This window comes from Ambystoma mexicanum, chromosome 7q (assembly GCF_040938575.1).
Source record: "Ambystoma mexicanum isolate Mex_15411 chromosome 7q, UKY_AmexF1_1, whole genome shotgun sequence".
Classification (NCBI taxonomy): domain Eukaryota; kingdom Metazoa; phylum Chordata; class Amphibia; order Caudata; family Ambystomatidae; genus Ambystoma; species Ambystoma mexicanum.
In genome coordinates this window covers 577,408,752-577,552,930 of record NC_090941.1, presented here as the reverse complement: position 1 = coordinate 577,552,930, position 144,179 = coordinate 577,408,752, and positions in this window count along the sequence as shown.

Here is a 144,179-nt window from a genome sequence, read left to right as displayed (position 1 = left end):
AACAAAACTTCCAACTCCCGGGCACCGAGCAATGCCACTATGTACAACTGGCCCACGCCCTATGAGACCACATACCGGTAAATGACAGCATCCCAGACTACACACCAATAACGCAATATGTTGCCAGCTTTCATCCCCACCAAGTGTACCTCCATCCTATATAACGCTATCACACCCTTTGCTACACCTGAACTGACGTGCTTGAGGGCTAAATGGGAGGCGGATGTGGGGGAAATAGACCCAGAAGACTGGATCCAAGCATTAATGCATCCAAGGGATGTTGCCATCTCCTCTAGGCTTCGGCTGGTACAATTAAAAATCTTGCATAGAGTCTACTACCCCAGAACGATATTATACAGGTGGAAGAGGACCCCGAACCCAAACTGTCTCCGGTGCGGGTAGGAAGAGGGGACCTTTTTTCATATTCTATGGGCATGCCCCCGAATCTACACCTTCTGGAACGAATGCTGTAATGAACTAAACAAGATCCTTACCTGTCATTTACCACTGGACACAAAGATTCTCATCCTGGGTGTTCCGGATGCGATTGCTCTTAACAAATGGGAAAGACTGCTCTTGAACACAGCCGCGGGGCTGATGAAGCGCAATATAGCGCAAAAATGGGGGGCCCCGGAGTCCCCAACGATGGAGCAATGGGCAACGGACATGGGCATATGTGCAATGATAGAGCATAGAATATACAATGCAAGAGGCTGTCCTGTAAAAGCGGACAAAATATGGGGTAGGTGGGAAGAGGAAGGACTCTAGAACCCACGAGACGCTGCAGGGGTGATGCTGCTTAAATGCATTAAAGGATCGAGGAAGGTTCTGGGTGATTGGTAACGAATATGCTACTGTTGATTTTTGGAAATATGCTAGTTCCTACAAGTTGTTGTTGTTTTTGTTCACGATGTAAAACAATAAAAAATGTTTTATCAAAAATAAAATTGGAGCCATATACCTCTCTTTTTATCTACTGATGCCAAACTATCAAAAGCTCATGGCAGAGCTATATCCCATGGATGATGCATATTGGTGGGTCCGGGAAATGGTCAGAGGCAACACTGATTTGCCTTGACTCTGGCAATATATCTACGGACCATTAAACAATCTCGTAGAACAAGCCTACTCCCACCCCAGCCTTGCCTGTCTTTGCACACTCATACACCAGCTAAACCTCCACCCCAGCCACCTCCCTAGATCAGACATTTGCCTTTTTCCATATTAATTGCCTCATCCCATCTGTTATTGAGTTCTCCCATTCCCTCCTTTTGCCAGACTCATTCTTTCATCCATTTTGTTCATTTTGTTTTTGTTCTTTTTCTTTTTATGTTTTCGTACAATCCTTTTCCTAAGCGACACCTATTATATTTTTGTATTATCCACCTTATCATTCCTTTTATGCTTACACCAAAAGGGCACCTTCCCACTGCATTCCTTTCCACTGCTCAATGTTCACCCTTTTTCACCTCACAGCCTTAGGGGACTCTCCCCATTTTAACATGTGGCCTAGCATTGTCTCTGTCTCGTTCCCATGAAGAGGAACTTGCTCAATTTTTGCAGAAATCATCCTTCCCCATTCAACTCTCTCTCTCTCCCCCACCATGTATGATGATGGCTGCATTCCTGAGCTCTTAATGCTCACACCAGCAACAGGAGATGGACGCTGGCGGTTAGGCTCTTATTTGGTCACCACCCACACACTTATGGCAGGAGACATCTTTACCATTCCACCTGCAGTTCAGATTTTGGCTTTTCACTTCACTGAAGCTCAATACTTAGTAAACCATTTCTGTTTACTGTCCTCCATAATAGCTCTGTCTATTTTTAATGGGTCTATGCCGTGTGTGAGTATATGCAAATGGGTGAACTATGGAGATGGGCGGAGCCTATACATTGGCCCAGAGACCTTTATACGGATAGCCTTAGATCGTTTTATGTATGTAGGAGTTTGGCATTGCATAACTGTTTTATCCCGTGAAAGTGAGACTGCGAGTACCAAAAGTGCAAATAGATGACAAATAAGGGCAGTCTGTCTGGTGAAAGTTCATCGGCAAAAGTGGGGACGTATAGCTCTCTTTTTACCTAGTGACGCCAAACAACTAAAAGCTCACAGCAATGCTATATCTCATGGGTGTCACATATTGGTTGGACTGTGAGATGGTCATTGGCAAGACCGATTTGTGTTAAACTGGCAATCCATGTAAGGACCGTTAAACAATCTCATAGAGCAAGCCTACTCCCGCCCCAGCCTTGTCTGGCTTTGCACACTCATTAGACCAGGTAAACCTCCACCCCAGCCACCTCCCTAGATCAGACCTTTTGCCTTTTTTCCATATTAATTGCTTCATCCAATCTGTTATTGAGCTCTCACATTTTATCCCTTTGCCAGACTCATTCTTTGATACATTTCTTTTAATTTTTTTCCGTTCTCTTTCTCTTTCATGTTTTTTTTACACTTATGGTAGGAGACATGTGTACCATTCCACAAGCAGTTTAGATTTTGGCCTTTCACTTACACCGCAACTCAATACTCAGATTAAACATTTCTGTTTACTCTCCTCTATAATTATTTTTAATGGGTGTATATAGTGCATGCATGTATGTAAATGGCTGGACTGTGGAGATGGGTGGAGCCTCTACGTTGGCCCACCGGGACCTTTATTCTGCCTTAGATGTTTGTATACACACAGAGAAGATATTAGAACATTATATTCCATAGTCACCAACTTTTGGCTCTTCAGAGATGTTGGTCTACAACGCCAATGATCCTGCTCCATTGACCATGTTGACGAGAACTAATGGGGGTGCTATTCCAAAGTAGCTGCAGAGCTAAACACTACAGGATTGGTGTTAGGAATTGGGGATTGACCCCTATTGGCTGGACTATTTTATTAGCTTTTCCCTACAGCGTATCTGCATCCAGATGCATTGTAATCATTGCCTGTCCCTCAACCAATTTCCCAATAAAGACTATTCAGTATCTTTGCACCCCTAAATTATGCTTAAACTGTGAGAAAAGATGTGATTTGGTTCTACAGATAAATGACGTGCAGGCAGGGAATGTGTCTTAAGTATTAGGGATGTCTAGATTCTTATAGTTTCTGAAAGTCCCACCTCTGAAATGGGTAGCAGGCGTGGCCCTTTGCATTGTGTAGCTGCAACCCTTTGTGAACTGATCCAATTGTCTCAGTACTCAATTAGGAGACATGGGCATGTTCCTTTCCCCACCCCGACGTAAAGTGTGCTTGTCTCAGTACAAGACGATATGTCCAGACTAGTCGATTCAGGTGGAGTAGGGGCCCTGATCCTGCTGGATCTGTCTGCTGCATTTGATACGGTGGACCATCCTATCCTTCTATCACGTCTTGCACAGATTGGGATCTCTGGCCCTGTCCTTGCTTTGTTTACTTCCTTTCTTTCAGACAGCACTCAGACTCTCGCTATGCCTCCTTTCCTTTCTGCCTCTTGTGTTCTTACCTGTGGTGTCCCTCTCTCCCCGATTCTGTTCAACATTTATATTTGGGCACTGGTCTGCCTTATTCGTTCTTATGGACTTAATTGCTTTTCCTACGCTGATGACTCCCAAATCCTGATCCGGCTTAATCAGGATCAAACTGTGGTCTCATCGTGTCTTCATGACTGCCTTAAAGCAGTTGGTGCCTGGATGGACCAAAACTGGATCAAGCTCAATGGCGATAAAATGGAAGTGATGTTAGTGGGCTGCCCCCCCCCCAACCTCTCACTATGGACACCCGCCTTTTGGCCCACATCGTTGGGTCCATTGCCTAGTCCAGTCAACAAAGTGAAGAACCTGGGGGATATTCTTTCTGCCTCCCTCTCCATGTCAAATCAGGTTACAGCTGTCTGTCAGTCCGCCCACCACCAGATCAGGGTTCAAAAGAGGGTCCTGCCTATGATTCCGGAAGCCATGCGTCCCTCCGTGGTGGCTGCGCTGGTCCTCTCACGGCTGGACTACTGCAACTCCCTGCACCTATCTCAACCGATTGGCCTGTTCCAACGGCTCCAATGTATGCAGAACCTGGCAGCCAGATTAGCTCCTGGCTCCCCCTATGGTGCACATATTTCACCTGTGCTTCGTCGACTCCATTGGCTTCCTGTGGCGCAGTGAGTTAAGTTTAAGTCATTATGTATTGTCCATCGGGCAATCCATGGCTAATCCATGGTTTAGGAGCTGAATTCCTCCAATCCAAATTCTCTCGCTATATTCCGGAATGTAATCTTCGCTCTTCGACCACCAACCTACTTACGGTCCCCAGGTTTAACCGGGAAAGACTTGGCAGCAGAGCCTTTTCCATTGCCTCGGCCAAGCTTTGGAACACTCTCCCACTTTCACTCAAATCTACCTCCAACCATTTGGCTTTCGGGAAAGCTTTGAAAACCACTCTGTTCTAGCTTCCTGACTCTCTACTGATCCGCTCTAGCTTGCAGCTTCCTCACCAGCGCCATGATGCCTTTGGGTGACCGTGCGCTTTATAAATCTAGGTAACATAACATCCCACATAGGCTCACTGCTTCCTTGCATACTCTGCAATGACAATCTTCTACAAAGCTGGCCATAAAACTCTCCCAGACTCCCAAACAAACCTCCATTGCATGTGTATTTTCTTCATTTTTAGTTTCGGTTATAAGGTGGCTCTGTAGCGCCACTTATAAGCCAACAGTAATGCTTTGGAGTACAGCTAGGGAGAGATGGCATAGGAGGAGAGACACTATTTTATGTAGGTGTTTGGTTTTTTACCCACCCACCTCCTGCCCCATCCCCGCCCAAAACACACCCTCCTTGCATCTCATTTGAGCTATCTTTAGCAAACCCTAAATTCAAACGTTGCACTCGAAGTGCCTGTCAGTGATTTTTCAAAGCAGTCTTCTGAGAGTTAATGGTTTAATTGGTGCTGTAAACGCACTATCAGAGTGATACAAATGTTTTAGCCAGGTCTACTTTCAGCCACTTCATTTATAAGCAATATTCGTGTCCTTCACTGAAGCAAAGCCAACCGTTTTGACTTGTGTATAGGTGTTAGGCATTTGCCAGGCACTACTACCGTGTGCCCAGGTACGTGCCCCATTTTCAAGTTGCATTAATGGCCAGTTAGTACCCTTACGGCAATGTCTGGCAAACACCTTCCCTGTGCCAATGCTGGTTTCTCACTGAAGCTGGTGTGCACTCATTTGCCCTCTCGGCATTTAGGATGGACAATCATTTATGGACAATTACATTGAGTAGACAGCACGAGTGAAATCTAAATATAAATATGCCAAATGAGTGAAGGAAGTTAACAGCAACCTTAGGACAGAGCCCTTACGCCGCCGCCATTGGATGTGCTCTGGTCTGAATTCGTGTGTGTATCATTTATAACGAGACCTTCAGAAGTGCCTGCGACCTGAGGACAATTTAAGTAGCAAATGAGGATTATTATGTTCCCCCCACCCCAGCAGCCGGACTCTTCTGCAGCTGCTGAAAGCTGTTTCTCCACTTAAAAAGAAATTACATTGGCCTCTTGGTTGTTCTGATGATTACAATTGAATCTGCAGCACCCAGGCGATCATAAGCCCTTTCTCTGCCAGCAGCCGGGGGCTACCAAGGTGCCCATTGATTCTTGTGCAGAATGAAAGGTTTACACATGAGGATAATTTTTTCTAAAAATAAAAAAATAAAGAAAATCTATTTAACCTTCCCTACGATTCCTCTGTACGAGAAAACCCATTGCAGCTGTCACTGAACCCAGCAACTCTAAACGTTCCTAACCACAATTACACGGTTCTTAGAAAACGTTCAACTAATGGCAGAGTTCCTGGGGTGGACAGCAACAAGAGTATCAGAGGGAGACACAACAAGCAGCATCGTTTTCTGTAGAATCGAGATTTTTAGGGAAACAGAAATACGCTGTTTAGGCCTCGAGTCCGGCCAATGGGCAGGGGGTGTCCAATTCCCGGAGCCCTGAGCCTGCCCCCTGTCCCTGTTATCAGTGTGGTACTAGGCTAAAGCACGGGATGTGCTTCCAGCCCTTACCGGCCAGTGCATGGCGCAGATAGCTATGGGAAAAAGAGTAGGAAATGCAGCTCTCGTGATTGCTCTTACCAGGGGCGTTGCTAGGGGGGGCTAAGGGGGCTATAGCCCCTGATCTTTTGGTTGTAGCCCCGGATAGAATCTCTGGAGCTACAGCCAAAAGGCTAGCTAGCCCCCAGTCCCAACAGTTCCGACATCAGCTTAGCCCCGGGTCTTTTCCAGACCTAGCAACTCCCCTGGCTCTTACCTCTCAAGTGCGTGGAGTTTAGTCTACCAAAAAATGGCGTGTTTTTCAACTCATTCACAGCGTTGCTCTCGTTCGTGACCCCCCCTACGAAACACGGGGTACAACATATGGAGAATGGCGCTATACAAGGCCACTTACATTAAATTACATCAAAGCTAGTGCTTGGAAGTAGCTTCCTGCCGTGTGTGGCGCTGTACAAAATTACAAACATGAATAAATATATAATTCTAGTCTCCTGTCCAAAACACGATTGGGACCTGTAGTGGAGCGTGCGTTTCCTCATTTACAAGGTGGAGTGCGAAGGAGAGGGTAAAAAGTTGCCATACACACTTGCACGCTGCCTTTTAGCCCCTGCCATGCAATTGATTCCTAGTGGATCCACCAGCTTTTTGCTCGTGTAAAAAGCAGGCGGCCTCCATAGGAATCCACAGCATTTGCACCGGCATGAAAATCCATGCCCGCCTAAATGCTGTAGTCTTTGTATGGCGGAGAGGGTGGGGTGGCGGAATTCTTCCGCCCCTCCTCTCTGCCATACAAATCAGTGAAAATGAGCCGTGACATCCCGAAATGCGTAAAAAGCCTTACGCACGGCGTTTACGCATTTTGTTTACATTTGGGCTCACTAAATATGAGCTCCCTAGTATGATAATTTCACAGAAAATGCCTCTTTAAAGAGAGACATCACTGCAATTCTACTCACACCCTCATTCCGTTCTCTGTTGTGTCAGATGGACTATTTCTATGCTATTCGGCCAGCGCATTTAAAACATGTAGGTTTTTTTGCACCAAAGTCTCTGCTTGTATGTAGCGACTGCTCACACAGGAGACATTATAGTCCATGTGGCCCATTGCACTCCAACTCTGTGTCTCAAACTCCTGGGCAAGTATGGCAAGTAGATCAATTGCAAAACACTATCTGCCCACTGCTACCCTGCCGCAGTCTTCCAGGTAATTTGCTTGTAACTCCAGTTCCCTCCGGTTTTGCCAACAGAGTTCTGCAGCCATTGTTGCCAGTGTGCATACCCAACGGGTGCCCAGTGCCAATTCTCCCATCCACCACCCGCATGTGCCTGACTCCTTTGTATATTTACAGCCACCTCCCACCTTCCCATAGCAACTGAATTCCACAAGTAGTATTTATTTGTTTGTTTGTTTTCTTTCTTATTAAGCGCCAAATGCCCATTGGCCTCAGGGCGCACAGTATGGCTGGGAGAACCAGGAAGAGAGCATTCTCCAAGGAGGAAATGATCATCCTGATGCCTGGCACTGTGAAGTAGGAGCCAAGTTGCTTCAGCTTGCTAATGACTTACAACCCCAAACCACACATCAAGACCAGACTGTGGAAGGACATCCTCGCCCATGTCAAAGCAGTGGTTGTGCATCCCAGCAACTGAGATAACCTGAAAAATGGTAAACCATCCGAAGATCCCTACTCACTGCAAGGATACTGAACATCACCGCGAGTCCCTCACCCTAGGTTGAAGCTCACCACCCCGAATTATGAGATGGGAAGGCACTTAATATCATCAAACCAGTGTCCCTGGAGAAAGCAGAGGTCTTGTCAATGGGGGACTATGCGACTGCTAAATGACGTATCCTGCTAAACTATATGAAAGCCTGTTTTTAAGTGGTGGAACATTGCCTGGATTTAGGGGCCAAAAAGGGCTGGATGATGAGCTACTATGTTTATTTATGTTCCCGTTGGTTTTATGTTGCGCACCATGAAGGTGAGTTCTTTTGGTATTTGTAGGCCAAATAGATTATCTATCTATCATCTGTCTACCTATCCATTTCTGTACACAGTACACTATGCATGTCCGCTAACATCTGTAAAATGCATGTTCACATGCAAGTAGAGGGAGGTAGACTGACACTCTGCTCCATCTTAAAGGTGTAATGCAGGACGAGGTGGAATGCAGGACACAGCTGTAGTGCTAGTGGAGGAAGAACCTGGCTATTCCAAGCATCCGTCTGCAACAGAGGACGTAACCTCCCAAATCTGTATTCCCCACCTCGCAGTGCCACAAATCCACACCACCGCTGAGCCTCATACACGCAGCGCAGAGACTCTTACCAGGGATGTACCCCAAGTTTAAGCATGGAGGAGTAGGGCACATGCTTCTATGACACTAGGCTGAAGGGCCATAAGCTAGAGTACCCGGTGAATGATCAGTAGACAGGTGGGGAAGACCAACCCACCACTGCTTCCCACACACCTATCAGATCTTTAGCTGCCACAAGCATGGCCAGGTGTCCAACCTTACAAAGGAAGTGCCCGCTCCTGACATGGGGCAAGTTTGGACTTCGTAAGTTCAAATCCAGGAGGGCTGATTAAACCCTCCATCCGAGGTTGATACATGAAATACCAATAAATTGGGTAAGACTAGCCGCTATTGTTACAGCTTTTGGAAGAGGGAGGATTCCAGCACTAAGCACTACATGAAAAAAAAAACATGAAAAACATGTAAACCTGATGTCACAGTCATGGCCCTGGAGACTCTGCAGCGTCAATTTGTGGAAAACAGAATTGAGCAAGTGAGGGCTGTCTGGAAAGCTGTCCAGGTGTTCCTGCACATGGACTAGTGTTTGAAGGCAGCCGCTTCAGCAAAGGAGAAAATGTTGGAGGACGTCCCTGAGGCATGCCGGGAGGCAGCTGAGGGGAGGATGGCGGCTGCAGACCATGAAAGAGGCACCAGCGGCTTTGGCAGGGACAGACTTTGAACTTCGACATGGCCTTCATGACTCCTGGCTAACCCTAAAACGTGCCTAATCTCAGAATGCGGCTTTTGTCTCACGCGTTGCCTCAGTGACTGGGGCCCTCAAGCACCAGGAGCAGTCGTGTTCCCTTATGTCTGTGCATTGCAGGACAGAAAGCACCAGCACTATTAACCAAAGAGACCCACTGTTGGCAGCCAGTCACATGAGAAAGTCCGCCGAATGGGATGCATTTTCCCCTTGTTAGGGAGAATTTTCATAAATGGCTGATTTCCCTTACCTAAAGAGTCCCCCAGCAGCTTTGCTGGATTTCTAGGATTTATTTTTTTCACCTGGTAAGAGTGTGAGCCTTTTTCCCACTTTTACATGTGTTTTGCTGTGTGTATTTTTACTGTTTGTGTGATCTTGGGCACTGGAGCCTCACCTACTCCATGTGCACCACTTTTTGTGTGTGTTACACAGCACCTTCAGTGCAGTGACACAGCGTTGTCTTTGAGACTTCCTACTGACTCAATTTTTCTGGGGCTGACTCCTGTCCCCCAGAAACATGTAAAGTTGCCATTATCTTTATATAGTCACTTTAAACCACAGACCGAGTACACCCCATCGTACATGGAGTATTGGAAAGGGCTAACTCTTATCCCTTTTTGTCTGTGCCTCTTGGAGCCTTGTATCGCTCCCCTAACATTAAGACTTGGCCGGTGCCAGTGGTAACTACCCTAACTTTCCTACCGTGATTATATTATATAAACGTGGTATTGTTTAGGCTATCATAGTAGCCTTCAACATAAACCCGCTTGACCAAATACATTTTATTTTGGCTCCGGCTGGGTTTTTTCGCCATTTCTTTTTGTTAAAGTCTTTCTCGTGTTTTACTCTGCGCGCCAAACCGGGGATGATTCCTTTGTTCGCTGTCTTTTCGCGGGCTTCTGCACAGAAGCCCTCCTTAAGGCGCCTGATAGTCTAGAGGGGCAGGATGTGAGGGAGGGATCTTCGGACCCCTGCCAAGACTCTTGTCTGATTGGCTAAGGGGACTGGCCTTGCCAGGCCAGCCACCCTGCTGTGTGATTGACAGCCAGGCTGTATGAATGGGGGAAAACTGCATAAAAAGCAGGTCTGTGGGACTGGAAGAGCAGAGTCGCCACTGGAACGAAAGAACCAAGGAGGAACTGGAAGAAGAGGACCCCTACCACGACTGAACCGCCCAGTGAAGCCCTGCTGCAGGTCCGAATCTCCAAATCCGACGACAGAGAAGATTTTCCAGGAAACTTCTTCCCTTGAGCTGATGGGACCAACCGGTTCGCCCAAACTGCAAGCCAGGACTCCTCCTCTGGTCAAATTTGCTGTACAGAGCTACAGTGGGCCGGATAGCAGGAAGGTCGGACCCTGCTTGGGTTTTAAGGAGCGCACATTTTATTCGTTGTTTTGCTCTGCTGCTGGTTTCTTCCCTGGGTGGTGCAGGACCCTCCAGTCTTCCTACTTCGTGTCAGTCCGACAGTCGCTTCAGGAACCGTGAGCCTTCAGAAACCACCAGGAACGTCCGCCTCAGCTCCCTCTCTGTTTTAAGGTACTGTGCAAATCCGGTTGTCCGTTTCGGTCAGCCGCAGTAAAAATGTTTCAAATCTTTCTCCAATCCGAGGGCTTGTTCTTCTCTTCGAACTAACTTTTCTACCAACCAACCTCGTCCGGAATCTGTGCCACAAACTTTACCGCAAACTACCTTGAACTGTGTGATCTTGAGCAAAAGACTTTTGTCCTATTGACTTTGGCCCTAAGCCTTTTCTATCTGATCTCCTCACTGTAGTCTCTCTTGTTCCATTGCCCTGATTACTTACCTGTTGGTTTTGCCTAATTTCTAATAACTTTGTCTTTCCCTCCCTTTTAAATTGCTGGAGGGCCATTTTGCTCCCACTTCATTTGTGAGCTTAACTTGTCTGGAATTTAGGGGAAGTGGTGTGGTGTATTTATGATTATGATTGTTTGACTTGCTTAGAAAGGTGAACTGTTATACAACTGATAAGTAAATAAATATATATTCTTTTACTTAGAAACCTTGAGTCAGTGTTTGCCTGATTCATAGTAATTGCTGTCCTTTGTGTAACTATTTGTACTGCTCACTTGCTTTTGAGATAAGTCTGGCTGCTACGCTACTGCTACCACTATAACTGTGTAGTATGGTTTATAGTGACATTTTCGAATTAAATAATTTCGAATGCATTAATTTCAAATGAAAAATGTCGAAAAAAAATGTAGAATTTATTATTATTTTTTTTTTAATGGGGGGTTGCCCCCAACCCCCTTTTTTAAATAACCCTTTTTAACTAGCCAAACCCCCAAAAAACATATAAAATTATAAAAAATATTCGAAAAATAAATGTTCGACATTTTTTTCCCCAAAATGAATGCATTCAAAATTATTCATTCGATATTTTAACTGGACACCGTGTAGTACAGGCTTGTACCAAAGGTGAAATTGTACTGTCACTTGTAGTCTTAATTGTTTGTAGTGTTCCCAAAGGGTACTGCATATAATTCTGCCTAACACTTCCCTTCCTCTCAGTGAAGCAGAATTAGGGGACTATCTTTTCTGATCAGGGAAGGCATAACATCGGATTTTTATTCAGAATGTTAGGGCTATGTATTGTATAAAAGGGATGCAGAGGATTTTTGCATTTGTACACACTCAAAGTTTTGATGAGCTTTAGAAATAGAATGTAGAGAAATGGGCAAGTTAAAGATTTAAACAAATGTAATAAAGTAAAGGCATTCTGCCTTGCATCTGATCAGAGTTCCATCAGTTTCATATGCATTTGGGGTGACATAGTTAGGTTTCTGTTGTCATCAGCATGTCTGCGGCTCTCCTCTTCCTGCATCAGCAAACACTTCTATATGGCTATGATGTGCCACATAAAGTAAAACACAATGAAACAGCACACGCAGCCAAGGTTATACACTTGTAACTCCCTTAGAGAGAAGCAGGCAGTTGTGGATTAAGTGAAGTACGTATTTGGGGTCTCCATGGCAATGAAGGGGACACTATTCTTAGCAGATTTCAATGACGTGCATCCAGGCACCGTACTAGCGAGATGTACCAATATTGGTGATCAATATTTTCCTGGCCGACCTTCCCCACCAGAATTACCACACACCAGACACATTAATCCAATCCTTGATAAAGACCTTCTGTTGGTCGAAACATGTGTCGGCACCTATGGTGATCATAACAACAAACTGACAATAAAAAAACCATGATGGTATCAAAAACAAAAGTGTGAATTACTAACCGTTTCATGTGGAACAACGAGTGACAAAAACAAACAATGAAAGCCTATAATCATGTTTGTAAGCGCCACTTCAGTAGGAACCAGCAAAAACCTACCCATTACAGACTTGGGGCACTAGAGCACTTGACCTTTGGTTCCTACAAACCGACTGCTTATGCAAACATATCTGGTATCTCACTAATAAGTTAGGCGCAGTAACCAACAGTTCCAAGTGCTCTGACCTATTCTTAACAGATGTTAATTTAGAATAATACATATTCTCACCTACGCTTCCCAGTGCTTGTTCATATGCTCTAGCATGCTAAACATGTATTCCCATTGTTTGTGTACAGAAACTGCAGTTATCTTAGATATGTTCAGTGTACAGTAAAAGGGCTTCAAATGTGAGTTCTGCAGTCACCCATTTCACTTTTCTTAGTATGTTGGTTAGAAAGCTGAGAGATGCCTCAAACCTTACTATGCTATGCTCAGTGGCCTGCTGGAACCTCTGCCCATCAGGGGCAGGATACAACGAGGCATGGCACAGCGTTTGTCAGGCATTCGTCAGTGGGTTGGTCAGAGCAAGGGCCAGCATCCCTGCTTATTTCGTTCAGAGGTCTACTGCTGTCTCAACACAAGCCCCAAACGCTTCTCATACAGTCTAAAATGAAATCTCTTTCCCTGCTACAACAGGCACAACTCACCAGGTTTTGACACAGCGCCAGACTTTCGGTTATCAGAGTGATACTGAAACCCTTCAGGGGATTCTTCATGATGAAACGAGGTGCCGAAAAGATAGACGGTGTAGTCTGGATTCCTAAAAATAAATTCCAGCGCGTTGGCCTAACAAAGGGCCTGGGGAGGTGAGAGGGATGCAAGATGGTGACGAGCAGTGTTGTGGCAGTAACAAACAGGGATTTATTTTGGGGAGGGAGATAAGATGCACTTTTCAAATAAGGGTGACCTCTTGAGTTTGCTGCCCTTTGCTAGCTAGAGATCTCAATGGGAGTATCTTTTCTTGTGCCAGAGCAACATGATGGTACCTGGGGAAAAACAGCCATTCTTTATTCATCCATATTTTAAGAGCTGTCCTTCCAAGGGTATGGAGGGGTTGTCATGGATTAGTATATATACAGTGTGAGCTGCTCCCTGCAGGGGTCTACTGGAGCCAGGGAAGGTACTGCCCCCACCCATTAACATCTATTTACACTACAGAAGAGAGGAAAGGACGAGAGAGGCTATCAGGCTGGTTCTCTGAACTATGTGGGGTGTTGACTGAAATTGTGCTCTTTAATTTACCTTTACACATGTTGTTAAGATGTCTTAGGAGAATTTCAGAGAAAGCAGCAGAAGGTAGCCCACGCCCACTCCTAAAATGCACAGCTGCTCTGTGCGCCCTGTATGACGAGAAAATCAATGGTAGAATGTACGCCCTCCGTCTCATGCAGTACACCCTCCGTCTCATGCCAAACCAGCTGAGAAATGTACAAAGGGATGTGCACCACAAAGAAAACGTTTTCGTCTCCCAGAAAAGTGAGCAAAACAGAATTTGTGTGGCTAGGATCAGTCAATTTGTAGATGCTTGGGTTACTCTGTGAATTTGGTCTAGGGTTGTTGAATGCTGTCTGTAGGTGCTCCGTTTGTGTACTGTGCCCAGTGTAGAGACGTATAGAGACACAGGCGTGCAACCCAAAGAAGAAGCATGCAGCTTCCTGAAAAGTGAACAAAATGGTATTTGTGTGGATAGGATCATCCAATTTGTAAAAGCCTAGGATACTCTGTAAACTAGGTGTAGGGTTGTAGAAAGCAGCCTATAAGAGCTTTTTCTGTTTACCCTGACCTGTGTGTAGTCAAACACACACACACACGTTTCTTTTCACACTTTAAGTCCCTTTTTGGTTACCTTGGTGGTGTCAGTCAACGCCAAAGTAGCTAAAAAGGGCCTATGCAATGTGTGCTATGGTATAGTATCCATTGCCAGAAATACAATGCACAGAAAGTAATGGGGCATCCTCAGATCTCTCAGAGCACATCACTATCCACACTTACAGCATGTAACAGTGTGCCCTCACTAAGGCACTATTAGGGCTCTCACAATGCACCTCTGCAACACTTATATCATGTGCTAGTATGACCATACAGTACCAATACACCAACAGAGCTCTCACAATGCATATATATCTACATTTACAGCACATAATAGTATACATTTTATGCATGACAGGATGACTGTGATACTGAAAGGTGACCATCATTAAGATAGATGTCACCCCCCCTTCAATTCTGAAATGTGTATATTATTTCAGCAATGAAGGGCTACCATTACCGCATAATTGAAATGTAACCCTAGCGACATGTCTGTGCAATAACATTCTCATGATCAAGCTGCATGTCATGCTCCTTTTTCAAGAATCTATTTATGCTGAAAAACATCTTGGAATTTGCGGGGTTTACTTTAAATGCTTCCGTCTTGTTCTCACAGTGAACTTCACTTATTTGTGGCATTTGTTTCTAGAAGTGATATGTGCTAGCTAGAACAGCTGCAACCAAAACATTAACCAACACCAAATGATCCCACTGTGTTCTTCTATATCCTGTCATGCCATGTCATCACATGAAATGCACATCCAAACTCATCCACTCTGTGAGCTAAAAGTAAAACCACACTGCGAATGTTAGGTCATTTGACCAATCTTAAATGGTTTCTCATTTGAAAACAATAAATTAACAATGATGTGCCATTACCCAATGTTACCAGGTGTCTACTCCGCCCATGCTTCCTCACCTCTGTTGTCAGGGTAATGTGGCAGGTGTCTAGGGTAACCATGGTTGTTCTGCCCATTACTCTTCTATTCTGAGACCTACTTGCCTCTTGATCCAAATATTGATCGTTTATTGTCCCCAAATCTTTCTACACTACTTTATCCTCCACACACATTTACTTTCTCTAAATCAGTTGGTTTTCTTTGAAAAAAGAGAAGTTCACTATGCGTACAAATTTGAAATTACAAGTGTTGGAAATATCCATGTTAAGGTTCAAACAAGACATACAATCCAACCTGCGTTGTTGGAACATTAACCCAATCCCTAACACTTTATAAAGCTCAACACATGCTATACATAAAACCAAAACAGTATTTTTGAAATGGCAATTCACTCTCCGAAGTATAGCTCGTCTTAGTACACACTAATCATCAAACCACAACAAGTTGAGCTAATGTTCCAACAATGCTACTTTAGTATTATGCATAGTGTGTAATTGTTGTATGAACTTTCACGTTGGAATTCTCAATGTATATATCCTTGGAGTCTATAGGATGAATTTTTCTTACATGTTGTATGTTGTTGTGAGCTCTCTGATGCCCCAGGGCCTGCCTGTCTTGGCACTACATGAATAAATACAATAAAGAAATAAAGAAATAAAATTAAGTACCTCAATTCTCTCTTTTTTTTAAAAATCCACTGCTTTCACCCTCCGATTTCTTATTTTTTAGGGTGATCTTTAATGTCCTTTAGGATAAGTATGTTCATTGTACTGCACAATAGGTTTATTCATTTGCTATGCTTATTATATATGCTTACCTGTTTTAAGTTGATGCAATAAGTCTACTAATACTAATTTTGCATTTGGATTCCCAAATTGTGCTGGGCCTTACTACAGAAAATGTGCATTGGTGCAAGTGACATTAGCAGCAAGGCAAAAATTGCACTTGGGCCGAAAACCTATTCTTTCAAAACATTTTTGAACCAGTATCAAGGATTAGCACTCGGTTAAAGACTCCCCTTGTGCAAAAATGCATTGAAAGAATGTTTGTAAGGCAATTATTGTGCTACTGCTAATTGCACTTGTACAGGTGCAAAGTTCTGTAATAGCCCCTGTGGTGTTTACTCGATAGTACTGTACATATGAGCATGACATTAAGTGTAATGTGTCCAACTGTGTGAGACTATGGCCCTGATTCAAAAAGTGCTTTTTAATGGGGTTATCACAATGAAAAATGATTTTGTCAATCAGTCCATTTCACTGTGTGTGTATTTTCCACTTTTTGGTCCTTCATTATTCTTCTTCATTCTTCTAATTTCTTACTATGTGTGTTATTGTACTGTGTTTTATGTGTTTTAGTGATGAGGTAAAACACATAAAAGTGAAATTGTTATTGATGAATTATGTTTTTGTACATTATTGAATAAGATAATTGCCTCATTGCCCTATATAACGAGTGGGAGAAGGGGGGGCAGGCGGAACATTTTTAACCCAGCATGATGTAAGAAAAGCTGTGAGGCACCCGCGAGGGAATAGAAGAACGAAAAGGGGGGTGGGACAGAAGAAATATGATGAATATCACGGGCTGGGACTAGACGCAATAGAAGACCCACAACACCCACAAGGTACGCAGACAAGAGCTCCACTGCAAAGCAAAAAACTAATGAGAGCTGCTATGTGTGCTCTCTAGTACCCCATGCCTCGGGTACTCCTAAAGTGCTGTTACCACAAGAATAACCAGTTGCAGAGGCACAGTTTCTCCTTCATCTTGCACTATGCAGAAGAAAAAATACTTTTCAAGCACACACTGTTTCTTTTGAAATGCTGCAGAATGAGAAGACATGCTGCTCGAAACCTCAAGGAGCCTGAAAGAACCTTTCTTAGTCATAAAGGGAACACTATATTCGGACAAGTGGAAAAACGAGCAAATAACACGCAAAACAGAAGCACTACGAGGTTGCAATGGATCCAGAGAACATGTGCCCCGATATGGACCCAACACATCGCAAAGCTCACGTGGGTCAACGACACAGAAGAAGGGTTCAATGTGATTAAGGTGGAGCTAAGGGCCGTGCGGTTGATGACGATGCAGAACAGGTATGGTCTAGACCTGTTGACAGCCATGGATGGAGGAGTTTGCCGAAAAATTGGGAGTGCATGTTGCACTTTTGTACCTTCTGCAGATGTGGACAATGGAACTCTGTTGCATGTAATAGCAGCCGTGCACACCCTTGACGAGCGTATGAAAGAGGAAGGAGGGGTGCAGCCCAGTACTTGGTTCGACAACATGTTTTCGTGGGTACCTTCCTGGCCCGGTATGACTGTCAAACTATTAATACCCACCATTGTTTTCCTGCTTTTGATTTTTTGTGTGTGCCAATTAGGCCTTAGGTGCTGCGCAGATGCAGAGCCTAACAGCGCAATGATGATGGGGACAATGGGCAGTGCAAAAGGAGTGGCGCAGATGACGCACGAGGCACAAGTACAAGCAGGAGTTGACTCAGAGCCAAAATATAGGCTGACGGCCATATATAACACTGGATACATTGTAGATAGGTTATACCACACAACAATAAAAGAGCCCTGTGAACTAGCTTGGTACGATGAGGTGTGGGTCGGCCTAGAAGGGGATGGGGGTTGTATCTACATAACGTGTACCCCTGATGAGTATGCTAGGGCTGGGGAGAGTCTCAGGGCAGTGTGCAGAGCATGTATGCCTTGAAAGGGAACACCTGCAAGGGATGAGGCAGTGGCAGAGGAGGAAGAGCGTAAAATACTGGGTGAATTACAATATTAATTATTTAAGTAATGAAAGGGGGAGTGTATGGGAGGAAAGGTCTTTTAGGCCCCCTCCCCTCCATTCTGACCCATTTGCACACGATGCTCATCCTATGGCTGCCCCTGCGCCTGTGGCCAGAGGTGCCGGACAGCCGTGGAATGACACATAAGGGTGCAACACCCAATCAGAGGACCAATTACTGACTCCACTTTGTACCAAACCCGACTCCATTTTGTAAATGCTAAAGCAGGCCTCCTAACAAAGCCAGCCTGCAGTGGTGCAGCTCTCCCTTGAAATCCTACACAGTGAGCCAGTTATTTCCTCCCACCTCCTCCCCTCCGTGTCCCTGCAGCAGTCCTGTTCTCACGGGAGACAAGGCGCGAACAAGCTACAAGTCAAACACTGTATCTTTCGCCTTCCTCTGTCCATCATTGACCTGTTAGTGACTGGTAAGAGCTTGGGTCTGGAAAAAACAATTTATCTCCACAAAGATGTCTCATCAGTTGCAGACCCTACATTTAAGATATATACTGTGGATAACCCCCCCAACTTAACACCTCTTTTGATGTAACAGATACGTACCCCACGACTGTGTGCCACCCTTTTTCATCCACAATGCTAATCCACTCTGTAAAGGCTATAAATCCCCTTCTGTGGTTGTGTATAAAGCGGCTGATTCTATGAGATGCATCAGAACGAACCTTTATTAACATGTCTAAATCAATTGTAATGAAGACAGAAAATGAGTATCCCCTTCATCGCTGACAGAGAGGAAACAGATGCAATAATCAAACAGGAGTCATGTCAAGCGTAACATAATAGAAATCTAATACATGAGTGTAGACCAGACAAAGAAAAATGAGAAAAGGGCCCAAAGTGAAACCAAAAAGACAAACAATTTTATGTCATTTTGTAAAAAAATACATAGTCATTTTATTATTGTATCACAAATTCAATAAAATTCATGTTCTGACTAAATAGACCTATACGAAATATAGGATCAACATGTTACAGAAAACAATGCATTAAGGTAGAAATACATTTGTTGCATCAAAAGAGTGGACTCAATAAAGGGTCTACACCTCATGCAAATGTGCGAGGCACCGCCGGAAGCCCAAGGTGAGTGAAGGGGATCACTCAAAGAGGGAAAGTGGTGTCCACACAGAAGTGTCTGCGGAGTATCTAACAAACCATCTGTAAATTATACAGTCACGAACATTGGTAATATAAAGTTAAAAAAATCAAAATGTGCAAACAATTCAATAGAGGTGCCATTCGTCAACTAGCCTACTGTGGGACAAATAGAACGTTCTAAAGTCAACCGAACACTTAGAAGGAAATTATATTAATAGTTTTGACGGGATCAATGCATCTAGCCACATAGTTGATGCCAGTCTTCCTCAGGACGAGATGCGTCCTTGTGGTCAACAGCCTCCAATGGTGGCTTATTTCAATTATACACAGTTTTTAAACAAAGCTTAAGTCGACACACCCAAAACAGTTGATCCTAAAAAAAAGGAAAAAAAGATAAACAGATTGTAAATTTTTAAAACAAGACGGAAACACTATTGGGCACATTTCTTACAATCAAAATCAATTACACTTCAACATATTTGTAATTTTAATTACAAATGCAAAGTCGGGAGAAACTTTATATACAATTTACTCAACCAGGTTGGCCAATCCCAACATCAACCATACAATTCAGGTGACGTATAGGTCCTGCCACATATAAATCTCTTTTGATGAGTCTGTGGGGACATAAAAAGAAAGAGGCAAAACAAGCAAAACTCAAGAAAACCCTTAATTCATATAGTGAGAATAAAGTATTAAACCATCAGGTGGCCAGGTGGACAGAACCAGACAAATCCAGAGCAAAGGATGGAAACCAACTCACCCAGTCAAAAAAGTTAGGAAATGGAAACCGTAAAATAGCCCAAAGCCCTCAAATGGATCGGGCTAGTACTGATGGCTTAGATTTCATAGCTCATCGAAAGTGCAGATGTATCGCAAGTGGCATCAATCCACCCTTTTTGGGTTATGTGTCCATCAGATGCTGTACACAAAAAAGGAGAAAGAACAAACCTAGTGTTCAGTATATGGACCATTGTAATGTTCACTTTCAAATGTAGAAATCAACATTTGAAAACAAGCCTCCTAAATATCACTAGGATGTTGTCTTGTGATTAATAAAATATCCAGAGTGTCTGCAAATGTAACAGTACTGGATCCATAGTCAAGACAAACGGAATCGTCATGTTGAAAACCCACATAGAATGTACTGACAGAAATCAGGAGAAGCATAAGCTCATGAAAGCATGTCATCATTACCCAACTTTTGAATTGTTGGTGCCGCAGTGTATATAGAGCTTAATAGAAAACTGCGGTGAAAAAAATGGCCATAGAGTATAGAAATAAACTCCAGACAGCTATAGGGGACCATAAAGCAAAACAGTCCCATGGTGGTGCTATACAAGTAGCATAAAGAGGTTTACAATCTACTAAATGCAACTCATTCTCTCGCATTAAAACAAAGTTGGAATAGACTCCAGGCATCGGGAACCACGTAAAAAGCCATCCTGGCGTCAATGACATGGGGGCAGCATGGAGAACCAACAGTCTGCCTGACACATAGCTCTCAACTCACCCGCTTTTGGCGGGTGTCACCCGCCCTGTAAAGGGCTGACTCACCCGCCAAGCCTCCTGCACGCCCATTCATTCTAATGGGTGTCTCACCCGCCAAAAACAAAATCGCGTGATTTCACCCGCCTTTGCAACACAAATGGTTGAGAGCTATGCCTGACAGCCGAAAGAATACACACCCGCGCGCAGAGCAGATGTTCACACAAAGGTACTAACCCAGCAAGTGGCTCATTCACGCACTAAATGGTGCTTAAAATCAAACCTAATCCAAATAAATATATTGAATTGTCCAGCGTTTAGCCTATCTCACGTATCGCAAAAACTGCAGGCATAATCGATGCACCGAGCGTAATGCTGTTGCGCATGCGCCCAAGCATTATACACGTTTCCGAGTACGTCTGACGTACTCCGTACATAATTGGCCCGTAAAGGACGGCTGCATCATTAAAATGATGTGTTAGTGGATCACATGAGTGACCTAATCTAATTAGCCATATGACCCGGCTCATTTTGTAAATGAAGAGATGAAGAAAGACCCCTACACCGTGCTGTTTACATTGCACGCTCGTGTAGCCCAAACCACAGTTAAGTCGCACCAGTCGTCCATACCACATTTTAAATGCAACCCTCCTTATGTAAGTATATGCTTCAATGCAATAAGAGCATCCCATGGATACATACCACTGCTTGGTGTGAATAGGATGGCAGTGGATTCTTGTACACTACCTGATTAACAGTACTTATCCTAACAGGAGGTGTGGTAGTCAATAGTCTAGGTGATTTCTAAGTGATGCGTTGCATTTGTTGTATTATGTGTGTAAACCAAAGAGTCCCATCATTTATCAGTCTGCAGGGGGACTCATTTGTTGCGTATACCTCCTCCCTTCGTCCCAGGGCGGCGTCAACCTTCCAAATGAGCAGTGTGGTTTTATGAGCCACAAACAGCATGACATGAATGAGGTTCCTTGTTAAAGCATCCTCCTGCCACTCATTGAGATCTGTACCGTGCACCATTTGTATGTGTAAGTATATTGTATTAGAACCTTGAATATGGGATATTTGCGACAGTATCTTTCGCCAATACAGTTCAAGCTTGGGGCAGGTCCAGAACATATGGCTCATTGTGCCAATATGTGCACACTGTCTCCGGCACATGGGCGTTTGTGATAATGCCATAGTGTATAATCGAGCTGGGGTGAAGTATGTATGCTGTATAATTTTAAATTGGATTTCCCGATGTTTTAAATTGAGGCATCTCTAATCGCTGGAATGGGGTTATATACGTCCCCAGCATGGACATTTACTCCCAGATCTTGAGCCTACATATTGGCCGAGTCGCATTTCTCCTGAAGTTGTTTGGTATTCATAATCTATAAAACATTTTAATCTGGAAATTCAGTGAGGGCTCCTAGGAATTGCTATTCGCTCGTCGCTAGGTCTCTACTACATGATTTGTGTGTAACGTTGTTGTTTACCACATAAATGAGAGTCCTATGCTGTAGCTACTCCTGGTCTGTGAGACCCTGCATACCCCTTACCTCCCGAAACTGTAGTGGTGTGGAGTTCTCATAGAGATCCACAACCCACACATTTTGCTAATCTCTTCTCTGATGTGTAGTCGGCCGTTCAAGCCATGTGAGAAGAGTGGTCTAACCGTGATCCAGGGTGGCGCATGGTTTGTGTCCGTGCCTGTTAGTTTAAGCATTCAGTGCCATTACGTGATTGTATGCCCTATAATACGGTGTTTCTTGACAGTTCTCAGAAATTTGGCAAGCGGGATCACCAGCATCGCCTGTGGGTCGAGGGAATGCATTATATCCAGTTCCATGCTACTCCAACTTGTGGTATACTCTAGGTTAAGCCACCTATTGACCCAACATACTACTGCCGCTAGATAATATAGCATCCAAGCTGGTAAGTCCAGCCCTCCGTCAGGTGTGGTGGCCTGTATGGTATTTATATTCAAGCGTGCTTCCTTATTTCCCCATATAAATGTCCCCACTTGTTTATCTAGCATTTTAAATGTAGCTTGTGTCGTCGGCGAGGGGATCATGTGTGATAAATAGATTTGTTTGGTCATGGAGTTTATATTTATCGCATTGATCCTTCCTGTAAGTCAGAGTGGGAGTACGTTCCACCTAATCAGATCCTGCTCAATCCTAGCCATGACTTGGAGATAGTTTAGCTTGACTAATTCTATGAGATCCGCACTGATCCGAATTCCCAGATACTTAATGCATCTGAGCTGAAATCTAAATGAGTGACCTCCCCAGGGCCCCATGGTACATCAAGTCGCAGTGGCAACACCTCTGATGTGTCCAGTTAATGCTTCAACCAGAGATCGGCCCATTTCCTGGAGCACCGCACAAACATGTGGTAGGTACTGTGATTATCCACCAATGTATAATAAAAGGTTGTCTGCATAAAGAGAAACCCGATGTGCCGACTTCCCTCTACTAATGCCCTTCAGATTAGTATCAGTCCGCAGCTTAGAGGCTAATGGTTCTATTGCCAGCGGGTATAAGAGGGGGAAGAGGGAGAATCCGTGGCGCATCCCTGTATGAAGCAGGAATGGCCAAGATGTATTACCATTTGTGACCACTGATGGCATTGGGCTGGTGTAGAGTATTTCTACCATTTTAACAAAAAAAACGGCCCCCAATGCCAAACTTATCAATGACTGCAAATATATAGTGCAATCTCACCTTGTCGAATGCTTTCTCAGCATCAAGAGAGAGGACAACATCCTCCTTAACTGAACTGCTGGAGATAACCAGATCAGATGAATGACTCTTAAGGATGAAACATGTTTGGTATTGATGTCTAAGTGCAGGTACCAGATGTTCCAACTAGCCAGCAAGACATTTAGCTAGGATTTTGCATCCGTGTTAATAAGTGAGATCAGTGTATACTTGCTGCACTCATTCGGATCGCGTCCTGTTTTATGAACGACTACTATGTTCACTAACAGCATGGACCTCAGGAGACACATTGATTTGCCTGTCTCTGTGAAGACCGTGGCCAGTCTCGGCTCTAGTGACACAATTATTATTTTATAGAGGTCTATATGTAAGCCGTCAGGCCCAGCCACTTACCCAAGCCCTGCAATTGCTTTGGTCACCTTTGCTGCACTAGTTGGGGCATTTAGTGTCGCTAAGTCCATCACGGAAATCGTGGGGAGCTGTATATGTTGTAAGAAGATATGCACTTGATCCAAGTCTCTGGTGAAGGGAGCAGCATACAATTCCCTATAATATTCAGAAAACCGCTGATTAATATTGTTATCCCCTGTCAATTTTTCTCCTTGCATATCACAAATTGCCTCTATTATTTGGCCGCGTTGTCTCCCTTTGAGTGCTAGAGTCATCATGTGTAAGGGTCTGTCTCCCTCAGCGTAAAAGGTGTTGGCCCATTTGGAGAAGGTTTTCTGTTCAGGTATTGTAGAGACATGCTTAATATCTGATCTAAGATTATCTATATGATATGATATTCTATTTATATCCCACCCATACACAAGTGTTTCAGGGTGCGACGAGGCAAGGGAGGGGTACAAGGGAGGAACAAAACAACAATCTTATGAGGCCCAGTGACATTGAGAACATGCAAGTTCAGGAGAGACGGAGGGGGGGAATAAGGGAATGATTGTATCAGCTCCAGGAATCCCAGTGAGACTGGCGTCGGCTGTGTAGTGCGGGCCTGTAAATCACTTGGCAGCCCACCTCAGTTCAGGCAGAACGATAGTGCTGTCTCCACAATACAGATCACTCCATGGTTCGGACATCTGGTGCGCATCGCCCAAGGCACCATGTAGTGCGCTTGGTGCCCTTTATTGAAATTAGTCATAAGGTGATCCGGCCTGCTCCACATTATGGGAGCTCAACCAGTAAGTGGCCATCTTGCTTGGGCTCTCAAGCGCCCCCTCAGAAATAATCTCTATTCTGACCTTGGTCCACATAAGGAAGCTGTAGAGCTTCAAGAAAAGTTGTCAGGAAAATCCTGAAGGGAAGGGTGAAGCAGAACATGTGGGGTGATGATTTTGATTGTAGGAAAAAGCCCATCTTGCTGTGAATAATGTGGACACATATTCATTTGATAGATTTATAGATGCCACTCTAACCTCTTGTCACACACGGTACCACATTACAATCAGGATACCCTGGTTTACCCCCCACCTTTCAGTACCACCAGGATTGCTACTGTAAACTAATCCTCTGGGAGTCTCACCTATAAATGCCATCTGTCTCACAATCATAACTATTTAGAGAGCTTCAAGTAAATCAACCCAATAATTTGCCCCTAAGCACAGCATCCAATCTATCACCAAACCACATTCATCATGGGAGATGTCAACATTTAGTTGGATCCCCAAGCTCCCCCCGGCTCCTTTTCCATAAACATTTGGCCTTCTGCCCCAGTGCACAATGCAGGCATACACTTGTTGCATTTCTTTCTAACCATCTGCCATTTAGACAACCTCACTATCGACTTGCCTTGGACTGACAATTCTCTCCTCACTGGTCACCTGCCAGAACCTACCATTTCCCCATTCCCCCGTTCCAGCAGAGGTTAAGTTCTTGTGCTTTAGAGAAATGAAGAAGGTAACAAATGTTTCATTTTCCTCTGCCTTCATTCTGTACATTTTCCTTTACCTCTCCAGCACCATAAAGAACACTATCACCCTTTTTAGCAGCTCTTTTCTTTCCAGTATCTTCACAATGGATCTTAAGAAATCCTTGATTGTGCTTCTTCTCAAGAACCCAACTGATGACCCTGCACTCTGCAGCACTCATTTTCCCCATTGCGAATATACCTTTTAATGGCAATGTTCTGGAGAAGCTGGCCATCTCCCAAATCTTGCCCATCACTGAAAACAATAGCTTACTTAATGACAATCAACCCTTCATGCCTTCCTGTTTATCATAGATGAGCTCTTGCAGTTGCTTGACGTAAACTCTCCAACTTTATTCTTCGTGCTTGACCTATCTTCTGCCTTCAACACTATCAATCACTCCACTCTTCTTAACCACCTGGAAAACCCCTTCGGCAATAATGACTCTGCACTCACGTGCATCTTGTCCTTCCTTCGAGACAGAGAAGCGCAGATCACGTTTGGTACTTTTTTCTCTGATCCTATGATCAACTGCAGGGCTCCTCGCACCGTCCCTCCCATGGGCTCTCTCATATTTATCTACCAGCTCTCTGTGAGTTGTCAATGCTTTCTCAAGCTCCTTTCAGGGCTACACTGATGACACACAGATTGCTTTTAGGCTTGCTGGCAACCCTTCCTACACCCATAACCTGATATATACCTATCTCTCTCTGGTCCAGGGTTGGTTGTTCAAAAATAGCCTGTGTGTCAATGTGGGCAAGGCGGAAACTATCCACATGAGTGCCACTGTGCATCCTTCCCTACCTTGCCCTTGGCATGCTTCTATGGACCCCATTCCTACCACAGACCCTTCTGTATGGAATATAGAACTTATTTTCGACAGCATTCTCTCATATTGACCCAAATTCAGGAATTAAATAAGAAATCAATGTTCAACGGAACCTCCTCAATTGTATTCTGCATTTGCTCAACTTCCATAATAAGGTGGAGATCACCAGAGCCTTTGTTCGCTCCAGATTCGCTATTGTTACAATCAATTAACATAGTTATAGATAGCCCACAATCTGTTAAGTAAAGAGTAACGTTTTTATGGATTCCATAATATGGTTCTGAACTCCACAACCATTCTACTAGAGTTGTGGGACTTCATGAATTAATCTCCTACTAGAAGAGATACAAAAGTCTTACATTGGTAACAGAAGTATTTCATACCATACCAACATTGCTCTAATGATGAATTGCCAAAACACAGCATCAGAAAGTAGAGCCTGGCATCTACATTATGAAATCCTATCGGACAATACCAAAGGACAAATTATTAAAGAGTTAATTAACAACTTCTTTCTATCAACAAACCCTACAACAAAAAATCCAAATAATAATTGCCCGCTTTTAGCCAGTTCAATGATGTTCTTGGCCAAAATCCAAATCATAATTACACGCTTTTAGCCAGTTAAATTATGTTCTTGGCCTTCTGTATGGAATGCTAATGACATTAAAATTTACTACCTTAGTCTTTTCTGTAATGAGAACAACTAACAATGCAAAGGACGTTTCTTAAGTTCTATATCTATGAACGCAGAACTAAAAGGAAGGCATTCCCATCGGAACCAAACAAAACAACCACTTCTTCAATATATAATTTACTTAAAGTCATAAATCGAAAGCCTATTGCGATGACATATAAAATCATAATCCAACCGAATCCTGAATGACCACCGCATTACCTGACTCAATTACAATACCATGATGTTCAGGGGAGCAACAGTGCAGTTCTCCATGACAGGGCCCCATGGGTTTCTGGGCCGTTAAAGCTGGAAAACTTGCAAATTATTTGAAACATCAAAAACGGACTAAAATGATCCCATCCTCAGAAACATAATTGGCTATCTGATCACAAATCCCCAGGAGACCGCAGATAGCCGGAGATAGCAGAACATAGTGTCCCACAGATAAACACACTGCTAATCACAGAAAGCTTTTCATCACAAATTCGCCACAAAACATTAAGTCAGTACGATGGGGCACAGCCAAAATCTCTGATTCCCGAGCAATAAATTGACTCCCTCATTCAGTCACATCAAAAGGGAAAGTGACAGGCTCTGATGGTTGTCGGACCAATTTTGGCAGCTAGTACATAGAATCCTAACTCCCCACTAATAGACTGGGCAGATTTGCTGCTGATAAAACCAAAGTAATATACACATCCTTCAAAAGGCTAACCAATCAAATGCTTCAGCTGCTGACTTCACCTTATACCCCCGATTCTCTATAACAGTCCCCCAGCGCTTTCTAAATAATATACTAAAGGGGTATGGTATTGAAGAAGGTTTCTGTTACATGGCTCTTACGCTGTATAGTGATATTTAAGCAAATAGTTTTACTTATAGGGAATTCACAAACACTTGGCAAAGTTGCACACCAAGACCACTCTTGTATTGCTCATAGAACCCTGCATTATAGCCATTAGGACGACCTGCAACGTAAAGGGCTTATCAACTAACACGATTGAACAGCATGTTCCTGCAAACGCTTATGACCTGCCAAGGGTCACTACACTCAATTGTAGACTTCTTTGTAACATATCAGAAAAAAATGCTGTCAATGCTTTCATAGAATCCCGTCTCTACTACTCATGCAAAATGTATCGCAATCTCATCAAAGCCCAAGTCTGTAGACTCACCAATACAAACCTTCCACTGACTTCCCTTTTACAAAGAACTACATTCAAAGCATTATGTCCACAGTTCATACCCTGGTACAAGCCTGCGCTTCTTCCACAAACAAATTCCAAAAGCATATACCAAATCGCACACTAAGATTAGTGAGCAGAAGACTATTGGTAACAACTGGAATCTGCATCACAAGAAAAGGCAACCATGCTTTCCCAGTTCTGGCATTTAATTTCTGGAACTCTCTTCTGACACATGCCAGCGCCTTCGAGTTTCACCTAGGTTTCTGGATGGACTTGAGCATCTAGCTGTTCACATGGTCAATAGGGCCCGGAAATTGGGTTAAAGTGGGCATGGCAACCAGGGAGCAGCTATGTGGTAACGTTTTTTTTAAATCGGGATAGGTTTGAATGGGAAAAAAAATGCTGCTCGTGGCTACAGCCCAAAGTGCTGGATAGGGTTGCAGCAAACATTTGCGAGGAGCATCAGCAAGGACCTCACAGCATGCTTTTGCAAATCTGTCCTGTGTTTTATTTTTTCTGAATTGTCAAAAAGTTAAGTACATAAAATAGTGATATAACTTTGCTGCCTGGGAAGTGGGCCTGGCCCTCAGCAAGGGCAAATGTCCACTCTGATTTACCTATTGGGGAATGTAGCATGGCCGAAGCCCATGCCCATGGATTGTGGAGACTGGTCATGGCTGTAAGCCATGAGCACTGGCCATTGGTCACATTAAGAGGGTATAGCGGACACTGAACTAATATGCAGGGTAGGTGCAGTGGAAAACGGGGGTGGTTTGGTGGGGCTGAGGTCATGGTCGAGCCTCATGCCCTAGGCAATTCTACCATGACTTGCATCCTCAGCATGCGCTGCTGTTAACGACACAAATCAGTATTTGTTGCAAAAAATATGTTTGTTAAAGGAGTTTTAAAGTTCTTTCATATATGTTAAAGAGGAATTATTAATAACTTATATACAGTGATGTAACATCATGAAACATTTTCATTCATAAAAACCTATGCAGTTTAGTGAAAAAATGTTGTTAGAGGGACATTATGGTTTAGTTGCACTAATAAAAATTTATGAAATACAGTGAAAAAACATTGTTAAAGGGACGCTATGGTAACAAGTAAAACCGAAAACCCCCAGGAATCTGCCAGTTATGGTAAGCTAAGCAACCATAACTTGCTCCACCACTGTGCACTGGTAAGACTAACACCCAGGACATCAAAGATGACATCACAAATGTCATTGATTAGATCACTTATAACGTCACATATTAAACCAATTTTGCTGAAAAGTCCCTACAAGAGGTTGTGTTTATAATATTGGCAACAAGATGTTAAGGGTGATCTGGAGAGCTATCATGAACTACTTTGATGTATTAAAGAATGTACTCATCTAAACAAAACATTTTACTGGAGTGTTGTTGTTAATACAGGAACATAATCATACATACATATATGCATTGACTGCAGCATGTACCATAGAAGTACAATATTTTTTATCTGGTAATTCTGGACAGTAAAATAATGAATGCTACCTTATCAGTGTTTTAAGTAATGCTAAATATGGAATAAATAGCTAACAATGCAAGACTGCACACTTGCGTTAGTATAATCAATACATATGAATACCCACAATGCACACACATCGGAGGCATACACAGGGAAACTAAGGTAAGGAAGAAACCAATAACATCACCAGAAAATGTCAATAACATTAAATTTAATCTTCATGTATACAAATGAACTGTGTGTTTGAGGCCCGCTTATATATACAATTTAGCAAGTGCTTTTCAGAAGATCGGAAAAAGTGTTGGAAAACACTGTTAGGACCACTTTTTACGACCAGCTGAATGGTTTTGTGCATTTTTAAATCGGAACTGGGCATCTCGGTGGGCATACATCTGCCTCCATTTCCTGCTCCACTAGACAAATGCAGCTGCCTTACTGCCAGCATGGATTTTCATCCTGACGATAATGCAATGTATTCCTATGGAATGCACCTGAAATTACCACTTGCAAAAAGCACGCAGATTCCATAACAATCCCTTGTAAATGCCTCTTATAATCGTTAATTATGGGAGGCATTTACACTTTTCCATAAATGAAGAAAAAAAGCCTATGTTTTACTCTTCAGTATTCCACTGCAGGGGGGGAGGGGGCGTCAAAAGTTGCACGGAGGAGAGCTTTTGCACTTAAGTGCAACGGATGTGGTCTCCTCTGTGCAATATACATTTAAATTGAAATTGACCAGTATTGCACTGAAAAGAGCCAGGGACCCATTGCCGATGTTGGCACTAGTATTTACCACCCTAGATGCAATACCACAGTAGGAAAAACACCCTGTCACCACTGTTAAAAAGACCATCATTGCTAACATGGCTGTGGCTGCAGCTGCAGGACCAGCTGTATTATTCCTATTACCACTGTTACTCTCCATTTCTGAAGAAAGCAACAGGTAATTGGTCATTACTATTAGAAAGGAGATCCATCCTGAGGTGGTCTTAAAGAGAGTCTACCCCTGTCTGTCGTATACATTATCAATATCAGTAATTATCACAGTGTTATTTCCCACAAGAATGAATGTAATACCGCTATGCGTAATGTGCATTTGCAATACCAACAAAATGAGTGCCCGGCAAAGTGTTGATCTCAGCTGATCAGGAATTTACCACTGGCAGCATTTGTTAAGTTTTAGGCCTGGAGAGCTCTAAAGAAAAGGCACCAGGAAAGTCTATGCACCAGGCAAATGTCAAATGGGCCTGCAGTCAAGCAAGCCTCTCATGGGCATTGCATTATTAATGTGCTTTGAGGACAGTATCACAAGACCTGTACTGTCTAACTGTGCGCCTGTGCTGTGATCATTGCACTATCAGCAGTGGTCTCACATGTCGCCCTCTGAGTGTGTGCTGGAGGTTTAAAGGCCTATGCTAATCAGGGCCTCTAGCATGTCAAGGGGCCTCCCAGAAGCCCAAAGACAAGGAGCCAATACAAATCTCCACCGGGCCTCGGAAGGCCCCAATTTTGGTGAGAGGCACCCGTTGTGGACCATTGACTTGTTGCCATTCAGTGTCTGCCCTCACCAAAAGTTGTGGTTGTCTTCCGGCATCTTCTGTGATAAACATACACAAGAGCGGCATGGGATACCCCTAAATTCTATGGCAACCACCCACGTGTACTTAAGGGAAAACATCTCAACGAAAAAGCCAGCTGAGGATCGGCTGCTACATTCAGAGCAGCAGAAAGGCCCACTCTGCACACTTCATTTCATGTGGATGGTCATGCTAAAGTGCATTGGTGCACGAAGCGTTTTAAGAAATCCCCAAATATATATAGTTTTGCTCAATACATAATGCATTTGTCAGGACATTCCCGAATGGAGTGCTGTTTTTCATGGCATTGTTTGTAAGCAGCTGCGGGTAAGGCAATCTGATGTGTATATTCTTCTTCTGAATGGCTCAATGTGCCTGCAGGCCCAAGAAATTGAAAACAGGTCTATTCAATACAGTGCTCAAGAGACAGCAAATGAAGTGTCCTCTAGGCTAGCATCACGTGATACGTTCATCTTTTCAGCTGCGTTTCTTTAGCAGCCTCAGTTTATGTCACTGTACATTTTATATGTGTGCTGGGTTGGCCAATTTACCCAATGGCTGTCACCTGGAAGCAGAAATAGTGGTACTGGTGAATGTCACAATCATCCATGAATATCATTCAAGGAAGGTGCCCTTTGCTACAAGAGGGAACAGAGAATGGAATTTGCATGTCTTGGATCCTCAAACCTAATTACTTTCATATCTTTGATAAATTATACTTTTTTCGGCTTGCATAGTTGATCCTGTGAATCTCTATTACTGACCTTTGACCTGCCTAATTCCGAGATGGCGGTGCACTAAAAATGCGTCAGTAATATCGTTACAGCCGCATTACCGCACCGTCCAACTTTGAGATTGGCGGAAAGTTGGAGGATTCACCTCCAGCTATGAGTTAGAGTTAAATCTGCCTGATTGTGTGCCTATTTTCAGCAGAATTCCAGCAGGGGAATTACTGAAAATGCCCCATTGTGTGCTATGGACTAAAACAAAATTGGGACTTATACCGCCACCTGCAATCCAGCGGTAACGGTAACTGCATTGGGCAGTATTATAGCAGATATACCGCTGAAATACCGCCCAACTCATAATGAGGCCTGTGTTACGTGTCTCTAATCTGTGTCATGTATTGATATCTGGAGGTGTTGGCTTTGGAAAAACTAAATTACTTCCTGACGTTTTTCTTTCATTTCTCTCACTGATTCCTCCTTCCTTTTTTTGGATAGCTTCTCTTTAACTTACAATTTGTTTTTCTTTTCTGTAACCTAAAGTTATTGCTTTTGATCAATCTACCAGGATTCCATGTTTTTTTTGTACCCTGAATATTTTATACTTGCTTGGGAAATGGGAGACTAAAATGGTAAAGCGCGTTGATATTTGTTGTATGTGAGGCTCTATTTTTTTTAGCACTTTTACTTTCCACAATATCTTACAAATGTCCTTAGAGACAAATATCTTCCCGTTATCTTTCAGTGTTTTGCAGAGTTTTCAGGATCAAGAATTCCTCTCAACACCTCTATTTATTTTTTGTTTTTATTTATTTGTGCATATTGTTATACACCTTTGCACATACAAAATTGCACAATTAATATCACATTCAGACAATATCTCATAGGTTAAAACAGTCAATGCATTAGTACATACAAAACAACATTAAATGGTTAAAAGTTAGAACAATTTTAAAAATAACCAGGGTTTCCCCTTTGTGAACAGAAATTATTTAAAACCCATTACATCCCTATCATAGTACAGTTATCAACAGCAAAGACTTCAGAGTTGCAAATTAAGTCATTCTGTCCCTGACCTGATTCCATATGTGAAAGGCAGCCGCCGTGATCACAGGTGATTCGGCGCCATATATCACACTCCAGGTCTGGTCTGAGGTGGCATTCTGAAATTCCACATAGACATTTTTGGAGAGCTCAACCAGTAGACAGCAATTGGTGAGAACATGTCTCACTGTTTCCACTTCCATTTTACATATTCTGCAAATACGATCCTCTCTTGGGATCCGCACCCATGCCCTTGTGTTGCTAAATATAGGTAAAAGTTTGAGTCGTAAATATACAATAAAATGTATAGGGCGGGGGTGGTACATGGTTAGGTAGTTGCACATGCTATCTTTGAATCCACCCTGATGTGTGCATCTTTCATTTTTGGCTTTAGCCGCAAGCTTTGTTATAAACTCGATTCGATCATACTCCATGTTTTTTTTTTGGCCAAACCAGAAAGGTGGAACTCAATGAGACTAGTTAAGGATTGCAATGCTCCAATTGCATGGAGGTGGTTATCAACTGTGCTATCCAGATCTATGAGCCTAGTACTTTGTGAGCGCCTTGCCTGATGTATCTTGGCAGCCCTCAGCAGCTAATTGCTTGTTTCCTCTGAGAACTTTATATTTGCCCAAAGTCTACATGCAGCCATTTTCCAATGGGCAATTAGGGATGTTTGTCCAAGTTCCAATCTAATAACCTCGACCAGAATGGCATATGGTAGACCAAGTATCGAACATAGTATTTTGCCCTCAAGGAGCGTCAGCCATTTGATGTTTTTTTTCAGGGTACACCTCTAAGGCATATAATATGGCTGGGACAACTGCAATTTTATAGGCTCGGACCAACGCCTCAATTGAGCATCCACCAATCCTGTTAATGATCTTTCTCAAAATCAACCACTTCTTCCAGGGTTTATATTTAATACTATTAGATAGAGGTTTGTCAGAGCGTTCGTTAGAGAACAGAATACCTAAACATTTGTACTCGCTGGCATGCTCAATTCGCGAATCGACCACATACCAAACAAAGGTGTTAGTCTTTGGTGTCTGCTTTCCAAATATAAGGATCATGGTTTTAGATGGGTTGATTACCAGCCCAGTGTCCTTAGCATATTGATGTAGTCTGGTTAAAGAGTGCTGGAAACCAATCAGGGATCTGGAGAATCCATATCGGGTGGGAGGTACTGTAGTTTTTCCTAAAGCCTGTTTGGGAATAATGGAGCAACCCCCTCCCTTTAGCCCAGGTTGTCAACATCCCCAAAACATTTTGGAATAACTGTCCAGCATTGCTAACATATGAAAGTTGGAGGGAATATCCTGAGGGCCGGACCTATGGACCGGAACCAGGACTGAATGCTTCCAAGACCCTGGAATTATGCAAGTCTCACAAATATGCAAAAAGAGTCGAGATAAAAAAGTTGCCCAGAGGCTACATTTAAGGACTAAATTGCTCATCCCATCAAGACCTATTGGCGCTGAAGATTTCAGAGAGTTTATAATTATCTCTAAGTCTGTTTCATTGAGACAATGTCAGACCCACGTGTCTTTCATGGGTTGAGTTTGGCTGGTGTCCAGGGCGGGCCTCCCTATCGTACCAATACATATTCTTTATATGGGACGCCCAAGACTCCCCTGAGAAGCCTATGATCTCATTTGTAGCAGAGCCAGCCACGAGAAATAAATCATATGCCAGAACTTCTATGTATCATTTGTTGGAATGGCAGAGCTCCATCGGTGGCTGGCCAACCATGATTTAAATGTTTTTTGATTAGTTGACTTTCCACATTGCTCTCTTCTCAATCTAGAACTGCTTACTTGTGGATCAGCCTCAGTTCCGTGTTTCGCTCCCTTTTCTTTTTCGCAATCTCAATGTCAAAGGGCCCCTAAATCTTATGAGATAACTGGGGGTATCGTGCCCAAACAATCTCACCAGGCCATCCAGCTGCTCAGGATTTGTCTAGATCTGTGACCTTGTGGTGGAATTTCCTAATGTTGGAGGCGTCCAACGAAGGCGATTGCCCTGCACATTGACCTCCGTGTTTGCCATTAGTCTGTCCTCTCTCGTATTACTGACCAGAAATTACATAGAGAGGATAGAATAATCACTTAAATGGGTTGATGATACATCTCCCACTGAATTACACTGCAGCATAGCATCATTTATAAAGATGAAGTCAATCCTACTTGTGTGTGTACCATTGCACCACTTATTTATTTATTTATTATATTTATATAGCGCGCAAACAGCCCAAAGGCATTGAGGCACTGTTACTTGCAAGAGCTTAGTTACAGGGTTACAGAAGTGGTAGAAGTAGTAGGGAGTATTACAAGTCAGTACAAAAATACAAATCAGTACATAATTCCATCAATACAGCTTATGCAATGGGTCAGGGGTTAATATTCAAGGCTGATAGAAGGGGCCTTATGTGAAGAGAATAGTTTTCATAGCTTTACGGAAAGAGATGAGGGTGGCCTCACCTCGGAGTGTGGGAGGTAGGGCATTCCAATGTGTGGGTGCGAGATATGGGAAACTGGATCCGCCTGCTCTGGCTCTTTTTATTAGGGGCACACAGAGCATGTTGGTATAGGGTGATCTGGTTGGTCTTGTAGAGGAGACGGGGTGAATCCTTTGTGAGAGGTAATCAGGAGCAGTGAGGTGAATGCACTTGTGGGTCAGTGTCAGAGCTCTGAAGACGATTCTTTCCTTTATTGGGTGCCAGTGAGCTAGTTTCCTGGCCTCAGAGATGTGTTCTCTCTTAGCAATGCCTTGGGCTGCACAGAGAGCACTATTCTGTATTACTTGGAGCCTCTCCAGGTTTTTAGTGGAGGTACCTAGAAAGAGTATGTTGCAGTAGTCTAGCCTAGAGCCAGTAATGGCTCTGGCTATGTTTGTGCAGTCCTATTTGGAGAGGGCCTAACTGCGTTGATTAGTTTAGCATGATATGCGGCGGAGGAGGCTATTGCATTGATTTGTCTGTCCATGGATAGGTTGGTATCCAAATAGACTCCAAGAGTTTTGACTGAGTCTGAAACAGGTATTTTGATGGAGTCAATGGAGAAGTGACTGAATTGGGAGTCTAGATTTTTTAAAGTGTCCGGGGAACCTACCAGGAAGAGTTCGGTCTTGTCCGAGTTGAGGCATAGTCCATTGTCTGCCATCCGGGCTTGGATGGTGTTGTAGAGGTTGTTGAGGGTCAAGGAGTCTGTGTCATAGTTGCCAGTGAGGGTGAGGAGGATCTGGGTATCGTCAGTGTAGTTGGTGTAGGAGATACACATAGCGTCGAGGATGAGGAAGAGGGGTCGTGTAAAGATGTTGTAGAGGGTAGGGGAGAGGCAAGAGCCTTGGGGCACACCACAGAGCATGATGGTGGGCGAGGCAGAGGCTAAACCAGAGAATACTTGCATGGTTCTGTCTTGTAGGAAGGAGGTGATCCAGGCTGTGGCATCAGGGGAGAACTAGGCAGTGGATGGGAGGTGGTGGCAGAGGAGGTCATGATCTAGGAGATCGAATGCCGAGGAGAGGTCAAGAAATAAGAGAAGTGCTGGTTTGCCCATGTCTCTGGCATCGTCCATCTGGTTTTTCAGATCATGTAGGGCGGTTTCTGTCCCGTGTCCGGGGCGGAAACCAAATTGGCGGAGTCCTAGGAGTTTATTCTCTTCAATGAAGTGCTGAACCTGCAGGTAGGCTGCTTTATCCAGTATTTTGAGGAGGAATGGGACAGTGGTGATGGGCCTGTAGTTGTTAGGGGAGGTAGGATTGAGAGTAGGTTTTTTTAAGAGGGGGCGGACCCAGGCTTCTTTGAGGGAGGCGGGAACTTTCCCTGTGGCAAAGGAGGCATTAATAAAGGCAGTCAGAAATGGTGTTAGAGCTTCGGTACAATCCTTGATGATAGTAGCTGGACAGGCATCACCTTTACAGTTAGAGGGTTTGATGTTCCTCAATAGGTCGATGATGTCTTGTTCCTGTATGGCTTTGAAGGAAAAGGGTTCGGGGGGGGGTCCGAGGCTGGTGGTGGGGTAGGGATGTGAGAGCTTGTTTAGTAGCTAGTATTTTATTTTGGAGAAGGCTCAATTTGGTTTGCATGGCCGTTTGTATTTCATTGCACCAGGCTTTGTCTTTGGTGAAATTCTGGGGGGGCACAAGTGGGAGTCTCTAGCTCCCTGAAGGTGGTAAAGATTTCTTTTGTGCTGGATTGGGCTTCAGAGATTCTGGATTCAAAAGATTTGGCCTTTGCTTGGGTGATTGCCTTTTTGCATTTGTTGGAGCAGGCTTTAAAGATCATCTTGTCTTTGTCAGAATGGGACGTTTGCCACTGTGTAAGTGCAGCCTTTTTTCGGTGCGAAGTATGAGAGGGTCAGGGGTGAACCATGAGTTGGAATGGGTGGTGGGTTTCGATTTACGGGGTTTGAGTGGCGCTATGGAATTGATAGCTGCTTTGATGGCAACATCATAGGCTGATGCAAGGGTTTCTGGGTCTGAGGAGAAAGGTGGTCTGAAGGCTGGGCCCTGGAGGAAGGGCAGTAGCCTTTCCTTAGTGAGCTGGCGGGAGCTTCTTGCAAGGCAGGGTGGAAGGGGTTGGGGTGAGGGAATGGAGGAGCTGGTGGTGGGGATGCTAAATTTGATGATATGGTGGTCAGACCATGGGGTGGGAGTGTTTCCAGTGATGATGAGTGGGCAGTTATGCTGTGCAATCCAGTCGAGTGTTCTGCCCAGGGTGTGGGTGGGGCCATAGATGGTGTTCTTGTAGCCTAGTGCCTTGAGGGCTGAATCAAGGGATTTGCCTGCTGAGTCCTTGCTATCCAGGAGGCCTAGGTTGACGTCCCCAAGAAGAATGGCTCTCAAATGTTTTTTAATATTGTCAGAGAGGAGGTGGATGAGAGAGGCTTCAAAGTCCCCTGTGGGGCCTGGAGGGCGATAGACAATGTGAATATCAATAGTACAGTGGGGAGAGAGGTTGATTTTGACTTGGAGGTAGTCGCTGTTTTTGTGCATGGATTTCTCTACTTTGCTAATGGAGAGGCAGCCTTTGGCAATGATTGCTACACCTTCAGGGGGGCGATTTTGTCTGGTGATGGAGTAGCCAGGGAGCAGTGCAAGGGAGAGCGCAAGGCCGGAAGCCTCATGTAACCAGGTTTCCGTGATCATGAGCAGATCGAGGTCATGGATGGCTATGAGGTTGTGGATGTCCAGCGGGTGGGCGTTGATAATAATAATAATAAATTGGCATTTATATAGCGCTACGAACCATCGGGTATCTGAGCGCTGCTTATTATTACCCACGGTGCGTGGTGCTCATTTATCGACCTCGGAAGGATGAAAGGCCCTTCCGGGATTCAAACCTGCGTTAGCAAGCTCTGCACTGGATGTCAAAGCGAGCGCTCTACTCGCTGTGCCACTTGACTGGATTGGACCTAGCGTTGATCATGGCGCATTTGAGATGGGATTCTGTGGTGGCTAGAGAGGGGTCCATGGGAAGAGTGGGTGAGGTAGTGGGCATGGTCGTGCTTGGATTATAAGCAGTACAATTAGGAGTGGCAGGTTGTATTGCGGGTTTTGAAATGGGGGGCTCATTTTCAGTGGTGGTAGACACAGGTGGAATCACATTTGGCACAATAACATTGGAAGTGGGGGGTGGAAGATTTACATAGGTCTGACCCCTCCCTCCTGTGGTAACAATGCATGCACATCAATTCTAAAAACATTTCACACCAATCACCTTAGCCCCTTGAAGGATTGGGGGCTCGCCACACCCCTTCCTTGGCCAGGCAGTCTATATTAAAATCACTGGCTACAATGATTTTACTCTTAGGGCCTAACCATTCTCTCAGGCAGTCCTTGACTGATTTCATTAAAGGTACAACTGCCATCTGGGGGAATCATACAGTGTGATTAAGAGAGAGGGACATGTGTCAAACGGAGGGGACAACATCACCCCACAATGGAGGTGCGGGTGGGACCATCTACCCCAGGAAACGTTACAATCCATACTCAGCATTTGCCCCATGCAAAGTCCATCCTTCGGACGACCCATAAATTGGGATCTTAGAAAGGCTAAACAGCAAGGTATACCCATCCAAAGCAAACTTGCGTGTCAGCCAAGTCTCCTGCAACATAAATATATTAGCATTCTTTAACCTAGCAATTCCCTCTGGGTTCACCAGGAAGGAACTGTGTCCACATGTATTCCATGTTTGGTTCACCGGATAAGAGAGGATTAAGTCATTGCAAGGTAGATGGTATATTCAGCCAAGTAACCAACACATGGCCCTCTTGCCTGCGTTGGACCGTTTTAGGGTTGTAGAGCTGGGAACCACTCATGTTAGTTCATATATGCTAGCCAACTCTTCATTTGGTTGGAATGTCAACGCATCAAAGCCCCACACAGTAAAATCATTAGCATGTTTGCAGATCATTTCAGCAGTCTCTGGCAGGGACGTGGTTACCAACACCCAGTTAATAGCACTACCTATCTGTGGAAGTTCCAGAGATGAAATGTCAGAGAGTACCAGCTTGGATAGCACAGGAATGAGGCCAAACAGCTCCCTGTTGCCTCCTCACATAAAAGAAATGGCGCCACCAGGGGAAGGGCCTCGGGTGGATGGAACAGCGGATGGGGTATGTATATTCTTGCCCGCTGTTCCAGCAACCTGATTGGTCATTGGAAATTTCCCATGTGTGAACGTGCAATTAATTGAACATCTGCTTTGGTGATTCCTTTTTTCAAATGTACACTATTACTTTTATGCTCAAACGCTGCCTTCAGGAGAATCTATACGAAGGGTTGTAATTTCCATCTACTGCCACCGGCCCCACATAAATCAACAATAAATACATCTAAAGCCCCTCTTTGGCATCACTCTTCGTGTGCCCAAAAAGCCAAAAGAATTGTATCACTGTGTGAACTATCGACGGTTAAATAATGTGACAATTAATGATCACTTTTCATTGCCTTTGATTAATCATAATTTTGAATCCCTGGCAGTGATTTCCAGCAAGTTGATTTTGCAGGCAGCATACGACTTGTTGCAAATACACCCTTTGGGTGTTACGACAATTGTGGCGCGCACCTGTGAAGTACAGAAGTACTGTTGGCTGTGAAAGGACTCTGTGAATCCCGTTTGAAATCCAGCTGAAATTTGACCAGGAGGACGAATTTCAAAGCTGCACCGAGTCTGGATGAAAAACCATAATGGACCTTTAAGAAAAATATAGAGCTCGCGCTCACGTGACAATTTTACCCAGCCCTCTGGAACAAGTTAAATAACAAGCCCCCTGCGCACCCTGCGCGCGCTCATGTGAAGTACGGAAGTACTGTTGACTGTAAAAGGACTATGTGAATCCCGTTTGAAATCCGACTGAAATTTGACCAGGAGGACGAATTTCAAAGCTGCACCGAGTCTGGATGAAAAACCATAATGGACCTTTAAGAAAGTAATTATCTATGGACACTCACGACCTCTGGTGTATTAACATCGGCACGTTTGAATGTCGGTACATGCTTCATGTTGTGTAGCTTGTGGTACTGCCCTTTCTGACCACGTTCACTAAAGTCCGTTTCTGTTATTATTTTAGAATATAGAGCTCGCGCTCACGTGACCACTTTACCCAGCCCTCTGGAACAAGTTAAATACCCAGACCCTGCGCACCCTGCGCGCGCACCTGTCTCAGTGTTTGGTGTGTTTTTTTATGTAATATCCTAGTATACATGCTTGTTTAACTTGTATCGTGGTGGGCTTTATTTGGGAAAACTAATTGTGGAAAATTGTTTTGAGAAAATAGTTTTGAGAGTTATCCTCATTTTATTATCTGTTGATTTTTAAGTAGTTGTTTATTTGTGTGCCCTTTTTTCCATTCTGATCCCTTTAAATAAGGGGATATTGAAGTCAATCTAGGGGTTAAAGCTCGACTCCTGAATACTCACATATCTGTGCTGTCCTCTTTTTTTTTATTTTTTATTTTTTTTTGTTTGTTATTTAACTAGACTTTGCAAGAAGAGTTTCTGAGATTCGTTGAGAAACTAGTCTTTTTTTAAAGGCTTGTGCGGCAGCGGCAATTCAAACTCCAAAATCATCCTCGCGCTCTATTCAGTTGGCTTGCGCGTGTAAATCTGCCTCTAATATACGCTCCTGTGCCCCCATTGCTGACATACGTAAACTTTGTGAGCTTGGTGCTAAAATGAGGGGTGGGAAGGAGAAGCTTCAACTAGATCCTTCCTCTATCGGAGTACTTAATGCTCCCTTGAATGTACAGGGGAAGGACGGGGCGGTGGTTGACTTAATAAGCACCCCTCCCGACTCTTTAATTGCTGCTGGTGCTCTAGAACTCATCAAAGAGCAATTAGGAATAAGAGTAAATTAAGTAGCTCAGCTGGGAAAATTACCAAAACTAACGCTGAACGCAGGTGTAAATAAACAGGTGGAGAGTGAGGTAGGAAGTGATTTGTCTGACATAGTTTTGGCAAAGATAACGCCAATTATAGATAAGTCCCCTACCAAGAGTGATACTGGTGATGTGAGTAGCCATAGTACCAGCGAGGCGACTAATCAAGAGGGGGAAAATGATCCGTCCACTCATGATCTATCTAAATCTCCCATAATGTTTTCACCATCGGCCAATGAGTCTTCGGTTCTATCCTGCTCTTTCACACATCCAACCCCTCGTCGCACTCAATATACGCTGAGTAAACAAAACCTGCCTTCTCAGGGTACCTTTGTTATTGTATTGTGACCTCTCTTCAAACAATTTATGCAGCATTATTCTCGCTAACCCTATTATATGATTCTTTAGACATGAAAATTAATGAGCAACATATGTTATTGGTAAAAGTGCTACAGAATCAGAAGAATGTTAACTCTCCATGTATTTGCTGCAACAATGCAAGGGATGATGATGTAAATGTAATAGAAAATATCATAGATAACCAGGAGAAAATGCAAAATGATCTAACTGATGTACTACTAATTGATTGCTCACAGAACCAACAAGTGGTATTACAACAGGTTGCAGGTAAGAAACAAACACCAACAAACAACAATAGGTGTGCTGAGAAGGAAAACAAGAAAGTGTTGGAGAATACAAAGGGTGTAATTATAACAGGAGATGAGGCAATACAAAATGTGGTGGACAAGTGTGTACCTGGCCAGCAGTGTTCCAAAAAAGAAAGTAAAAACAAAACATAGAAACTCCGTCCACTTCCTCTAGTAGTAATGATCAACAAAGTCCAGAGGTTGAAATCGTAGAAGAAATGGTACAGTGTAATAAAGGTGCAATGTACCTTATTTTTGACAAGAAAAACAAGGGTGCACAAATACTGATAACGAAGGTTTCAAAAAAATAAAAAAATGTCAAATCCATTCCCAATTCTAACATCTCTGGTACCAGACAGTTCATACAGGCGCTATCAAAACCCACATCGGTAACATCATTGGCACGGAAAGCTATTGCCAATAAATATCGCGATGTATTGTTGTTTAAAGCAAATCAAGCCAAACTGACTAAAATAGCGTCTTTGGTTTATGAACCTCTCGATACCCTAGTATCTTTGAGTAATCAGAACAAAGCTCTTGATTCTAAACAGGGGCCACTACTTGCTGCTTGCTCAGAGAATGATAATAAGTCTGTTGCCTCCTCGGCTGTAAATACAGTGTGTTCACAAGAACTGACAGCGGCTAATGAACGGTTGCCTGTGGTATCTGCAAAATTGCCAGATGTGGACACATTAATAATGAAAGAATGGAAAGAGGAAATTGAGAAATCAGTACAGAGAATTGTTTCTATGGTAAACAAACCTAATACAGTGAACTCTCTCGAGACTAATGATTCTGGCCAACGTCCCTCAGTGACTTACACATATAAGTCACTCCAGCTAAGAGATTCGAAAATGAATCCTGCTTTAAGAGGAGCGCAGCGAACTCCGTTGAAACCTGTGTTATCACATCAACTAATTTTGCAGTGCCGCTCGCGCCCGTTCCATTCTTTTGACCTTAATAGACAATCAGTTATGAATATTTTCTCAGATGTACCAGCTTTGGAAGGAATATGTTCAACAGATATTGATCAGATAGAGTTTTTGCATCAAACTGATCTATCAGTGGTAAAATTGTGGATGAAATCTGGATTTGTGAAAAACGTACTATGGCAGGCAAGAATGGATCTCTGTGAACTGGGGTTTCAATTGTTAAATAACTCTGCTCCGGACCCCCCACAAATATCCATGATGAGAAATCAATATCAGTCTAAATCTAACATAAACCCGAAGCATCAATCCTTGAACCAACAACTAAATGAAAGTGATAGCCGATACGATGACAGAGAAATGAGATCATGTCAAAATTAACTAGTACAGCAGTCAGTCTCCCTCTCCTTAGCCTCATAGAATACGAGAGGGTTTAAACATCTGACAAAATCTAAAGATTGCATTTTGGGAAAATTTGACATTGTGGCTTTCCAGGAGATATGGCTGGCCGTTGTCCCGGTATGGGATAATCATATTATAGGTTTAGTTCCGGCTATTGTGCCAGTCAAGGGAAGACCTATGGCGGGTCTGATGGTAGCCATAAAAATATCCCCAAACAAACAATTAGAACCTTGGTTCTCTCCCAATAGTTTTTTTCAATTGGTGAGGTTAAAAATCGACTGTAAAACCATAGGCTTGATAAACATATATTGGAACCATGCAGCAATATCAGATTTTCTTAGACCTGACCTGTGATTATACAATCATCACTGGCGACCTGAATATAACTTGCCATGCTCAAAGTGGTAAATCCCTATCTGCAGCAGCGCTGAGATGGAATTTTATAATGGATGAGCGCCAACCTTTCAAACTGAAGGGTGCCAAAGTTGGAGATATTCCACAACAAAACACCTGGCATCGTGGTGCTCAAGTCACCATGATTGACTATACATTTGTGGATAGGAACCTGTTAAATAACATCTCAGAGTTTTTAATTATACCTCAACAAATAAGTGATCCTGACATACAAACTATGCATTTGTCTTGGTCTTTCCATGAAAAACAACATGAAAAATCTTTGGCAACAAATTTGACGCTGAATACTGCGATAAACAGATTCAAATGGTCTCCTTAATCATTATATATGTTTAAAACTAATTTGGAAATGTTTGAGAATGAGAGAGTGAATGCGACGAACTTAATTGAATGTTCATATGTGGAAGAAATGCAGATCTTTGCCTTTAAAAAAAATGATTTCAAGAAAATTAGCAAAATGACCTTGCACTCATATGACTCTGAAGTCTCCCTGCATAAAGCGCAATATCGTAGAGACAGAAGGCAGGTAATGCTTTTGAACCACACTGGCAGAGGAGCTATACTTAAATCCTTGAAATGCAAGTATAAAAACTGGTTAAGATCTAAACATGCTCTCTTATACCAACAAGATGCAGAGAATATGCTAGATAAAATCCAAAAATTCATCCAAGATATGGACTCTGTTGAATTCTACACACTCCAAGGTACAAACAGTTCATCCGTTAAATCCGATACCTCAAGAAGTGTGGGCCTCATTCTATAAGTCCCTGTATGCAGACATCAATCTTGAAGAGGTCTACTCTCCGATTAAGTGCAGGAAAGTAATAGATTTGATTTTTGACCTGGATGATATATTGTTTCAAATATCCAAATTATCAACCTCCCGGGCGCCGTGCCCAGATGGCTTATCTAATTTTATGATTAAACAACACCCATTAGCTTGGGCTAAAATTTTCTTACGCATCTTTAGAAAAATAGTGAGCACTCGTTGTATGCCATCTTCTTGGAGGAAATCTATTACAATACCCATCTATAAAAAAGGGGACAATGAAAATCCGGCCAATCATAGACCAATATCATTGCTGGACATACCAAGTAAACTTTTTGCCAGATTACTGTTAAGGGACTTGAATCAATGGTTGAATGACGCAGAAATAAGGGACCGAAATCAAACCGGTTTTATGCCAGGAATGGGAACGGCCATTAATTTACACATCCTGGAAGTCATTGTGGACTTCCACATCCTGGAACAACGGAAAAATCAAACAATCTACCTGGCCTTTATTTTCTTCCAGGCTGCGTTTGATTCAGTGTGCAGGAAACTGCTGATAAGGAAACTATGGGAGGCAAAGTGTCCAGAGTATTTAATATACTGGATAAGGGAATTGCACTCAAAAACAACTGTACAAATGAGATTAGCCTTTGATGGAACACTATCAGATCCAATTCCAACATTCAGAGGTCTCAAACAGGGGTGCATCCTGGCTAGTACTCTCTTCAACTTCTTTATGGCCGCGGTGCGTCATGAGTTCATGAACTATAGATCAGATGCCCCATGATTAGGGGATCATCCTATCCCTTGGTTGTTTTATGCCGACGACCTGGTGTTGTGGGCTAAGACTCCAGTGGGTTTAAATAACCTATTGACAGCTTTAAGTAAATATACAAAGGAGAATTTCTTAACAGTAAATCAGGCTAAATGTAAAGTTATGGTATTAGGCCAGAAGAAAAATGGTCCCCAGCAAAAAGGTTAGATGGAACATCCAAGATGTTGAAATTGAACTAGTCCCTGAGTATAAATATCTAGGCCTGCAATTTAATAATGATTTGGGTGACAAACCTTTCCTGCGAGTTTTGAAACAAAAACTGTCAACTGGGATACATCAAACGAAAATCATACAGGCTAAATATGGGAAGTTTTCTTTGATGCCAGCAGTGATCTTTTATAAACAGAAGGTTGTCCCCATTCTAACTTATGCTATGGAAACAAGATACATCATGAGAAAGACAACATGGGTTAAAATGGAAGGCGAATTTTGGAAATCAATTTGTGGATTGCCTGTGACAGTAGTAATATGCTTGCTACGCCATGAATTGGGGCTAGTATCTTTGTATGCGGTTTATCTATGGAAGGTGTTGTGCGCCTATCGTAAGTATTTAATGGTTACAGAAAGGAATGGTGTAATGTTCATAATGGGAAAATGTATGTTAAACACAAATAACAACATAATCATAAAATGGTGAAAGTGGATACAATCTCTAATGGTTGAAGTTGCTATTGATGAGGAGCTCCTAATAAATAACCCTGAAAGAGCCAAAAAGAAATTATGGATGTTGGACTGGATAAAGACCAGAAATGCCAGTGCAAAACTAAGAATATTCAAATCACAATCCTATGTTATCAAGGAATTACACTAAATAGAGCAATATTTGGTGAAATTTCCGCATCCAAAAAATCGATTTGGCTATCTGAGGATAAGGTTGAACATCTGTCTCTCAAATGAACTTTGCCTGATGCGTAAAATGACGATGAATGGGTATTGTATATTTTGTAAAGAGTCATCACAGTTGGAGACTTTAAAACACTTAATTGCTGAATGTCCTGCACTAATTGACATGAGATGCAAATTCTTTAAAATAATTTTGTAGGGCCAGCATATCATGGATCATGAGATCCTTTGGGACAAATTGTACCATAGACAAAGGGCTAAAATGAACATAGCCATACTTATGTTTGTAGAGACATTAGCCCTCATTACGAGTTCGGAGGTAACCATGCTGCTATTGGCGGCATGGCTGCCGCCGAAATCGCGTCGGGGTCCGGGTCCTCGGAATGAGGACTTACCGGGCCATTCCGAGGTCGGAAGGCCCGGTAATTCCTCCCTCCGAGGACCCGGACCCGGTTCTTCCCCATTTCCATTTCAGCCACCATAGGACTGAATGGGAATGGGAGAGGGAGCAAACAACGGGCCATTACGAGTTGGCCCGTTCTTTGCTCCCTCTTTCCCTCGCGGGACCCGCTCTGCACGTCTGGTGAGACCAGACGTGCAGAGCGGGTCCCGCGAGGGGAACTCGGAATCGGGCGGTACGGGGTTGACGGCACCGGCACCATTAGCGGTGCCATTAACCCTGTACCGCCTGACTCGTAATGAGGGCCATTAAATTTAAAAAAAACTGTAAAGACAACAGATTTTTGGAAAATGTGCAATGAATGAAATTTTATATTGAATTATATTGATACTTACCTGTTTTTAGTGACAAGTGCAATAACCAGAGAATTGTGCAAAAGGATTTTTGGTTTGAATAACATTTCTCTTTTGCCTTCTTTCTCTTTTTAAGAATGTAACTGTATATATATGATGTTTATGTCGTTATGTTAGGTTGTTTTTTCTCTGTTTTGTAAATTTTGAAAGGCTGTTTTTACAGCTAAGTCAAATAAAAATAAAAATTCAAAAAAATGGTGGTCTGCCCTTTGAGTTGTATAAAACCCCATCATCTTTTCAAAGATTTATGGATTGCCTTGATTTTTCTGTTTTATATAATTTGGTGATTATTTATGTTGATGACATTGTAGTCCCACTGGTGATCATGGTATCGCCGCCTGTATTATTTATGTTGATGACATTGTAGTCCCTCTGGTGATCATGGTATCGCCGCCCAACCCTGTACAAGTTCTAATATTGCAAAGTACATAGATGGCCACCACTTCATGGCCCCTCTATATTTGTGGGTTTCCGACAGCAGTATTTTTTCATCTATGCCTTTAAGCAGTTCATCTGCCCCCTCCACACCACTGCAAAACGTAACTCAAGTGCTGATGTGCTGGAAAGGCTACCAAGTAAACATTTGTCAACCAAACCTGAGAAGCAAACGTTTGAGACGGACAACGTGGAATATTTTGGATTAGTTTTCTCATCTGCTGGACTATATATAGATTAAAACATGTTGTCAGAATGGCCTATATGAGTTAAAGAAACGTGATGTACCAGAACTTTGAAAAATATTATAAGCAGTTAATTCAGAACTCTAACATATGCATTTTCTTCCGGTTCAGTTTGAAACATTCTGATAACATTAGGTCAGTTATGGTGGGGAGTGACACTCCTCTTAGAGCAATCTGAGTAGCTTGCTGATGGTGCAAGTTGATTAACTCCATGTTAAAGGAAATACAGAACTCTGTTTGTAAGGAAAATGATTGGCAATAAAGGAAGCATGAGCTGTGTGAGGACATGTGCTTCCAGTATCACAAAGAGTTTCACTCAAAACACTTTCCCAGATGCACAAATGCCGTGCCAACCAAGCACCCAACGACCTAGCTTGCAGATTTGTCTACCACACCCCCAACACACCTCTCAGATCTGCCCAAACCAACTGCCTGTCCATACCTCACTTTAAGCTACAGAGATCAGGTGGGATCAGCTTCCCAGTCCTTGCAGCGAAACTATGGAACTCAGTCCCAAACCCTCTTAGAGCTGAACCTTCATTCCTTGCCTTCAAGAGCAAGGCCAAAGCTTGGCTGTCTGCCCAGGACTCTTCCCAGTACTAACATGCCCTTTGCACCTGTGCTATCTCCTTCATTGTATAAAGTTGCCGGTGTATATATCCTGCAAACGTATTTACTTGTACATACTCGTGATTGGTGATTGGCCCTGCCTATCATCACCGTTACAGAATTTTATATGACTGTAAATTATCTCTGTTTATCCTTATACTGTGTATGACCCTGAATATTATGTTTATGTCAATCTGACTTGTAACTTGCATATTATGTATATTAACCTACCTTGTAACCTAAGTGATGCACCCGGATGCTCCTGGGCCAGGAGCGCTATATAAATAAATAAAATACAAATGTAGCGATGGGAGCATTTTTTTCCTTAGCAATGTGAATGGACTGCGCAAGTTCCGAGCAATTTGCAAATCTTATGATAGATTCTATTAAATAGTCACAAGGTCCATAGGCTTACTCCCCCCTGATCCCCATTATGAATCTCTAATAAAATGCATTCCTGACCTTAGTAATGTTAAGCTTATAGCATTTTTTAATTGGATTCCACAGGTTGCTGAAGGGAACATAAGTTCTCTAAGTTCTCCCAGAACATGATGGGTGATTTGGCATGTTAAATATCTTTTTATTTTAATGGTACTTACTCTACACACAAGAGGATCGCTTCAACGTGCACAGGGAGGGAGAGAGGGGACAGGGAAGGGGAAGGACAATGATTGAGGGGTAGGGGATCAAAGCTATGCCATTCATGCATCCCTTCTCAGCCATGTGTAAAGCAGCTTTGGAGCTTGGTGAAGATATTGTGTGCGTTCTTCTGCCTTCTGTCAAATTCATTATGCTGTATGATCCTTTGTATGTTGTCCATGCATTCTTTGTGTACAGTATGAATCTGCAGGAAAAGCTTAAGTATGCGCCATAATACATATTCAGACAGTCTAAGGGTATGAAGACTACTTGGTAGTAAGTAGGTCTAATTACAGTGTCTGTGGCATTCTACGCCTGCCGATGTGCACCATAATGTTCTTACTCCCGGGTGTGAGCCTAGAACATGAATTTACCATGGCAGTTGGGGCGTAGGTTAAGATTGGTGGAATTGCATTGGGATCAATTGTGTATCTTTCGACTGAATCTATTGTCCAGTGGTCTCTGCTTGATGGTTGCACAGCTATAATGGATACAGTGGATACTTTTTCAAAGATTACTTATTTTCCCACTGAAAGTCTTAACCATTTGCTTTTTTGCCTGTTTGTATTTTCTAGTGGAGATTTTTCATTTTAACATCTCCTAACACTATATTTGACAGAGGCTTTACCAAACCCTGGATATGGGAAATGATCTCATCCTCAGGCTAATGGTCTAAAGTAGGATTTGAAGAACTTTGTTAAAAGTGACCAACAGGCATGCGGGTCTGCTTCTGAAATATGGGCCAATCCACAAATATGTGCAGGTGGCTCAGAGCTCATAAAGCCACATCTTAACATGTTTAATGTTGCTCTCAAGCACTGTGGGAGAACACATAACCCTGCAGAGCAGTGCAGATTTCACATTTAAAACAGAAAAAAGCATTATTAGTATTATACAGTTGGCAAAACAACTGTTCATGTATTGCACATAAAACAAATCAAGCAAAACGATCATGATCCCATGGCAATATATTAAATAGTTACATTCTCCCCACACAGTTCCCCTAGACATAAAAAACAGTGGAACCTTAAAGTTCACGATTCTGCAACATTAATAAAATGTTCTCCCAAAACATTAGAAGCATCATTATTACCACTCATGAATGTAATCCACAATTCTTCCCCATTTAGATTCCCTGCCATGCCAGCAGACCTACAGGCTAGTTGTCTTAGCCTAAGGAGGTGTACACGCTCCGCCAGGAGATGCTCTGCCATTTCAATACAGGGGCCACCACACAGGCGACATACCCTCTCGTTTCTAGGGATTATTTGCCAAGCCCCTGTGACTTCTCGAGTCCTCACTGCATTAACGTTGGCCTTGAGGTTCTCCCAAACAGTAGGTTCTCAAGCAATGTTTTAGGTGGCTCGGTTCACCAGCCCGAGAGCTGATATAAGTGTAAAACAATGCAGTAGATGATTTAGATGCAAGATCCACTGCCAGTTGTTCCCTTCCCTTCTGAGAGAATCACAGTTCCTTGGAAGGGACAAAGACAGTGGGTTCACATTTTTATATAAGGCCACCCCGCACCAATTCCTAACCTGATTTGGTCTGTGCTGCTGTGTTGTCTTGAGAAAATAAATATTAGAAGAACATGCTATATCTACAGAAACAGACAGTACACTGTGTACTTTGCAGACTCCAAGTTATGCATGAATTTAAAAAGAAAAGAAAAAAATTGGTTTGGGAAGCCACCCACACTTTTAAAAGGTTGAGTGGTTTGGTGAACCGCAAATATTGTGAAAGTCTGATTTTAGGTTTTGACAAATGGAATTAGCCCAAGTCTAGTCATAAAAAGGGTTGTCTGGTCCATGAGCAATGTTTACATGGTTTTGTGATTACCGTTCAAGCAAATTTGAAGGTTACTTTATCGACCTGCTTATAATATGCATTCTGCTACACAAGTATCAACTTTTTTTTGTCTGTATAGGATGCATCTATGTGTTTTTTCAAAGATCAACCCACCACAGCAATTGAAGCATGCCTCTGAGACTTGTTTGTGTGAGTTACAATGTACTCATGATATGTTTTTAGAGAACGTTCAAGTGTCTAAGCATGTTATAAAGAGATTTACTGATTCTTCGCTGAGACCTTCACTTACTCAGTGGATGATAGGGAGTGGTTATCCATATTGTTTTTAATGGCTCTGTTTCTTTTCCTTCAAGCTTTGACCTTGTTTTTATGGTTCCTTTTTTGGTGCATGAAAGTATTCATCATATTGTTCTGTATCTGTTCCTAGATGCATCCTGGAAGATTTATCCAGTTTATCTCGTTTCTCAAGTTGAAACCTATGAATTATGGCCATGCAGATCCTTCCAGTAACGCTTCCAGTGGAAGTGGGATTGAATGACTCTTTTGGAGTGTTTGAGATTAGAGATGCTTGGCTCTCTTGAGGGAATGTCCAGTATTCGATTCATTGGAAAATGTGCCGTGTTAGTAATACGCTTGGGAGCCAACCTCTTTTGTTCATTTCCTATTGTTGTATCGTTTTTTATCAGAAGGTGTACATTTTGGGTGTGTTATTCATTATTATGTTTCATGATAAGCATTGCGTTCCATTGCGTCACAACAGGCCTGGCATCATCAAGCATCTGGGCCGTAGTTGTGCTTCTGTATGTTTAGGTTGGAGTTATGAGGCTTGGCGAAAGGGTCTGGTAGCTGATTCGGAAAAAGCTGGTTGCCGTTGCCACTCTGTTGATCGGATCTAAGTTGGGCGAGTCTGTGTGTGTGGTTGTGGTAGGGTAGGCACTTCATTCTAAGCTGTCTGCCCTTTCCATTTTATTGATATCTTGCAGGTTTTTACTGGTGATGGTTTCCAATGCAAGGAGGCCGCAAAGTGTATCCTTTGTGTCAAAAGATACTAGGGAAATAACGAATGCACTGATGCCAGTGGGAAGCTGCATCTCAAATTGTTGTGCTTCCATCCATGCTATGAGGTAGCTCATGGATTAGTTTATCTCTTACTTATCTCTCAAGTCTGCTCCAAATATTTTCGGCCCAGGATTTTTGTGTGGTTTCATTTATCCACCCGGACATTGGGTTAGACTCATGGAGCAAGCTGCATAACTCTTATTCTAGTACAGCCACAGAAGAATGGCTTCCAGGATAGGATGCCTTCATGATGAGCAGACCCTGATGGATTGATGGATTTGGGGGCACCCACATGTGGACTGAAAGCTAGAAAGGATCTTGGTTAGTATTTGCCCTGGGCCTATCCTATGCACTCTTTGTAGCAATGTTTGCTGGTATTGAAAGCCAAGCTCAATGATCTTTCACCACGGTGGGAACACCAGGGGACATTCATATATTTTGAAAGTAGGTCCGTCCTTAAGGATTTCGCAACAACACGAGGTGTTTATGCTGCAGGAAACCTGGCTGGTTGATTAATATTTACTTGACGGGTTCCATATATACCAGATTGAGGCAGAGAAGGGTCCAGTGGGTGGCCCTTCCGGGGGTTTGATGATTGGGGTTAATAACGCCCTGGTTTCTTGACAGATTGCCCCGGTGGAGAAAGGGGGTAAGGTGCTGATTGTTGAGCTGTCTTGGAGAGGACAGACTGAGTTAAAGAAGATTATTTTTGTAAATGTGTACGACCCTCCAGCTGGGCCGCATACTGAGCCCATATTTATGTTGATTGATGAGGTGTTAACTGAATGGGTGACAGGTAATGTGAATGAAGGTATAATCGTGGGATGAGATTTCAATGCTAGGCTTGGTGAACATCCCATCGATGAGGGGGGGGAACTTCAGTCAACTGTACAGAACAAAAAATCGCAAATTCCAAAGGTAAAAAATGGTTGAAGTTCCTGAGCGATTGGGAGTTGGTGACCCTAAATGTTATATATATATGGGAGATATCCCTGGGTTGCCAACTTGTCAGAGGGGTGGTAGTCGGGCAACACTCGACCATGTTGCATGTAATTTTCCATTAACAGAGAGAGCATTGCAAATGTTAGTGTCCTCCCAAGTGGAAAGTGATCATTCTACCCTTTCAGTGGAATGGGGGTTGGAGGTTAAGCACCCGGTCAGGAATGGGTCTGTGAACCTGGTGGTTTCATTATCAGGCCATCTACTCCAATGCACTGACAGGAATGTGACCAAGGCCTGTGATATGTTAAAAAAAGGAGTTCAGTGAACCCAGGCTAAATTTGCAACTATTGTCACCTAACAATATTGAATGGTGGCTAAAATTTCTATCCAACTGTACAGGTAAAAGTAAGATCTTGACCGCGAATGGGAAGGAACATAGACATGGTCATGACCCCAAGATTAATAGGGCAAAAAGATTATTAAGAAGAAAACTACGGGCAGCCAGTTCTTCCCTTGCTCCCCCTAGTACAGTAATATATGAAAGATCCCTCCTGAAGAGCCATTTTCACAACTGGGTAAGAAGAAGAGCCTGGGAAGGGATGCGGGGGAACTGGGAGTACATGATTCAGATCCTGATGACCTGCAAAGCGGGGGCAATGTGGAGGATCCTGACAGGGGCTAGGAAATCCTCCAGCTCCAAGATTTTTAACCCTATTGCCAAGGGGATTTGGATTGACTATGTGGAAAGTAAAATGTTTACAGTAATGGAGTCAAACCCCCCACACGAGTATCCCGAGTCTACTTGGCCTATCCATTTTACTCGGTGCAACATTAGCCGACACCCATGTGCTCTAAAGAACTCTCGAGCACCAGGGCGAAATGGCCTGTCGTCAGTGGTATTGAAGAGTGATCCGCTATTATGGACTGAAGTCTTGCATCCATTGTTCACGAAGGTGTGCAAGGGTAGAATCATCCCAGATTCTTGGAGGAAGGCCATTTTGGTCCCGGTTTACAAGTCCAGACAACTATAGGCTATTGTAGTTACTCGATGTAACTGGCAAGGTGTTTGCGACTTATATTCTGGAACAGCTTCAGGCCTGGGTTAATGCGGAGAATATTCTTCACCCATACTAGACAGGTTTTCGACCAGGATCCAGTATGGTTCATAACCTTCGGGTCTTGGACATGTTTATCTCCCAAGCAAGCACTGCGGCCGGCCGCTCCTTGTATATCGCATTTGTCGATTTTTGTTCAGCATTTGATCAGGTTGATCAGAGTATTCTGTGGGGTAAGCTGCGACAGGGTGGATGCCCTAGTTGGCTCTTGGAGGTTATCAGGGCTCTGCATGAGGACAATAATGCATGGGTTAGACTGAATGACAAGGGGACTTTGTCAGACACAATACATATCAATAACGGGGTGAGGCAAGGGTGTATGTTGGCCCCGACACTTTTTAAAATCTATGTGGCAGATTTATTGGTCAAATTACTGGCAAGAGCGGGCTGCCCCCCGAAGGTTCCAAACACCAGAATTAGAGGCATGTTATATGCCGATGATCTGGTTATTCTGGATCTCATGGTGGCCAGTTTAAGGCGATGTTGGAGGAATTGGCTACCTATGCAGATGAATTTAAGCTATCAATTAACCTTTGTAAGACCAAGGGGATGTTGGTATCCTCCAGGAAAATGTGTAGGGTAAAGCTGTCGACCTCTAAGGGCACCATTGAACATGTGGATGGCTATAACTATTTAGGGCTGGCGATGTCTAGAATTCAAGGATAACCTGATATTATAGCCCCCAAGGTTGTGAGGGCTAGACAAATTACAGGAGTGTGCAGCAAGTTTGTTAAGGATCCCTTGGGCTTCACATTATCAGCGGCCCTAATGCTTTATAAGCAATGGTTATGCCCTACAGTTTTATATTGGCTTGAGGCCCGATCGATGAAAGATTTGAAATGGTTAAATGGGGTGGAGGCTAGAATTTGGAGAACTATTTTATATCTACCTAGGTCAACCTCTGTGGAGTACACTCGTCTGAAACTGGGACCAATTTCCCTTAGGGCACAGTTATTGCTAAGAAGAGCTTTTTTGATGTTGAAATCAAGAACACCTCCCACCTGTCCTCTACTGAGCATCTTGGGAACTAGTTATGAGACAGAACTGGTAGGTAGAAATAGGTCCCTACTCAGTTATTTGACGAGCTATCGGAAGAGGTGCCATGGTTTCCTGATTATGACCGTTGTTTCAATTTTGAATCTTTACATGGCGCTTTCAAGCATAGGTCAGAAACATGATTGGGTATGTAATAATGATTATCTTAGTACCCTGAAAAGTTACTTGAGGGTTGCACCGGTGATACACCGATACTTATGATATGATATGGTATGATATGATATGGCATTTGTAACGCGCCTATACACAAGTGTTTCAAGGCGCGATACTTGAAGCCTGAATGCTACCTCGAACTCTGCCCTGACCGCAGGGGCGTAGGAGACCCATAAAATCTGGGGGGGACAGGGGACACCTTGGGAACTTTGCTTTTTTATTTACTTATTGTCTTGTATTCTAAGACCTAGACATTTCACATCATTAAAATAGTAGTACATATTAAATTACATATATCATCACTATATATAACAAGAGAAAATAAGAAAAGAAAACAGAAGAAAATTAAGAAAAAGCAAAGCAGTTCAGAGTGTAAAATCCCCCCAGCGATGAACATTTAGAGAGATCTTTTATAATACTCTCACCTGCGCTTTAAGTGCAGATGCTTTATGGAGTTTGGCTAACCCATCCTATCCTATTCGACTTGAACCCCCAATGATGGAACATGAGTGTGCCCCTTTACAGTAGTGTATGGGCTGCAATCATACCTCGGCACCAGGGTATTCACCGGATTTACATGGATAGCGGAACAAGTGCTGTTGTGTATCTCTAGGCTATGCTTTACTTTTTTCTGGGTCACCCAGATGGTTTATGGTGGCCTCTATTAAAACTTGTCTACAGCTCATTATTCAGCTGGTGGTGGGTACCAAAAATGCAGTTGCATCCCTATTTTAAAAGAAGTGTTGGCAACGCCAACCGTTTGGGCTTTAATGTAGGCATGGAAAAGGCACTTGCCAAGCACCACCATAGTGGTATTAGGTACCCACTGATGGTGGCAGCTGCAAAATGGTGCAAGTACCTGGACATTTAATAGAAGTGCCTGGCAAATGCCCAATACATATACACAAGCAAATGGTTGCCATTGCTGGTTTTTAGCAGGGCTTCAGTGAAGGAAATGCATAGTGCTAATAGAGTGGCTGAAGGCATCCCTGGATAAGACATTTGTATTACACCAGTAGTATGTTCCCAGCTCCAATTAAGTTATTAACTACACAGGGCTTGATAGTAAACATCCCTAAGTCAGTGGCTTTATCTAAACCTGAACTGGCACTTTACGTTCCCTTTATAAATCATTCTAGCGTTTTTTTAAAGGAATAGGTTATGGCGTAAAATGAGTCTGCGGCCTGCATGGCATCCATCCACCAAAAACCCATGAAGGTTACTAAGATAGCCCAAATAACACCAGCTCCCACTACAGGACAGGTCAGAGGTGAATATATACCTCATTTAATGTTAGCCCTGACTTCAGACCTAGGCTGCAGGTAGGATTGAGTGAAAAGGGAGTTGATGCAGGAACAGCCTGCTGTGACTGTCTCTTCCTGGAGAGGAACCAGACAGGAGTGCAGATGACACTGGGGCAGTGGGAGAGCACCGAGCCTGTGCTCCCACGTTCCCTCTAATAAATCCTCCCATGCCGGACTGCACCTGGGAGACGGGGGCCACTGTGTGTATTATCAAGCCCAATCTGTAGTGTATATTTCTGCAATTATTTCAACAAACGACTGCTAATCATCCTCCTGCAGGCCTCCTGAGCATGGATCAAGCGTTAGAAGAAGATGCATTTGTGATTGCACCCTTTATCTGGAAAAATGAGGCGAGCCACCATTCTTCCTTGTGCAAATTTCCCCTATGTACCCTTCTCTACTCCACATTCTCGTCTGCTGAACACCCTTTTCTCCCAAGTCCCTTCCCTGCACCCCACATCAAATCACTCCTCTGACACACTGCCATCTGCACTTTGTCACTTGTCTGTACTTCTCTCTCATTTGCAAAACCCGAAGCACCTCCTATGTCATTTCTGCCCTAAACCACCCTGTGTTCTGGCCTTTCCTGGACCCCTCTCTCCCCAGCACACACTGGTCACCCGGTGCTGCAAACCATCCCTGCCTTTCATCTGCACTCTGTTCTTGTTCCCATCTCTCCCCTCCCTTGCTCCTATGTCTTTCGATCCTCTGAACCCTTTCTACCCTTTTTCACTTTGCAGTCCCACACTCCACTGCACCCCAGTCCCTCGCTTCCCATTCCCCCATAGCCAGCACCCCACACAACTCTCATCTGTGCACTTACTCAGCACTTTCTCTTCAGTCTTCATAGCACCCTCAATATCCTGGCTTACATTTCACGGGTTGTCTCCTGCGCACCTTGCATGACCAACCACTCCATATAGATTCTCAGAATAAGCTGTAACAGGCATGCCAGATCCATGACCTTTAAAGGGCCCATTGATACCTACAAGCATTAACTCTTAAGAAATAGTCAGGAGCATGGATATTTGGAAGGGGACAGACACAGAAGTCACTAAATCCACGTACTGCCAAGGTTCTACACCAAAGATCTGATCGCACTGTAACCACTTAAGTATGCTGACAGAAACAGCCAGGCTGAATAAAACAGGGTGAAGCTTAGTCAAGACCTACAGTTGATTAGCGCTTGATTTCTTTTGAGAGATGCACAGGATGGGCACCAACAAATGTTTTAATTTTGGGAAGGGACAAAGTTCAGGTCTGGGCTGGTAATAGTATGTTTTATGGAATATAATAACACTTTGGTAATAGCGCTTCATGCTAGATGCTTTCAGCTGCTAGGCAATGTAATAGCAGGTATGATTACCCTCATTTGAACGGTAGTGAGTTTATGAAAGGTTAAGTGGACCCAGCTGCTGCTGGGTTTAAACTAGCGAAATGCAGGTAGCCCTCATGTCAAAGACCAAGCTTTAGGTGTGGTACTATCCAAACCCCAAGCAAGTGTGAGTTGGTGGGAAGAGGTGGAGGGGTGTGCCTTAAGTCCTTCTGATATTAGAGCATACATCAAGTGTTTTTCCTTGCCTACCTTTGACACTACTATGGAAAAGAGCACACATCCCACACAGCGGCCCTTCTTGCGATTGGCGCATCCTCATTTTACTTTACATGGTTTCATGAGGATTTCGTATACAATGTCAGGCTGATATCTCAGGCAGTTTCTGCACTTTGCAAGACAGGCCTGGGGAACAGATACATCTTGGAGAAAATCCTGTGTTTGCCAGATTGTGTGATCCTGGGCGAATTGTGTGACCCCCCACTGTGCATTATTTTCTCTATAGGTTTACTTGGGATCACCTAGTAGTGATTCAGTTGGCAGAGTACACTATAACAAAATGCCTGGATCATAAATGTTCTAACAGAGTTTCTTGTTGCTCAATGTATGTAAGCATGTTGCGTAAGTGCGAAGAGGGGCAAAGTGTCACAGCAATAGATATCTCCAGCTGGGGGACCGGGTCTCATTTTGGGAGCAGTTATAGATACATTCATAGAATTTGTAATTTTTTTTGCAGAGAAACATGTCAAAGTAACCTGACAGTTTAGGGGCAGTAGTGTAAGCAGCAAAAATAATCGTCACACCCTTCTCCTTAAAAAAGGCAATACATGATATATTAAACAGTGTTGTGCCTGGCATTTGCATAGAAACTGCATGTACATGTCAATACTGTTAGGAAAGATTTCCATTTGTGTGTCATTTTCCCTCCAGTTGTGTACCCCCCAACTTTTTGCTGCTGTTTAACACCATAGTCTGACTTGTTGCAACTTTTCTGCAACATGTAACAAGTGCACAATGTACCTTCCAGTACAGTGCACTTGGGTCTCTTAGTCATTTCCAAAGGCCCAAAATACTCCCGAAGGATTTTTTAGGAGATGTGCAGATGTGTCACGGACAGGGCTGGCGGCAGCTTATCTTTTCATATAATTTTAACCCTTTCCTGCCAGGTAAACTGCGATTACTGCGTTTGGCACGAATAGGTGGCCTGGCTCCAAAATGGCCATGCCACGAGGTTCTTTGTCCTGTCCTTTGGCCATCTGGCCCCTTCACCTTCCCCAGGTCGAACCGACCCAGGTCAGTCCTTATTTGGGCATGTATTTTCCCGCGAAACTCCAAGCTTTCGCGGGCTTCTGCATGCCTTGTGTGTGTGCCTCCAGGGTGGGCTAGGGTGTCTGTCCCTAATACACATCCTGGGTGCCAGAGAGTCTGGAGTGCTGTGAATGCCTGGGTCCACTGTGGTCTGTGATTGGCCCATGTATGGTATGCCTGAATATGAGCAGATCTCCCATTGGGTCCTCTTCATTTTGGCGCGAAGGAGATTCTGGATAAGACAAACAGCCATACCATGTCAATCTCTGGAGTTCTCACTGAGCCAAGGATAGGATCCAAGTATCCTGAAGCTGAGTCGAGGAACCGCTGGTGACCCACTGGAAGGTTTGGCACCCTGAGCCCGCTGTCATCCCGTGGGACCCCTCTGCATCTGGTCATCCTACAAGGTCTGCGAAGATGCTTTGACCCATTGGAATAGTGGGACCAACTATTCTCGGCACCTTCACCAAAACTTGCAAGTAAGCCTTCTCAGAACTGCCCCTGGGCCAACCAGTGGGCTGACCAGCTGACACAGGACCTTTGCTCTGTCTCCACTGCCGTTTTGAGGAGGCCTTTCAAACTTGGTATACTGCTAGCTCTGTGTTCACTGAACCCTCACACTGAATTTCGTATACTTGACGTTCCCAGGTCTGAAGTGAGACAAGTGCGCCAGAACCGGAGCATACGTGGTTACCGTGTCGCCCCCGCCGTGGTGACGATCTTTGCAAGTGCGCTGCATTTGTGCCCCTCTTGCCCCTGAAGCCTGCTGCAGTGAAACTGGCCTGATCCATCCATCAGGAGCGGAGAAATCGCCACTATCCCATTTGGGAATCATCGCTGTATCTTTTTCGCTGAAAGCCGCTGAGCTGCCAAATTTGCCGCACTTGAACCTGCAATCGAAGTGGACTCGACTGCCGAAGTTTGGTCCGGAGTGCACCAGGGGTCGGTGAGTAATTGCAACCCTAACTAGTGGCCACTGGTGCCTCCATCCATTTTTACACACGAGTGGCCCCTGGGGGGCCCTCTCCTTTCCACTGCTAGTGCGAACTAGCGAACTATTCCCAACTCTTGGAATCGACTCTACCCTCAAGTGGAGACCCTCCCCAAATAGTGGGAACCTATTCTTCATTGCCTCACCCACCTTCCTGAGCTGCTAGAGACCCCTGAAGAGACCCCGTTTTGCCCATTGGAACTACCACATGCGCTTGCATTGCATGTACTTTTGAGCATTAGGCTCCTCTCTTCTTAGGGATCGGAATGCCTCTTATTTAGGAGTGTGTTGAGTGTAGAAGGGGCTAAAGATTATTTGCACTGCCTGTTTCCTTCCCCTTTAGGTTGTGGACCCATTTCGTGCTTTAACCCTTTTAGACCCCATTGGTCTTGTATATACGTATTTTGATAGTAGTGTGTTGGTCTAAATAGCACTACTGTGATTTGATTGTGTGTTAAGGCCTTGAAATACATGTATATGTATTTTTAATATTCACTAGAAAAAAACTTTGTTTGAGTGACGTTATGTCATCAATGACATTTGTGATGTCATCTTTGATGTCCTGGGTGTTAGTGTTAGAAATGCACAGTGGTGCAGGCAGTTATGGTTGCTTAGCCTACCATAACTGTCGAATTTCAGGGTTTTTTCGATTGTACTTTGAACCATAATGTCATGGTTATAAAGTTTTTTTAGTGAATTTCGCAGGTTTTTAGTAGTGCAACTTAACCATAACGTCCCTTTAACAAAGTTATTTTACTCAATTTTACAGGTATCAGTGAATGGTCTCCGTATTTTGTTTGTGCGGCCTTGCAAGCCTGTGTTGGCCAATGCTTGGAGCCCTGGCTGCCCAACAGTAAGGAACAAACAAAGAGCTGTTCCAATGTGATGTTCCTCTTTGGCAGGGGCACCCTTTCATGAATTGAAAAACCTGAGGGCTGCAGGGCCTCAGGTTTTTCAATTCATGAAAGTGTGCCAACGTCAGATCTAAAGTTTCTACACACACATGGTGCGTTGCAAACTGATCAGGGAATCCTGGCCTCTTAAAGTTTCATCATGAAACATTAAGAGGCCAGTATTCCCATCAGTTTTGCAACGCGCCGCATGTGTTTAGAAACTGTATATCTGACGTTGGCAGTGGCATATTCCCTTTAATAAATCCTGCCCATGCCGCCCTGCACCTGGGATAGGGGGGGCCACGCCACTTGACTTACCTTACGGTAGCTGAGATCTCAGGTGGAGGTCGAGTCGCAGTCGGGCTCAAAGTTTGTCTCACTCTGTCTCCCTTGATAACACACGCTGTCCCAGAGTGACTGGAGCACAGGTCGCTGCCTGGCTTCTCCTTCATTCTGGAAAAACGAAGGCTGAAGCTGTGCAGCAGTGCACTGCGCAGGCAGGGCACGTGCAATTTGTTCCCCGGCCTGGGCTTGTTCATTAAGCGAAGGCGCGGGGCACCTCAGCAGAAGTTGCCAACAGTCTACTTTTAACTTTTGCAAGCTGACATCGTATTTTACACGCTGCAGATACTTGCCTGGTGTTCCAGGGCCAGCTAAGCCACCGGTCCCTTCAAGATGGCCGAATTCAGATGTTGGTATTGGTGATCCCGTTAAAAGCAAATTAGATCACATATATTCTGGTGGTAATGAGGGATTACTACTCCTCCCACCCCTTTCTAGATTATGAAAAACCTTTGGCTTTTCGTGAGGGTGAAGCGGATCCCAAGGAGGGTGCTGGTGGCACCCTTCAAACGAGGTTCATGCGAGAGGTGTGGTGCTTACATTTTGCACTTTGCGTAAACACATTTTGGAGAAATCTTTATTATATTTTGACCAGTTTGTCAGGGGCACAATGAATCCATTCTAGTCGGCACCATTTGAGAATGGCCTTAAGCACTACCTTGGAGGAAACCTGCACATGTTAATCTTCCCCATTTCAATGTCTCTCATTTTACTGTTCTATGCAAGATAAAAGGCTCTGTTGTGACATGTGATTGACTCCTCCTCTTCTCTACTGATCTTTAAGAGGGACATGTGTTAATAATGGCCACCTGGGTGGATCGCCTATGTACAGGGGCTGCTTTCCACATAGGTTTATGCTTTATAAAACCCATGCATTCATACACAACACAATTCTGTGGCAGACATTTGTTGGCCGTCAGAAGAACAGACGGTGCACACCCAACATGTGACTGCCCCAGCCCTAGCACAGTCTCAGCATCTATAATACTTCTGGAATATTATAATCAGTTTTTCTTTTACTGTCCGTAGAAAGATGCATGGACGCACCCGACCCATCTGACCTGACACGTGACTGTCTCTACTCCCCCAGCTCTGCCTTACAACGACAGCATAAGAAATGCACACATTTCAATACTAAGCGACCCCCCCTCCACCTACCAGTGCTGTGCTGCAGTTCCATTATCCCCTCCCCCCTTCTCTCTCCCAGCCGTGTATCGCCCCCTGTTTGTACGAGGCAGCATATGCTGGTTCTCCAAATATTGGACTATCTGAGTATTGTATAGTGCCAGGAATATACACAAGCCCTACAATATCACCACAAAGGGAACATTTTTTCTTTTGGGACTAGGCTCATCTTTCAAGGTGAATAATTTGTTATCAAAATGCTTCTAAAAATATCTCACAGCAGGTGATACAGAGTGTCGGCATGGCAACTGATGTGGCCAAGAAGGGACAGAAGGGACAGCAACACTGACACAGCGGCCTGGCAAAGAAAGCGCACCCCGGCATTGACCGGCCAAGGATGTGGGGGCATCCGTGACAGTGGCACGCACAGCTCCCCATGCAGAGGCGACTGAGCGCCCGGGGAGTGCCAAAGTTGGCACCATTGCAGTGCAAGGGGGTGGACGGCGCACGGGTGCCGCTGTGGCACTGCATACAGCGGGGAGCGGTGGGTGAGGCACCTTGTGTGGCAGTGCATGCATTGTGGCCAAGGGGTGAAGGGAGGATGCAGGTCCGGCAATGGGTGTGTCTTCACACAGTGCGTGTAGTGTGGGTGCAGTGAAATAGATGCGCTGTGTTTCGTCACTGCATTCAAGTGTTAAAGGGAACTAGGGTGCGTGTGTTCTGGGGTGCTTTCTTTAGGCGTTGCATGCAGTATGTTGGGGAGTGCGGGTGATTTACCAATGCATGCATTGGGGGGGAAGAACGTTATATGGTGTGTGTGCTGGCACTGCATGCATTGTGGAAAGAAAGGTGGGTTTTGTTGGGACACTGAATGCAGTGGTAAAAATATGGTGTGCTCTGCCACTGCATGCGAGCAAGGAAGATAGAGTGATTGTGAGCGGGGGCAGTCAGCAATGGGCCCCCCTTCCTCGTCACATCCCTTAGCCCAGGACTACAGCGACAAAGACACCGGATGAAAAGGTGTGCATGCTCTGGCACTGTGTGTTCTGGGCAGCTGGGAGTATACCCGGCATGCTCTGTCACGGCGGTCGAGGGGCAGGGTTGTTCTGGTCCTGGACCCAGTGATGTGTTTTATGGCACTGCAGGACAGGGTCAGACTGGGACAATAAATAGGCCCGGCCATCCAAAAAAAGTGTCCCACCCCTCGCCTCAAAAAAGTGTTGCACCCCTTGCCTCACGACCCTTGACCTCTGATGACATCACCAGAAGTCATGTCATTTGACCCCACCCAAAGTGACGTCCCGGGAAGCGATGAAACACAACCTTTCACCCTTGACAAAACAGGAAGTGGCATCAAATAGCATTGTTCTTAAGTACTCTCCGAAAAATATGGTTATGATTTACATGGTTGTGATATACATTTCATACAAGAATGGATCACCATATGTATCATTAATATCTGTGTGTATAGATCCATATTGTCAAATTACTGTGAATGCAAGCAGACGTCCAAGGCCAAATGATATGTTATTGTATCGCACTTACGCTTAAACTCTTTTTTTTTATAAAACAAATATGCATACAATATCACCCAGCCTGAGTTGGTACTCATTTATCAACCTAAGAAGGATGAAAGGCTGAGATGGCCTTGCTGTGATTCGAACCTGCAGATCACACACACATCTCAGCAGCGAGTGCTCAATCCACTGAGCTATCATATCAGCTGTAGTAAAATTTGCAATTATTCTGTAATGGATACCATTAACCGGGTAGGTGAGATTTAACATCAGACCAGTTCATCTGCAAAAGAATTGATTTTTTCAAATCTTTTTTTTTCAAATTTCATTTTTAATTCAAACAGGCCCAGGTGTGGGCAGAAACCGGCCCCCACACCCCAGGGACGATTTCGGCCCAGCCATGGGCCGAAAGGCAGAGGGGGCCATTCCAACCCTGCCGCAGGAATGAAACACACACATGTGGCATTGAGGTGAAGGCGCTAGAGACACACATTCTGGGGGGGGGGGGTACAAACTATTATATCCCCCCCACTTAGAATTGTGAGGGGATTTGTCTCCCCATCCCCCCCATGTGATACACCAATGCCTGACCCACGGGTTAGTGACTTCTATCTGCGGCTTTGTGTGAATCAATTGCCGGTACTGTTCATCTGCGGTCCACAGAGAAAGATCCCCCGTGAGGCTAGAAATTCTAGGACCTGCCAAATTGTTACCAACCTTGAGACAGCTAGGCATGTCCTGACAGAATGCCCTCGACTCGGCTCTTTGTACATGGTGGCAATGGAGCACCTGGTACATAACCTAGACACCATTAAAAGTGACGAGCTCTGGGTGCTCTGCGTAAACCCTTTTTATGGTCTGGAAGTCCATAGAACAACGGCTGGTCAAGGCTTTGAGGAAAGAGTAATGGCATGTTGATTTTGGTCAGTGGCCTGGTTTGGTAAATGCAAAGAGTGGGGCCCTCAAGTGGGAGGCAGGGCGATTTGTAAAATGACTTGGTTCTTCTTTCTTGTTTTACTTCTGTTCTCCTCTCGCAGTGAGATGTTCTATTATTTTAAGTACTATTATACAATTAAAATAAAATGCATACAAACAAAAACATCTTTGTATTTCAAGTGGGTGGAGTTCCATTTAGAACTACCTTTGGATTTATTGTGCTCTGAATGTGATCAGGGTGATCACAAATATCAGACCTACCAAACAAATCAACGTTGTCTCTTCAACTGCTGACATGTAATTCCACACGGATTGCCTTGGATGACACCAATGTCTTTCCATCACACTCAAAGGCCAGGAGGATAGGGCAGGAGCAACGCGCTTGCCTTAGAAACAAGACAACCAGAACAATGCAGTTTCGATCCCCGGTGCCTTAGAAACCTCTGGGTATAAAGCGTGTTATAAATAGCGAATTACAATTACACTTTTTCTGCCTTTGCTTCTTACCATTCGCTCAATGATAGGTTATTTATAACATGCTTAATACCCAGAAGTTTCTAAGCGTGGACCCGTGTCGTTTTGCTTCCAAGGTGAGCACGTTGCACCTAAGTTATCCTCCCGAGACACAAAATGCATTCCTTTTCTCAGGTTTCATAACCTCCACCTACATTTCTTGAGCAAGGCTGCTTCTACATCTGCTGTGTTTCTGCATATATGTTATTTTCAACAGCAATGTTTCCTATGTTTTCAGAAGGTCCTCTTTACATGGAGTTGGGGGAGGTCATTCTTGTTGTTTCCCACCCATTCAGTTCTTTTAGGGAAACTTGTTTATTTATAACATGTTGATGTTTAATCTTTGAATAGTTCTTTATGTCCAATGTTCTACAAAGCTCCTTCTGTGGATTCTTGTTCTCTTATTCTTCCTATTATGTGCCTGTTTTTATTCCCATCTATCACTTGCCTGGTTAACTATCGCCCGATCTCCATCACTCCTTTCCTGGGCAAACCCCTGTAAAAGCTGGCCATCTCCTAGCTTAATCTTCACACTGAATTTGTTGGTTGTCTCCATGACCATCAATATGGTTTCAGCCAGAAGCACGGAAACTGCTCTCCTGAATATCCGCGAAGACCTACTCTCTAATCTTGATTCTAATCTCCCCTCTGTCCTTATTTTACTCGATCTCTCTTCAGCCTTTTACACGGTCAACCATGCCATCCTGCTCAATCGTGTCCATGATAACCTGGGTATCACCGATCAGGCCCTGGCATGGCTGACCTCGTTTCTCTCTGATCGACTCTCCCAGGTCCAACTTGGGTCCTTCCTTTCCTCTATCTCACTCTCTACCTGTGGTGTTCACTGGGTGTCTAACCTCTTTCCCTGCCTGTTCAACCAATACTTGGCACCTCTCACCCACCGCATTGCCGCTCTCTTCTCCAACTTTCAGTGATATGCGGATGATACTCAGCTTGTTTTCAGGCTACCCTCTGCCACCTCTTCTCCTTCTCTCATCTCTGACTGTTTGTCTGCTATCCAGGAGTGGTGTACCGCCAACGATCTCTTCCTAAATGCCAGTAAGACGGAGATTCTCCTCATCAGCACACTTGCACCCTCATTTCCTGTCACTCTCTCGTCGGCCTCCCTTGGCCCTCGTCCTGCTCCCACCTGTGAGGCTAAGAACCTCGGGGTCATCTTCGACTCCACACTCTTCATTTCTCCTCACATCTCTGGGATCTCAAAGAAGTCAAACTACCAAATGCACCTCCTCAAAGGTATTCTTACCTTCCTCTCCTTCCCACAGAAGCTCACTGTCTCCAGAGATCTGGTTCTCTCTAGGCTGGACTATTGCAACAGCCTCTTTCTAAATCTGCCTGCTTCTACTCTCCGCCCTCTGCAACTCATCCAGAACAGGACTGCAGGACTTGTTATTGGCCTCAAACCCAGGGATCATATCTCTCTAGCACTGAAATCTCTGCGTTTTTCTCCCAGTGGCTGCAAGGATTAAGTTCAAGACCCTCTGCATTGTCCAGAAGGCCTTCTGGGGCCTGGGGCCTCAATACCTCCAACTCTCTCTTTGTAAATATCTTCCTACTCGAGCTCTTCGCTCCTCCTCCTCCAACTCCCTCAGGGTCAGTCACTTCTCCAAGCAACAAGTTGGTGGTAGATCTCTTTCTTCGGCTGGGGCTTCCCTCTTAAAACAGCCTCCCTGTCTCTCTGAAACTTGAGGAGAACCATCTCTGGTTCCGGAAGCACCTCAAGACCTTCATCTTTGCTTCTGCCTTTTCTCTCTGTCTCCCCTGCTGATTTCCTGTCTGATACTGCACTGGTCACCTGGCTACCCTCTGATTTCGGTCCCAGGTCCCTGCTGCCTAGTTGCACACCCGCACTGCCTCCTGGAAACCCTTGCACTTGGGTCTGTATCTGTAATCCTACAGTCCCGCTACCTTCCCTTTTGGACACCTGCTGTCTGCACTTACCCGTGCACCTGCCACCTGCCGGCTGCACTTCTGGTTATTGTTTTGATCCCATATACAGCACTGCCACCTCACCTTTCCCCTGACACTTCCCCCCCCCCCCGGCACTTGCGCGATTTCAATGTCACTTGGCCTACTAAGATCGCTGTCTCTGTCTTCCCTCTCTTCCTCCTTCCTTGCCTCATTGCGACTTGAAACACTAGTGTATAGGCGCGTTACAAATGCCATATCATATCATCACGTGGTGCCGTCACCACCTGTTCCTTTTAAGTTTTTTAAACTTATGCAACGGACACTGTGCTGTTTTACAAGTTAAAAAAAGCTATTATGCTCGGTCAACATAAATCCCTCAGTTGGCCGACATTACCGCTAAGTAATAGTTCTGAGGCCCTCATAATGCGGCACCCACCTCTGTTAGCAAGATGACCCTGGCGGAGTAGAAGGTGGCAGGAGGTGGGTTGGGGAGGGAGCTGAACATGGGCCATTTGGGGTGCGATTTCCTCCGCAATCTGAATGAGCTGTGGGAGGGGTTAGAGCCGTGCTCTGGGAGCTAAAGGCAGAGGATGGGTGTGGCCCAGGTAACGCACGATTCAGAAGGGGCATTTCCTGGTGGTGATATAGCATCCCTAGCCCATCCAGCCCTCAGACGATGTATCCACTGAAGGCAGCAAAGCCCACCTGCCCTTTCTCACACAATTATATTGTCTGCTGTATTCATTTTTATTTGTCCACTATTTCATGCTGTTTGTTTTACTTACAGAGCCCGGCGGCAAAGTTACGAGGTGCATCCACGCAAGAAAGTGCTGGTTGAGGCCACAAAGGTACAGGTCAGCGAAGAGTTAGATCACGACACCCGGGGGTACAAGACCTTTGTCGAGGCAACGGGTCATTGCAATGTGGGAGCGACATGTGGGTGGGGGGGTTGGAGCATTGACGCAAGACACCTTACAGCCGTGGTGCCAAGCTGCTAGACAACAGGCGATCATGTTCATGCAAAGGGGTGAGGACCAAATAAAGAATAGGGCAAATGGTCGGTTGGGGAAAAGAAGGGAATGTTTCAAGTTACAGATTTCAGTGTGGGAGGGTGTCAGTCAGCAGTTCCTTTGGGGAACTTCACTCCCCCCAAAAGGAGCGCTTGTGCAGCCAACCACAGGGTTGTTGCCCAGGTGAGGACAAGAACTTCTTCACTCGCTGAACTAGGATGCCTGCTCTGACACTGTGACGTCATATCACAGAGCACCTGTAAATTAACTCCTGCCTAATAAAGCACACCACGGGCGTTTTTTCTTCCCACACACAACACGTATTGTCAAGTGTCTTTGTCTGGCTTAGGGGGCACGGGAAGGGGGTACCCTGTCGGAAAGGGTTTCTCTCATTATAAACCGAATGAGTGTTACGTTTTCCGTTAATAACCTTTGTGGAAGTCTGGGGTGGATTGTCGCTGCTAAGGACCATGGTTAAAATGGGTCTCAAATTTGTCCCCGGGCTATTGCCAAGCAGTAATGCCCTCCACCTCAAAAGTTATTGCATATCATCCTCTTCTGTGGGCTTTATCAGCCCGTTACAGTCTGGTACCCAAGAAAACTGGACTCTAGAGCTGTTACTGGCCATTGAAGTCCATGGGTGAAGGTGTTACTGCTATTGGCACCTGGGGTACATAACACCCAAGTACTTAATATTGAAAACATTTTTAATGAAAGCAACCACCCATGGCTCAAACGCAGCAATGGAGAGGCGGCCATCATGAACGGAAGATGTGCTCTGTGCAGAGCCCTTTTTCTCTTTCAATAATGTCACCAGTAAAGGAGGGAATAGACAAGGAGACAGCTAGGACCTGCGCAGTAAAGGGGGGTCTAACAAGCGGACAAAGGGAGATCGGAAGGCAAGGAATGGTGTCGGTGGAACAGTGGCGGGGCATCAGTCTTACACTCAGAGCAAGGCATCTGACAGAAGAGTGTACACATGTTTTCACCAGCAGTTTCAGCATGCGTTCTGGAGCTCCTCATTGGCTGGTTCCAAGTCGCCAGGTGCTAATAAATCTTTCTCAGACAAAACATTGATTTGTATTATCATAAAATACTTGTTTTAAGTGTACCATTGGGTACATCGATGAGCCCATCGCTAGATGAGGGCACATGTCGTTCTTGGTGTTCCATTAAAACAGAACGTCAGGCGGGGGAACGTTAGTTACAATGTGTGCATGTTTGAAATACATTTGGAACCATAACATTCCATCGTAAGCACAATAGCCCGGATTCCTCCTGAGCTTGCACGAGGCTCTCTCGTGGGAAGCGCTGCTAAGCAAGCAGCCTCGTCCTTGACCTGGGCCGCCTACTGATAGCGCTGCACTAAACACGCCCGACGGTAAGTACACGCATTCCGGCCTTGAAAGGCTTTATAGGAAACACTCAGTAGTAACACTTCTTGGAAAGTCACATTTCGCAAATGGACAGGAGGAAAAAAGAAGACGTGCAAAGCAGAGCGGGAGACATGCTCTTATTCTTATAAGTGCTCACATTTCAAGAAAATAAAGCATTCCAGAACAAATCAGAAGAAGTCATGCACTAATACTGTGGTACAAAAAAAGAGGATGCATGTTTGAGGATGAGCAGGCAACGCCATTGCGTAAACCGAAGTAAAATGCGAGAACGTTCTGAGAAACTCATCCTTTAGGAAGGAAAAGGTGTGCGTTTAATTAATTGGTGTCAGTCAGCGACATCATTTCACCAAAATGATAGGTGTAGCGGAAGTGACATCGCATGACCCTTGACCTCCGATGACATCACAGGACATGATGTCATTTGACCCAACCCTGAAGTGAAATCACATGAAGCAATGGAACGCGACCTTTCAGCCCTTGACAAAACAGGAAGGGGCATAACATAGCATTGTTCACACAACGAATAATATGGTTACAACATCACTGTAATGTGATATGCATTTCACATAAGAATGGATCACCATATGTATCGTTAATATCAGTGTGTATAGGCCCACATTACCAAATTACTGTGAATGCAAGCAGACGTCCAAGGCCAGATGAAAATGATGAGTTATTATAAAGCACTTACGCTTAAGCGCCTTATATAGAACAAATATACATACATTATCAGCCAACCTGCGTTGGTACTCATTTATCAACCTCAGAAGTATATGATATGACAAGTTATTTATGACGCACTTAATACCCAGAGGTTTCTAAACGGGACCCGGGATCGAACCTGTGTTGTTCCTATTCTCTTGTTGCTAAGGCGAGATCTTTGCCGCTGAGTCCAGGTATTTAAGAACAAACTAAATCAGTGACTCAGCCCCTGAAGTGTGCCTGAAATTAACCTTTCTTATTTAGGGTCACTGCTCAAAGTGTTACACTTGTGCAACCGAGTTTAACATTTTTTTTTTAGAGGCCTGAACAAGAAAGCCAACAAATCCAGAAACATAGAGCCACGTAGCGCTGGCCACAGCCAGCCCAGGAGCTTACATATAAAAAAATCAAAAACATTTAAAAAAAAACATGTTTTTAGGGTTAGCAAGGGACACCACAGGGGTAGCAAGGGAGACATCAGGGGTCGCAGTTGTGACCCCTGGCAACCCCCAAATGACATCCCTAGCATTGGTGAGAGAATTAATATATGAATGAATGCATACATTAATCAATTAAGGAACACTATTGCTTTCAGCAGCTTGTGCCTTTTCGAAACAGAAACAAGAATTGTCAATGCCAAAGTTTGGGCTTTTGTGTAGGCATGGGAAAACACTTACCAGGCACTACCGTATTGCTATTAACTGCTCATTGATGGTAGCAGGTGCACGCCACCATTGCGAGCTGAACGCCGGCTACTGCAGGTAAGCTACATGCTCATAGCCGCCTGTTAAGCCAACGCGGCATTCGCATATAGTTACTTACACTTATAATTGGAACTTGGATCTGTTACAGATCTTTCTGCAACAGCCTTCTATGAGTGCGCAATACATTTGAAGGTATTCCAATAACTTAGATGCACTCTTCCCGCAAATCAATCTAACCTTTTACAAACTAACAAGCACTCTGTTACGATTCACAGACACAAAGGTCCATTCATTAAGGAACTATGTTTTCCATAATTATCTTGCAAATGACTAAGACACCATGACCTGCAGCCATACTCTTCATTTTACCTTCTCTTTTCTCTCTCCTCCCCGGTTATGCATTCGCTACATTAATTAATTTGGTATGTATTGAATTTTTGGATGTTGGATTTTGTTGATATGACTTGATCGATTACGATGTAAATGTACCTTCTTTATTTCACCTATGCATGTAATGTTGTGCTCAGCCCTGAAGATGGAGTTATACTCTGAAATGCATTGGCTATGAGTCTTTACCGCTAAGGAAGCTGTTTGTCTACATTTTGATTCACCTTGTTCGATTAAATATCTTTTTGCACAACTAAACCAAACCACTGGATATTATTTTCACGATAGTACGACTTGTCAAAAAGAAGGACAACTAAGTAGAACTTTAATGAATGTTTTTTCGAAATACCTATTGCAGCTCCCTTTAGAAGAGCAGTCTATGTGCATCTGGTTTACTGAGTAGTTTTACCCAGTTCTTCTTTTCGTTTTTTACAGCCCCAATTAAGCTATTAACTGTCAGAAGACTGATTTGAAAAAACACTGGCAGGCACTTTGAGTGCAAAGCTATTTCTTCCTAGAGTACACTCTGTTGCAGTCGTTTTGGCTTATAGGTGGTGCAAGCCCCACTGATAGCTCAAACTAAACAAGGAAATACAGTGAAGGGAGCAAACATTGCCACAACAGGGATTTAGGGACATGAACATGCTCATGACCTGCTCTGTTTTTGATGTGCATTGCGCTGTGCTCTGCTGTTTTCTTCCCTCTTCTAGGTTTTCTGTCATCGATTGCTCTGATTTTCTTGATGCCCTGGTAACCTGATTGTTCACCTTATTGCCTTGTGTTCTGTTGTGCTCTTCCTGCCAAGCTCTTCATCTCTTTCAGTTCATTATTTACTATTTGTCCTGTCTCATTCCATCTTATCTGCTTGCCCCCCACTGTTTCCCCCACTGTTCTTTCCCACTCCCCACCTTCACCCCTCTTCCTCACTCCTCTTTCCCCCACCTCCTCTATGGTGCTCTCTGTTTCTCCTACCTTCTCTAACTGCTTCTCTATTGACTATCCTGCCCCTCTCACCAAGTCTGGTAAGAAGAAGTTCAAAAAGGATATACTGGTCTCCACCTCAGGGCTCCCTATTGCTGATACATATATCAGTGCTTCCTCCAGACAGACCCTCACCGACATCCTTTTTGTTGTTCCCTCGTCAGCCCTATAGACTTTTCATATGGTCTCTGTGCTCTCTCCTTTTTCTTCCTCTCCTATTAATGGTGGCACCCGGTGGGAGGCCCTCCTGGCCACCTTGCACTCCTCTAGGGTCATCATTAATGTTTACCTGACTGGCACCATCTTGGTCTAAGGCCCTCAGGCCAACCTCCTCCTCTTTGATGGACACTTCCCGCAACTTATCAAGTTCATGTCCTCTCCTGCTGTCCCTTCTCTCCCTCCTTCGGCTTCCTTGCCTATCACCTCTGCCACCTCTCTGGCGCCCTCTTCCTCCTCCATGGCTATCTTTACCTCCTCTCCTTCCTCTTCTGCCCTACCTTGGGCTCCTTCTACACCTCTGCAGGGAGCACCTCTGATTTGTACCCCTCCCCGGAAGTCTTTCAAGGGTGGCAACCTTCTCCATATTGCCACTCTCAACTCTCGCTCAGCTGTCAAACTCTCCTCTGACATCTGTCGTCTTCTAGAAGAACTTGATCTTGATTTCCTTGGTCTCATCGAGACATTGTTCACTGCCAGCTCTGTCACAAGCTTTGACACTCTCCTCCCTTGTGGCTATAAGATCCTCTCTGCTCCCAGATCCAAAGGATCCAGTGGGGGTATAGCCTTGACCTTCCCGGAGTGGATTTCTGCCTCTATCATTCCTATGCAGGCCTACTCCTCCTTCAAATGCCTTGTCTGGAGGCTTTCTCTCTCTCCTGGCCATTTTCTCACCATGGCTATTATCTATTGGCTACCTGGTCAGACCACCTCCTTCCTCTCCGAGTGGGCAGACCTCTCCTCTCCCCTCCTGGCATCGACCACTCAACTCCTCCTCCTTGGAGACTTCAACATCCACCTGGATGCTTTCTGTCCCTCCTCTGGACTCTTTTGCCACCCCTGTGACTCCCTATCTCTTTCTATTCTTCCTTCTGGTCTGACTCACTCTGCAGGGAACTCTGATGTTCTGATCTCCTCTGACCTCTCCCTCTCTAACTCTCTCACCACCCCTGTTTCCAGGAGTAACCACTTTCTCATCTTCTCTCATCTCTCTATCTCTACCCCTCATGCCGAGCAAACCCACACTCTGCCGCCTACCTTCTCGGTCATTTGACCCATGAAGTGTGTGTCAGTTGAGGCTTTTGTCGCCACTTTCTCTCCCCCTCCTCCATCTCTGGCTGACTCACATCCTGACTCAGCCATTTACATGCTCCACTCCTCTATCTCTGACACTCTTGATGTACTTGCCCCTGTCATGAGGATTCACTTAAAGCCCAAAGCCAAGTCCAACTCCTGGTATGACTCCGACCTCTTCACCCTTAAGTTTAGGGTGGCACACGTAAGTGTAGGGTGGCTGAGAGAAATGGCTGGCATCATGTGCATCCACTGACAAACTGGCCTGTCACCTGATCTTAAATCAATACCGACTCTGTCCTCACTAAGAAGAGAGCTCACATCCAAGCCTGTGCCTCTGTCGCAACAAACAACTCGGCCAAGCTCTTTCAAATCTGCAAGGAGCTAGCGAAGCCTGCTGCAGTCTCTACCTCTCCTGTCCCCTTCCAGGCCCTCTGCACTGCCCCGGCCTCTCATCTCATCTCTAAAACCCAGGACATCGAGTCCACCCTCTCGTCCCCTCCTCCTTCTCCTTCTAGTCTCTCCTCTACCTCTGCCCTCCTTTCAGTCACCTCTCCTCTTCCCTTCTCTGCCTTTCCTCTGTTCACCCCTGACAAGGTTTCAAGACAAGGCCAATCTATGAAAGACTTGTCAAAACATGTTCTTCCCTTTTCTTCCCAAACCATCATGTACCACATTGGTCCAGCTTTGGCTGATTTCTGCAATCACTCTTCGCCACTGGAATCTTCTCTTCCCCCCTGAAGCACTCTCTTGTGCACCCTCTTCTCAAGAAACCCTTAGCTGACCCCTCCTGTCCGGCTAACTATCTCCTGATCTCATCACTCCTTTCTTGGGCAAACTCTTGGAAAAGATGGCCATCTCCCAGGTTAACCTTCACACTGAATCGGCTGGTTCTCTTCATGACCATCAGTCTGCCTTTAGAGTAGCCAGAAGCATGAAAACTGCTCTCCTGAACATCCGCGAAGACCTGCTCTCTAACCTTGATACCAATCACCCCTCTGTCCTCATCTTATTCAATCTCTCATTTGCTTTTGACACTGTCAACCATGCCATCCTGCTCGACCAGCTCCTTGATACCCTGAGTGTCACTGATCAGGGCCTGGCTGACCTTTTTCCTCTCAGACCGACCCTCGCAGGTCCAACTCGGGTCCTTCCTCTCCTCTATCTCTCTCTATTTGTGGTGTTCCCTAGGGGTCCAACCTTTCTCGTTGGCCTTTTAACCAATACCTGGCACATCTTGCCTGTCTGCAATCCAGGAGAGGTGTGCCACCAATGATCTCTGCCTGAATGCTAGCAAGACGGAGATCCAACTCATCGGCTCACCTGCACCTTCATTTCATGTCACTCTCTGACTGGCCTCCCTTGGCCCTCTTCCTGCTCCCACCTGTGAGGCTAAGAACCTCAGGGTCATCTTCGATTCCACACTCTCCTTCTCGGCTCATATCTCTGATGTCTCTAAGAAGTCTAACTACCAGCTGTACCTCCTCAGAGGTATTCGTCCCTTCCTCGCCTTCCTCCAGAAGCTCTCTGTCTCCAGCGCTCTGGTTCACTCTAGGCTGGACTATTGCAACAGCCTCCTTTTAAATCTGCCTGCCTTTACTCTCCATCTTCTGCAACACATCTAGAACAGGACTGCAAAACTTGTCCTTGGCCTCAAGCCCAGGGATTGTACCTCTCCAGCCCTGAAATCTCTCCATTGGCTGCCAGTGGCTGCGAGGATCAAGTTCAAGAACCTCTGCATTGTCCACAAGGCCTTCTGGGGCCTGGGACCACAGTACCCCCAACTCTCTCTTCGGAAATATCTTCCCACTCAAGCTCTTCGCTCCTCCACCTCCAACTCCTTGAGGGTCAGTCGCTTCTCCAAGCAATGAGTTGGGTGCAGATCTCTTTCTTCAGCTGGTGCCTCCCTCTGGAACAGTCTCCCTGCCTCTCTGAAAAATAAGGAGAACCATCTCTGGTTCCTGAAGCATGTCAAGACCTTCCTCTTTGCTGCTGCCTACTCCCTTCCTCTCCCCCGCTGATCTCCTGCCTGATTCTGCACTGGTCACCTGGCTACCCTCTGAATTCAGGTCCAGGTCCGTGCCCACCCAGTTGCACACCAGCACTGGCTCCTGGCAACCTCTGCACTTTGGGTCTGTATCTGTAACCCTACAGTCCCCTTACCTGCACTTATTTGACAACCTACTGTCTGCATTTAACCTCACACTTGCCACCTGCTTGGCTGCACTACTTGTTTTTATCCTTTGTACTGCACTCTCCCATCCTCCCCCTTCCCCAGTACTTTTCCCCTCCCCTGCACTTGCGCAATCTCAATATCACTAGGCCTAGTAAGAAAGTTGACACCCTGGCAAGATACCTGAAGTGGTAAGTACAAGAGTGTGCCAGATAGACAATGTTATAGATGCAGACTTGAGCTTCCACACAAGGGTCCGTGTCCAGTTCTTGGTCGAATGTGTTTGTGATGTGGTCAAGGGAATCACTTCTGGATCGTGTTCAAAGAGAGGGCCCCATTATTGCCTACATGGAGATCGAAAATGCGATTAGTATCAAGTGAAAGATGCAATATACCAAGATTCCCAGGGTAACACCACACTGAGAACGAGACAACATACAAATTGATCGCAATAGCCATGCAGGAATGCATCGAACTCAGCCAGGACTTGACTTACAGATTAAAGGAAATGAATGTGAGAGAATCACAATTATGCCTATATTATTTAGTTGAAGGAGAACACACAAATACGAGAATGACTGACCTCTTCGAGCAACTCATCACGAGGGACTCAAGAGTTAGGTGGAATGGAAACTGTCAGAGAGCATTTGATACAGAAAAGGGTGAACTTACTAATAATTTATTTGCGGAAAGGAATAATGCTGATCTCGCCACACAAGCAGCCATTCAGCCCAATGACACTAAGAGGTGGCGATGTCTGACCGAGGAACAATTTGAGGACGGGGAGGTGGACTGGAAGGATTTAAAAAGACTAGCAGGAGGACACAGTGAATTGGCGGCAACAGATCAAGGCCTACTGCCAAGAGGAATTGGTCGAGGGCCCTGTGAAGGCTGCAGGCAAGTTCACAAGTACTAAGAAAGGAGAAATGAAGAACCTGGTGGTCTCATGTCACAGGATGGTTCAAATGGAGAACCACGTGGGGAAAGCAGAAATGAAGAACCTGTTGGTCTCTTGGACACTCCCCACCTTATTTGCATGGCAAAGAAGCTAAAGAGGTCAACGGTCGCCCTCCTAGGCCTATATGCAAGCCAGCATGTCTTATTGAGCAGATGTAGATGTGATCTTGCCAGGCAGATGGAGAGAGTGAACTTATATGATAAGCAAGGGGGAGGTGTTGTGGCTAAATGGAATGCGGAATGTAGCCTGAGTAGAACGTGGGAATGGAATGGAATGTGGAAGGGGAGGGAGTCAGTTAAGAGATGGCAATACAGAAATACAGACGTGCAGGCCGTCTCCTGTCATCATTAATGGAGACATGTTGATTATAGTTGTATAAAGGAGGTATACAACAGAGGGCTTGGCAGAATCTGAACTGCAACATGTGTGTGCCAGAGACATATTCCAACACACAGTGGGAAGAGAAAATCGCATGTAATGCCCAAGCTAGCAGTCCAGCACATACAGTCCCATGAAACGAATGTCATGCTGCACATTAAAAGTCCACACTCATTGCAAAACCATAATTTGCAGGACAGCAGCCTTGGGTGAAATTGCTAAGTTCCCCAATGAAGTGCGTGGACTGGACACCACAAGGCTTCCATAATCAAAAGATGAAACTGGCCACACATGTCCAGATGATAAGAGATGAGAAGGTTAACCATTCCCATTGATGCACACCTTTTCCTGGGCCGATTTAGGAGACTATGGTACTGAAGAACAACATGCTCCCCAATGTCAGGGAGGTTCATCATGGATAAATACATGAGTAATGAGTTAGGTGAAGCTCCTTACGCTAATGCACCACTCACCTCCTCCCGCCCCCCAGTGAGGACACTACCCTGTATCCATTGTTCCCTCCTCCTGACGAACACATTCACCTCACATCCATGTATATACTATATGTATGCAATAAATGGGACATACAGCATGTAAGTCACCCACACAGCACCATGAGATAAATATTGAGCCCTCTGACGAAGGGCCTGTCAGGATAGAGGTAACCAAAAATGATGTATTGAGCTAGCAATGGACACATATTTACACACACACACACACACACACACACACACACACGGGTTTCGAGGCGTGACAGCATTTAGGTCTGATAGCTTTCCCATCTATAAAGGCTCTAAGGGATACACTTCTCGACATGCACATTATGAGTGATATTAACAAAGTACTTGTATCTAGCACAACATCTGCCATTCCAGTGGCCTCTTAGTGTTTAGTTCAGTAAGAGAGATGAGGGGGCAGGAAGGCTAGAGGGGGGCTAGTGGGGGTTAGGGGGGAGGCTGGTGCTAAGATTGAGGTGTTGATGAGGTGTTGATGCGTTCAGTGTGTTTGTGTGTGTGGCTGTGTCTTTAGGTGATTTATGGCATTTCCGCTTGTGTATCTGGCTAAATGGGGGAAAAGCCCAAGACCAGTTACAAACCAATGCTGGAATAATGGGAGTGCTACTATTCTGGCAGAATGGGGCAATATGTGATAGGACTAGTGGAGTTGCAGAGCCATGCAGAGGGAGCAGCATGGGTGTGGGTATATTTGGTGGGTAGGATGTTGGCAGGTGTTAGGCTGCATTGTACATGTAAGTTAGAATACATAGTGTACAGTGGGAAGAGATTAAAAGGCTGAGTATGTTAGTGGGAGAGATCCTGAACTGATATTAGTTAGGATGGTTGGTGGGCTCCTTCTTACCCATGATTTTGTCCTTATGATGACTGCTGGGAGCTGGTAGTTTGTGGGTGTCTGATTATCTATGTCACCTACTGGTGGGTGCTTGTGTGGCGGGTCTTGAAAGTCCTGTCCCCTTGGTTGATGGCAAAAGGAAACTCTTTTAGGATTTGGGAAACGGGAGGGAGAAGCAGTGATGTTGAAATGTAAGCAAGGGCTTTAACTCATGTGTCTACGTGTTGAGGGTGCTTCACCTACCAGATGATGGTCTTTATGATATCCTCATCTCAGGCCTAGCCTGGGCCTTAGCGCAAGGTGTGGTCAGATAGAAGCATGGGTGGAGCAAACCAGATTGAGTTTGACCATGGAAGTGCCTGTGTTTGCAGAGATGTGTACAGTGGTCTCTTGAAGTCCAGAGACTGTAATGGTCAGTGTACTTCGTACATCAGGTATGGCATGGACTGGAAATATGTAGTTGAATGAGGCAGTTTCTCACAATAGCTTTAACTTGGGGTTTGAGGATGAGTGAATTACCCATGTGCAATTCGAGTTTTCGACTTTTGCTGTTGGCTTGGGAAGGTTCCCATATTTATTGCAGAGGAACCTTTGTGAAGTTGGGTGTTTTGTGGCTTCAGATTACATGATCAATTTTGGTTGGGTGGAGTTTGGAGGTTTAGTCAATTGCATCCATGTGTGTGAGGGGCAATTGGAGAGACTCAGTTGATGAGCAGTTGAGGGCTGGGTACATTTGAAAATATTTTAGTTTTATATGCATGATTGTAGCAGGTTGCACCTGTGTTGCTGATTATTTGCAAATATTGAAAAGGAGTAGTAAAAAGCGGAAGCTTGCACTAGCCCCAAGATTATTTTGTGGAGAGGTGTTTTGAAGAGTAAAATGCAGGTGGTGTCCATCCTGTCGAAGAGGAACAACATCATCCAACGTAGGATGTTCCCTCCAACCTGATGTACACAAGTCTTTTAAGCGGAATTGGTTGCTGTAGGTGTCAAAGGTCACTGGCCTATTGTCCATTTCCCAGGCCCTATTCCCACCTCACCTTTTGATTATATCACATTCACTGCTTTGTGGTTTACCTGGTTTGTGTGGCATAGATAGATTGCCACAGGAGCAAGATGAAGTGTGCCATTAGGGATTGCCATCTGGAAGCTGGAAATGCGCAGGCATTAGGTAGTATTGTGGGGAATATTTATAGGGCAGCAGTTAATGGACGTTTGCCCCCCTGACTTGCAAACACAAGTGCCACACCAATATACCTGTTTAACTACTTTAATCTAGTCATGTCTATGAACCATATCATACTACATAGATCCCTCACCCCTGTGCCTTAGTTAATCCAAGAATCAGGCTGGTGTGTAGAACGAATATATATTTATTAATGAATATGAAAATTAAGATTTGTAACAAGTCCTGCCACCTCACTCCATGACCCAAATGCTTTTCTTTCCTATCAATTCACTTTTTACACACATTGAAAACACCAGCTAGTTTAAGATGACACAGATCACACACTCTTTAACCCCACAACATGGACAGTTTTCCTTCTTTGGTTATTTCCACCCTGATTACGTAGAAAAACAGGTCTACAGAATACTTCAGATACCTGGGCCACTCTCAAAATACTCTTAATGTACAGAATTGTGCATCACCCGGACAAGCCGGAACAATTTAACTTCACAATATACTTTGAATGGGGTTTACTTTATACCATGTAGAACCTTTAAACCGGACAGGATCATGCTTGGCAACACACTTTGCATGAAGTTTAACTTAAATAACGTGCAACACTTTCCTAGTGATAAAAATAAATTTGTCATGGACAGCGCTCTTTCTTTTTTATTTCCCTGTGCACTTGTCAATGCTAGCAGTGTCATAACACAACAGACTGAAAAACACAACAATTTTTATATATATGGAACCCTTCCTCCTCCACAACTATGCAATGAAGAGTTTCTCTTCTACCAGGAGTCACTTTCTCACTCGCTGTAGAGAGTATGTTTTTGATCAGGGACTTCACTCAATTTAATTTGGCAAGACACTTTTCTGCCCCAGCACAAACCAGGTATTCAGTTTATTATGGAAAGCGTGCTGCTTTAATGCAGAGTCTGGGGAATGGAGAACAGTTGGGAATTGATTTTTTATGTGCCCCTCACTCTAGGCAATTGTTGGGTTGGCAAAAAGAAATAGGAGTCCCAATTATGTTAACAGACTTTTGGTAAGAAAATGCTATGGAACTACTTCCGTGCCCCACCCACTAAATAAGGGGAAGGTATTAACTAAAACAGATCCCCACAAAACTTGGTTTGTTTGGACAAGTTACTTCATAGAATATCGCTGGGTTGTGTAGTCAGTAAAATACACCACCTCAGGGCTCCCGAATCAGCTCATGGGCTGCATAGGGACTTGGATAGATGGCCTCTCCAGGCTCAGTCATGGATGCCTCCAAAATCCATCCATTGATATGCCTCTCTAAATTCCCTCCAGATTTTAGTCTTCCTCCTGGTCTAATACCCTCCCAGGCAATCTTGATACTCCAACAAATATTTTCCAGCAGTTCCTGCTCAGACTGTTTCAGACAGCTACCTTATTTACCCATTGTGCGTCTCCTTAGAAATATTTAACCACTCCCCAAATTATCTAAATTAGGATGTGCCAGCTGATTTGCTAACTTTTCTGGTTGGGCATCTATTGTCCATCCCCATAGCAATCATTGGTTCCTTTTATTAATCTCAAGCCTGGTTAAGCATCATCGCTTGAGAGTAATGACTCCCACCCCCTTCGAAACTGCATTTTGACCACTTCAGTTATGACCTTAAAACGTCATGGCACCGTTTTTAAATTTACAAATATGAGTCACAAACTATATGTTTCTGAAATGGTCTAATCCTCCCAGACCTAATGAAAGATATCTCATTTTGGCACAATGTTGACAGATTTCCATGATTTATTCAAACAGGGGAAAAGTCAATGTCACATGAGTTCATATGCATAAATACATAAATCTACTTCAAAAAGCTATCATCACCCAGAATCTCCTCTTTGTGACATTTTCTGGGAAGCTATCATCAAATTTCAGCTTATAACTTCAGTTCCCAAGGTAGAATTTCTATCACTTTGGTCTCAACACATAGGTCTTCTCATAAGCCGTTTCATGATATTTGAAGCATTATTGTGTGAATTATAGTTCCCTAGATAATCAACCTACGTGATACAGCAGAGCTCTGTGGTCAGTCCCTATGAACAGCAAATAAACTTTGCTTTTACATTCTTGACTTTTATACATGGGACTTGCACCAATCTCTTGAATACAAAATAAATGTTTCCATCTTCATTCTTTCAGATTCTTTTAAAACAGTTTTTACAAGCCACACATTTCCTTAATCAGGCAGGCTAGTACTTCCCTATACTACAGAGTGTGCCTCACTCCAGCTGTGCTAGTGTGTGCTCCTTGCTCCAACATTGCTACTCAGTTCGCCTAGAGCCAACACACTAGAAAAGGCCCCTGTGGCAATAGCTGCTTCCTAGCTGTACCTCATACAAGACAGCTGCATGTAGTCAGATGCTGGGTAAAACAATATTGTGTCTTCCCATGTCTGCGACACTACTCCCTCCATCAGGCAACGGAGTTCAGGGAGTTCTCCATTTTACTCACCGGTTAATTGGGTCTCTAATAGTTATTTGACTGTTGATCATCTCAAAGAACCAGATGGTCAGCATTTGATTTTGACAAGGCATTGAACTCATCAATATAATTTTGCTTGAGAGTCCTGCTTCTGTATTTGACACATACCCAGAAGAATCAGTGCACATGATGTTGGCCTCTGTTTTCATTTTTAGTGTGTCATATGTGGATAGGCGAGTTGTTTCAGTTCTCTGACATTGACTTGAATTCATGTTGTGATTTGTGCAGGATTTTCTTGGCCTCCTCATGAACCCAGCGTTGATGGGTTGTTCATGCCTTTTCTGCCTTGTTGATGCACAAAATACAAGAGTTGCTTCAGTTGTGTTATTCTTTATTTTCTCTCAGTTTAGTTATTGATTGAGGTGGCTGCATCTGGAAATCTCACCGTTGTGCATCATGTGTTTAGCATGATGTGCACCTACACAGTGTCTGTTATTTTATTTTCAATCTCAGTTACTCCAACCACAATTTGTTTGAATCTTGTAGTTTGCACGAAGTGTGTTCTTTATAAATGGGGGGTTTCCCCATTCCCCTGTACCCCACTCTACCCACTCCCACTCCACAGGTCCACAATACATATTTATATATGTCATGCAAACTACATGATTCGACCAAAACGAGGTTGAAATAACTGTAGGAAACATAAGCACACAATCGGGTCACCTGGGTTCAGTGAAAAAGCTTAGGAACCTAAACCCCCCATAGGCATGGTGAGTGTGACTCACGATTTTGGTAGGGGCAGTCATGTACTTCGGGGGCCCAAGAAGGGGGCAGAAAATTAAACATTGAAATATGAAGTCTATGAAGTGTTCCGGTTTGAGACAACCAGTGGATGTAATTATGCTGACCATGCTGGCGTGAAGATGGCCAATGTACCCAAAGTCTCAATGGTCAAAGGCAAAAATTACCCAGGTAGCTTAATCCCGATGATATGGATAGACCCCACCACAATTAGCTTAAAAAACTCACAAGCAGCCGACTCAAAGTCTCAGGTCCTGAGGAAATATATACAAAGAGTGCTGAATACCTCAGTCGTCCTCCATCTACCCCCAGTCAGGCAGCCTTTGAGAATTAAAGGCCACAGTTACTGTCCTTGGATTGGAACTTCTCTGCCTGTACTTCCTCTTTCCACTCTGATGACGGAAATGTATCCTTCTATATTGGCCTAAACCATCCAAAACGAACAATTTACTCAATGTTACTGCTAGCAGGAGATGCCTGTCTTTGATACAGCAAGACTAAACCTAGTCCCTGGCAGTGTTGAAAACATGGAATGGTAGTGTCCATTCTGGGGGGGGGGGTCAAAGTACACAGATCACTTCTCTTGTGAAGAGGAAGTATCCACCGCCCCTTCTCCCCCTTCAGGCACTGATCTGAACATAGCAACATCAAAAAGGTTACAGATTCAAACTGTTCTGAATGCCCAAATTAATTACAATCACGGTCATTTCCATTTATTTATCTTTTTTATGTCTAAATGTTCAGTCATATCAAAAAACCGTACAAACTGCTTATTCAGTGCTAACAAGGAACACAATAATAGTAAAAGACTAAGGCCCTCATTACAACTCCGGCCGTAGCCATGCCGGTAAAAACGGCAGGCTGCTGACGGAGTTGTGTTTTTTTTCCGGCGCCTGGCTTTAGGGAATCACCGGGGCATTAAAGCTCGGCGATCCATGAAGCCAGGCGCCGGAAAATGTAACTCCCCATTTCCATTCGAGTCCCATAGGACTCAATGGGATTGGGGAGAACGGAAGCACCGGCACCATGTGCAACGGTGCCGGTGCTTCCGTCAAAGTCTGCGAGCAGGTGCCGTTCTGCCCTGCCAGGTCAGACCTGGTGGGCGGTAACAATGGTGCTGGTGAGCCTACTGGCACGTTGTTACCGGACAGGCAGGGTCGTAATGAGGCCCAAAGACACCTCACTCTCTCCGACATCTAAATTCACAACGTAAGCAAAGAAAAACACCAATTATAAGTGGAAATATATCTAAATATACCACGTGTATGAAAAGAATGTTGATTCAATCATTACTCAAGTATAAAAAAGAATTTGAAATAAACAAAGGCTTGTTCACAGCCGCTTATTAAACAATAATTTCAAAGCAATTTCTGAAACATGAAAAAATATATTCAGTATATTTGCTGACTTATGTTTCGGCCAAAGAATGGCCTATGCAGTTACGGCCAGTCCATCAGAGCAAAGAAAACTTTGCATTGTTGTGTGGTACTTTTACCGCCACTGCGGGTGTTATTAGTTTGTACTTAAATATCCTTACGTTTTTGCATAAAGGCACCCACACCAGGCCCGTGACTCTGGCCCTCATAACGAGTTCAGCGGTAACCATGCTGCTATTGGCAGCATGGCTGCCGCTGAAATCGCATCGGGGTCCGGGTCCTTGGAATGAGGACTTACCGGGCCATTCCGAGTTCGGAAGGCCCGGTAATTCCTCCCTCCAAGGACCCGGACACGGTCCTTCCCCATTCCCATTTCAGCCCCGATAGGGCTGAATGGGAATGGGAGAGGGAGCAAACAACGGGCCATTACGAGATGGCCCGTTGTTTGCTCCCTCTTCCCCTCGCGGGACCCGGTAAGCATGCCTGGTTTTCCCAGGCGTGCTTACCGTGTCCCGCGAGGGGAACTCGTAATGTGATGGTACGGAGTGAACGGCGCCGGCACCTTTTACGGCGCCGCTCACTCCGTACCGCCAGGGTCGTAATGAGGCCCACTATCTAGATTAAATATTCTCTTTGGCTTGGCGCAGTCACTCAAGAAAGCAATTGTCATCAAACCAGTTCCAAATGTGACTCTAGTCATGGAAAATGCTGCGATTTATTTATTTATTTATTTATTTATTTATTTATTTATATAGCGTTAAAGCCCACGGGCATCAGAACGCTTACATATAGACAGGACAACAGAGAATGAAGACGGGACTGGGCAGATAGAGCTCCATTTGCTAACATCCTGCAGTCAACAAATTACGAGATGTCCCCATGTCATAACACCAAAACCCAAAGGGTTTCACCGAGTATTGTGAGAGAAAGCATACGTTTGCAACTCAGTAAACTGCCGTGCCCGCCATCTGGACATCTGGACATAACCAGCTAGGAGGATTTCTGGTCCTGAAGTTCCTCTCGGGTTACATTGATTCTCTATTTCCTTCCCCTTCCCAAAGCAACCATTACCATTCAGAAGCGCTGGAGGGAAGTATCATCCAATCGGTGCACAGTTTACTTCAGAAAGTTTGGGTCTGGCCAACATATCTATAAACCTAATGAAGATGACCTAAAAAGATGGAAAAACATGTGGAGAATGCTTTAAAGATGCCAAATCAGGAATAGAGTGCAGCCGTTAACCAATTGCTGACCAAATTTGCGTTGTAACAGAGAAAAGCACCTGGAACAAGTATAAGCAGTCTGAACATGCAAACATTTCCACTTAAAACCAGTTGCAATGGGTATGTCGACTGTAGAAGAATGTTTTGGGAGGTAGCAGTATGAGACAAGATGCTGGAAACCATTTTAAACAGTTAAATATGCCTGGAAAAGACATACAATGTGTATTTTTCTTTGTATTTATACATCGCAAGGTGGTCGGTCAAAAAACCGAAAACAAAATATCGAATCACAAAAATCCCGAATCCAAAATCTCGAGAAAAAAAAATCTCGAATTATTTATTTATTTATTTATATGTATTTGTGGGTTCAGGTAAGTATAAAAAAAGGGTAAAATAAAAAAAAAAATAAAAAAGGGGGGTTGGGGGGGAACCCCCCCATTTCGAAATAAAAACGTATTAAAACAAAAATTCGAGATTTTTGTTTTCGATATTTTGGATTCGAGATTTTTGTTTTCGATATTTTGTAATTCGGTTTTTTCACTATAAACCACATCGCACACCTAGTTAGGAAACAATGCAGTGCTGTACAAGTAATTTGAAGTTAAGAGAGGTTAGCGGAAGAGGAGGTTACAGGTTATATTGTATCTTGGATAGCCAACACTTCACGGGTCTGCTTTCCAGCTTTCAAATTTAGGTCATATAGATATGTATACTAGGAAAGTATACTTTGAGACTAGGGAACTTGAAAGAATATGCTGCTATTTACCAGTATTGTCACAAAACCTCTTCTAAAAAGGCAAAGGTTCCTGAAGCAGCTGGGAAAGCCTATTCCCTCCAATATGGGAATACGATGCATGTGAGATATCTAGCTATACTTTAGGATAATCTGCTGGTACAAATAAATAGTACAAAATGGTTATTGATTAAATGCCTATAAAGTATTCATCCCTTATGAATGGGTTGGCAATATTACCATTTCAGAAAGAGGTGGGAGAAACGGGTCTTTCCCAGGTGGATACAGAAACATTCATAGGCTTTCAACCCTACTTCTTTGATGCTGAGGGAAACATGGGCTGTCTGATGTCCCATGAAATCCTTCCTACATGCTTTACTTTCTTAGTGTGCATACCACTCAACATGTGCTACATGGATTCCAAGCAAAAACATAAAAACATTGTAAATTATTCATTTTGAGGCTTCTTAAATAAATACGAATGTACAATAACTTGTTTGTAATATGGCTCTTATAGCCAACATCATTTAATGCTGTTAAACACAAGCGTTACAACAGCCCCACTCAAGAATGCACAATTGATGGTCCTCGGTAGAATGAAATATGTCCATTACTTACCAGTAATCTCTACTTCTCTTACTCAGGAAAATACTCATTTGAGGGTGCCAACCTCCAACACAGGAAGCATTTTGAAACTTTTAAGGGTCCGTTCTCTTTACGACTGAAGTCATACAACTCCAGAATCCAACAATTCACTAGTTACATTTCTCAGTGGATTATGGCCCTTCCATCGGGTAAGAACTGTGCCGAGGAAGAGTAGGACCAGGAATAATGAAGATTACCAGTACGTAATCAATGCTTTACATCCATGTTCCAACACTTACCAAAGCCACAGAGAACAGCACTTTCCAAAGTGACTTCAACTCCTCCGGAGAGTGCACGTAGGGGGAAAGTGGCAAGCTAAAATAAGGAGCATATTTTACCCTTGGCTGGCACAAACTCCCAAATCAGAAGATATTTTGCAAACATGATTGGTGCCTGTGGCAGTGGTAGCAGCAGTTCCCGCAGTGATTTGACAAAGCTCAGACGTGTGGTGGAGGAGCGGTGCATTACCTGCATTACGTGCATTACGTGTATTATGTGTAGAGGAAGTGGCAGTTCCCCACAGGGTCCGTGGTAACTGTGGTGAGAGGCGTCCTTACCTTTTGACATCTTGTCATCAGGTGTTCAGAGCCCAGCTGTTGGTCCATGTCGTTGTGTGCGGTGGCAAGGTCGGAAGTGGCTGACATAGTCAGTGCAGCTTGACTCTTCCCACCCAACTGGACTAACACTCTGACCGACAACTGATGTATTGGCAGCCAGGACTTAAGCCGTGGAGTTCGGAGCAGGCCAGGTTGGGCTGGCTTTTTTCCGTGTCCCTCCACATATTGTTTGACAACTGATTTGCCTGCTGCAGTGCTTGTTAATTGGTCTGAGGAGTGGACGTGTATGCTCCCTTGGAGTTTTACTTGGAAGTTGGAAGTAGTGCCCTAAGGATTACGAGGATTAGAATATTGGAGCCGTTCTATGCTAACCATTGACTGAAATGGAGTGCACCTATGCTCTAAGAAGTAAACTGCAACCATGGCGGCAGGAGGAGCACGTATGACTGATCTACAATCGCACTAGCAGGTGAGTGAGGAGTGTCTGGGCAACAGGGATGATGTGGAGGTCTTTGAGGGGCATGATCTGTTGTTTCTAACTGAGTTAAGGTCTGATATAAAACTCGGGAATAATGAGCAAGGAGAGATATTGCAAGACCCCCCAGTTTATCGCAAGACCTTCACTGCCCCATTCAACCCGCTGTGCCCTTGGTGTATGAATCAAATCCGAAAATATTTGATCCAGTCGCTAGTGAATTTGCAAATGTTTTGAGAGAGAACACAGTCAAGGCAGTAAGAGTGGAGAGCCCTTAAATCACTACCTATTTCTCAAAGAAAACTGGGCTGCCAGAGAAGACACTGGAGAGGCTGGCAGGTTTAGGTGAAGCCAGAGAGCTAACACATTTGGAGATGTTAGAAGTAACTATGCTGAACATACAACAGCCGAGGAAGACTTTACCTAAACGAATAACATATCATTGAAGTACCGATGCTTCACGGATGCCAGTGGATAGATGTGGCCATGATCAAGCTCAAAAAAGTGAGATGCAACCAGATTGGAAATTAAATCTAAATCAGACGGCATTAAAGGAGCCACGTGCTAGGCTGGTGTATGAGGTTGCATTAAATGACATGGAGGGTGAAGTAATGGCTGACTCTTCGAATTCACCAAGCTTGTCTAGAGAAAATATCCTAAGCCCTGACTCCCCAATAAGACTAAGGAGGTATTTTGTAAATCTGCAGAACCCCCCTGATGGAAGAACATTTTAATATAATGTCAGCTCTTACAATCTGAATTGCCCCGTTTCTTAAACTATACAAGCTAATTAATGATAATCTGCGAAATTATTAGCAATGCTCCACTCTAAAATTATATTTGTGGAAGGTTTTATAACAACTAAAAAGGAAGAGGTCTCTTCAAACCAAAATCCCCATAGTTGGGAGCGTGAAGCAGACATCCCGATGTACTAGCAGCCGTTAGCTAGCGCTTCGGCCGAGGCAATTAGTAGCCTAAGGGAAGCAATAGGCTTGGCGCCGACGACACCAACTCCTCGTATGAGGAGGGTGGGTGAAAAGAGTGGGATGGTGAGATAGTGCGGGTCCCCCTATCAGCGCGATCAGGAAGGGGCTCATCAATTGGAAATTGAATTTGTAGATGGCAATCAAGAATAAAGAGGGTGTGACCTAGCAGAATTAGCTGATGGGCAAGCTGAATCCCATTAGCTCCCTGATTGTGTAGCTCTGCATATTATCCCTGATTACCTGGATGTAGATGTTGGTGAGGGTCGAGCTCAAGAAGAATACTCCATCTTTTGCCAAAAGAGGAAAAGAAGCAAAGCAACAAAGGGCTGACCCAAGTTAAGAAATAAAAAAATGAGAAACAGTTGCAGAAGGTAAAATCGAATTGTTCGAGGACATTTTTGCAAATGTCGCATGCAGAGGGGAGGCAGAATAAGAAGCAGAGGAGATAGAACCTTGCTGAAAAAGCAGAAGAAGAAGAAGAGGAGATTGCTCAAGAAGCATTGATGGACCTCTCTGTGTATTTGGTGGGGAATAATGATAATGAGGAGAGCTTGCCGGGGCTTTGAGTAGAAAAACTGGATAAAGATGTTGGAGAGCAAGGACATAGGGTCTTGGAAATGACTTCGTGCCCTTCTTGCCCATAGAGATTGTAGAGATCTCTGCAACAGCACATCTCCCCTGTGTTTAAGATGCTAGAAGACAAAAGGAAATTAGAGGATGAGAATTTTCAGTTGGAGAGAGGAAATCCCCCGGCTATAAGCACCAATGAGAGGCATATGAACAGTCATGGAGTGGCTACCTGTAGTGATAAAGCGGAACTTGAGAAATGTCTTTCGTTGGAACGATTTTTAACAGCAGTTGATGGTTTAATATTGAATTGGGGAAATGTGCTAACTTTGTTACATCTGATACCCAAGCTAAGATCAATAGGGTGGAGGGATTTCAATCTAGTGGAATTCTTAAGTGAAACGGTTCCATGTCATTTCATCGTAGGATGTTTTTTTGCGGGGTTTTTTACCATGATTTATTTTATGAAAAAACCCATTGAATTTTTTTTAAATTCTTTTTGGGGGTTCCCCCCGAAACCCTCATTTTCATTAATTCGTATTTATTCCCAAACACCCTCACCCCATATATATAATTTACTAATCCCCCCCAAAAAATTGATGGGTTTTTTCGAAAACAAAATATGTGGCAATAATCCCCATGAAAAAACATCCAGCAATGAAAGGACGTTGTACCAGTGAAACAAGACTGGATATGGTAAGTCTGCACTTTGAATCCCAAATAGGAAAACAAGCATTATTGGAAGCGGCAGAACGTTTACTACCTTTGGGTTTTGATTTAGTTGATGGTAATGCTCGGAAGATATTAATAAATCGGTCTATTAATGAAATGTGTGTGAGGAAGGTAATGCCTCAGGAGACTGAGAAGTGTGATAAAGAGATGAAGAATGTAGATATGGATGCTACAGATAAAAGAAACAAGGAGCAATGTTTAGGAATTTACCAGAAGGCTAGAAATGGCCACATTAGAATAACATGTGGCGGTTCAACTAATATGGAAAGGAAGCGTTTGTACCTATGGAAATTAGAAACCATAGAGATGAGGATTCATGGTGCTGCTTGGCTGAAGCTTTAATATCGAAAAAGTCAAATTAGCTGAACCTTATTGAGGAGATTCAAGCCACAACTGTAGGATCATAGAATACACGAGGTTTTACTAAGGAGTATGATATTATTTGTCTACAAGAGATGTGGATCTGCTATCCCCCCCCCCCCAGCATAGATGGCTATAAGATTATACTGAATCTGGCAAGCAAGGGTCAGAAGGGGCGTCCTGTTTCGGGTTTATTGATGGCAATAGAAAATGGAGATGGAATAAGGATAGAACAGATAAGAAACCCAACCCCCTATATTCAAATGCTAAAGTTGGGCTGGGATCCGACAAGATATTTAGGCCGCCCACCCACTATAGTGTTTAATTTATATTGTAACCCAGGGGCAATAAATGATAGAGTTTTTTTAGAGGAAGTTATGAAGCTAACGGATGAATATTATGCAGAATATATTGACCCTGGCATCCTTATTTGTGGGTATTTAAACATCATGCACCAAAATAGAAAGAAGGAGGTCCTGACAGAACTTCCATTTTGCCCTAAGCCGGAGGACGAAGGGGGCTTTGATGGTTAAAAGAGATGCAGCTAAGGGATCTCCATATAGTTAATGTTCAGGTACAGAGGGATATCCCTGCGGGAACAACATGGTCACAGGGGTCCCAGAGGACACTACTGGGTTATGTTTTTATAGACAGGAAAAGCTTCCAAGAGATACAGAAATTCCAGATTTAATAGCACAGACAGTGACCATTCGATCTTACTATTGTAGTTGGGTAATTGTAATAAGGTTAATAATGGGACATATGGTCATATGGTGGAAGTGACAGGTGGGAGGAGCCAATGTATTTTTTGGGTCGAAACAGGTAGGGCAATGTTTAGTCTGGTATGCGTGTCATGCTGTTAGCATTGCAGAGACCCATTCCCCAGGAGTAACAGAATATGCCCCGATTTATTGTGAAATGTTTTAAAAATAAAACCAAATAGGGGCAAGCCCAGTATCGACATCATCATGTATTGATAGAGAAGTTGCTCAAAATAAAAAAGATCTGAGGACCAATATTAGGCTTTTGGTCTAATGGGAAAATAAGTGAGACAATCAAAAAGTGAAGACAAGGTATAAGAATTGGTTGTGATCACATAAGAGGATAATGATACAGGTGGATTCAGAGACTATGTTAAGAGTGATAGCCAAAAGGCGTATAGGTGAGATTTGGCAATTGCTGAGGAGTTTGGGCACGCCTCAAAAAACTGTACAGATGAATTCAGTCATCGAAGAGAACTGGGTAGAATATTTTGAGGAGTATTTGCCAGGCAAGGCCCTGTGTTGGAATTGCCAGAGGTGGAATCGGAAATAGACTGGGCAATCCCCCATAATAAAAAGAGGCTTATTGATTTTAATAAAAGATATAGTAACTCTAAAAGGCCCTTGCCCTGATGGCCTGTAAAATGTAATTTTAAAGGAGCAGCCGGAGGAGTGGGTAGATTTCTTATGGCTGATATTTGAACTGGTCGAGAAATATCGTGCTGTCCCGGTTTCTTGGAAAACTGGCATTATAGTCCCAATTTCTAAAAGGGATGATTGGGCGGACTATAAAAACTACAGATGTGCCTGGAAAGATTGTTTCCACTCTAGTTCTGAAGTGTTTGATGACATGAATAGAAAGGGTAAATCAGAAAGATACTTTCCAAACAGGTTTTATGAAAGGGATAGTCATCGATTTAAACATTTTTATGCTGTATATTTTTAAGTCAAGAATGCTAATGCAGCATATAAAAACATCTTGTTTTTAATGATTTTACAGTTTATTATGGGCAAAATTGTTGAAATGGGGCTGCCCTAGAGGTTTATTGGAGGTTATTAAAGCCCTATATTCAAACACCACGTTATGAGTCAAATTAAATTTAGAGCGGAATCTTTGGAGATGAATAAAAACTCAAAGGATCCTGCAACAAGGTTGCCCGCTGGCCCGACCCTTTTTAATAGATTTTCTTCAGATGTGGGCGATACCGTTTGCGAGGGTTAGATCTTTTCACCCTAGGTTGGAGGGAAGGGCCTGTAGCTGGATGCTGTGTGCCAATGACCTGGCCCTTCTACACCAGACGAACATCGGCTTGCAGCGGCAGCACCTGGATGCCTTGGGCCGGTATGTGGAGGTGAACAGACCGGCTGTGAATGCAAAGAAATGGAAGGTAATAATCCTAGAGCCAGGCCGACAAAAATACAAGGGTTCTCATAGGTGGCATTAAGGACAAGAAATTCTACAAAGAGTGGACAATGTTGTTTATTGGAGACTATGCATTAGTGCAAGTCGGGTGGAGAACCCCAGAGCTATTGGCCTAAAGGCAAAAGCAGAGGTTTTGGAGTTGCAGGGGCAGGACGGGTGGTTCTTGATCCTGCCAGTAATAAATGTTTGAGCAAAAGGTCGTTGCATTTTCAACCTATGGGGCAGAGAGCTCATTCAGTCTTTCCTATAAGATCTGGCCATACCTAGAAGGAATTTCTAGGAAGAGAGTTTTATCCCTGCCAAAAGGGAGTGCCTATCTTTCTTTTGCAAATGTTTGCTGGAGAGACCTTCATCAATGTTCCAAATTCGAAAAATCTCTATACAGAATTGTAACGAAAAATATTAGTAGAATGGAATCAGGCATGTATGAGAATTTTGAAGAATTTGGGCTTGAGGGTGGAGATCCTAAAAAATAATCCAGAGGCTGTTAAGACTAAACTATGGAGGATGGCTTGGATTGGGACGCAGGCGGACGCAAAGTCATATACGTTTTATTATCACTGTAAGCATGAGATAAGATCCCTTAGTATGCTTCCTCTCTACCCAATGAAGTTTCCTAGTCCCCTTTATAGGACACAATTCCTAAGGCTGCGCCTGAATCTATTTTTGACAAAGGAAGTAATGATGGCTCGCAAATTGAAGAAAATTAAGAATATCTCATGTAGATTCTGTGCAACACAGGAAGCAAGCAAAACGTTTAAACATGTATTGCTGTTTAGCACAGGTTTAACTGATAAATACACTTTACAATTAGAAAAGATGTAAATGTACGACAAAATAGATACGCAAATTCAAATGCTCTTTTCACGCCCTCTGAGGAATTTGACCATCTGCATGGGGGGCATGCGCTCGTCTGGGCTCGTCTGAACTCATCCTTGGACCCTGGCTGAAGACACAGTTGAAGAAGAAGGAGGAAGTGCATCTACCGCTGTCCACCTTAAGGGACATTTCGAGCCAGTCGAGTTCCTCGATCTGCAACTGACTGAAACACTGACCGCCGCGAAGCTGCAGTCACTGAAAGAAACCTGAGATGCCTTGACCAGTGCTTCAGAACCGCTGATCAGCACGGAGACAACGATTCCTGACCCTGAGTCGCCATGAAAGCCAGCCTGCAGCCGCTCGCCAATCCGTCTTGCCACCTGATACTTTCTGCTGACACCCGTCTCGAACACTGTTGCAGAAGCCTGCAAAGCGCCCTCAAGCCGACTTGACACTGTCAAGCACCAGGAACACCTACAGCAAAAGGTACATTTTGGTTCTGTCCCGCTGGTACTTCCCAAAAGGCCGCTAGAAACATTTTAAGGCCCCTTTGCTCCCTTCTGCTGAAGCCAAGAAACCTTAACAAACCATTCTGGTTGTTAACCCTACCAACCACCCTCCTGTCAGTATCCAAAGTGCATCCCTTTCTCCCTTTGAAGAAACTGTCTGTTCTCTGCATTCCTTTACAGGGTGGGTTGTAGTAGTAGTGTTATTAGATTGTATGCGTGTTTAATCCAATCTAGTTCAGATCCATTCTGGTGCATTAGAGATGTGGGGTGAATGATGGTTTAGAAACTGATATTCACGCCTGAGCCACTGGTACCCAGGAATTTGATTCGTCACACCCCCTTTGCACATTTTCGCAAATAAGGGAGTTTCTGACCATTTCAATGTGCATCCAGAATCCGCAAATGGAATGTGCTTTGAGATGCACATGAAAAATGATCACATCGGTGCTGAAAGCCTGTCATACACGCATGCAAATAGGCTGGACAGCGCATCTTTTGCTGTGCTGCTGTCCAGCCCCACTGAAATGCGCAGATCACCTGTGCGTATAGGGTGACATGCACAATTCTAAATCAAGCACTGATAAAAACGGTGCATCCTCTGTGCTTTTTTTAATTGCTCTTGTTTCTGAGAATTGAGCCCAATGACTTTAGGTAAAGTCGACCATAGAGTACAGCTCAAAATCATGCATGTCTGCATGTGCAAGCCATCAATTGATTCTTCTAATTCTCATTATAACATGTCCATGGAGTCCTTAGGCCAGTCGCTTTTTCTAATGGATATCACCATTCCCCAGTAGACGAATGTATCTCAGGTTTACTGCAGAACAGATCATCGCAACCCTAGAAAACTCAGTTGGCAAATTCAGAACTAGGGGCCAGTAGAGTACTTGATGTTCAACCTTTCATAAGCCAAGTTCCTCATCCTATCCTCGTTGTCAGCACCCAGTCCAGAGTGGGATCTCGCAACTCGCTGCCGAAGGTGTGACACCAAACTAAGTAACTAATGCACACCCCCAGGGGGTCATCTGCAGCAGTAGGCATCATCATGACGTACACAAGTGTCATGGCAACTCTAAGAACCACATAACCCAGAGGCCCAGATGAATCCGTATCTCAGTGCCTCACAAGTCTCTTTGTCCCAAAGGAAAACCAAAGCACCCATTCCTAAACCACGCCTTATTAGTCCTACGTTGATATCCAGAGAGGTAAGGCCCTTTTGCTTGAAGATGCTGTGCTGGGAAATTTTGCAATGGTCAGTCTGCTAGCTCCTGCATGGTGTTCTGTGGCACTTGTACTGCTTGCAAGGAGATTTGCTGGTTTTTGTTGAACCATCAAATATAGCAGCATTGGGGTGAGTTTCTTCCTTTGGAGGAGCACTTTCTTACAAGCTCTTCTTGATCCTTACTATAGTTTAGGGGTATACTGTGTTCAAGAAGACTACAGAGCCTGCTACCTGGATTTCCTCAGCCCCACAGACATATGTGGCGATCTGGAGGCACGGAAGCCGCCTGGCACGTGTTAATTATCACAGGGATGAACTTTGAAAAAAGACTTTCAACTACTGCCCATGACCTTTCAGAACACTGTCCATTCTTGAATTCCGGGGCTAAACTTTATTGCAAGGTTTTATTATAAGGACGCATTTTTAAAATTCACCTCATGAGGAGTTTGTGCCTAAGTTACATGCAGTTTGTTTTATATCAAACTATTATTTCGTCATACCTTCCTTTGGAAAGTGATTCGATGTTAAATGTTTGTATTATGCTTATATTATGCTTACCGGACTGAGTCTACTATCGGACTGCGTTTATTGATGACTTTTCATCACTCCACACATTTGAACTATAAGATCTTTGCCACTCACACGCCATGGCCTAGCGGCTTTGAAAGGCTGACTGCTGCCAAAAAGGCAATGTTAAGAACAGATTGCACCTCAAGTGTCACAATGATAGTTTTTCATTGGCATCGCTGCCCTTTATTCACTTGTGGGCCTTTTTTAGTGTTAGTGATTCAGACCCTAGCGTGAAATACTGATAAGCAGCAACAATACAATGTTTAATTCCTATTGCCCGCAGCTAAGGGCAATAGAGGATATTATTATGAGCACAGAAGCCCCATTCATTGGCCCGAGCAAAGTGAGGGTGCATAAGGAGAGGTTCCCGGATCGATTCAAAAGATCTGTGCTGCCCTGCATCTGCAGGAGATTATGCTATTAGCAGCTGGCCACTAAGCGGAGGTGCCAAAAGTGCCAGAATATTTTTTATTAAATCGCTCCGAGCTTCCTTTGTTTGAAGACAGTGAGTGCTGTCAGCCAGGCTTCCCTTTCAGCACTTTAACAGTGACGCAACGTGGGAGGGTGGGACTAGCAACCCTCTGCCGGCGGAAGCAGGCCCCAGGCAGAGATACCCACTATGGCGAACAGGTTTTAGGGGCAGCAGGAAATGAAGACGGGACACGGTTTGGAGTGCAGGGTCCTGGGGCGTGCAGGGAAGTGAGCACGGAAGGAGGGAGGCAGAGGACAGGGTAAGCAGCACAAAGTGACCGTGAAAATCCGGCAAACTCGCCGTATCCATGGCTACAGCAGTGAACATTACCCAAAGCCATCGTTCTGATTGGTTTTCAAGATTGTAACTCTTCCTCTCGGATGCTAACCCTCTTTATGCGCAGAGCAGTTTTCTAACTGCATAATGCCTTTTCCCTAGTGAACAATCATCCATTCTAGGTTGCAGGATGCTCTTTGTATCAAGTACTTGAGAAATATATCATCTGCATATTAGAAAAACGGTACCACTACCGTAAAACATTATTATTCTGAGAAAGTAATATTCAAATGTCCTTTAAGCCAAATCAAATGCCATCCAGTAATAATTCCCAACCGCCTTCCCAGCACCTGTGCGCTCTCCACACCGACCTGCACTTCCTTTCCCTCCTTATCATTAGCGCACTCCACTCTGACCGGCACTCCCCCCCCAACCCCCACTTCCCTGAAGTTCTTGTTACTGCACTTGCAGGATCCGAATGAACCAAGGCATAGTAGGACCATTTTTGTTATTCTTCATCTGCCCCCCGCCCCCTTCTGTCTTGGTGCACCTTGAAACACCATTTGCTGTATAGGTGCATTATAAATACCCAATAAATAAAATAATAAAACCAGAACTCTATTTTTGTCAGTTATTATTTTAATATCTATAATAATATTATAATTACAGTTTTTTTGTTTCTCACAAATGACGTGCAGTTTGAAAGCCATGGTGTTACGTAGCCTTGCAGTTTCAAACTATCAAATTGATTGCCATATACTCACATGGTTTATGGCTGACTTACAGCAAGATGTTTCTAAATAGCAAACCCAGAAAGGGCTGAGGTCTATGCCTACAATCCTGTGGATAGAACTCCTAGCCACGGTGGGTGACCATTCACTACAGTCAGAGTCCAGGCACATGGGAAAAGGGCCAGAATAGACATTTCAATGTTTATACGAAGACCAGTAGACAGGGTTGGACTGGGACAAGAAATAGGCCCGGTCACCCAAAAAAAAGTGGCCCATCCCTCGCCTCAAAAAAGTGGCCCACCCCTCGCCTAATGACCCTTGACTTCTGATGACATCACCGGAAGTGATGTCATTTGACCCCACCTCAAAGTGACATCCCGGGACAAACTTTCACCCCTTGGCAAAACAGGAAGTGGCATCAAATAGCAGTGTTCCTAAGTAGACTAAATTACTGTGAATCCAAGCAGACGTCCAATGCCAAATGATAATATGTTATTGTATAGCACTTAAGCTTAAGCTCTTTTTCATATAACAAATATGCATACAATATCACCCAACCTGTGTTGGTACTCATTTATCGACCTAAGAAGGATGAAAGGCTTTTTGAAAAGAAAAAAGTGAAAAAAATAAAATCTTTTTTTTCCTATTTTTTTTTTCTTCTTCCAAACCGGCCCCCAATCCCCAGGGACGATTTCCGGGCCGAAAGGCCGAGGGACCAATCCGACCCTGCCAGTAGATACTCCTGTCAACAGTGTCTCAGCCATGTGAGTTCACGGACTGGTAATGTTCACAGCAAAGGGACTGCCAGCTGCACAGGCATGTTCATTTGTAGTCTCCACCTGAGAATGAGGTAGACAAATGACACTTTGCATGTAAGCTGATAGAATAGCAGGCTATCTTTGAGATGCTCTGTAGGGTGTCAATGTCTTATCTTGTGAAGCATGGCTGGAGCTTGCTGTCTGTACAGGTGGTGCTTCAGAGATGATGCAGGAGACCAGGAGCATGTTTCAGGAGAGGCTTTATTCCCAGTAACTATTAATGTCTCTTGGAAGCCCCTATATGGCAGGAGGCACCCACTGAGCATCTCATTTATCCTTTGTGACATCCACAAAGAACATTCATTCAAAGCACTCGCCTAACCTTCTCTGAGCTGCGCATGCACACAACATTCATCCACATTCTACGTCATTCATCATGGCCAGCCGGACAAGCAAACAGGATCAGCCACAGCTTAAAGGAGATTGTTTTTATACTGGCAGCCAGCAGGGTTTCCTAGACACAGGACACACGTGTGATCTGCAAAGTATCATAGTGCCTGGAAGCCTTTCCATAGTTAACCTCTCTGTAATGGCTCTTTTCTCTAAAGCCAGAGATAATTCTGAGATATATGGACTTATGCATGCTAAAACCAAAGTTTGCATTGTCATGATAAAGTTACATTATTGATCTGAAATTTGATTGATAACCTGTGATCAAAAGGGAATACCATTGTCATACACAAAATAGGACTAGGAATGTAAGACTAATAGAATAGATGAATGGGTGAAACACCTTGCCTTAACTCAAGTTCTCAAGGCTGCTACTGAAAAGAACCTCACCCATAGCTGTGGTTCGGACCAAGCTAATTTAATTGGATCCATTTTAGATGCAACCAAGAACTGTTGGTATTTTGAAGGCATGCCCCTGTACGCTCACACCAGAAAAAATACAGCCTGCTAGGGCAAAAGGCCCAAGACACTCTTGCAAGGATAACAAGTATTCATTTCTACAAAAAAAGGAATGCATCAGCAAATAACTGCTGCTGCGGAACGTTCTGTGATTTGTTGGCATGTGCGATACATTATAAGTACAAACAGCGTCACTAGTGACTTCATCACTATAGTACATTCTACAAAGCGGATTGGCGGGGGCCTATAACTGTAGGGCTTGCTCCATATGGCATGCCAGGCCATTAGTCCATCTTCATCTGCTCATCTTCGTCACATGGCTGCTGCTGGGCTCCTCATTCGCGGTGAGCTCACCTAACAATGAATTAGTTACTCTGACACAAAATGTTATTCTCCTGGTTGTAACAATGCACCTGGCAGATACAGGGATGGGCTCGGCGAGGGCCAAGGTCACACTAACACATACACACTTCACACGCTCCCAGAACAGATCAGCAACCCTGATGGTCCTCCACTTTAGTTTTAGGCTCTAACTCTGATGCCACCCTGCACCTCGATGCAAAAATGGCGTGACTCATTCCTGAAGGCGCGATAGCCTTGCCTTCTGATCTTAGTGATCGATTGAGGGGTGTAAAAGTTTTATGGTTGGTGGTCTGAGTTTGGATGGTGCTGTGGCATGCAGGGATAATAGGATGAAAGTATGGCAGACTCGTATTTCTCGTGTGAGGATCGCTGGGGGCAGGAGGGCCTTGCTATCTGCTCTCTGGGTTGGTGCTGCCAAGAGGCACTTGGCTCCTTTCTGATGACCTTGCAGGGTGCATTCTTCCCAGGGCGCCAGGGCCTGTAACTTGCTGAACAATGGAGGAGGTTGTGGATCTCTCTGACCTGGCCAGGGTGGGGGGTTGTATTCACTCTGATGCAAGGGGCCTTATACTAACACACAGCATAGTGTTCGTTGCTCTTGGGCCTAACTTCTAAGATGGCTACACCCACCCGCATCTACCATATAACTTGTAATTTTGTCGCGCCTTGAAACACTTGTGTATAGGCGCGTTACAAATGCCATATCATATCATATCACTAAAGTGATCGCACCCCCTCCTATGTGTGCATCCCCCTACCCCCTGCTCCCTGGATGTGCTCTATTCACATCTAGTTCTTGTTCGGTATCGCCTAAGGCGTGGGAAGACCCTCTCTCCTTCCCAACAATTTTCAGGGCAGCCTAAGGAGCTGATTCAGAAACTTTGAAAATGAGAACTTATTACCAACATAGATGACAACTTCTGGTTTCTCATTTTTCTGGCCCATAAGATTCTTGTACTGTTTAGACACTTGTCTCACACATAGCTCAATGCGTAAATAGGAAGTACCATATTCTCAGGGCTGTTTCATGCACCTTTTCCTGTTTATGATGGAATTTTAGGTAGCAACGCACTTAGAAAGGCATATTATTTTATATTTTTCAATTTCCACATTTTCTTCTAAACTATAAATACTAATTACACAGTGATTTCAATCATTTAATTGGATTGGGTGAGTCTTTTGTGCACTATTAGCTGTTTAGGATTGTTTTTGCCCGTAAACCAGTACATTATTTCACATTTCTTTGCCCAAAAGTATTTTTCTGAAGGTTACTTAAATCTCTCACCTGTATTTGAGTCCCTACATTGCAATTCGTATGTCATTGTAAGACGTTCTGTGTGCATTTAGCTGTTTCGAATGTGGTTTGTATGGAAGCTGATTATGAACAGACCATTATTTCTCATTATATATCATTAAATAGTCTTCTATGTGTATACCTCCCAGTTGGAAAGTTGCAAGTACTAAGCCGTTCGGAGCTGCTCTTGGCAATTTTAGGTGATTTGAATGGAATTGGATAGGAACGTGTTAAAAAGTAAGATGTTATTTTACATTTCTTTGTCCTAAAGATTGCAGTGCCATTTTGAGAAATTAAAGGCCGTTTGCTGTTTGGAGCAGATTTTGCTCAAGAGGGAGTGCAATTTAACTAACATGTTTCGATCTCAACATTTTCTTCTGACCTATTGACACCTCATCTAGCTTTCGATACATCGAAGGGAATTATTGTTAGATGTATGGAATAGGTTCTTGCCACCAGTGGTTATAAAAAGGATTCCATAATTGCAATTTTCTATCTAAAAAAAATCTTCTAAATGAATTGTACCTTCTTAAGCTTGATTTGGATGCTTAACTTGTATTTCCATGCTGTTCCATGCTTTTCTTAGAACATTTAGATTCCTATCATGTGTTCTGGTGGTTACATATCTTTACTGCACAGTGTTTACAATGCAGTTTTTTACCGTACCACAATTGCTGCACAGTTAACAAGCACCACCTCTGTGTGTGTGCATGTGTGTTTATGCATAGTGTATGTGCGTATTTGTGTGAGTATATGCGTGCCAACTTTCCACAGGAGTGCCAATGTCAAGGTTATATGGGCTGCACTGGAGAGGACTCAAGACCTGGAAGTCACAAATGAGGTAATTGGTAGTGGAGGGGGGGGGGATTCAGAGTATTGAACATGGCTGCAGCCCCTTCCATATGACGGGGAGGAGGAGCAGAGGGGGTCAGTGAGTGTGCACTTCCCCCTTACATGCAGTCTCAGAGAGTGGAGGGAAGCACAGCCGGGAGAGATGTGGCGTGCCAAATGTGGAACGATAAATGCCTGCACAGTAAAGAACTGAGCGGTACAGACAAAGAACCGCTCTGGCTAAAACAAGTTAAGGAGAGCATCCCATTCTAAAGTTTTATATCTGACAGTGTTCTTGTGAATTACTTGAACATACCTCAGCTAAATTTGAATGTATCCGTTTTTCTTACTGTGATGTTCCGGCTGCGCCAGGCATTTTCAGCTGTTTAGAAACAGTTTGGGGCAGGAATAAAGAGCAGCATATTATTTCACATTTCCTAGTCCCATAATATTCTTCTAAAGTACACATTCTATTCTCACATGGTATGGCCTGCTTTAATTGGGACTTGAGGCCAAAACATGTCTGGGGATGCTTGAGATCTCGTGCAGAAGGGATGTGGCCTAGAAGTTCGGGTTGGACTGCCCTTTTGGGGGTGGGACCAAGCCTAATTTCCATATGATCTTTCCCTGTTCTGTAATGGCTTGGCAGGTGAAGAACGATGGTCTGAAGGGTTGCCCGGAGGTTTAAGATTAATTCTAAACCTTCCAGCCATCACCTCTTTGTGTTTGCTTAATTGGGACTTGCATAACGTGTATTGCTGTTCTAAGCACAATCCGCTCCTTCAATTAGGTTTTGGGGTAGAAAGTGGTTAGAGACAGTGGGCCTCATTACAACCTTGGTGCTAAGTGCACCAACTTTACCACCATGGTGTAAACTCCGTTTACACCATGGTGGATGGCGGATTTACCGCCCCATTCCAAGGTGAGTGGGGCGGTAAATCCCCATTTCCCATTTTCCCTTCCCCATTCCCATTTTTGCCCCATAGGGCATAATGGGAGTGGGGAAGGCGCTAATTACGCCGCCGTAAATTACGGCGGCGTAATTAGCACCATGGCAGGTTAGCGCCATGGATTTTAACGCCTGCTAAAAGCAGGCGTTAAAATCAGAATCAGGCGTTAAGGGTTAACGGTGGCGTTAACCCTTAACGCCTGAGTTGTAATGAGGGCCAGTGTATTGTTCCACATTTCGCTTGTCCAAATTATTCTTCTAAAGTGTAGATGCCTTTTGAAGCCAGGTTGGAATATTTAAAGTTAAATGACTTTCTCCTTTGGGGTTTTTGAGGTATCGTTCCTGTTTAAATCATGTAGGGACAGGAAGGGGTTAAAGAAAGCATATTGTTTGAAATGTGTGTATTCCAAAATATTCAGGAATGGATTCATGAAAACATCTTGTTTCAATGTGTCCTCTCCCAAAACATTCTTCTGATAGATACAAACTTGAAGCAAATATATTTTAATTGGAAAAGTTTGCAGTCCTACTGTTTTTGTCAAACTGTTTTTGCCCATTCTGTCACTTTTACCTTTTTAAATTAAAGTTTGGTCAGCGAAGTTTATTTACAGGAGAGAGGTCACTTATCACCTGCTTCCCTGGTTATGTACCACCCCTGTAGGATTGGCTATTCAAGACACAAGGTAACCTGTACGCTCCCCTTCTACCAACCTCTGTAAACTCCAAATTACTTGTACAGCAATGCATGACGTCCTATCTAGGTCTGTGTTGTATAAACGCAAATGCACAGAAGAATACCCATTGTATGGCTATTTCAGGGATCTTTAACTGTATATATAACAGCGTCTTGTCATATGCATTCTTCTAATGTAACTGTTTTTAATTGGAAATGTTTGCAAATTCATATTGTTTTTGCCCATTCTGTGGGGTTTGTTGCATGGCACCCCTCCTGGGAGCATGGTAGCTCCCATGTTGGTGTAATGGGTCACGGGGCAGTGCCACATGACCAACCTAATAAAAGCTATGAGCCGCTTCCAGCTCGTCAGTCCAGACCAAACTGACTCTGGTGTCGTTCTTTCTTCTGCGCCATGATGGTGACCATGGCTATTGGTGCGACCCCGGCCTGGGTGCCCCCAGAGCCGGGGCCGCTGTGTGCTGGGAGTCACCGGCCACATGGGACTCTCCGGTGATCCGGTCCCGGATGGGGTAACTCCCACCCATACATCTGCGGCGGGTGCTCCTGACATGAGCATGGGGCTGCCCGGTGACCCGGAGCAGCCCCCACAACAATGTCGACGAGGATTGCCCGGACCCGAGCATGAAGCGTGTGGTTGGCCAAGGGCCCCGCATCCTGGTGGTGCAGGCCGCCTGGTACCCACATGATGGTGTGCGGCGCTGGCTGCGAAGGAGTGAAGGGGGGCTGCCGAACAGCTGAGGCGGCCCTGAACCATGAACTGCGGCAGCCGCAGCACTTCCACCGTGCTTGGACCGCCAGACAGCAGAGGCGGCCCCCGGAAGGGTGGGTCTGCGCCCTCCCCCCCGTGGAGAAGAAAGATGCTGGTGGCTGCGCCGCACGAAGGCGCTGCCCCCCTTCATCCCCAACCAGGAGCCGCGGAGAGGAGGAGTGGCGGTGTACGCCAGAAGGAAGTATGGAGGCAGACCCGTCTCCAACTGGGCCCGCAAGGACAGTGAGCCGCCCGTCCTTGAGCAGCGTGGCTGCTGCCCCGCAATGGAGGCACTGCCCTTCCCCCTGGGCTAGTGGCGAACAGAGAACAGCTGCACGCGGCATCCGCCGCATGAGGGGATGAGCTGCCCCTCCCCCAGTATACCCGCCAGCTCTGCTAGCCCAGCGGCGGTGCCAACCTCCCCCTGCCGCCCCCTGGGAAACAAATTCGGGAGGCAATGTGAGGCCTGCGGCGGCCCTGCTCAAAAACGGGCCGAGGTGTGGCCTGGTGGGGCCAGAAGTGGTCCGGGAGCCGTGAAGAGATGGCGGGCTCTCCCGCGCCTGCTCCGGTGGCAGATAAAGCATCTGGAGAGGGGTGGGGGGGGCCATGTGCGCATGGGGGGCGGCCCGTGTGAGGGCTGCATGGAGGATGTGGGCTCCGACTGCAGCTTTTGAAGAATAACAATAAGATGCAATGGAAGGCGGCTCCCCCACAATGAAGAAGCAGTGGTGACCGCAATAAGGAAGTGGGCTACCTGCCGCTCCCCTACACGACACAAGCACTGTGCTGGAGGCGCAGTGCCCGTGCTGGCCTGGAGGTGTGGCCGGAACCGCGGAGATGTGGAAGGCCCCAAATAAAGTGGTGCCGCCAAACAGATGACGCAGCCTCATGGGAGGCGGGCCCAACAACAACTGGGCCTGCGCAAAAAAAAAAAAAAACGTGGGTGGGCAACAAGATTGCTGGTCCCTGCAGTGCACCCTCCGTCTACCAATATGAAGGGGTGTTGCCAGGGGCGGAGGGATAACCAACCCGGACTGCGAAGCAAAGCAGTGGCTGTTGTGAGGATCTGTGAACTGCAGGCAGCCTGGGGTGCCCTGAAGAAGCAAGACATAGTGCCATGCGGCCCCGCAGCAACATGACAGAGGGCCATGGTAAGGGCGCGGACCACCAGCCCACATGGTACATCAATGTGGAGACACGAGAGGGTGACCCACAGGCCCATCAGTCTCATCCTTGCAGAGTTTCTTATCTTCCCTAGGAGGACCCAGGGAGGGTAGCGGCTCCATCAGGAGTGCTTGTGCGCCCTCAGTGTCACCGAACTTTCTGAAGCAAGCCAGGTGTTGAAACCAGCATAGACGCCATCACTTGTGTCTCCTTGTCAGTGCCCCCTGGTGTTTCCAGGTGCCATGGTGTCAGTCCCGGAGTAGTGCAACCATATGGCCACCGCTACCACCCTACCACGAGGTTTGCCCTCCAGACTGTGGACTTGGCCGATGTGACCCCTTGACCTCCCCAGGTGCGGCTTTGCCGGCCCTCTTTCACTCTGGTGAAAGTTAGTGAAGACGTAGACTGTTTTCCTGCAACTCCACAGGTGTAGAAGATGGCCATCATCGACGACATCCCCATGAAGGCTGGGCCCTGCAGAAATTGACTTGCTTTAAATGGCCCAGGTGGTGGGCAATGTGATGTTGTGCTAGTTAAACCACTCACCCAGGTTAATACAGGGTCTGAAAACTACTAGAGTGGCGATAGTAGTACTAGTGTGTTGGGATTTTGGGTTTGGTTTGTTTTGTTGTTATGGAAAAGGAGGAGTGTTCATTGCAACCCTCCTGGGAGCATGGTAGCTCCCATGTTGGTGTAATGGGTCACGTGGCAGTGCCACGTGACCAACCTAATTAAAGCTATGAGCCGCTTCCGGCTCGCCAGTCCAGACCAAACTGACTCTGGTGTCGTTCTTTGTTCTGCGCCATGATGGCGCCACACCGCATGCTGTAGGCCCGGGGACAGGGCCCAGCGTGAGGACGGTGCCCCTGCTGGGCAACGCCGTCCCAGGGTGATCCCTGGGCCTTGTGACCATGGCTATTGGTGTGACCCCGGCCTGGGTGCCCCCAGAGCCGGGGCCGCTGTGTGCTGGGTGTCCCCGGCCACATGGGACTCTCCGGTGATCCGGGGCGGGTGGGGTGACCCCCACCCATACATCTGCGGCATGATCGCCGCCCTGACCAAGCCCGTCGGGAGCTCCCGACATGAGCATGGGGCTGCCCTGTGACCCGGAGCAGCCCCCACAACAGGGTTTACCTTTAAAATCCAAATTTTTGTTAGCAGCGTGTTATTGAAAGCAGAAAATTATTGATTTATCACCTTTACAGTATTCTCCATGTTTTGCCCATCCTTTTCAAGCAATGTTCATGAACTTTGCAGCGCATCGATCGAGTGCATTGGCAGTGCTTTCTCGCTGCTCGCCATGCTGCTCTTTTCTGCCTTCAGAAAGTGAAGTTTACCTACTACGGACGTCGAAAACGGACCGAAACTCATTCATCCTATTGGCAGAACTACGAGATTCATTCATTTCATTGGCTTTCTGCTGTTGGTCCTGCCCCTGGACCTGGAATTTCCGGCATTGGTCGAGTGCATTGTGAGTGCTGTCACGCTTTTCGCGTTGGAGCTCCAGTAAGTGAGTTTTGTTTGTACGTTGCTTTCCCTGGTTGTTTTCTAACATAAGATTTGCACATCTGCGGCCTTGTGAACTGGTATCATAAGAAGGGGCGTTGTTGCATTGGGGTGTGCGAGAATCCCACCTAAAACTAAAACAAGCAATTACAACCTTTGAAAAGGAAAAGGCAATTGTGTAACGGTGAACAAACCACTCTGAACCTCTAATCCCCAGGGGTGGAAAATCACAAGTACCTTTCAAAGTGAAATTGTGCAGCCTCAAACTACGACTTCTAAAGGGAAATTAACCTCATTCTTTCAGAGTGTATCCCCCGCACCGTCTACCGAGGTGAATCATTGCAGACACTGCGGTTGTAATGTCTAATGCATCTCCTTCTCCCAATAACAGCATGGGATTGGAGGAGAGCTCTAACTTGGACAATATTGATAACAACTCACTTTTGGAGCTTTGATATTCCCTGGAAGGGAGCATCGCGGCGGCAGAGGTAAAACAGCCCCAACGACCAGCTGAAATTGTAGTGAAATTGTAGTGTCAGCCAAAATTAAACATGAGAGAACGGGTGCTTCTATTAGAGACCTCACTAGGCTGTCTGCCTCTCCTAACTTTTTTCTACAGCGGGATTCTATTTCATCCCAAAATGACCGTTCAGCCATAACTGACCCGTACGCTGAAATGCAGTCATTTAAGGTAACTGCATTTTGCAATGAAGATCTTGTTGAAGCTGTGTGGTAAAATTCATGACAATTTATTAACATTGACACTGAACACATGCCAGCATCTATTTCACTAACACCACACGTGCAAGGAAACGACTGCAACAACGCAGGAGCTATCGGGCATATTCCAACTAAAGGGCACCTGGAGAGTGTTGTTTTAGAGGGAGGGGAAATTGTGGTGAAAAAGGAGCAGGAATTGACCCATCAGACAACATCCGAAATGTTTGTCACGCAAACATAGGGGGTAGTGCTTTGTAAGCGTGTATATAATAATAAATTGCACCGTGACCATGCTAGTCCGACAAACTCTATCTTCCCCAACTCGCCTGTTAAAATGGAAAAGTACTCAAACAAATCTCATAAGAAGATTGCACGTAGGAAAAAGAGACCGTTTAAAAAGACTGGAACTTTAACTAGCTGGCTTTTGAATAGTGTGAAATCTATAGCCAGCGGACGTGGACCTAGTGACCGCGGAAGAAGTACTGGAAAAAAAAGAGACTACTAGAGGTGACCGTATGGACTACAGCTCTACCCCTGACCACTGCCCGACAATGTCTAACCCTGTGACGCAGGCAACACTATCTGATGGCAGCAACTCAGGGGAGGCTGTTTCAGCAAAGGGGGCAACTATCCTTATTGTGAAGCGGCTTCACCAAAACCATAGGAACAGGTGGATAAATATATCAGCTTTTCTCCATATATTCAATCAATTCCCCTCCCACCCTCTACCTGTTTTGGTCCCTGAAGATCTAGACTTTGTTGAACCCCTTGAATGTACTAATACAAATGTAACTTGTATCCATTGCACATTTAGTGAAATTGCATCTAGGAATCGTAATGAAAAGAAAACAACTGTTCAATCTGGGCCTGGAATTAGATGTAGACCCAGATAAAATTGATCTTACTCTGCCTTTACATGAACTCAACCCCAAATTGCCCAGCCTCCCATTGGCTCAGAAAACTGCGGTGGGTGTGGCAGGGGGAGCAAATCTGGAAGAAATTTAGACGGTTTTGAGATGGCTAGTCGCAGCATTACCTAGCATCTCAACTGGGGAAAATGTAGTAGTTCATGGAACCCCCGTGGGTTTAAGCATCTGGGGATTCATTGAAACTGCTGACACTAAATCAAGGGACATGGATGTTGGACAAATTTTATGTTTATGGATGGTGTAAAGCGCTCTATAAATAAATCAATCAATCATATTAGTCAGAATATGGCCAAAAAGGGAGTTCTGGGTAGACCATATGGTGGTCTCATGATACGAATAAAACATCCCCTCTCCTTCCTCAGAATGGTAGATATGGGCTTGTGACTATTACATCTTGGCAGTTGAAGTTGGGGGTTGCCCATTTGGAATAAATAGTCATGCACTATTCATCTGTATTCATAATAGCCCTAGCCTTGCTATTAATGGGATGGATTAGAGGTGATAATGGTTATTGCACTGTGTTGGGGGTACCTTAAATGCCAGTTGTAAATGTATTAAAATCCTTGAAGACTGTACAGAATTTAGGTAAATATGCTATGAAATATGCCTCCTGTGATAAGAAGGGTCGGAAATGGGTTGGTTTTCTCAAAAATTGGGACCTCAACATGCTCAAATTTTGTACTTTGGTAGACTCCCCCCAGAACTATACATGGTATTTAAAGAACAAGTGAGCCACAGTAGACTACTTCTTGGTAAATCCCTCTTTAATGCAACACATTCAGGGCATGGATGCTAAGTTAAACGATTTAAGGGACCACACTACCATCTCTGTTTCTAGTGAATCGCTTGGCAAAATAAAATCTCAGCACAAGCTTGGATCGTAAGAGGGTCAATCATGCCGGTAATCGAATTAACTGGTCGGCGGAAAATGCGGAGAAGGCAACTTATAATACTAAAGAAGCCGGATCCAGCTTGCATGCTGAGCTATAACTGATGAATATAGACGAGATTGAGGATTGGATACATCATCTCTCACTCAAAGACGTCCTGCATAAAACTACAAAAATATTATATGGAATTGGCAGATGTCCATCCTATGACAAAACTATAAGAGAAATGAGGCGGGAAATCTGCAGCATAAAGCGTGGCGGCATTGATCCTTCTGTGCTAATAGCCAATAAAAATATCAAGAATAATTACAGAGGGTGTGTGTGTGTTGATGGCGCCACATGACTAAAAGCATGGTTTGACAGAGAATGTTAAAGGTTTTAAACTCAAGGAACTCAAGGAATACAAGAGATATATATTGAAACTGCTGGGCGAGGCAAAAAGTGTTAAAAATGATAACATTCATAACCGCTGAATGATTTGCATTGGCATCAATACATTCAAGCTATCGCTTTTGATGAGGCTTCATTACCTAGTAGCAAACTGGAGGTGAGCAATTATAAACTACAACCATCAATCGATAAAGAGGAAATCATTTATACATTTGGTATATTACAGGCTTTAAAGTCTCCCGGTTCAAATGGACTAGCTATCATGGTACTGAAACACAAACCTGAAATTTGGGCTCGTGTTATAGACATTTTATTTGGGAAAGTACTAGCTTCTGGTAGTATTCCTTTATCTTGGAAGGTGTCTATATTAATACCAGTTTATTAAAAGGGTGACTGCACTTTGCCTGGAAATTACCGACTTCTGGCAATGCTAGATATGTCAGGTAAACTGCCTCCTTTCTTCTGCACCAACTCCAGAAATGGTCTGAGTCTCAGGGCCTGTTAGACAAATTTCAAACTGGGTTCCGCCCAGGCTCTTCCACAGTTCATAACTTGAAACAAATGGACCTGTTGACCTCAAGTGTCAGATGTGCGCTGTATGCACTATTTGTTGACTTTCAATCAGCTTTTGGTTCAGTGTTTAGAACTAAATTGTGGCTGAAGATGGAAGGGTGTGAATGCCCTGCTATTCTACTGAACATCTTGAAACGTTTTCATGAGGCCAATACAGTCCAGATTAGGTTGGACTGTGTGGGGAACCTTGATGAGCCCTGTTAATAGGCCCTGAGGGCTCAAGCAGGGCTATCCCTTGGCTCCCTTGCTCTTCAACCTATATTTTGCTGATCTTCTCAGATATCTAGGCAGGGTAAGGGCATGTTCCCTGAATATTCAGTCACACCATATTAAGTGTCTTGCATATGCAGATGACCTAGTGATTCTAGATGATCCTTTCTTCGGCTTGATGAATTCGGCTAACGAACTGTGGAATTATGCTGAAGAAAACCAATTAATTATAAACAGAAAGAAAACTCAGATAATTTTCTTCAAGCATCGGAAGGTTATGAGACCTACTCTATCAATCAGAGGGACACATTTTAAATTTACTGCAACCGATATTTGGGAGTCGAATTTGAACAGTGATACCTTGAATGTATTGCCTTATGTAAAAGGAAGTTGGCTCAGTTGACGGCTCTCGTAACTACTTTTACTAATGATACTGGTGTTTTCAGTGTAGAAGGCATTATTCACTTATATAAGCAGTTTTTCTGCCCGGCTCTATTATATGGGCTAGAAAGTCTTTTAATTATGGATCTCCTATGGGTCGGGAGGCTGGAGGCCCGCTTTTGGAAACAAATCCTTGATCTCCCTTCATGTGTACCCATGGAGATTATGCGACTGAAATTTGGTCTTATCTCCATGGTGTTGTTGGGGTGGTCAGGAAAGTTCCCCATGATGAAGAGAGGTTCAGTTGCGCGTGCCATATTTGTTACTGGTGGTGCGGTGAACTGGAAGCGATGTTGCAATTTTATATGTATCCAGTGTAGTTAATTGTGAATGGGATATGTTACTTTAGTGTTACTTTTTGTTTAAATGTATACATATTAGATTTTCACGCATGTAGAAAGATAAAATGCTAAAACCGGCAAAGGAAATATAACACGATTCACAAATGGTGTGTCACGGAGTGCCCAGAAGCAGGCAACGAGGGGCTTTAAAATACAAATGCGAGGAAGGGGGGGGGCCTAACCTGAAGAGCCCACTGTAAAGGAGAGATTATATTTATTAAACATGCATGCACACTGAGGAACATACAAAGGGAATTAATAGATCTGTATTTAGTGAGTTCACATGAATTCATTTAGAGTCTGCAGCTAGTAGTTTGTGCAGTGAATTTCAGGTTGCTGGCAAAATCTAGTTCTGCAAGGTTGAGTTCTGGGAAAGGCACAATGATTAAGCAAGCAGATGGCTCAGTAGTTCTGCAGAAGGCAGATGTAATCTCTTTAAGTGAATCAAATTTCTGCAGAGGGACTCTGTCAGTTGACCAGCAATAAATATGGGGTGAAGTAAGTCTAGAGTTTCAAGTGATTGATACGCAGGAGTTTCAATTGTATTCTCAGAAGTGCCATGTGTGTTGGAATGACAGTCATTTGGGTTTGAATGCTTCAATGGAGTCCGTAAGCCGGGGTGGATGAGATAGTTATCGTCAGTTCAAAGAGAACCTGTTTATTCAGCCTTTCTGTTCCTCAAAGTGTCCATGCAAACCATGTGCAGTTATGTTTAAGGTTAAAGGGCTCAGGCCAGTTGTTACTAGTAATTAATTTTGTTTGTACAACAAATGCTTAACTGTGCGAAGATGTCATGACCTACCACGGACGACTCCCAAGAAGGGGTGTGTTATGAATACGATCCAAAAATGGGAGTTAAGATACCAAGTGGTCAATGAGAATAGAAAATTGGAGAAAGATGGGATTTCTTTGTATATGTTTTGTCCAATCATGTGTAGGGGATAATTGCAATAAAATATATGAGAGTGTTTCAACTGTTGCAAAAGTGTATATAATGTGTCAGCTTATGTCGTTGGGTGACACTTGGGTTAGTTTGAATCCACAGCGTCTTCTAGACCCTCGCTGGTCAATTGTACAATAAACTTGCTTTACGTTCAAGTGTTGAGCCTGCTTGGGTGTAGGTGATTAAGGGGTCCAAAAGCAAAATTGGGGCTCCTGCACCTGGAGTAGGTGTGCGCATGCACTTCACTAGATCGCTAGAAAAATCACCCTCAACAATAATTGGCGGACAGTACGGAATCGAAGTCTAAGGAAAATACAACCTGACTTAATTTGACAATACAATCAACTATGCAATTTAATAAAAAATCATACAAATGTTAAAACCAACTGTGTAAAACTAACATATAAAATCTGATATACGTCCTACCAAAGTAGCTAGTGCTTACTACTCAAAGTGCTAAGTACTGTTTGCCAAATGGCTACAGAAGGACGAGAAACATAGATCGTATCAAGCTCCCATTGTACATTTAGATTTGTAAACAATTGTGTACTTTTGAATGAGTCCAATATACAACTTCAATTGGACAACAACAACAACCACACAAGGTGCATGAATAGAGACCTTCTTTGTTAGGTGTCTCTGATTATAATGCCTTGGTCACAGAGTACCTAAAGTGCATCACTGGAATATTAGTCCAAAGAAAAATACTTCACATTAGTATTTGTCCAAAGCCAGATTAGGGGGTGCATCCATGCATTTGGTGACCACAAAGGGAACCCAGGCTTTCCAAGATGTTGGGTGAAGAGGGATGGGGAAGCCTACCACCTCCTGCCCTCCTACTAAATCCATGACAAGGAAGAAGGCCTAGGAAACATTACAATCACCCATTCTATTTCGGACGAATTCCCAACAGACCTATGATTGACAAGTATGTTGAGAGGTATCCACGCAGCCAGCCATACCTACCGGGGCGGTGCAAACCTATCCCTGTGCGTCTCCTGTCCGCACAACTCAGCTGCAGTGCCTCTCTGCGGTGACCAGTCTTTTGTGGCACGGTGGAAAAGAGAGGTTTGCGGGTGCCATATTGGTTAAAGCCTCTTCTTTTCACTGGAGGCGTAGTGCTGTGGTCCAGCTGTGCAGGATGACTTGGCGAAGCACCACATTGTAGCACTTTGGGATGATGTGAGTGCACTTTTGGGGGTAAAACAAGAAGGAAAATAGGGGTAAAAGAGGTTTGTTTCTTTTGATCTAAGGGGTTTGGTAAGGATAGAATCAGAGTGTGTGTGGAGTTAGTCGAAGTTATGGGGATTGAAAGATTTAATGCTTTGAAGGAGTGAGTAAACTGTTTTTTATTTGTATTGTTTTATTTATTTTTACACTTGTAAAGCGCCGTAGCCCAGAGGCATCGATGTGCTGTTGCTTGACCAGTTACAGGTATTACATAGAAAGGGGACAACAATTGAGGAAAGGCATTTGACATATCAGGTGTTAAGAGTGTACATATAACTGTCTTAGTTAAACTGCCAGGTTTTTAGGGCTTTACAGAAGGCCCAGTAGGAGGCCTCTGCTCTTAGGGCAGGAGGGAGAGAGTTCCAGTGCGTTGCTGCCACCGTAGGTCTTTTGTATATATTCTTACCTAGTTTGTCATTTTAGAGGTGTGAGGTACTATCCCACTCTGCACGCCCATTACGAGGCTTGTCTTGATCCCCTTCAGTATGCTTGTCTGGATGGCTGGAGCCCTCACATAGAGGTGAGGTGGCCTCTTATGGTAAGCCCACCTGTCGATACCTTCCTGAAGTATACCCTCAACATCTTTCATTCTGTATTGGTTGTGCAGCAGAGCCCTCGCTCGCTTTTCTTGGTTAGTCAAAGAAGTAGTGATGGGGAAACTTCATGTAGCCAGGAAAAGATGGTATTGTAGTACAGAAGGCCATACTATTGATGAACAGAGCGAGAGTAGTGGTGTTGTAGTGAAAAGCATTGCGCTCCTTCTATGCTCGACTGAAGGAGATATCTTGCTCGACTGACGAGTGAGAAGTAGCTGAGCGAGGTGATTGCAGTGAAAGCGAGTATAGTGAGTAATTGTGGGTAACAACTAAGAAATTGGGAAAGGGAAAAAAGGGGGGTTAATTGGGCAGACATTCTTTGTGCCACAGGTTCAGCTTCAGCGCTATTTTTTGTGAAATCGGTTTGGGTAAATTGAGATGGAGACTCTATTGAATCATTTGTGCCCGGTACTTCCTGGCTATAAGGCGAAAATGTAAAAATACCATCAGGAATGGCTGTGGGAAAAATGCTCAGTTCTTGGCCTATCAAGGGGACCTATAATACGGGGGTGTTGGAGAACTTGAATACTTTTCTAATTACAAGGCACAGAGGCCTGCAACTAGAGAAGCAGTTAAATATCTTAGAGCTATGGAGGATATATGAAAAAGGCAGGAAGAACATAGTATTAAAATCGTGGGAGAAGGGTCAAAAAAGGATGGTGCAGGAATTCCTTCTGTACCACTCCCATGTGGGTGCTATGCTTTATTGTCCACAGAAGGGTTTCCAGACCCTTAGGTTGAACCTCCATTTTTCCCAGTGGCCACTCCAGTGGTTGCGAGATGGACACAGCTAAATAGGTTATCAAGGAAGTCAATGTGAACATGGAGAACAGAAATACTGCCATAGGTACAGGGTTCGAGCAGGGAGGACAGGAGCCGGCACTCTATAGTAATGATGAGTATGCTTCCATGTCTGTAGAAGTGTTAGGGGATGTGATATCAGGAGTAGGAGATGAAGAGGAATGGCAATCGGATTTTGGGCAGGGTGTATTTGCCCTACCCCCGCACCAGGAGCAGTGACAGCAAATACAACATGGAGTCTAAGGACACGCCAGGCTACTTGCATGGCTGTAGCAATTAGCAGTGGTTTGATGGGGGTAGCCCCAGTAAGAGTGGGTTTAACTCAGTTTCTGTTACTCCATAAGGGTCAGGGAAGGGCGCGTAATGTTCCGTGGTCACACATGGACTGACGAAACCTTATGAATACACTCCCTTCACTCTCTGCAGGGGTGGGGAAGTGGATTCATGCATTGGATAAACATACCACTGGTGTCATGTTGGCCATAGGGGATATGAAAAGCCTATTCACGGCTCTGATGGGGGAGAGGTTAGATAACCTTTGGAGGTGAGCAGGGTATCCGGGAGTTCAGTTGGATACAAATACCCACGATGGAGCAGCTTTTAATAATTACTACAGGATGCCGGTATGGGTAGCACTGCAGCTTATGTATCCTGATACACAGGATATACATTCTATTTTAGCTAAAATGATGAAATTAGATGATGATCCTGCCGCACACATCCAGTTAATTCAGGAGATGTGAAGAGCAGAGATGGGAGAAGCGTAGGGCAAGAGTGTTGCAATTTTTTTGCACACTGTGAAGAGACTCCCCAAGGAAGTTCAGCATGATTTCAATAAGGTGGTAGGGATGGAGGACAAGAGTTGGCTTGAAATTCAAGCCCACATTGTACATTTTTGTAAAAGGAGACAAGGAAATTAAAGGAGATTATAGAACAGGCACCAAAGGCAGAGGCCATGCTTGTTCAGAGAACATTAGCGAAGAACTGTTTAGAAGGGGCAGTAATTTCTAACTCTATGAAGGGACAGCAAGGGCAATTGGGAAAACAGGGACATGGTGAATTGGGTATGACATAGGGTTGGATAGACGGGTATGCTCACAGTCCAACGCAAATGAGAGGGTTTCCGAGAGGTAGGGGAGGATTTCCATGAGGAAGAGGGTCATTTGGTAGGTTCGTAGGAATGGGACCCTGGTTTAATGGGCCTATCGGAAATAACTATGGAGTATTTTATGGATTCAGTGTTGGTCATGAGGGAGGTTGGGACACGTGTCACAAGATCGTTGAGACAGGTCAAAGTATTTTAACGTGGGAGCTCAGCAGATGCAATCCCCATCCTACCATATGCCCCATGCTCTGTGCAATTGCAGCAGACATGGGCCAAACAGTTTGTGTGCTTTGGGGACTGTAGGCCACTTAACGTGATATAAGAATTAAAATCAAATCAAACAGAACCCAGTGACTGGGGCTGCAATGACCTATGGGATCCCACTAACCATGCCAGCACAGGCACTGGTACAGACATGAGAGTGAAATCCTTTACCCCCAGGTCGGGTTACTCATTACACTGTAGCAAGTGTTTTAGGGGGATGTCCTTTTTCGCTCCCCGTTGCTAATATGTACCAAAAGTAGGACAGCCCACAGTGGTCTCTGATGTGTCCAGTCCTTTCCTCTACCACAGATCTGGAAAAGGAACCCCAGATGGGTGTGCAGGTAGGTGAACGAATGCTCTAATTTATGGTTGACACAGGGGCTACACAATCTTTCATTAAGGAAGGTGAGTTCCCCTTGTCAGGCAAACGGAAGGACACACAGCGATTATCTGGTGCTATCCTGTCGGTTCCTTAAACTGAAGATCTATGTATAAATGTAGGTACACAAAATCTATCTGCCGCTTTATTGCATTGTACAGATACCCCAGCAAATCATCTGGGTAGAGACCTCTTGAGTAAGTTGAGAATGTTGATTGCTTTCACAGAGGAAGGTGTAGTATGCTCAACTCCAGGTTTCAATCCAGTAAAATAGGCCGTACATTTGCATGCATATTATTGTGGCAGCACGATAAGGGGAGGTGCCAGTACATTCAACTTTTTTTCTTTATGGGGTAATGGTTGTTGAGTTGGGTCCCAGGGATCAGAAATCAGATGTGGTGGCACTGATTGAATTTTTGTTCCAGCCTGTTGTGCCGCAGGAGGTAACACCAGGCACCATTGTTACAATTCTCTGAGAGGCAGGAGTGATCAAGAAGAACAGGGTGGTTTTCTCAGGCACAAATGAGGAAGGTAGAAAGTGGTACACAGTGCTGTGCATTGATACAACCGTGTCGCTAAGGGACGTGTCAGATGAGCAATTGTTCGAAGACAATGAAGACACAAGAGAGATGGTTGTTGAGATTGGGGTGCCTTATCAGATAGTGATAGAGCAAACAGAACTACCACAGACCATGCTCATCATTAAAAAAACATCTCCACATTGGAAGGAGAATTTGGAAACCTTTTATGGACCAGGAATTCTCATGATGTGGGGCTGCTAAAGAGTATTACCATGGGTTAATTAGTACGCCATATCTAAAGAGGCAGATGAATGGATTTACTAGACCATTTAGTTTAGTTTAGTTTGTTTATTTGTAAAGCGCAGCCGAACTCTCAGGTAACTGGGCGCATTTTCTTGGGAGCAGCAGTGTTACAGAAGGTTGCACATAAATATAAAAAAAATAGCATAGGGAGGAGACGTACAATAGTTAGTATGAAGGACCCGGTTAGATGAGGGTCTGTTGCATAATTATGTATTAGTTACAAAGGTTTATGTAGGCAAAACTGGAGCTACCTCTTTATGTCACAGAGAGCGAGAGCACCAAATGAGGCTGAGTGTAGTTGAAAATCTAATGCTCAGTTGAAAGTAAATCCTTAAGCTTAGCCCGGAACGACCAGAATGAAGTGTCCGCTCTAATAGTCAAGGGTAGGGTATTCCATGATTTAGCCGTTAGCACAGGGAAGCTGGACCCTCCAGCAGTTTTCAGTTTAAACCGAGGGACGCAAAGTTGGTATAGGTATGAGGATCTCATTGGTCTAGAGGAGTTCTGTCTGGTGAATTTGTCAGATAGGTAACGAGGGGCTGTCTGATGAAGTAATTTGTGAGTAATGACAAGTGCTCGGAGTTTGATTCTCTCACGGATAGGTAGCCAGTGGACTTCCTTCCTGGCCGAGGAAATGTGGGCCTTACATGGGAGGTTGAGGGCACATCTGAGTGCGTTGTTTTGTAGTATCTGAAGTCTATTTAAGTTGTGGTTTGTGGAGCCTAGGAAGAGTGTTTTGCAGTAGTCTAGTTTGGATAAAATGAGGGCCCTGGAGAGTATAAGGCGGCTGTTGGTAGATAAAAAAAGGGTTTGCAGGCATTGATGAGTTTGTTGGAGTAGGCTGTGGTGGAGATAGTGGCGTTGATTTGTTTTTTGAGGGAAAGGGTTGACTCCAGATACACTCCCAATGTTTTGTCTTCTTTAGATACTTTTATAGAGTTACCATCAATGACGAAGGATTGGTATCTGGGGTCAAGTTTATTAAGACAGGCCTGTGACTCAACTATCAACAGTTACGTCTTGTCATTGTTTAAGCAGAGGCTATGGGTGGCCATCCATGCTTGGATTTCAAGGTAAATCTCATTTAGTTTAGCAACATCTTCCTCATAGCTTCCCGTGAGCGCAATGAGGACCTGGGTGTCATTGGCATAGTTAGTATAGGTAACTCCCAGGTTATCAAGGTAGTCGAAGAGGAGCTTGGTGAAGATGTTGTAAAGTGTGGGAGAGATACACGAACCTTGGGGAACTCCACAATGGATCGGTGCGAGGTCAGCAGCAGCACTGCCTGAGGGGGCGAAGACTCTGGTTGTTCTATCGGAAAGGAAGGACCAGATCCAATTAGTGGCATCCGAAGAGAATGCAGCAGCCGAGGAGAGGTGTTTAGTGAGTATTTGGTGGTCGAGTAGGTCGAAGGCAGCAGACATGTCTAACAAGAGCAAGATGGTCAGATTGCCCTTGTCTTTGGCTTCATCCATTGGATTTTTAGATCCAGGAGCGCTATTTCAGTCCCATGCCGGATTGTCGTAGGCCTAGGAAGTTGTTGACTTCCAAATGTTTTTGTATTTGGAGGTATGCTACTCTGTCTATTATTTTAAGGAGAATGGGGACAGTGGTGATGGGCCTATAGTTCATCGGGGTGTTAGGGTCAAGGTTGGGTTTTTTAAGTAGAGGTAAGACCCAGGCCTCTTTGAGGTTGTGTGGGCTTTCGAACGATGAGTTGATCAGGGTGGTGATAAAGGGGGCTAGGTCTTTGGCTCCGTCCTTAATGACTGATGCAGGGCACAAGTCTCCTAGACAGTTGGATGGTTTTAGGCTGGGAATTATATTGGTTACTTCGTCCTCTGTAACTGGGGAAAAATGGAAGAGGGGCAGTCGGGATGGGGTGAGCTGGAAGTGTCGCTAGTGTAAATTTTAGAAGCAAGGTTGGCTTTTTTTGCTTCAATCTTAGCTTGCAAGGGAGCTATTTTATTAGAGAGTGGTTGTTGGATATTATTGCACCAGGTTTTGTCCTTGATGCAGTCATCGGTGAGTGGCACCGGTGATTCCAATTCTCGTAGGATGGAGAATAGTTCTTTTGTGCCAGATTTGGCATTGTGAATTCTGGTATTAAAGATTTCTTTTTTGGCGTTCATTATAGCAGCTTTGTAAGTAGCCGCTGATGAGTTGAATTTTTCTTTCGTGGTGATTGATGGGGCTTTCCTCCAGCTAGATTCAGCTTACCTCTTGAGGTTGTGCAGTGCTTTTAGTTCTGCTGAGAACCATTTGTTGACGTGTGCCGATGGTTAATTTTTCTTAGGTTTAGCGGGGCTATTTGGTTCAATGTTAGTTCTAATGTGTCATTGTAGAGTTTAACTAGAGAGGTGGGATTGGGGCTGTCTAACCTAGTCAGGTTAGATTTTGCATTGACAGCTACTCCACCGCCTATCCCGGAAGTTCTATCTGCTCTAATGATAGCGTAGTTCGCAGGTACGGCAATGGAGAGAGAGGGTCCAGCAGCGGCTTGTTGCCATGTTTCAGTTACTGCGAGGAGATCTAGGTTATTGGTTGTGATCACGTCTGCAATGTCAATAGCATGTGCAACTAGGGAGCGAGCGTTGATGAGGGCTCCTTTAATTATGGGAGTGGGTTGGGCCTCAAAGTCCTGAAGCAGTTGCTCACATGTTGATAGTATGTTGAGGTTGTTGGATTTGTCAGTGGGAGCTTCTAATGGCACTTGACATAGAACCTTGAGCTTCCTTGTATGTAGAGTGGGAGTACTCCGTGGTGTGTGTTTGAGACTGGTGCGGGAGCTGAGTCTCCTATTTCTTAGCATCACGGGACAAGCCGAGTCAAGGTCTTTGGTGTCGTATATGTTGAGGCGGGAACCTAGTTTGGTGTTTCTCAGGTGGGTGGGGCAAGGGATGAGGTGTAAGGGTGGAGTGGCAAATTTGGTTATCCATTCTGTAGGTGTCAAGATAAGCTGAGGGTGCTGTTTGTCACTAGATGGCATGGGGGAGAGGGTTTTGTCCCTGGTACTAGGTGGGAGATTTGAAGGGGATATGTTGTGCAATAGTGGCAGGTTGGATGCCATGGTGAGTGTTACTCTTCTTAGAGATGCCATGATAGTATATTGGTAAGCTGACAGGAGGTAGGGCAAATATCGTGGGTGTTGAGTGACTGTGGGCTAGTGACATGTGCTAGCTGGTGGTATACCGTGGTCATGATAGTGCTAGTTCAAATCAGAATGGGTGTCATTCTATGAGGATTGGCAGGGCTATGTGATGTGTTAAGTTAAGAAGCATTGACTATTTCAAGCTAAATATCACGAATAAGGATGGTTATGCATCATGAATAAAGAATGGGCTTGTTCTGACTAAGCATTGTGGTTAGATTGTGGTTAGAGAATGGGCTGAATCAAACTAGGTAGAATGTTAAGGCTGAGTTGTACCTAGTTGTACAGCCTAATTAAACAATAGGCAGATTCAAACTGTGCAACATAGTTAAGAAATAGGCAAAATCGAGCTGTGCATTCTAATTAAACAATAGTCTAATACACAGTATGTACCAATTCAATACAGTGGACAAGTAACAATGTTTAGTGCAAAAATCAGGCAGTTCAAAGCAAAAGGCCTATAGTATTGTTTTGTGCAAGTTAAAACAATAGGCGAATAATGACAGTGTGAGTCAGTGCGGAGCATTAGGCCAATAACAGTAGTTTGTGCCAAGAATATAGGCAATGGGTGGTTTGTCTGCAGGAATCAGTAGATTCAGAGACTAGGGGTAGAGCAAAACGGCAGTAGGCGTTGATTCTCAAGGCAGATTAGATTGTGAGATGCATGAAGTACCGGAGGGCGCAATTCAAATCAACAGGCAAACAAGGAATGCAGCGGGCGCTGTTCAGATCCATGGGGCACAGATGATGTACATTAGGCGTAGTTCCATTAAGGAATGCAGGTTTAGACACTGTGGGGCATGCTGGAAAGCATTCTCATGGTAATGGGTTACAGTTGTTTACCCAAAATACATAATCAAAGCATGCAGAATGGGGGCAGCTTGACGTGCTGGACATATGAGTCTATAATGATGCGATGTCCAAAATGCGTGTGTGACAAAGTGGCATGCAGCATTAGGCGAATGCGTGCAAATTAGCACTAATGTTAGTGTGGTCACGTGGGTTGCACTTGTTGCTGCGGGAGTCACTTGGAGATAGAGTCAATGGCCCAAGACTTAGGCAAAGTGGGACCATGAAGTATAATGCAGGCAATGGTATGACTTGCCCAATCAGTGGTTAGAGGGTTGCAGGCAGGTTCTGGGTAAGGATGAGAGGTTAACTTACCCCCAGGAGGCAAGTGGCCTCAGGGGCGGCCGCTGATATGTGATGAAGCCCCCTGTGGCCTGTCCTGGCACGGACAGGCACAGACAGGATGGGCTTTGGGCTGGGAGGGCCTTAGGCGCAGGGGGCCAGCTTACGCCTTCGGCTGCCCTCCTGGCCTATAGAGGCGAAGGTCGAAGGTAAGCACTGGTTACTAGGCAACCATTAAAAACAAAATACAACTCTGGGGACGGTGGCCATCTTACTTGCCAAGGATCCCCAGAGTCACGGCTCCATGTGGAGTATGGTGCTCAGGAGATTAGATTGCATCAGGTAGTGGAGAGCACGGTCTCAGGCAAGGTAGGCCTTGTAGATCACAGGACAAAGGAAATTGTCGGGCACCTAATCTCTCGTAGCACCGTAGACGGAGGGCTCAAGGAGCAGAGGTCCAGCTGCTCCTGCAGCAGACACGTCGAGGAGATTCGGGAGACCAGCTGCTCCTGCAGCTCCAACGAAGTGAGCTCCAACACAGACGTGGCTGGATGCAGATATGGGCACAGACAGGATGGGCCTTGGGCTGGGAGGGTCTTGGGCACAGGGGGCTGGCTTATGTATTTGGCTGCCTTCCTGGCCTATAGAGATGAAGGTCGAAGGTAAGCACTTGTTGCTAGGCAAACATTAAAAACAAAATACAGCTCTAGCGACGGCGTCCATCTTACTTGGCAAGGATCCACAGAGTCATGGCTCCACGTGGAGTATGGCGCTCAGGGGATTAGATTGCATCAGATGGTGGAGACCACGGTCTCAGGCCAGGTAGGCCTTGTAGATCACAGGACAAAGGGAATTGTCAGGCAGCTAATCCCTCGTAGCACCATAGACAGAGGACTCGAGGAGCAGAGGTCCAGCTGCTCCTGCAGCAGACACATCAAGGAGATTCGGCAGACCAGCTGCTCCTGTAGCTTCAATGAGGTGAGCTCCAGCACAGACGTGTCTGGATGCAGATATTATGGCGTTGTTGAAGCAAAGCATAATACAATCTTCTGTCTTCCCATGTAACACAGCCATCTACCCCGTGAAGAAAGCAAAGGGGTCCAGTTGGAGGGTGCTCCAGGATTTGCGTCCCCTCAATAATATAATAATATTGTTGAGACAGAATTTCTAGTGGTACTTAATCCTGCCACTATTCTCTGAAATATCCCTACTGGGTTGACCCACTTCACGGTGATTGATTTTAAAAAAATCATTTTTCTCAGTCCCCTTATGCTGTGTCTCTCTGAGTGTCTTTAACAGGGTGGTCCAAAATGCATTTGGGGAATTTACATGTGTCCAGTACAGTAATCCAGTACATGAGTGATTTTTTTAGTCTGCAGTACTTCAGAGGAGCAATTTTTAGGAGATTCAGTAACGCCTCCACCCTGCTTGTGGAGAAGGGGTACAAAGTGGACAGAGAAGAATTGCAGTACTGCCACAGAGAGGTACTATATTTGGGGCAAGTGATATCACCCACAGGAAGGAAGGATATGCCATATAGAGCCACTGCAGTTCAGAATATGCATCAGCCAGTCACGGCAAAACAAATGCAGCAGTTTCTGGGGCTCTGTAACTATTGTAGATCATTGATCTTTGACTACACTTGTCATATGAGGCCCTTATGGCAGGGGCATAAGGGAGCACAAAGGGCAAACAGTCTGATTGAATGGTCTGAAGAAATGGTGACTTGCTTTGGGGCACTGAAGGCTGTAATCAGCAATGTTGCAGTCTTGATGACCCCCAATTAGAAGAAACCATTTTATTTGTTTTCTCACTTGAATGGGCAGGTGATGACAGCAGTCATGACACAGCAAACATTGCTCGGCCACAAACCTTTAGCCTTCTATAGTGAACTCCTAGACCCACTGATGCAAGCACAGTTCCCTTGTGAGCAAGCTTTAGTGGCAGCAGCTTTTGTAATTCAAAAGTCTTTGAAAATTAACATGAGTTGCCCGGTGATACTGTATGTGGAGCATGGCGTCTTCGCAATCTTGGAAAAGTCCAAGTTGACTTGGATGACCCAAAGAGTTTCCGGATACAATATCATTCTATCAAATGCATCGATAGAGCCCTTGATTTGTTACCTAGTCAATCCTGCAACATCTGTAGCCGAGCCAGTTAAACCTGATAACATTGTTCATGTTTTTCAAAAAAGGTAGCAGGCTCCCCTCTCCAGAAAGAACATAACATGCTAACCTGTTCTGTGGTTTTGTTCCCACTTTGAGATTTTATAGCCATTGCATTTTTCTCATTGTACCTTTCACAGATGGGAAATATCCATTTGCATATCAGTCTTTGTCCTGCCCATATGGGCAGTCCAGCACTGAAATGCTATGGCAATTCCCTTCTGAACAAGAGTAACAACAGCAACCCCATGCACATGTTTCAGCCTTGTTGGCCTCATCAGTGAGGTGAAGCTATGCATCTCTGAGCACAGTGAGCAGGGAGTCCCCGCCTGGGTTCCCACAGGTAACTCAGGGTGACCAACCCCAAGTTCCTTGCAAATTTTTCAAAAAAGTTATCAGACGCCCCTCTCCAGAAAGAACATGGCATGATAACCTGTTGTGTGGTTTTTTTCCCACTTTGAGAGTTTGCGGCCATCGCTTTTTGCTGACTGTAACTTTCACAGATGGGAAATTTCTATTTGCATATCAGTCTTTGTCCCGCCCATATGGGCAGTCCAGCACTGAAATGCTATGGCAATTCCCTTCTGAACAAGAATAACAACAGCAACCCCATACACATGTTTCAGCCTTGTTGGGCCTTATCAGTGAGGTGGAGCTATGCATCTCTGAGCACAGTGAGCAGGGAGTCCACGCCTTGGTTCCCACAGGTAACTCAGGGTGACCAACCCCAAGTTCCTTACAAATTTTTCAAAAAAGTTATCAGACGCCCCTCTCCAGAAAGAACATGGCATGATAACCTGTTGTGTGGTTTTTTTCCCACTTTGAGCATTCGCGGCCGTCGCTTTTTGCTGACTGTAGCTTTCACAGATGGGAAATTTCTATTTGCATATCAGTCTTTGTCCCGCCCACATGGGCAGTCCAGCACTGAGATGCTATGGCAATTCTCTTCTGAACAAGAGTACCAACAGCAACCCCATACACATGTTTCAGCCTTATTGGGCCTCATCGGTGAGGTGGAGCTACGCCTCTCTGAGCACAGTGAGCAGGGAGTCCATGTCTGGTTCCCCAGGTACCTCAGGGTGACCAACCCTAAGTTGCTTGCAAATATTTCAAAAAAGGTAGCAGGCCGCCCCACTCCAGAAAGAACATAGCATAATAACCTGTTTTGTGTTTTTTTCTCACTTTGAGGGTTCACAGCCATCATTTTTTGCTCACTGTACCTTTCATAGATGGGAAATATCCATTTGCATATCAGTATTTGTCCCGCCCACATGGGCAGTCCAGCACTGAAATACTATGGCAATTCTCTTTTGAACAAGAGTACCAACAGCAACCCCATACACTAGTTTCAGCCTTGTTGGGCTTCATCAGTGAGGTGGAGCTATGCCTCTCTGAGCACAGTGAGCAGAAAGTCCACATCTGGTCCCCCAGGTAACTCAGGGCAACCAACCCCAAGTTCCTTGCACATTTTTCAAAAAAGGTAGCAGGCGCCCCTCTCCAGAAAGAACATGGCATGATAACCTGTTCTGTGTTTTTTCCCACTTTGAGTGTTGGCAGCCATTGCTTTTTGCTCACTGTACCTTTGACAGCAGGGAAATGTCCATTTGCATATCAGTCTCTGTTCTGCCCAAATGGGTAGTCCAGCACTGAAATGCTATGCCAATTCCCTTCTGAAACAGAGTGCCAACAGCAACCCCATACACGTGTTTCAGCCTTGTTGGGCCTCATCGGTGAGGTGGAGCTATGCCTCTCTGAACACAGTGAGCAGGGAGTCCACATCTGGGTTCCCCCAGGTAACTCAGGGTGACCAACCCCAAGTTCTTTGCACATTTTTCAAAACAGGCAGATGGTGGCTTCTCCAGAAAGAACATGGCATGATAACCTGTTCAGGATTGTGCCACTTATGAGGGAGAAGAGGAAGAGAGCATGAATGTTAAACAGGATGCCTCCGAGAGAAGTGAGGTACTTTTTGTCAATGAGTCTTCAACAATTAATCAGAACACTGCTGCAAGGCATATGAGTGCAGCCTTGGTGGGCCTTGTGGAGGGGGAATACTTGGTCAGACTGAAGAGACGGTTGCCTTCGCATTACTCTGCGCAAGCGGTGGAACTAGAGATGCTACAATTGTAGAAGGGGAAAGCTGCCACTATTTATTTTGACTCTGCGTATGTCACCTCCACTGTGCATGCATTCAGGGTTATCAAGGTGGCAGAGAAGAGGGTTTAGGAGATCTGGCAGGACCCCTGTCCAGCATGCTGCGCTACTACCCAGACAAATCGAAGCGTTAACCCTGTCTGCAGAGGTAAGCATACTTAAATGCCCTGCGCACACTAACCATACTAATCCAATAGCTCTCGGGAATTATACCACAGACACAGTGGCAGAGGAAGTGGCGTACATTTACAGATTCACAGAAAATGGAAACCGTGTCCCAGTAGGTACAGTTGCCAGTCCCATACACTGGAGTCCTGGTGATTCAAATCATGGAGATGCAAGAAAAAACCCTAGAGAAGTACAGGAGCTCTGGAAGAAGAGAGGATGTGTTCTCTCATCCACAGATTTGCTGTGTAGACAGGAGTTGACGGGAAAGGTAGTAATGCCTGTAGAGCACCTCCTTGTGGCTCTAGAGCAATTACATTACCTATCACACACTTCTTGGTGACAAATTGCAGTAGAGCTCCAGGAGGAATGATTCATACCGAACCTTCGGGAACAATAAGTAGATTTGTAGGAAACTGTAGAGTTTGCAAAGAATTAAAACCTGGAAACACCATAAGGTCAGTAAAGGGAGTCTTGCCTAGGCCTTCAAGGCCATTCAGAGAGCTCCACATTGATTTTGCGGACATGCTGAAAAGATGTACCAACTATCAGTATCTCACTGTAATTGTTTGTCCCTTCTGTCGGTGGCTTGAGGTTGGTCCCTGCATACATCCTGATGCTAAGTCTGCAGCAGCATTTCTGATGAGAGAGGTATTTTCACAGTGGGGAATTTGTGAGGTCTTAAAATCTGACAATGGAACCCACTTTTTAAATTTCTTGTTCGCAGAAATGACTTCCATTTTGGGAATCAAGCACAGGTTGTGCTCAATATACCACCTGCAGGCCAATAGGATTGTGGCAAGGTTAAAACGGGGCCTTTAAGGCCTGGTTGGTGAAAATATGCAATGATTTTAAAACGTCATGGTATTAATGCTTTCCCTTAGAACTGTTTTATTTGAAAAATGAGCCAGGAAAAGAGCACCAGATCAGCTCTCACGAGATCGTGATGGGGTGTAGGCTACTTACACCTCTCTTACCTGAAAGTACTGCATCCGATGCATACAAGACCACAGAAGTCCTAAGTGAGGAGTTTAGGGAGTACCTTAGGGCTTTAACCAAAAGTGTCAACATGTTACCTTCACTGGTTGTGTCTTCTCACCAACAGTCTATAGAAGAAAATCGTAAGGAAACCAACGATCAGCACGAGCAACAACTGCTCCTGAGAGACCAAATTTATATCTGTACCTTCGTACGCCATTGATATGAGGGGCGTTTCCATGGGCTACAGCGGGTTATATACATGACTCCGACTGCAGTGAAGATGGAAGGAAATAAGAGCTGGATCCACATCACTGATACAGGAAGGATACCGGTACCCCTCCACCATCACAGTAGTAGGAGCAGGCTCATAGTTAAGTATGCCCTAAAGATCTGCATTTCATTCCTGTGGAAAAGGGGGTGTGAATGGAAATCTGGGATTTGAATTTCTTTGTTTAGAAAAAGAAGAAAAAATCAAACTCATGATGTATATGAGGTTGCATGTTCAAATGTTCTTTGTGTTTCTTTTGTCATAATGTTCGAAGATGGCAATAAGTGTAAATGTAAAAGGTTTACCTTCATTTAGTTTTCTAGAATCTGAGGATGTATCGTTAAGATTAAGAAGAAATATTGATGTTGATTTTTTGAACAATGTGGATGATGAAATAGATCCAACAATAGATTCACATGGTTTTTTAGCAGAAAATGTATGTACAGCCATATGAGGAAGGTTGGGAGAGAGAGATCAGTAGGATATTACTATATTTGCTCTTGCATCCCCCATGTTTTCGGTGTGCCTTTGGTGTTTATCCCAAGTGAAGAAGAGGTAGCAGTTACACTATGTCTAGTGTACCTAGTATTGTGTAGGATCCGAGGGCAGTTCAAAGGGCAATGAGCTACAGCATCCGTTTTGCCTATCGATGAAGAATGTATAGTTACATGTCGTAAAGAGCAGAGGAATGTTTGGTGTACTCAAAGTGCCCAATTGAGTTTAAAAGGGGCTATTTTTTACCAAAAATGGATGGGACCATGGGGTGAAGAGTTGCAGAGCTGGAGAAATGAGGGGGTTCTCAGAGGGAGGGTTGGCATGGGTGAATCAAGAATGTGGAAATGTGTGGTAAAGTTATCTGCAGCATCTGACGTGGCTCAAGGAACCAGAAAAACCTATTAGGATATAGACACACATTTTTCTCTGTGTTTTAAGGATGATGGCACAGTGCCTGTTGGCACAAATGAGAACTGTAGTCACAGGCTTCGCAACGCCTATCTGGCTGCAGGTACAGCTGCCCTTTCGGATGTTTTTTGGACATGTGGATAATATGCCTAAAGACAGTTGCCTCCAGCATGGTGAGGTGTGTGCAGTTTCACCACACTACATGTGTGTATCCGTGATATCCTTGAAGAACATTTGGTCCCAGCCTGCCCAATGCCAAAAGTCACATCTCTGCCTCCTTTGTCCCCTGTGCTCCTTGGGTTCCCTTCATCATAACATATGGACAAATCAATGACTTAATTCGATGACAGGAAGCAGAAACTATTGCAACGGACTAAGCATTCTAAATACCTTTGAGCAGCATTGTCAAAGGCGTTAATGGACACTATCCGGAGCAGTGCCAACTGTTTAGCCGTACAGAAACTTTTTTCTCCTCTCTCCTGGCACCTGATGTCCGAACTGCGGCAAATGCCAAGCGGCTCCAGGTGATCAGATATGAATTTCTGTTAGTTAATGCATATGAGTCCATTTTCCGTGCCATTAAAAAAGAGCTGCGGGCCCTGAGGCTCATGACTTTACAGAATCGGCACATCCTCGACCTCCGAACAGCTATGGAGGGAGGGGTTTGTCAGAAAATAGGGAGTACATGCTGTTAATGTGTGCCTCCCAATGATTCAGAGAATGGGACCCTGACGCAAACTATTGTTGCTTTGCATAAACTCAGAGTAATTATGAAAATTGAGTCAGGAATTACAAATGATTCATGGTTGGATTTACTTTTCTCTTTGGTGCTGTCTTGGATGGGCTTTGCTGCAAAAATTCTTCTACCTATTTTTGTATTTTTTTTAATAATCTTTTGTATCTGCCATATGATCTTATGATCTTGTTCTTCCAAGGTACCGAAAGAAAGCAGCTGCCATGATGACTGTGATCCTGTCCAAAGCTAGAATCACTACCATTTCATCTCACATGGGTACTCAGACTGAAGCTTTTTTATGTCCTCCACCAAGTTGGGATGATGGAGTGGAGTGATGGGCAGATTGCGGAAAATGATGGGGGGACAAGTTGGGTTTGTTCAGCGTATGAGTATGCCCATATTGGGACCAATATGAAAGATGAGTGTAGGGTTGTTCCGCTTGAAGATGATTATGATGTGTTAAAGTATTAACTAAAGGGGGAATGTTGGGTTGGTCAGGAAAGGTCCCCATGAAGAAGAGGGGTTCATGTTGTGAGTACCATATTTGTGACTAGGGGTGCAGTGAACTGGGTGTGATGTTGCAATGTCATATGTATCAAGTCTAGTTAATTGTGATTGGAATATGTTTAATTAGTATTACCTTTTGTTTAAATTGATACATATTAGATTTTCACGTGCATATAAATATAAAATGCTAAAACCGACAAATGAAATTAAAACGCGATTCACACACAGTGTGCTACGGAGTGCCCAAAAGCAGGCAACAAGGGACTTTATAACACATATGTTGGGGGAGGAGGCTTGTCCTGAAGAACCAACTGTAAAGGAGAGATAATATTTATTAAACATGCATGAACACTGAGGAACATACAAAGGGAAAGTGAATGTATAGATTTGTATGTAGTGAATTCATTTAGACTCTGCAGCTAGTGGTTTGTGCAGTGAATTTCAGGTGGCTGGGAAAATCTAGTTTCGGCAGGATTGAGGGCTGGGAAAGAAACAATAATTAAGCAAACCGATGGTCAGTCCTTGAACAGGACACAATGTTTACGACTTCATAGATCCACATTAGGCAGATGAAAGCTCTTTAAGTGCATTGAAGTTTTGCAAAGGGACCCGGCCAGTTGTTTTGAATAAATATGGGGTGAAGTAACATTTGAGGCTGAAGTGATTGATAGAAGTTTCAACTGTATTCTCAGATGTGCCATGCGTGTTGGAATGGTAGTCATTTAGATGAAAATGTTTCAATGGCATCAGTAAGCCAGGGTGGATGAGATAGCCATCGTCAGTTCAAAGAGAACCTGTTTATTCAGCCTTCCTCAGGTTGCTCAAAGTATCCATGCAAGCCATGTGCAATGATGTTTAATGTTAAAGGGCTCAGGCCAGTTAGTAGTAATGAATTATATATGTACAACAAATGCTTAACTGACCTAACACGGACGAATACCAAGAAGGGGTCTGTTAAGAATATGATCCAAAGATGAAAGTTAAGATAACAAGTGGGCAACGAAAATGGAAGATTTGGAAAAAGATAGGATTTCTTTGTATATGTTTTGCCCAATCAAGTGTGGGGGAGTATTATAATAAAATATATGGGAGTATTTCAGCTGTTGTAAAAGTGTAGATAATGTGTCAACTTATGTGGTTCGGTGAGACTTGGGTTAGTTTTGACTCCACTTCATCTAGCTCATCCCCTAATACACTTGTTTTACTTACAACCGTGCACTCGTTCCATAAGTGGAGGGCCTGCTTGGGTGAAGGTGATTAGGGGCCCATCCATACAGTGACCAAGGTTCTAAAAAGGCATGGCCTCCTTTATTTTAAAGCTTTAACTGAACCAACATGTCCATTATGAAACCTGCTGGGACAAGAAATGAGAACCAGGAGGGCAACAGTGTTCATTCAATCAATATTGACACTGTTTGAAACTATTGATTGGTCCCTCATATCAGAGATGGGCTTCCATGTGTTGAAATATGAATTTGAATTGAAGGTGATGCAATGGGACTGGATCACCAACTTTGCCCATTTGGCAGAATTTAAATCCTGTGTATACGTCCCAGAGATGCTTTACACCTTTGGGAAGCCACAACCCTATTTGAAACTCTGTCCTTGTAGAAAGCTATGTTGGTTTGTCCTGTTATTTTGCATAAACTGACTGCCTGTGCTGGCAATTACTGGACCAGCACTAAAGCTATCGAGTGAAAACAGAATTTGTTGAGTTTGTAATAACACTGCGTGTTTGGAGACTATAAAGCATGTTTTAACTGAACGTCTCAATCTGAAATCAGCATACATTCGATATCTCAGGGATTCTGTCCATGATCTTGAATCAATTTAAGGTTTATCCTTCTGGAGATACTGCCTGAATAGTGGTAGCAATGGCCTGCACTTTGCACTCTATAGAGTATGGCTGATGTTCATCCAAAAGTGTGAATTCTGAATGCTGATGTGAATCAAGGAGATTTGTTTTTCTATAACAGTGATCACTTGAGTAAATCTCGAGCATATAGTCTCGCTATTCCATATGAGCGTATGGGCTAAAGTAAATTAGTAGTCATTGTTAAGAGGTCTAAATGGATGAATTATGATGTAACATGTAATATGACGTAGTATTTTAGATATCACCATGTTTTATAAAGGGTATTTTATGAAGTGTGATAATAATATTGTGTTTTATGTATGTATTTTATGTCACCTGGTTTTAATGTGGATTTCATTTGGATTTCAATGTGGATTTTCTTATGAAATGTGTAAAGTTATTAACTGTAACACATTTACTAATAAAACATTTTTTAAAGAACTTTGTTGCTATTTTGGTCCAGATCAGGTCTGTTTAGTTGTGGCTCTTACCTCATCCCAGAAAGTTCCCGCCCTCATAGATGATATGGAGCCCCATGTTGTCACAGTCGTGTCATGTCATAATGAACATATAAAATGAAATTACTTTTTTGTGAGCATTCAAAAGAGCACTTACTCACAGTCCGACTTGTGTGAAGTTCCCTTTACCTAAAAACCGTGTTATGGCATCCGATATAGTGGGAAGTCGATATTTAGACTGACTATGCATTAAACGTTTTTCAATGCAACTTCTTATGGAGCCCAAAACATGTTTATTCTTTGGCAATATGGGCATTTAAAAGACAGGTTTAAGATGAACCGTACTGATCTGTTTTCGAGTGTCCCTGGACTCTGTCTTTATAGATCTGGAGTTGTGCAGCTTTTGAAAGATTTTCAGATGTGTTTTAAGACGTTTGACTTGAATAATATTTTGCCCGTTTCTGGACGTGCAAGATTACTTTGTTTCCTGGAAGTATTTCTGGTTTTAATTTCCTTTCGTTGTCCAGCTTTTTTTGTTTGATGGTATTTCTGAATTTAAACATGCCTTTAGTTGTAAGGACGTGATGGCATTTTCCTGGAAAAAATGGAAGTTTCGATCTTTTTCTTTTTCAATTGAAATCTGTATGTTTTCATACTTTTAATTTGCTTACCATCCTGTTTTCTTGAGGGCTGTGCCAGAGACTTCCGTATGAACGTGCCGGTCTGCAGCAATGTAACCTTTTTCCTTTTTCTCGTCACTGTTTTAAAATGGGATAATTACGACCAGTGGTGGCCGCTTACCTAGGGCGAGTGGGGTGGGGGGGTCCGCCGCTCCGCCAACGAGTGTGCAGAGAACAGTGTTCATGCCACTGACGACGAAAAGACACAAAGAAAATGGAGGAGGCAGCATGGTAACCGCTGCAGGGTCCTCTCCCAACTTGTTCCCCTCCCCCTGGGAAAGGGGAGGATGCGGGGGCGGAACGGCACCAAAACACCCTGAAGCCCGCGAAGGGCAAAACAAAGGAAAGGTGCTGGGCGAGCCCCTTTATAACCAGCAGGGTCCGGCAGCAGAGACATCCAGCTCCTGCAGCAGGACCCTTCAGACACGCCGTGCCGTGATGAAGGATTGTCTGTAGGTCGCATGTGCGAATCCCAGCAAGGCCAACTCAGCCTTTCAACCTTTCGAGGTCAATAAATAAGTACTAATTTCGGTGGGGTGTTAGTGTATGTAAAGATGTGCTCTGTAAAGCGCTTTGGATTAAGGCGCTAGATAAATAACTTATCATTATAGAGGCTTGCCCTGTTTTTAGTTGCTAGTCATCTGTTGCAGTCTGCATGACAGACAGAAGCTTAGGTGGCATTGGTCGGCTGCGGGGTGCGCACTCTGGGGGTAAAGGTCAGGAATTGAGTGCGGGAAGGGCTGCCGGCACTTTAACACAGAGTCAGTTAGACCTCAGGGCTAGAAGGTGGGCAAATGCCCCCGCAAAGGTTCATGATTGTTGGACACTAACCAGGCTTAGGGTACAGCTCCTCCTTTTGTTTGGTGGCACCGGAGCAGGAGAAGGCAGGGCATTCAATGATACCTGAGCAAGGATCAATTGGCACAGAGCAGGGGCTTATGGAGCATTTACAACAACTGGCTCGAGGGGTCCAGCAAAGGTGTTTTATACGGACAACTTACAAACAAAGCAGTCGGGTGTCCTGAAAGCGCAACTGGCCTGGTGGCGCAACTGGTTAAGGCAGGTGGTAGATTCCTGTAAGGTTGGGGGGTTCGGAGCCCTCATGCCACAGCATGAAGGTTAATTCTAGTAGGGGTTTCAAGATGGTGACCTGCAGGGCGATGCTATACGGCAAACGGGTGCTGGGCCGTCAATAGTGGCACAGGGAAAAGCCATGCAGGGAAGCAATACTGGTCGTGTGATTCCAGCAAATGTGGTATTTGTCCTAGGATCAGGTTTAGTAGGTTCAGACAGGTTTCTGGTTATGCCCCCTCCACCTCCTGGGCGTGGCAGTGTTGGGTGCGGCAGCAGACAAGCGCGGCAGCCTTGTGGCGTAAATGTAAGCCTGACTGAGTCCAATGGGGTTGCAATCTGGAGGGAGGACTGGGCAAGCAGTGAGAGGGTCCAACCATTTACCGAGTCATCAGGGTCCCTTGGTTTCGGAGCAATCCTGGGGGCCAGGTGGTGTGGCAAAGCATGGCCACTCGAGTAGCATAGGAAAGGTGTCACGAAGGACATCACACTGTTGGAACTGTTCCTCATCGTAGTGGCGTTTAAGTTGTGGCGGGAGCTCCTCGAGAACAAAAAGGTTTCCTTGTGGTCTGACAACTTGGCAGTGGTCCAGATTATTAACACAGGGTCATCTAGCAATGTGAGGGTGCTGAAGTTAATCGGGTAGCTCACCAAATGTCTGCTAGCATTGAACATCGAGGTCAGGGCACGGCACATTCCCGGTATTAAAAAAAAAAAAAACGGCCGCTGATTCTCTGTCTCGTTTACAGTGGGAGAGGTTCCGAGAAAGCTGTCCAGAAGCAAGGAAGGGGATGGCTCCATTCAAGGAACAATGGTGGGGAATGATTGGAGTGATCTGAGCTCTTTGGTAGAGACAGCACTGGCACCAGGTACAGCGAAGAGGTACAGGGCATGTTGAGAGCGTTTCACTGTATTCCAAAAAGAGGTGCTGCCAGAAGGTCAGGGTGAGATGGCGGTACAGGCCTTTGTGGGCTGGTGCTGGAAGACGGGGAAAACCCGGGCATGTGTTACGTATCATCTGGCGGCCATAGCACACTATGCCAAGCATAGGGGGGAAAATGACACCACCAAGGAGCATTACATCACACTGGCCATGAGGGGCTGGGCTAAGCAATCGGGACCAAAACCCGACGAGAGGCGGCCCATCGATATTGTTAAACTGCATGGTTTGATCAAATGCCTTAACACAGTGTGTAACGGCGAAGCAGCGAGGGTTTTATTCACTGCAGCCTTTACGATAGCATTCTTTGGGGCATTGAGGGTCAGCGAGCTGGTGACGGACAACAAAGAGGGCAAGGGGAGCGGGTTATGGTTGATGGATGTGCAAGTGAGCAGCACGCAGGCGGTCATTTATGTGCGGAGGTCAAAGACCGATTAAAAAGGGGAAGGGGGTGGCATTGACGCTTCAAGCCATTCAAAAGAGCCGAGTATGCCCGGTGGCGGCAGTGGCTAACTTTCCCCAGCAGCGTCAGCCGTCAAAGGCAGGGGCACTGTTGCTCTTGCATAGGGACGGTTCCGCATTAATCCGCTTCCGGTTCAAAAAGGTGATGGAGCTGGCTCTGGCAAAATGGGGTTAACAGAAGGCCGTGTCGGGACCCATTCGTTCCGGATAGGGGCCACCACCTCCGCAGCAGCCGGGGGTTTGGGCGCAGAGGACATCATGAAATTGGGGAGATGGTCTTCTGGGTGTTTCAAAAGATATATCAGACCAGAAAAAATTTGATTTAACATGCCGTTTCCTCTACTTCTCAGTTACCAGCATTGCAAAGGAGGAGGAAGCGCACCGTGTGGGTAGTGGGGCACTCGTTGGTTTCAAGAGCCAAGGCGAGCTGGACACCGCAGCAGGAGGAGCTGACGGCCGGCGAGTTCCGAATTGAGTGGCATGGGGTGCCAGGGATGAAATGGGCACAGCTACAGGGGCTGCTGAGAAAATTGCTGGGTAAACAGCAGAAGCCGGAGGTGCTGGTAATCCACTGGGGCGGGAACGATTTGACCAGCCTGGGGAGGGGGGTTTTGTTGAAGGACATCACGCTCTCTTTGCAGGAGATCTCAGCACAGCTGGGCGAAACGGAGATTGTGTGGTCAGAAGTGATTCCCAGGGCAGAATGGAGAGGGGCTGAGAACCACTCAGCGGTCGAAACATCGAGGAAAAAGCTGAATGGGCCTTGACAAAGTTCTGCAGGGGCAGAGGGTTCCATCAAATCAGACATGGCCTGATCAACGGGAAAACCCCCGAATACTTTCTGAAGGATGGGGTGCACCTAAATGCAATGGGAAAGGAACTCTTTTTCTGGAACATATGTACCAAATTGCTGGAGCTGTGAAAAGGAGACAAGAGGAAGGGGAGCCACGGTGGGCGGTAACCCACCTAGTGGCGTGGCGGTGTTTGGGCGACCAAGCACAAATGATAGACTCCGGATGAGCCAGAAGGAAACCGGAATGGGTCTTCGCTCTTCCGGACCAGCGCCTCTTGGGGGCCTAACGGCGGGGCCGTCTGGTGGTAACAACTAAGGCTCAGCTTCCCCCAAAAAGAAACGGCGCTCTCCCCACCCACGGACACCTTCATGGGCAGGATAGGCTCAGGCACAAAGGGTGGGCGGAGTTGGGGGCCTACGACGGAAACTATACAAAGGTATAGGGGGAAGCAGGTGAGGTCCGACATGGAGCAAGCGCCACACCTACAGACTGGAGTTCACAAAATGTGTACAATAATTCTGTTGTTATGGAAATAAAACTGCGGCCAAGTTTGCCATTTGAAATAATTTCTCATGCCAATTTATTGCTTGTGAGGAAACAAGGTGCAGCGAAGGAACGAGCGAAAGAGGGCTAATAGGCAATGAGGGCAAATGGACAAATGCTGGGGTTATTTCTGTTCTGCAGCATCATTCGTTTTTGTTATGGGCAGCGCAAACGGTGTGTCTTCATGGCTGGGCCTGCTACACAGAGGGGCGCGTCCTATTTTACACACTTTTTTCTAGGGTAAAATGCGGGGAGCTCTGAGCTCCACGCATTTTACGTAACCCATTATCTAGTACATGATCTAAGAGACTGGCGCCCCACCAGTATCAATATATGCGCAAACAGCACAGTGTCGTACTGGATCTGATCTTTTTTTATAGTTAGCCTAGCAACAGAATTTATTGACTGTTCATTGGCTGTTGACAGCCGATGACGGTTGTATGTGATTATTTCATTAACGAAAATTTCGAATTTGAAAAAATCACGAATTGCCCTTCACGAAATAATCACGTACATGACCGTGGCCCGCTATGCTCCACATTGCACTCACCAACCCTTAAAATGACCTTCTGCTTCCCACTTACCTGTGCTTCCTCTGCATGGCCATGGCTTCTTCCCTGCATCGTGATTTCCGCCTCCCCATTGAGGAGCGGATCTTCTGCTTTAAAAAATCTTTATTTGTGTCCAGCAAGGGGAATGGGGACACCCGCGCAATCCCATCTCCCCTTATTCGTCATTTATTTTCATTCTTTTTGGATGTGCCAAAATTGGAATTTTCTCCAGTTTGGTTCTTTTTTGTCTGTGTTTTCTGCAGATACCCCAATGACATTCATGAGTGTGGGAGGGGACATGCGCTGATGGGCGCACGCGTGTGGTGGTGTCTACAGCTGAGTTGGGTTAGAGTTCACTGCGGCTGACGAGAGAACAGCAGAGGGCCCATGTGCACGGCCTTGCCAACTCGTCCGGTAAGTAAGTTTGAAGATGCGGCCCGGCTTTCAACATTCCCCACCCATTCTCCAGGACCGAGAGGGGGATTTTTTTGCCCCTGTAACAGAAATGACATTTCATGGCCCTGAGCAATGGGCTGAAGGTCCGGGTGAAGCAAGAGCCGGGCTGCAGTGCTGCAGCATGTAAAGGCACTTACGGAGGAGGAGGGCACGCACTCTCCACATCATTCATGTCTGACCCGGATACAGTGGCCATGTCCCACGTTTACCTACCAAGAGCGGCCATCGCGCTATTTATAGAGCAATGTTGGGCTATGCCTGGTCCTCAAAATTAGATTTTGTTTGAATTTTTCATTCGCACAAATTAAAACCATGGTTTCTGTTTGTATAAGGGCGGAGGCCCTCCCTCACAAATGTAATATGCAAAGATGAATGATCTGGGTGGAACTGGGAGAACTTTGCAGGGGAACCAGTTTAAATATGAATGTTATTTCGATCTGCATAGGAAATGGCTACGGCCGCATGCCATCTTCTATAAGTTTAGAAACTGTGCAGGGGCTACGTCTCCGATTTTTAGGGTAAATATTCACTGAAGGCTACATGACATTTATGAGATTATAAAAGTGGCTCTGTTGAGTCATTTAACTTTGGCAGCTTTCCTACTGGGGGATATTCTTATGTTATACTTCTATTTTTATATTTTATCCCTGTTGTTTTGTATATGTTATTATTTGCTGTTGTAATGCAGGGAGGACTGTGAATGATGTGGGGGGGGGATCTGAGGAGAGTTAGCAGCACTGGGCAGAAAGACATTCAAACGGGATGTGACAGGTGGGGGGGAATGTGGGGGTAGCGATGATTTGTACATTATGGCAATGCATCTCTCTGCTTTGTGGGTGTGTGGCTGATGATGGATGTTGTGATCCCGTAGGATTAGTTTGTTGAAGACCAGTGTGGATGAGGGGCGGGGCAGGTTTAAGTGATAAAGTGTTTGTCAAGGCTGTTATGCGCGATGAGGTTGTGTATGTTTGGGTCATTTGTACAAATCTGATACTGGTCATGCCCATGGACGTAGGCGAAGAGTATGTGTGTCAACATGGAAGGGGTGTGTATTGCACGTGCTGGGGTTGTGAACACAGAATGAACTAAGTGGGGCACATGCTAACTGGCATCTGGTGTGCAGGGTGTGTGGTCAAGGCCCTGGCTGGTTTTACCCTTCCCTGCAGATGCCAGGGCTGCGTGCCTTGTGAGCCCTGGTGATGAGAAAGGGGAACGTAGGACAAGGGTTGTGCTGTGGGAAGGTGTTGTGTCTAAAGAGGGACGTGGCATGCCTCCTCTCCTTTGTGTACCCCCAACTTTAATGGACAAGGGGTGGGGAGCATAGGAAGCAGTGCATGCTAGCCAGCCATGAAAGCAAGGGTTGCTTTGGGTTGGCTTCCAGCCAGATGAAAAAAACTTTGTAACATTAAGATTGCAAAGAGGTTTCAAAGAAAATTATGATTATGGGAAGGGTCACGGGTGGGTTGGGGGTCTTGGTTGTGTCTACATACGCACTTGCAGCACAATTGTCCCATGCATACACCTTATCCCAAGACTCTGATCCACCATTATGGAAGCAGCCAGAAGAGGCCTGGAGTCCCTCCTCCCCCTCGGGACTGTCCCACCTGCCCGCTAACAAAGCCCAATGCAATCAGGGCCCCCTTATGGCCACAATAGTTACAGTTGGTTGCTGGAAATCTGCAGCATGGAAATGTGGATGCAAAGGTTTGAGGGTTCCGTTGACTCCTATCTGACACAACCCCGAGTTTTCCCCAGGGAATCTCCCCGGCAGCTTCCATCAATGGAAGGACTGCGGTCTGGAAAAGTTGTCAGACTTAATAGAAGGTGGCTCCCCCATCACATTTGAAAGATGCAAGGAAAGGTTTGGGGTGGTTGAGCGGTAGTGATTCCACTATGTCCAGCTCCAGCACTGGATCTCCCATAAAATGGTGAGGCAGTGCAGTGCGGGGCCAGAGCTCTAACTGCGTTGGAACTCGCCTTAACCTCTGCAGCCCCCAGGGCAGGACCTCGACCCTCTATCGCCTCATTGATAGGACAGACCTGGGAAAAAAGGATAAATACATGCTTGACTGGGAGCGGGACCTGGGACGGGAATTTGAGGTGGAGGATTGGGGGAAGATTTGGCAAAGGCTGCACAAGAGCGTGCAATGTATTACAAACAGGGAAGGAGGATATAAACTCTGCTACAGGTACTAGACCACACCAGCCCAATTGAACAGATCTAACCCTGAAATTCCTCCAAATTGCTGGAGAGGTTGTTTAGCTAAGGGCACTCTATTTCATTTGATATGGGTCTGCCCCAAAGCAGAGCAGTATTGGAGGGAAGTAACAAACCATATTAAGGCTATTACTGGACTTGAGTTCCCTTGGGACCCTGGAATCATACTCTTGGGAGATACAGGTGGAGGGAAATTCCTGCTATCAGGCCGAGCCTCTCGGCTCCGCACGCACCTCCTTCTGTCAGCAAAGATGTCAATGGCTCGCCTCTCTAAACATACTGACGGCCCCTCTGTCCCACTGTGGTGGTCCATGTGTTTGGAGATTGCAGTGGGGGAAAAGCTAACAGCCATACGCTCAGAGAATCTGCACCACTTTCTGAATACCTGGGTGCCTTTCATGGATTACTCAGAACAATTCCCGTGCCTCACCAGACGGCCGCCATTGACCCGTTGCCTACAAAGTTGAGTTATATTGTAGGGAAAGGGTAGGGTGTGGGTACAATCCACATAGTGCATGTGTGTTCCGCTGACCATGTTATTGTGATCGCTACCTTTTCAAAATGTATTGCTGCTGTCTCTGTGCATTTGTTTCTGATTTCTCTAATAAAATGTTACATTGAAAAAAAAAAGATTGCAAAGAGGTCCAACCTGTCGCCTGATTATAAGAATGGTGGTGTAAAAATGTGGTCATTTAAATACCTCCTGTTTTTAAAATATTACCTAACTGAGCTGGTTTGCATGGGGGTATTTACTGCATCGGGTAAATAGAACCCATGATATATCCCCTACCATGCAGTCCTTTCTATGTATGCAAAACTGAGGAGCGATGGTTGTCCACTCTGCACCAGGCAATAGCACTTCGATTATATTTTTTATTCTGTGGAAAACAACCTTCTGCCCAGCAGCAGCCCTCCATCATAGTGGTGAAAATTCCAGGTATGACTGCAACCTTTCCACTCATTTAATATCATTCCCTTTAAAATGTTTTTGTTTCTCGATTTGAACTGTACAACTGTCTTCACTGTTAAATTCATCATTCATGAACTTATTGTTCGGCGAAAACACCATGTGGATGCCACCTCCCTTTGCATTCCACATTCTCCATCACTTAGTATCCTACCTTCTGCGTCATGCCATTTTTGTTTGTTAAACCTTCCCGAACCCTACTGTTATGTCCTGGCCTTGGTGAACCCAGGCCAGGTGGACCAAGGCTGGGGGGAACCTACCCCACACGCTGGGGGCACCCAGCAGACGCACCTTAGTAGGGGGCACCCTGCCAGCTCATGAGCAAACAGGCTCTTCCATGGCCTGGGGGCACCCAGGCCACTACCAGTAACTGTGCCAGCGTTGCCCAGCAGGGGTGCCAGCATCCACAGGCAGAGTTGCACAGCAGGGGTTCTGGGGGGCCAGAAGTAGAGTTGCCCAGCAGGGTCTCTACCATCAACGATGACTGCATTTAGGGACAGTGTTGCCCAGCAGTGTCACTGTCCTCATGGAGGGCCCTGTATGGCAGGCCCTCAGCCAGTTACACAGTGCCAACATGGCGCTGGTAGTAAGGACACAGCACACTGTGTTCAGTTACTTCCAAGACTAATGAGCGGGAGGCCGCTCATTCTTTTTATTGAATGAAATCACATGGTCACTGCCTTGAGACATGAGCACGAGCCCTGGGAGAAACCATGCTCCCGGAGAGGGGGTGGGGGGGCGACACACTACACTCCTCCTTTTCCAAAAGGAACAAACAAAAGACAAGCATCACTGGACATCAGACACAATTAAATCACTAACAGCACCACTTGTGATTATGGGTGCAAACAACACTCATCTACATTTAGGCTCTGACAGTTACACACGTAAAACATGCATTTAGCATGTACACATATTTGAGGGTGACAGGGTTGGTGGCACGTTGGGGGTTTCACCACATTATCAAAGGACCCTTTATTTACATGGGTGCGTGAGATCTAAAACCACTGAAAGACACCAATGTTCACAACTTCACCTTGCCCATTGACTCGGCCATTTTAAGCAAGTCCAGATTTGCAGGCTCCCAGCCTTCATGGGGATGTCTATGGAGTCCATTTTACGCACTAGTGTAGTTGCGGGAGACCAGTTCATGCTTTCACCAGTATCAGTTCAGGAGCCGGCAAAGCCGGACCTGGGGAAGCCCAGGGGCCACATCAGTCTAGTCCATAGATGTTGGGGTAACAGCGACGCATCCCTGATGGCATGGGCGTCTGGGCTACTTTCTCCGCTCCCTCCAGATTCCTCTCTTCTTCCCAGGGAGGCACCAGCCACTTACCTCCACACCCCATGCATGGTTTGTTGGCAGGACACTGCCAGCATTAGAGGGCCCACAAGCACTCAATGTTGAGCTACAACACTCCCGTCCAAGACCAGCTCTTCATGTGACAAATCCGTGATGGCAGAGTGTCTGGGCCACAACACTTAATTTGCTCCCCCAGGCAGAAGTTACATTTACCTACTCATTGTTGATGCTATCATGTGGGATCAGCACACTTGGCCTGTGCAATGCTGTCATCAGTGCATCACCTTAGGCCCGAGTATGCTGCAAGAGGGACACAAACAGCCACGTGACATGTGTACTTTTCCTTTTTTTCACACTCCGACCTCACCACCTGTTGGGCCCGGGATCTGCCTGGGCCCGTTTGCTGTTGCATGGCACTTTTCTTCCGGTACAGACCTTCCACATATATCACAGTGTATTACGGAGCACTGATGGCAGGAGCACCAGGCATGGCACAGTGGCAGTCTGCCCAGAAGCTTTCCTTCTTTGCTCCGAACAGGAGCACTGCATCAGTTTTTTCTTTTTTTTTTATGCCCGATGCGCAGTACCTCATTAAATGCAGGCAGCCACGGCACTTTGTTGCTCCTCTTGTGGGGCTCTCTGGGAAGCAAACCGGCTGGTGGGCCAAGGTCTGTAAAGGGTCCATGGATTTTCGAGTGCTACGACATCGGAGCTTGTTCATTTTTTTTCTACCCGGCCCTGGGGACTCCAGGGGGCCTCAGCTGTGAGCCGCAGGCGTAGGGCTTGCACCGTCACCTTCACAACGCAGCTCATGCCACTTCGCTTGTTCCTTCTCGGCCGGTCCGCCACACCGAATCAGGGGCTCTTCTTCCTGGCGGCCGACACCGCCTCCACTGTCTGGGGCACAGAGGATATCCATCTTCCGATCCTCCTTCCACGCGGCTGATGCCGCCTCTTGGCACTTCTGCAGCCACCTGGCAGCCCACACCACAAGAGGCACTGCCCAAGCCACCTCCATTGTTGTGCGGCTGACACTCCACCGTCCCTCCTTACCTCCTCGGGGGTGGGGGGACAAGAGCACCGCATAGACCCCTCGCAGGGTCCAACATAATATGCCAGACGGCCACGGCAGTCAGGCTCCTCCTCATCGTCGCCAATGTTATGTCCTGGTCTGGGGACGGCCAGGCAGACCAAGGCTGGGGGGCACCCAGCCCACGTGCTGGGGGCACCCATCAGACGCACCCTGCCAGCCCATGAGCATAACATGGTGACTGCTGAGCTTACACAATAGTGACAGCATTTGGGTGTCATATTATTGTCAGCTTGATGAGGCCTTTATCCCCCTGGGGAAGGTTGACTCCTTCCTTTAGGGCACAGGAACTCTTCCCAGGAGCTCGCCAGGAACCAGTGCTTGAAAGAAAGTCCTGACATGACAATGGCCTTTACGCACCAGGGAGCTGATCACTGGAGTCCTTTTGAATTAGGCAGAGCGAGAAAGGGATGGAATTCAGTAGTAGGCGATGGTTAGGCCAGAGAGGGGCTTCACATGCTGGATTCTGCTCAGGCTTCATGCCCTCTCCCCACTTCCTGCAGCAAAGCACTTTGGGAATGACATCAGCAGGCAAAGGACATTTGTTTCAGCAATCTGGATTCAAACCCTGACAACAAGATTACTATTCGATCAATCTGCTGAACCAGTTTGCTTTTATAAGAGGGGGGTTGATTAATCTCTGGACTTCCAAGTGAATCCCTCTTGTCTTGAACTATGCTATGGACACAGTCTATTCCAAGGTCCTCTGCCATAGAGATGAACATAGAAGGCTCCACTGTTGATCAAAGTTCTTCTCCCTACCCCACTCAGGGGCCCATTTGTGGTGAAACAGCTGAGGACCAAGGCATATCAGTATCCTGTACCCGAATCCTGCACACTGTAGGTGAAGGACCCCAGCAGGTCCTAGACTAAAGTCTGTAACGTGTAACTGCAGAAGCAACAGACTCATATTGTTCCCGGAGGCTCTAGCCTGGACCTCCCAGCAACCTAGATGCCCATAAGCAGCTCAGAATCCTGTTTATCTCCTCAAGACATTTTTATTTTTTTTTATTTAAGTTGTATTGATTTTGGAACATATAACTAACAAGAACAGGTATGCTTTGGTCTTTTTCGTATTGTTACATCAACTTAACATTGCACTTCAACAAAATCATACAACTGTTATTGCCAACATTACCCTCCCTCTTAACGTTCTTTCACCCCTATACCTCACCCCTACCCATGAGGCCATCAATTGTTTTTGCACATTGCGTTGGCAGAGGCTTACACTTCTAGTGGCTGGGGCATATGTCTTTGTTTGTTTGCTTGTGTTCATGGCTTGCAACAGGCTCTCTCACCTGCAGGATGATACGTGGGGTCCGGCTCACACTCAGGTGTATAAATCGAAGCAGGGGTGGAGTCGTTGGTTCAACTTCATCCTTGGTTTGGGGCTTGTAATGCAGCAAAGTCACACCAGATTTCTTTGTGGCGCGCTATTTTTCCGTGGAGGGTCGCCGTGATTTTCTCCATTGTATATATATTCATTGCGATACTAGTCCATTCTTTTTTTGTCGGTAGGTGTGGGATTTCCATTTAATGGTTGGGCCTGCTCTCGCTGCTAATAGGAGCGGGGAAGCTAGTCCTTTTATCCTGGTTAGTTTGTCCTCGTCTTCTTCTAGGCCAAATAGAGTCAGGAGGGGAGTTGCATTTCTTTCAATGCCATCTATTCGTTTGATCCATCCCAACACCTCGTTCCAATATG